We start from the raw sequence: 140147 nt of genomic DNA on the forward strand, positions 1-140147 counted from the left end.
TCACAGATGCAGTAAGGGCCCAAGGTCACAACTAGAAAGTGGCAAAGCTGGGATTTGAATCCAGGCCATCTGGCTCTCAGTCCATGCTCTTAACCATTATGCTTTACTGTCTCATATTTTAAGTGAAAAATGCTTGGTTTTTATCTATATATTACCAAAAGTTGTGTCAGAAATCATTGTAATGAACTCTTTGGCCAGACCATGTTTTAAAACAAACGTCTGCTTTTGCTCATCTAGAGTTGAAGTTTCCATTACATCATTGATTGTCAAATAAATACAGAGCTGACATATTCATGTATAAATGTCTATGTGAAAATGGTTACAGCATCCAAAAATATACAGATGCCTTCTTTCATGAGCTGATCTCTTCAGAACACTGGTCTCGGTGCAGCCTGCCCCATGAGCCTGACACCCCGCCCCCACCAGCCCCAGCCAAGCTAGCGGCTCCTCCGTTGGTCCCTCCACAATGTGCCTGCCAGCGGTGCCATCTACCCTGGGGCAGTGACTATGCCAGGGCAGTCTTCCCCGAGCCGCACCTTCTCCGGGCCAGGACTGTCTACCCTAAATCCTGACCCTGCCATCACTCGCTGACACGTGCCTGAGCTTCAGCTTCCCTCTGTAAAATGGAGGTGACCACAGCACCAGCACCCATGACCACTGGGGGGTTAAGTGCATCCCACTTTACAAATGTGGGATGACGGGGCAGGAGCCATCACTGGATGAGACCCAGGTGAGTGGACTCCCTGGAGAAAGATCCCTCTTCATCTCCAATAATGCAACCCACCATTGCAGGGTTAGAGCTCACGCGCCAAACAAGGAACAGAGGACCAGGTCTGCAAAAGACGCGGCCCACGCCCGAGTGTCCGCCTGAGCAAGATGAAAGAAGAGGAACCGGAAATGCTCACCCACCAAACAAGAGGACAAAACGCTGTTTAAAATGTTCCTAAAAGTTATCAAAGAAGAAATGGGCTTTGAACACAAGTGAGTCAGAGGAAATGGATCTAGCTGCTCTCATCTCTCCATTTCCCTGAAAGGTGTAGCCGGAGAGCTTTCAGCAGCTGGAAATTGTTGCTCGAAGATACTTTTGATTCAGCAATGACCGCACTGTGGCCCCAAGTCTTCCTGTTTGTTTTTAGAAAGATCAAAACCCGACTTTTCACTTCTTCATGACTGTCTTCATTTTTACTGAGTGGTTATTTTTAAACATTATATGTGCTAATAAGTTTATTAGAATAAAATGTTTAAATATACTTCTAAATTCCTATTTTGCTTGAGGCTTTATATTACTAAGTGCATTTTAAACATAAAATATTTTACTTCACTGATTTTTAATTTTTTGAATTCTAGCTTTTTAAAACAAAATTATACTGAAATTGGTATTCCAGCATCAGACAAATCAATGGCATAATAATGGCATTGTTCACTTTCTCCAGTACTGCTGTTCTAGTGCTTTCTACCATTCAAACCTCACAACGTAGGGTGATGAACCCTACGACCTTCAGTTTACTGATCATACACTCAGAGAGGTCGAATGTTTTCCCCAAGGCCACACAGCACGTGGGCGGTTCCTAGGAGAGACCCATCCACAGACTTCCGGCTCCTCTGCCTTACCTACTTCGCTGTATGGCCCGAGGGATATCCATGGCCCTGAACACTAAATGCCACCAGCCTCACCTCACTGCCAGGTCCACCTTCCTAGGCACTTCACCACCAGCAGCTCATTTACCCTAACACAACCAGTGCCATCCCTGTTACCGACTAGTAAACGGAGGCACAGAAAGACTGGGTGAATCCGGCCAGTCCAACTGCAAAACCCTATCTCCTGCCCGACCGCACAGCTGCTGGGGACCAGCTGAGGCTGCTCAAGCTCACCCACCTTACAAAGACCTCCACACACACGGGGTCCTGCTGAACTGGCACCAGGGCCAGCGAGACACCGGCTCTATCATCCCCAAGAGCAGCTGAGGAACCCGGGGCCCGAAAGTGAGAGCCTAAGTGGCAGATGCGGGTCAGACACCCAGCAGAAGCCTCCACGTATCCAAACACTCGGCTTTATTATTTCAGTGAGCCCCAAAAGCACACTCCCGGGACCTGTCTGGGCGGAGGCCCAGAGGCAACCAGAACAGGCGGCTCCTTCCTCGGGGCAGGGGGGCCCCTCCACCCCGGGCACGGAGGAGAGCTCGAGGGAAGTTCAAGCAGACAGTGATGGGAGGCACAGGCGGGGGCGACACTCCTCTGTGGGTGCGCAGGAGGCGGCGCGGGCTCACTTGAGGCGGTAGAGGACCTTGCGCTGCATGCGGTGCTGGATCTCGCCGCGCCGCAGCATGAGCTGCAGGACCTTGTGGATGGCGTGCTCTGGGTATTTCTGCGGACACAAGGCCAGATGCAGAGTCTGCTTCCCGAGGAGACCCCGGGCACCCACCAACCTGCCCCCTGGGCCCTGCAGAGCCCCAAGAGAGCCCGTGTCCCCTGCTCACTGGGAATTTCCATCACACCCCCTCTGATCACAGAAGGGTTCACACTTCCTGAGCGCCTAGCACGCACCAGGGCTGTTCCGTCTTCACAAACTCTTCCCATCGCCACCACAGCTATGCAGCCGGCACTACAACCTTCCCCTCTTTACAGGGGAGGAAACTGAGGCACAGAGCTGTCACACAGCAAGTAAGTGGTAGAGCTGGGACTTAAATGACGTCCGTCTGACTCTAGAACCCCAGCTCTTCACGTCCGCAAGCCTCTCTAAGCCTCGGTGTGCTCACCCACAGAGCGGACGTCACCCTGCCTCCTGCAGAAACTGCTCTAAGGGTCAGAACGAGGGGAGCGGAGACCGGAGCTGGCACTGTTCCTGTAAAGATGGTGGCCGGTTCTCCGTAACATCTGGTAAGCCAGCTCCTCTACGGGGTCAAGAGCACTGTCCCCAGTGAGCTGGGAGGCCCACCCTCCTGGCTCTGCCGTCCTCACCCCACAAAAGCCGGGCAATGGCGGGAAGTAGACAGCAAGGGCCTGGGGAAGGCTGGGTGTGGTTCCACCAGGACCCCAGCCGCTGTCCTCTTCCCCTAATGAAATAGAGAAACAGCCCAGTCCCAAGGGGAGGAAAGATGGGAACAGGTCTGGGACCAGGACCAGCTGCCCCACAGCTTGTCTGCTGGGCAATAGGGCTCCGGTGTTGTGGGCGGGAACTGGGCCATGGCAGCCATGAGGAGACCCTTGCACCCTCCCCACCCCGCCCGGCCCCAGGGAAGGCCCACCTGCTTGGTGAAGTCCTGGATGATGCTGTGCTCCGACACCTGGGAGCCGATGGCAAAGCGGCGCTTGAGCTGCTTCTCGATGCGGCTCAGCATCTCCTGGTCCTCCTGGCTGGTGAAGCCCTCCACGCCTGTGGGCACGAGAAGGGAGACGGGTGGGGACGGGTGCCGGGATCTCAGTCGGCCCACAGTGGGAGGCTTGGAGATGGAGCCTCCATCCCAAGAAGAGTGGCTGGAGCCAGACCCAGAAGAGAAAATTATGGGAAGAGGAACAGAGTGTGCCAGGGAAGTGAGGGCCGACTGAGGAGACGAATGGGGACCTGAAGTCAGGGGACGGGGCTACCGTGTGGGGAGGGGTGCTTCAGGCAGAGGCAAGGGCAGGTACAAAGGTGTGAGGTAGGAACACATGTGACTGCTTCAAAACCCAGTGCGGGGGCCAGAGTGGTACCCAGGACCAGGTCCTACGGGCCCTGTGGGCCTCGGCACAGGTTTTGTTGTGATGCTGGTGAGAGCAGCTGCCGCTGGAGGCCTCTGAGGACAGACAGGAGCTGACTCTGTGAGAAAGTGAGTGTCAGTGCCCTCCTCTCCAAGACGAGAAGGACGAAGTGGCCAGCTGGCTTCCAGGGGCCAGCTGTAAGTAAGACAAGGGGTGCTGACTACAGTTCTTGGCCAATGAGAAAACGGCACCCATTCCTAACGAACTGGCTCAGAGGACTGTGCTCAAGGGTCTGGAGGGAAGCAGCTCTTGCCATCCGGGAGGAAATGGTTGGAGGAGAAACAGCAAGGAAGCAGATGCAGGGAAGCAACCACACGGCGGCCTCCGCGTGCCACCCAGCCCTCCGAGTCCTGAGCCCGCAGCCCCGCCGGCTCACCTGACAGGGTGCCCGACAAGGCGGCGTCCAGCGTGGACACCTGGAAGAGCCTCAGGGCCTCCTCCACGTCGGCCTCCGTGGCGAAGGGCTGCAGCCTCATCTTGCTGAGGGCCTCGGCGATGCGCACAATGGCCTCCAGCTGCCTGTGTGGGGGCAACGGGACACCGGGGGGCCTGAGCCCATCTTCCCTCCCCGGCCCTTCCTGGCATCAGGCAGCACCTGCCCACGGTGGTGAGACCACAGGGAGACCGCTGGGTGTCCCCTGCCCTGTCCTCCTCTCCTCCTCAGTAATGGAACATTTATTCCGCCACTTGACACCCAACTACAAGACATTTCCCAGCCTCTCCAGCATCTAGGTGTGTGTAAGGTGTGGCCAATGAGTCATAAGTCCAAACACTTTGTGGGAATTTTTACGTGTCCTTAGCCCTGACCAGTGTGGCTCAGTTGGTTGCCAACTGAGAGGGAGACGGCTGTTTACACTCCAAAAGGAGCCCCCACTCGCCTTCCCTAGGGCCTGCGCTGTGTGGCTAGCGATGGCCCGGCCCCGATGGCCCGGCATGCCCTGCTCTACAGTGAGGCCCGCGCGCCCAGCCCTGCCCGCCGGCTCACCGCACAGTGATGGGGATGCTAGAGCGGCGCTCGCTGTCCCTCTCGTGCTGACGGGCCCCGCTGCGCATGAGGATGTACCGGTTCTTCAGCTTCTCCGCAGCCTCCGCTGACAGCCGCGGGCCACACTTCCTGTGGGAGGGTAAGGAGCGGCTGCCATGAGGCCGGGAAGGAAACGTGGGGCACCCTCCCTGCCCTCAGCTGGCTTACAATCACGTGCTCACCCCCAACGGGCTGGGAGCATCATTTAGAAGAGATTTAAGTAAAATCTGGGCTCTGGACAGGTGCCTGAGATCAACAGCAGGAGAGAAAAACCGGTGCCTTTGTCAGAAAACAGGCAGAGGGAAGCCAGGCCCATCACAGGGGGTGAAGGCTGCCCTCCTTGCTGCTGGGTGACATGTGACTTAAGTCATGAAGCAAAGGTTGCCTCACCCACAGAACAGAACGACGGCACCACCATGCAGCACAGGGCCCACGGGACTGCGGGCTCACAGCAGGCCTCGACCCACACTTCCCCACCAGCCAACACAACTGAGGATGTGATGCGCGATGACGCCCCAAGAGGCTTCGCAGTGACTGCTGTCCAGGGACAGGGAGCATGTCAGACTCTCCCAGGAGGGAGAGTGATCAGGTAGATCCTGATCAGGTAGGTCCTATCCCCTCCCACACACCACACAGGTCGACTGACAGTCACTGATCACGTAATCCAACCCCCATCCTGAGGATGAGGAGACCAAAGCTGAATGGAAGGCCCTAGGGAAGGCTGTGAGGAGCTCAGGACCGTGATAAAGACCCAGAAATCACTGGGCACTACACCACCCATCACCCCAGAGGGGGTGGTGAGTTAAGGGACCCCCCCCCCCGACTTTGGAGGGGGCACTCAAAGAGTCCTCCACTCTCAGGTTTTAGCTCCAACAAGACACAACCAAGGTGTATGTCAAGAACCTTGGCAGCCCTGGCTGGTTTTGCTCAGTGGATAGAGCATCAGCCCGCAGACTGAAAGGTCCCGGGTTCAATTCCGGTGAAGGGCACATGTTGGGGTGCGGGCTCGATCCCTAGTAGGGGGCTTGCAGGAGGCAGCCAATCAATGATTCTCTCTCATCATTAATGTTTCTCTCTCCCCCTCTCCCTTCCTCTCTAAAACCAATAAAAATATATTTAAAAACAAATAAACAAAAAAACACCTTGGCACAGTGGCTAAAAGCACAGCCTCTGGAGCCCGGTACTTGGGCTCAAATCCTGGCTCCATTACACCTACCTGTGACCTTGGACAAGTTATTTAACCTTTGTCTGTCAGCTTCCCTATCTATAAAATAGAACAATAATACACCAGTTTCTTAGGTTTTAGGGAAGAGCTAAATTTCACTTGTCCATAAATACTGAGAGTAATGCCAGGCACAGAACAAGTACCCTACGCATGATTACTATTACTGACAATCTGTGAGAATAACAATAAAGTTGCAAGTGCCATTTACTGAGTGGTTACTTGGTGCAAGGCTGTGCCAAGCACTTACTCATCATCTTGTGCAATCCTTACAAAAACCCCAGGGAACACCAACCCAGGAAAGCAAGGCTCAGAGGGCAAATGACTTGCCCAAGGTCACACAGTGGGGGGTCTACAATGACACACTGCCCTGCCTCCCTGAGTGTCAGCTGAGGGGGGTGTCCTTGACCTAATCCTACGCCCTCATTTTGGAGACGGGGAAACCGAGGCTGACAGCCGAGTGACCTGTGTAAGGTCAGACAGGAGTGGAGCCTATTCATGGAACTAGAACCCCAAAGGACAGCATCATCTCAGGCGTCCTTCATGAGGAGCAGGCCCAGGGAGCAGGGCTCTCCCCCGCCCAGGGAGCCGGAGCCCCAGCCCACGGGCCAGCATCCAGGACTCACGCTCGGCAGTAGGCGATGAACTTCTTCAGCTTGGTCAGGTCCACCTCCCCCTCCACCGCCTGGGTCTGTGTCAGCGCACTCACGTGCAGAGTGATGACGTGTTTGGCCAGCATCTAGGGCAGAGGGGACCCTGGGTCAGCTGGCAGGCCCTCCTAAGCCTGGCTCCCCACCGAGGCCCAGCAGGCAGGGAGGGAGCTTGTAGAACAGAACCAATGGGGAAGGGGAGGCCTCCTCCTCCTCTGGGCTGTCAGCTGCTAAGACAAAAGCCGGAGCTGCCACGGCCTCCTCTGCCACCAGAGGGAGCAGCTGCTCCCCCAAGGAGAGAGCAGAGCAGCAGAGACAGGAGCCCTGGGGACACCAGTGGAGCCTCAAACCTCTGGGCTTGTCCATCCCATAAGACACCAAGTTCCTTTCAGAAATTTACAAACCAGAACTGGGTGGGGTTCTATCACTTGTACCCAAATATCAACTCCCCATTTCACATGCAAGGGTCTGGGCCAGGGGGAGAGATTTACCCCCAATCACTCACAGGGGAGACAGAACTCTGCACCCTGGTTCAGTGCTCTCTGCAGCCCCCATCTGCCGCCTCCTGGGCAACCCACCACGGGCGCTACCCGATGATCAGGACTCATGCCAAGCCCCTTGTTCGCCCTCCCCCAGAACCATGGGCCTGGCTGGAGCCGAGCCCCATGCACCCTGCGGCCCTGACTCACCACGTCCCTCTCCTCGTTGTGCTCGTCCTTGACGATGAAGATCATGTCGAAGCGGGACAAGATGGTAGGCATGAAATCGATGTTGTCCTCCCCCTTCGTCTCATCCCAGCGGCCGAACACCGAGTTGGCAGCAGCCAGGACGGAGCAGCGGGAGTTGAGGGTGGTGGTGATCCCAGCCTGAGGAGTGAGGGAACAGATGACAGATCAGAGATGAGGACCCGGACACGTATGCGCACAAGATGCTAGGCCTGCTGCTGCCGCCGACAGAGGCCTGGGCAGGCAGGGCCTGGCACAGCGCTCAGAGCACCCTGGGCTCGGCCGAACCAAGCCGGACCTCAGCCGGCTGGGCTTGCCGGGGAGGACCACCCACCTTGGCGATAGAGATGGTCTGCTGCTCCATGGCCTCGTGGATTGCCACGCGGTCGTCTTCTCGCATCTGCGTGGGGAGAGAAGCGTCCATCAGGCCAGGCGAGGGTGGGGCAGTGCCAGCAGGAGAGCTCAGCACGACCACTCCTGGTCCCAGCTTCGTGCCAGGCCAACGGCAGGAATAGGTCACCTCTCATCCTGGTGACAACTGTGTGCGCTTGGCTGTCCTCTCCCCGCTCTCTAGATGTGGAAACTGAGGCTGGGAGAAGTCAAGCTACTTCCCAGTTACCCTATAGTGACAGGCAGGGGACTGAATACAAGTCCCAGGCATAGAGGGCCCCACCCCCTGCCCTGAGACCACTAGGTGCCACCACCTCACCCTGTCAACCTCACCTTGTCAAACTCATCGATGCAGACAACCCCGCCATCAGCCAGGACCATGGCTCCGCCCTCCATGATGAAGTTCCGGGACGAGGGGTCCCTCATCACCGAGGCTGTCAGGCCTGCCGCGCTGCTGCCTTTCCCAGATGTATACACCTGGGGAGGAAATGGGAAGAGGTGTCAGGGCCCAACACAGCTTCATGCTGACCTCCCAAGTGAAGGGGACCAGAAAGCTGTGACTCAGCCAAGGTCACACAGCACAGCTGGCCACAGGGCACAGACAGAACTCAGGGAGCCTCCTGCTGGATGAGGAGGTCACCCCGGCCCATCTGGCCTAGAGGTTCGCCCCCACTGGGTGGTTCACATCCATTACACTCTGAGCCTGCCTCAGCCCCGAGCCTCAGCTGAGCCCACCATGATGGCCCCAGGAGCCAGCCCTTAGGGCCTGGCTTATCACAGAGGAGCAAAGTGAGGCCCAGAGGAGAGGAGTGGCCTCAGAGCTGGGACAGACTCCTGACTCCGGGAAAAAGCTTCCCCAACCAGAGCCCCATGTCATCTCTGTACAGACCTGCAGCCACATGCTGTCACTGAGCCCTGGCAGGGTGGCAAGTCCAAACTGAGAAGAGTGTAAGTGTAGGATTTCAAACTTAGTGCTAAGAAGGGAATGCAAAGTATCTCCTGACTATTTTCTTACATTAAGCTACACGCTGAAATACTGTAAATATGTTGGGCTAAACAGATTATTAGGTTTAATTTCACCTGTTTTTCTTTTTCCACTTTTTTAACGTGGCTACTAGAATATCTAGCATCACACACGTGGCTCACATGTGCAGTTCACACACATTCCTATTGGACAGCCCTGGCACGAGCACTGGTTGCACACACTTCCTATCTATCCAGAGACCACCCCTCCCACCTGTACAACCCGTCCCACTGAACACGGCAGGCATCCTCGCCCCACTCTGATCCCCAGACACGCTCATCACTGCAGAGACCCCGGCTGACCAGGCACCTGTGTTCAAATCCCTGTGCTAGCACTTACTACCAGCAAGACACGTAGCTATTCTGTACCCGTTTCCTCACCCGCAGGACGGGCCCACACACCTACTGCAGAGTCGAGGTGCACGTTAAGAGTAAACAGGTGTAGGGCACTTGAAGCAGTGCCTGGCCCTCAAGGTTAGCCATGACTGTTATCGGTGTTATGATTTAGTGGGCGGGTAAACTGAGGCTCAGGGAACAGAGGTGACTTGCTCAAGGCCCACACCCAATGACTGGCCAGGCTGAAACCCAAACCCCATCCTGCCTCTCATCCGGTGCTCTGCCCGCTACCCCAAAACTACACCCACCTGTTGATTTCCTTCCCTCTCCTCCTGTACCACCTGACCACAACCAAGGGGAATGAGGAAGAGATTCTGAGCGATCCCGCCCACCAAGAGGATCGGGGGACCTGGGGGCCCTGCCCTGCAGCCTTCCTCCCTGCTGGGCAGCCACGGAGAGCAGCTCATCGGTACTCACCCCAATGGGGGAGCACTTCTCCACAAACTTCAGCAGCTGGGACTTGGCCGTCCCCGGGTCCCCCAGCATCAGCAGGTTGATGTCTCCTCGGCGAGTAAGTCCATCAGGGAGCCTAGGAGAGGACACACAGGTGGGCAAGGCAAGAATCCCCCGAGTCCTGGGGCTCAGGCTGGTCACAATGGCTGCTGGCAGTCAGCCCCCCGACCCATCACGAGCTTCAGATCAAGTGGGGAGTCAGGGGCTCTGGGCTGAGACCACGTTCATAGCCCCATGGTAACTTGCCTCCCGGGGGGGAAGGGGAGCATCAAAGGAAATTGGCACTTGGGGCTGGGCTGGGGCACACAGTGAGCATCTGATAACCATCCTCGCAGCTGGAAAGAGGGAAAGCAGGGGAGCTGCCAGTGGGCTGTGCGTGGTAGTGGAATGGGAATCATGTGGGCAGGCTCCTGGCCCAACATGTGCCTGTGAGCAAGTTCCCTTAGGTCTTTATGCTTCACCTGCCTCATCTATAAAATGGGTGAGGCCCTGACCGGTTTGGCTCAGTGGACAGAGCGTCGGCCTGCGGACTGAAAGGTCCCAAATTCGATTCCGGTCAAGGGCATGTACCTTGGTTGTGGGCACATCCCCAGTAGGGGGTGTGCAGGAGGCAGCTGATTGATGTTTCTCTCTCATCGATGTTTCTAACTCTATCCCTCTCCCTTCCTCTCTGTAAAAAATCAATAAAATATATTTTTAAAAATAAAATAAATAAAATGGGTGTGAACGTAGCTTTCTCACAGGGTTATGGTGAAGACTGGCTGGGTTTCAGACACATTAAAGCGCTTAGAAAAAGGCCTAGCAGACAGTAAAAATTCAGTAAATGGTACTGCTAGTCATATTAATTTCTAAGTCTCTATTACTTTATAATTTCAAAGACATACGACTTCCTGTGTTGGGTTTTTCACTTGTCGTCCGTGTGAAAGCGTGGGTTGAGGCGGGGTCTCTTGCCCAAGGTCACACAGTAAATAGGCAGCACGGCAGAGACTGCAAGCCCAGAGCTCTCCCCACTGTGCCCGCCAGGTCCCCCACAGCCCACCCCCTAGCCAGGCTGGGCATGGCGTCTCCCTGGAGAGATGATGGATCCGTCCCCAGCCAGCTGACAAGGAGCCTGTGGCGCAGGCAGGGCTGAGTCAGGGAAAACGAAAAGAGCATTCATGTCCTGACCACCTGGCAGCTGTTCTCCCGTGAGCCGAGTCACCGTGCCCTCCCCAGGCCCGGGGAGCCCAGCCCCCCACCTTTTCCGGGAACCCCCAAAGAGCAGGCAGGCGATGGCCTTCTTCATGTCCGTGCCCCCGAAGATGGAGGGGGCGATGCTCTTGGAGATGACCTCGTAGACATTGGGGAGGGCAGCCAGCCGCCGGAACTCCTCCTCTTCCTGCGGGGTCACGGCCCCAGCAAAGCTGCGGCCTGGGGGGATGGGAAGGGGGAGGGAGGGTGCATGAGAGCTGTGTGAGGGAGAACCTGGTGCTCGCTCAGGGCGTCTCAGGGGGAGGGGAGGGGCAGTGCAAGCGTCAGAAAAAAGAACTCCATTCCCCCTCAGGAGTGGGCTTGCGAGTTCCAGGGACCAGTGAGTGAGGGGAAGAGTGGGGGGAGTCAGAGGAGCCAGGGGGTCAGATCGTGGAGGCCCCTGTGGACTCCTGGGAAGTCTTCCGTCTGGCAGAGAGGGGTGGGATGCTCTCAGCCAAGGAATGACGTGGTGCCTGTGGTTATGACAGCACCACTTACCCTGACCGCTGTGTGGAACAGTGCAGGGGCGAGCACAGGGAGGAGGCCCAACAGTAATTCAGGAAGACAACGTGGGCTCAGCCAGGGCACAGCACAGCCTTTTGGCAGGGCCAGGCCAGGGCCCCAAAGCCAACTCACCAGAGCCATCTGTGTCCACCTGGATGCCCAGGACACGGATGTAGGAGCTCCGGATGCCCACGCCCACCCTGTCTCGGCCCTTGTTGGAAGTCAGGCCAAACTTCTTAATGGAGTAGATGCCCATGATGGTGACCCTGTTCCCGGGGACGACCTTGTCACACAGGTACCTGAGAGGTCGATGGGGAGGAAGGGGGAAAGCAGGTGAGAGCTGGGTGGAGACAGAGTCCTGACTCCACCCACCCGGTCACGCAGTTCACCTTAGCATTTCTACCAGAGGCCTTACAAGCTGCTCCAGACCTGTCCATCCCACGGCCCAGAAAACGGGTCTCTCCCCCTCCTCATTCACCCCGCTTGCATAACTCAGTTACTTGGAGGACAATGCTGATAATCGTTGGTGACGTGCCCCTTCCACTGCCTTCACAAGCTCATTTGTTATGCTGCTCAGGGTCAGAGGGGAGCCCACCCCGAACCCTCAGAAGCCCCATCTCAAAACATATGATTGTCTAACCACTATGCTGTACACCTGAAACGAATACAAAATAATATTGAGATTGGGAGCAATGGGAGAGGTTGGTGGTGTGGAGGGATTAAGCAAAATAGAGCTCATGGTCTGCCCTAGCTGGTTTGGCTCAGTGGGTAGAGTATCTGTCTGGGGACTGAAGGGTCCCTGGTTCGATTCCTGTCTGGGTTGCGGGCTCGGTCCCTAGTAAGGGGCATGCAAAAGGCAGCCAATCAATGATTCTCTCTCATCATTGATGTTTCTATCTCTCTCTCCCTTTCTCTCTGCAATCAATAAGAAAATATATATTAAAAAAAAAGAACTCATGGTCATGGACAACAGTGTGGTGATTGCGGGGGAGAGGGGGTGGGTGGAGGTGGAAGAGGGTATGAGGGGAATAAATGGTGATGGGGAAAAAATAAAACAGAAAACAATGATAATATTGAACATAAACTGTAATTGAAAAATACAATTTAAAAAATAAAAATAATGGGGGGCAGGAACCAGCCAGGAGAGGTCAATGGGGGAAAATGGAGACATATGTAATACTTTCAACAATAAAGAATTTAAAAACCCAAAAAAGTAAAGATAAAATAAAAAGGCCCTCCACCCCCAATCTCTCTGCTGTCAGCCTCGTCGCAGGGTGCCCCTTAGCCACCTCAGGGGAGCCTCCCCCGCCCTCCCAGCCTCCCTGCGAGGACTACTCCCATTCCTGCCCCTTCCTGGCTCCAGGAGTTCAGCCAAGTCCTTTTTCCTCTGAGCTTTCATTTCCTCTTTTGAAAAACAAGATGTTGAAACAAGGGAGTCTTAGGCAGGGAGGAAACACTGGGTCGTGTATCCACACACTGCCACTCAGAGGCCATGTGATGGCGAAGAAGTCACTGCAAGTCTCTGAGCCTGTCACAGCCTCTGAGGACTACCACTGTCACTGTTAATGTTTCAGCAGAGGATTGTGACTCCTCCCTTATGTCCCACTTAGGCTTTGTGGATCAGACTGCTGGGACAAAACCTTATAATGAACACTTAGCCTGTACACGAAACTGTGCTCAGCGTCTGACATGCATTTTCCAGTTTAAATCTCACAGCAGTCCGATGAGAGATTAAGGACTGTCAAAATTGATCCCCATTTTACTGATAAAGAAACTGAGGCTTAGCAAGTTCATGCAACTTGCTTAAGAGTCTGACTTCTACAGGTTCTACTGCCACTGGAGAAGCTAAAGAGCCCTGGCCAGTGTGGCTCAGTTGGTGGGCATTGTCCCATGCACCAAAGGTTGCCGGTTCGATTCCTGGTCAGGGCATATGCCCAGGTTGTGGATTCCATCCCTGGTCATTGATGTTTCTCTCTCCCTCTCCCTCTAAAAATCAACTAAAAATCTTTAAAAAAAAAAAAATGAAGCAAATGAAACCTGTAAGTCTGCTCCCCAGAAAAATGTACATGCACAGAACATTAGTGCGGCCAGGGTGTGCAAGCCCAGTTAAGGACCCTCGTCACCACCTCCAAGCCTTCTGCCCACGTTACTGTAAGGGGACTAGGCCCAGTTTGGCACCCTCTCCCTCTTTCCAATCACTCAACAAAATCCAAGGAAGAATCTGACCAGCAAGGCGGGGGCAGGGGCAGGTGTCAGGCAGGGATGAGGCCCTCCCCGCTGCTGGTTATCTAGCTCTGCCACCTGGAGCCTCCCAGTTCTAAGAGGGCTGGACAGAGTCGCCCAGGAAGAACACAGGCTCAAAGCTCCTCCACAGAGTCAGTGACATGTCCTCAATCAGCAAAATGGGGGCGGACATGCCCCTGCAGGTGATGGGAAGTACCAGGCACAGAGCAAGTGTCCCCTAACCAGCCATCCTCTCCTCCCCCACCACCGCGCTGGTTGGTCCACACCCAGCACCAGTTTAGGGACACAGCCAGGGACACCCGACCGCGTGGGTGCCCGCCACCAGCCTGCCTCACCTGTCGCAGTAGAGCTGCATGTGTCTGGGCATCTCGCCGTGAGGCACTGCGTCAGGCAGCTCCTGCAGCTTCAGAGTCTGGAAGTCCACGCACTTGCACTTGTCGGGCATGATGAAATACGGGTCCAGCGGGCACCTGGGGCGCCCGGCCTGATCCCTGTATGGGGAAGAAAAAAGTCACCAGAGCCACCCTGAGAACCCAGAGCCCATCCCAGGAGACAGCAGCAAATTAAGGATAAGCTGGGAAAAGACCCTAAAAGGTAGCTCTGGGGAACCACACACCAGATTAAGAATGGGGAGACCTACTCTGGGCCAGGCTCTTCCATGAACTTGCTGGGAGGCAGGCAAGTCACATTCCCAGTCCCCTCACAGGGTCTCAAGTGTCCCCACAGGTAGAGAGGGTCCAGACTGCCAATGACCTGACTAATCCCCCAATCAAATCCCAGGATCCCTAAGGGCTGGGCACCTGGAGACCATTCCCAGTTCTAGGCCTCTATATACCCCTATATATTGAAATCATTACTTAACTACTATAGCAATATCGTAGCAAAACACCTACTATGTGCCAGGCACTATTCTAGGTGCCGGGGACACAGCAGTGGACAAAAAGCCCCTTGCCCTTATGGAGCTAAGGTTCTAGTGAGGGGAGACTGGAAAACACCCGGCAAATAACTACGTAACATAGTGACAAGCAGCTCTGTGCCTCTCCCACTGGGCGCCCCCTGCCCCAGCCCCACCTGCTACAGTATCCTCATCCTTCACATCTCCTCACATCACCTCCTCACATCTCCCCATCCCCTCCTCACGTGTTGCACTTCCTGGGCAGGGCGTAGCCCTCCAGGCCGGGGCGCATGGCGATGTTGGTGAGGGTGTTGCGGCAGCTGCGGCACTGGATGGAGATGCGGGTGGCCTTGGCGCGGACTCCTGACGCTGAGATGATGATGCCAGGGATCTTCACCAGGTGTGACATCATGTCTGACTGTAACAGAGCCACGGGAGGATGGTGGGTTAAAGCGAGACAGGTACACCTGAGATTATGCATGCAAGTCTTTTTTTAATGCATACTGGAATACTTAGGGATAAAGTGCCATGTCTGTAACTTACTTTAAAAATACTTTGAGGAGGGGAGATGAGAGAAAAAGCAAAGGAGGCAAAATGTTAACAGCCATTAAATCTAGGTGAAGGTATAGATTCATTACACTATTCCCTACCTCTTTGTAATGTTTTAGAATAAAAAGCCAAAAATAATAAGTTTTTTCCCCCATTCCCAGTAGTTTTTCCGGGACAGATAGGCAGGCTAGAGGTTCATGCTGATGCCCTTCCCCCAAAGCCTGCAGGGAGGGGAGAAACACAGAAAGGAGGCCAGACCCCTCTAGTAACTGAGGCCAGAGCCACAAGTGCCTGCCATGGCCCAGGGGTCACTGGAACTGTTGAAGCCACCACAGAGCATGGTTTCTGGAAGTCAACCGACAAATCCTGGCACTCCGGAATGTCAGAGTCGGAAAGGACTGGGGTTGCCTTAGCCCCGCCTCTGAGGCATCCCTGACAAGTGATCTTCCCTGAGCGGGCTCCGCCCCTTGTTAGGAAACCCATCACCCGAAGCAGGAACACATTTCCTGTGTTTGCCAGTGAGTCCGAGGCGGAAGGCTGACCCTGGGTGGAGCGGAGGCTGGCCTCTGGTGAAACAGCTGCCCCGCAGAGCAAGTCTAACTCCACTTCCACAGACGGCCAAACGCGTGGAACCCAGTTTGGTCCCATCACGGTCCTGGAGACCCTCCCTGCTGCTGGGAACAGAGATGAAGCCACTCGTTCCGTAGCCTCCAGAGTCCACACTCTGGCTTCTGGAGCGGACCTGCCATCGTGCGAGCCAAGGAAGGCTTCACGGGGACCCCAACAGAGGTCACGGGTGACATGTGGACCCCAACGTAGAGTTTGCCAAGCACAGGCATGTGCTTCATTCCATCTCATTCTTACATCGCCCTGTGACAGAACCAACGCCGTGACCACTTCTCCCTCACTGCTCTCCTGGCTCCCACTCCTGCCTACTCTGTAAATTCTCCTTCCGCACAGCAGCCAGAGGGGCCTTTTAAAAGTGCAATCAGCATGTTTTTCTATGTAACCCTCCACTGATTCCCTACTGGGATTCAAAATCCAAGCTCCTTCCTCCAGCCGAAAGGCCCGGCCTCCTGGCCCCTCCACCCCTCTCTTCCTTTCCTTTTCCCCAATCTTCACCTCCTGGGCTCTGGCTACACTCGCTCCTTTCTATTCCTGGAACCATGCCATGTCCCCACCTCAGGCCTTTGGACCTGCTTCTCTGTGAGCCCGAAGCGCTCGTCCCGCAGGCTGTGTCCCTCGGGCTGTGGCATCGCTCAGACTCGCTCCCCCAGCACTTCCTCGGAGGCCTCCCTCAGCCACTGTCATGCTGCCCGATTTCTTCTCTTCACGACTCATATCCCAGAACCTGTCATCTCCGTGCTCGCCTGCTTCTCTCTGTAAGCGCCATGGACAGAGGCCCGTCTGTCCACAGTGAGGGTCTAGCCCAGCACCGGGAGTGTAGCCGCACACTCAGTATTTGCTGAGTTAGACGGATAAACGACTAGAGGACAGGCAGGCTCTGCCCCTCTCCTGCTTCCTCATCCCTTCAGCCATGCTGGCAGGCTTTCAACATGGCCTTGCACATCGCATGCCTCCTCACCTGGTGGCACTAGCGCACACCACCCCCACCCACCCAGAGCTCTCCCCCAACGGTCAGTGTGCTGCTTGTTCCCATCCTCAGATCTCACTCAGATGACAGCTCCCCAAAGAAGCCCTCTCCATCCTTTCCAGAGAGGCTCCCCCTTGCTCGCCACCCTCCTCATTTCCTCACTGCACTTCCGATCACCTAAAACTGTCATGGTGCCGTTCACCAGTTCCTCAGTCTCCCCGGGGCAGTAATCAACTCGGCGAGGACCGGAGCGTGTCCTTTAATTCACCGTTGTTTCTCCAGGACCCAACGCAATGCTTTGCCCACAGGAGCAGCTCAGTCAGCACTTGTCCAATGAGTTAATCGGGCTCAGGATCACACGGCGGGCCCCCAGGTAGGGCAGCCTGCCTCCAAAGCCCCTCCGCACCGTGCAGCAGCCGCGGCCACCCTCCGCCCAACCTCTGGGCAAACCCACCTTCAGGCTACGAATGCTGGACGGGCTGGCGTCCGACTTGAGCATGACCTGGATGTCCTGGAGCACCTCCTCACCACTGGGCCGGGGCCGGGTCACCTCATCGGCCACCTCCTTGGCAGCTTCCTCCAGCTGGAGGAGGAGGAAGGGAACAGGCTGTCAGTGCCTGGAACAGGGCAGCCCTGGGGGTGCAGCACAGGGTCCCACTCACCAGCTGCAAATGCTCGGTCGGCTGCTTGTACAAGAAGTCGGCCAGGTCCTCATCAAAGCTGGCCAGGTCCTCCATCTCCACCTCGATCCAGTACTCCCCCAGGTTGTAATGCCGCTTGAGTTCATCCCTGCAGTGGGCAGGTGGCAGGTGAAGGTGGGTAAGGGTGCAGGGAAGAGGACATAGTGTGTCTGAGTGCACTGCACCCTGAATGTGCCCTCGCGGTCACCAACACTGCTCCACCACTGCTCTTCCCAGACACACATCGCATTCCGGGTGGTTTCCCGACTTGACCCTCAGAGGCCCCCGCTGCCAGCTGAGGCACCCTCCCAAGAGAGCTCCGTGGAAGCTGTTTCAACACTCACAGACAGGCCTCTGCACACACGTCAGTTTGGGCACCTCCCACGGCAAACCAGTCACTTCAGGACTCCCTGGAGCCTTTAACTCGCTCAGGAAACTAACAGGGTACACTCCTCAGAACTTGGAGACTATAGGCAGCACACACGTGTGTGTCCTGTCAACCACCAGACAGATCCTTCTTGCAGAGTATCCCCTGGGACGATTGTCCCAAAAAACACATTTGGGGACCACAGACCACAGAGCCTGCTCCCAGCCTCATCTCGGGCTTCATCCCCTTCTACCTTATGCCCAGAAGCCACAGAGCCCCTAACAGGCCACCCTGTACCTCGGCCCATGCAACTGCTGTGGAATGCCTCCCACCGTGAGCTCAGGGGTGACCTCAGGAAGCCTCGCCTAACTCTCTTTGCCTTCCTTCTTTGGGGTGACTCTCACCTTGTAATTATTTGTTGGTCTCTACGCCTCCCTACCACTGACCTTGAGGGCGAGCAGCATGAATCTTTTCCTATCTGTGTCCCAGTGTCCAGCACAGCGCCAGGCAAATAGATGGTCAGCGTCAGCTGGTACATGAATAAATGGAGGCAAGAATGGCTATGCCCATTTTGCGGATGAAGAAACTGAGGACCGGAGAGACTGTCCCTTGGAAGGCACCCTGCCGGAGCCTGGACCTGCAAACTCCTGTTCTCTGCATCTGAAGGACCTACAATGACTTGGTACGTCCTCACAGGTGGTACAAGGACCGGGAGCAGGGACCCTGCCCAGCTCCTTCAGGGCTGCAGCCCAGCACCTGGCACTGAGCCTGGCATGCAGCAGGTGCACCATCAATGAGGTTACATGACTGGAATGAATGAATGAATGAATGAATGAATGAGTGCATGAATGAAGTAAATCTTAACTCCCATCTTCACCTATTGCACCATTGAGAGCTTGAGTTTCTGAGGTTAAGTGGAAGGACAGTAAGAAGAAGACATAGGGACAAGATCTGGAAAAAGAACCAAAGGGCTCTAGCTGGTTTGGCTCAGTGGATAGAGCCTCGGCCTGCAGACTGAGGGGTCCCGGATTCGATTCCGGTCAGGGGCACATGCCCAGGCTGTGGGTTCGGTCCCCAGTTGGGGGTGTGCAGGAGGCAGCCCATCAGTGATTCTCTCTCTCATCATTGATGTTTATATCTTTCTATCCCTCTTCCTTCCTCTCTAAAATAAATTTAAAAAAACATTTAAAAAAAAAAAAAAAAAAAACAAGAACCAAAGGGCCCAGTGCCTCTAGCTGGGTAGTTGGTGGCCCACTCACAACAGGTGACTCCCGCAAACGTTAACTTCGGGTATGAAATATGCAAAACGGTATCCCCCCGGGTGCGGGGGTCGGATGAAGCACCGCTGGGGCCAAAATCCTTAGAACGGGACGGGCTCCTTGCCCTCTCGCCAGTCTCCCCACCGGTGCCCCTACTGTCCATGCCTCCGGGAGGCTGCGGGCCCAGGCCTCGGGCAGCCGGGTGTGGGTGCACCGCCCTCCCGCCCGCTGCGGCCCGCACCTGTATTTGAAGGTGAAGCCGGTGCGGTCGGTGCCCACGCGGTACTGCCGCAGGAACTCCTTGAAGCGCCGCTGCAGCTGCGACTTGCGGGCCTTGCCCTCATCGGCCGCAGGGTCCCCCCCGAAGCTGTCGCTGTAGAACACGCCGGGGTCGTCGAAGCCCGACATGCCTGCACCTGGCGCGGGGACAGGGCGCTGGAGCGGACTGGGGACAGCGCGCGGCCTCCCCGCGCCCCGACGGCAGGGGTCTCGGCTCCGAACGCGGGGCGGGGTGTCCCGGCTCCCACTCAGGGCGGTGCCGGGAGGGGGTAGGGGGGTGGACGGGCCCTGGTTCCCCGTCCCGGATCCCGACCCCAGTCCTCCCGGGGGAAACCACTGCCCACCCTCACTGCACTCGCCTGCGGACCCCCAGTGGGCCAGCTCCCGGGCCCCCACCCGCCAGGCCCACCGGCCTCACCTCTCCTTTCCTGCACCCCACGAATTCGGAGAGACAAGCACCCCCAAGCTCCGCCACAGAGTTTCGCGGGGAAAAACTAGACGCCGAGTTCGCACGCCGCGGCCGCTGCGTCCCCATTGGCTGGCCTGGGCTCCGCGGCCACCGATTGGACCGCTCTGCGCCCTCTAGCCCCGCCTCCCGGACCGGCATTCCTAGACGATTGGCTTCGGGGCTCATGACGTCAGGCTTCCGGGCCCTTTTCCGGGCTCCATTTTGTCGACCGGCAATTTGGCGCGAAATTTCTGACGCGGGGCGGGGGAATGGGCGGGACGAGCGGGAGTGGCGCCAAGATGGCGGAGGTGCTGTGCCGGGGGCTTCGTGTACTGTGTTCCTGCCTTCCTAAAAGTCTCTGAGGTCCTCGCCAGGCCGTGGGGCCAGGGTTTGGTAGCTGGTGCTGACAGATAACCCTTGAGTGCATCCTTGTCCTGGGACTGTGTCAGTGGTAGCTGTCACTCAACGGCACAGAGAAAAAAGAAAATTGAAAATAAATAAAAGTGCCCTAGCCGGTTGCGTCAGCCTGTGGACTAAAGGGTCCCAGGTTCCATTCTGGCCAAGGGCACATGCCCAGGTTGCAGGCTCCATCCCCGCCAGTAGGGGGCGTGCAGGAGGCAGCCGATCAATGATTCTCATCATTGATGTTTCTACCTTGCTCTTTCTCTCCCTTCCTCTCTGAAATCAATAAAAATATATTTTAAAAATATGTATATACCAAACGAATTTGAAACGGGCTTTTCTCACTGACACTTCATGGAAGCCCCTCTGAGTGGACACAGAGACGGGACTCATTCTGGTTAAGAGCTATTGAATTTCCCATAGTGTGAACAGAATGCAGATTTTCAGCCATTCCCCCATTAGTACAACCCCAGGTGTTTCTCTCCGCCCCCCCTCTTCCTGTCTTTGTCTCTACAAACAATGAATGCCCATGCCCTTCACAGAAAACCGGAGGCTCCGTCCGTGGGTGCCTACCATGTACATGCACATCTCACAACAAGCAGTGGCTGCTGGGCCTGGTGGCCCTTGGGAGTCTCCCGGGGAGCTTGTCGTAAACAAGAGTCCAGACACCAGCCCGACCACATTTCCAAAATCAGAGCCTCCCAGGGTGGGGCCAGGGTTCCCCCGTGTGTGGGGAGGGTTCTGATGCCACCGTCCAGACTGGCGTTGGGACACCGCTGGGCCCTCCCACCAGCTGTGGGAGGGAGGTGTGTTATTATTTTGCCGGTGAACAAAAGGAGACTTGAAGTGCTTTGTCCAAGGTTCCAGATGTAGGGACAAAGCAGGGAAAGGGACAAAGGACCTGCTAGTTCCCAGTCCTCACGTACTGGTTTCTTTCTTATTTATCGATTGATTGATTGATTGATTTTTATTGATTTCAGAGAGGAAGGGAGAGGGAGAGTTAGGAACATCAATGATGAGAGAATCATTGATCAGCTGCCTCCTGCACACACACACACAACCCAGGCATGTGCCCTTGACTGGAATCAAACCCCGGACCCTTCAGTCCACAGGCCGACACTCTATCCACTGAGCCAAACCAGCCAGGGCTCAGGTACTCGTTTCTAAGGGAGTGCCTTGTCCCCTGGGCTCCCAGATCCCTTCAGCAAAAGGCTTCCCCTCTCCCAGATGGAGGGCTGCACATTAATATTCCAGTGGCTTTGGGGACTTAGGGAAAGGCTTGGGTTATGGATGGAGCTGGGCAGACAGGGCTTAAACCCTTCCGAACCCTCAGAGCGTGGTAGCTCTCCTCAGATTTGCTGAGAATTCAATGAGATGACATAGGTGAGGTGACGGGCAGTACAAGACTCACTTAGCAAGAACTCAAAACCCTGGTCGCCCTTGTTTCATTATGTCCAGTGTTGGCATGTTACATGCATCCCATGTGCTTCTCAAGACAGGCAGGTGAGGCCTCACTGGTTTCATGCTACAGGCAACAGAACTGAGCCCTCAGAGAGGTTCATGACTAACCTTAAAGGCAGAGCTATGAAGCAGAGAAGCAGGGACTTCAACCCAGGGGTCCTGCCTGGTTCCTAAGATTCACAGCACAGGACTCCGATTGTATCCCAGAACCCACTTGAGTCAGCCTAAGAGGGCAAGCCCATCCTCTGTGAAGGGGAACCTTATATCAAGCAGGGTTCCCCACAAAGAGTTGCCCACCACCTGCTTGAAGCTCACCCACCAACACTATTAACAGAACAGAAAACATCCAAACCAGCCCATGCCACCCACACCCTCATCCCTGCTGCCCACCGTTCAAGGCACAAGTGAGGGAAAGGGCCGTTCCCAGGGGCACAGAGCCCAAGAACAACACTTGAGGGTACTATCAGCAATGCAGTTTATTATTTCACAAAGTTAGAGACCAAGGCCACAGTGCTGTTAAACACCTCCCCCCACCCAAGCCTCCCTCCCCTCCCCCAAACCCACCCCAACCCTGCTGTTATAACAGAACACAACAAAATACCACAACACCACAGGCAGGCTGAGCTGAGAACAAAAAGCAGCTCCAACAAAAACAAGACAAAGACACAACATCCTGGCACGTTTATATGAAAAGGGCCCACGGGGCAACGGTCAGGCACGTCAACAAGCAGACCGCGAACCCGGGGCGCTTGGAGGTTCCAGCGGTTGCTACTTCTGGCCACGTCTTCTGGGCTCTGCTGCAGGAACGGGGAGGGGGGAAGGGGATGTCTGAGGGCCCAGCAGGACCCCTCGGTCCACATGGAAGTTCAGGGCATCGGCTGGATGTGCTTTTGGTTGGGAAGACGGCGCCGACTCCTTCCTCCTTGCCAGAGAGAGGGGGACCTGGGGGCACGGGAGGAGCGGACAGCTCCCCATGCCCACGGGATCTGCCCTCTCTAGAAAGAGGGCCCTCCGCTCGAGTCCACGGCCCAGGAGCCAACACGCTGCATTCACATGGCGTAAAGCCCCATGGCAACCGTTGCCACCAGAAAGCTGAGTGTGAGGACCCATCGGATGAGTGGTGCCCGGGAGAAGACACTGGCCTTCCCTCTGGGGGTCTCCGTGGGCGTCAAGTCTGAAAGAGAAAGGGGGTCCATGTCAACAACAGGTGGACAGAGGTGGGGTGTCTGAGTTCACAGAAACACAGCAGAGGGGTGTCAGCAGCCTCCAGTCCAGTCCCCCTCAATGCCAGGATTCTGCTAGAACACAAACAAGTGGCCCTCTAGCCACTGCTTGAATACCTTCCAAAGACAGGGAGCTCACTACTTGTCCAAGCTGTCTACTACTGCCCTTTCAACCAGCCCACACTGTGAGACCAGGCCCCCCAGGGGTACTCCAAGGGCGCACACTTTGAGAACTGGTGCATTCAGGCAATGTCACCTCATCCCACCAGGCAGCCAATCCCCTAGGGACTGGCCATGTTCCCACAGGGGTCCACGTGGTCCTGGCGCACACGGGAAAGCCACAGGGCAGGGGGGTTAGGGTGGCATCACGCAGGTGGTGAGCTTCACCTCAGCCTCTGAGGCATACGAGGGAGGGACTAAGACGCAGCAAGACCCCAAGGTTACGTGTCTTCCTAGCATCCCATGGCAGGGTGACAGCTGGGAATGGCTGCAGACTCCCCGCCCCACATCAGGGGTCTCTGTTCAGGAATCATTCAGGGGCCTCCAAGGAGCCCAAATCCAAGGAGGAAGGCTGTGCCCCTGACTTCGGAGGGTCCTCTGTGTGCAAGTCTCCACTTCGGAGCCAATGAACTAGAACGAACTCAACTGCCCTTGGTTTCAGGGATGGGGAAACTGAGGCAGGGGGAGCTTACACGGCTTGCCCAGAGTCACACACCGAAGGCTGACCTCTTGCCCTTTGGCCTGCACCCCTCTTTTTATTTAAAACATTCAGAAGACAGAAGAGTCGAGAGATACTGGAGCCCAGAGGAGACGCCGCTGCCCGGAGGCCCTCACCTTGCGTCCCGCTGCCAGCCCGCCGGCGGAGGCCCGGCTGCGGGGGGCTCTGGTCCTCGGCGTTCCGGGGCAGCAGCTCCTGCAGCTCCTCAAACAGCTGGAAGGCAGAAGACACGTGTCAGCGAGGGGTGGCACTGGCCCAGCTGCCGGGGGATTGGGAATCTTGCTATGAAATATTTAGGCCAAAACCCCTAAGAAAAATATTGACTGTTCCTGTACCTTTCATCCAGCTTAAGAGGTAAGACGTTACAAGTGCATTTGACTCGCTTGCCTGCCTGCTCTTCTCCAAACGCTCCCCAATACCCACCCTGGACTGAGGGTTCCCTGTCGCCATTCATGGCCTTCGTGTCTCTCTGCAGAGCACCGTTTCGTGAGTGGTACCGAGTCTATGCCGCCTGCTTTCCTCAGACTCTGTGAGTCCCCCTGGGAAAGCTGGTTTCAGGGGGGTATTCGTGAGCCGGGGTTTGCGATGAGGAAGCCACAGCTCCTACAGGTTAAGTGCCCGGACCCAGGCTAACCAGGGGTCAGGGGGCAAGAGCCAGCCCTCCGACGGGCTTTGGCTCAAAATCCCATTCTTCTCCAACCCCTGAGAGCCATGGATTTTCTTGGAAGGTCCACCGGCCAGCTTTGGTTTGCTGTCTGGGGGACTGCAAGGAAGGAGCAGGGAGCCAGGAGACCATGAGCTAGGAGTCCCGCCCCCAGAGCACCTCCAGGTGGGGGGAGAGCGACAGGACTGTCCAACATCCGGGCTAGGAGGAACCTCACCCCCCACTCGGAACACCCCCCACCTCAGTTCTGTCCACGAACCCCTCCTCCCAGGCTTTCCTCAAAGCCCACCTTGCCCGGGACTGGAGGCACGTCCTAGCTGGGCGGAGAGGCCCCGGGTCAGAGGCCACATCCGGGGCACCTACAACCTCTGCAGGGCCAACCTGGCAACACTCAAGTGCACACACAGCTTGAGTGTCGTCAGAGTCCGACAACTGACGCTCCTGCCCCCACGAGAACAGCAGCGAACATCAGAGGGCTGCCCCTGCGCCAGGCCCCGCGATGGCGGCTTTACTGGTATAAACTCGTTTAACCCTCACAGCTCCAAGAGGCAGGCACAACGACCTACTCATTCACAGACGGGAAACTGAGCTGGAGATTAAGGGGCTTGCCTAAGATCACCTAGCAGAACTAGAACCCAGGCTTCTGCCCTCCCAAATCGTGCCCCCCAATCTCTCCCCCACCCACCCCCCGCCTCCGATATAACAGGAGCAACAAACTGGAGTCAAGCCCTGGGCTGCCAGACCCTCACCTGAATGTTGAGCAGGAAGGCGGTCTTGGCCTCTTCGATGACCCTCCCCTTGACCTCAGGGGTCATCTCCAGAGAGTTCATGCGGGAGCGGTACAGCTGCTTGAACTTGGTGGCGCTGTCGATGTTGGGGAAGGTGAAGAAGGCCAGGCCCTCGCCGGAGCTGGGCAGGTCCAAGGCCTTCTGGGCAATCTTCCTGAGCACCTGGCCCCCCGACAGGTCACCCAGGTAGCGGGTGTAGGCGTGGGCCACCAGCAGCTCGGGCTGCCTGCGCCCCACCTCTTGGAGCCGCTGCACGTAGCGCCGGGTGGCCGGTGTGTAGGGGATGGTCTCCTGCCAGCGGGGCCCGTACCAGAAGGCCAAGTCCTGCTCCAGGGCCGCCCGGCGGTGCAGCTCCTCCGGGAAGTAGAGGGGGGCGTAGACCGGGTTCTCCTTGTTGCGCTCGATCTCCTCCTCCAGGGCCTTGTAGATGTGATACAGCGAGGCCATCACCAGCTGAAACCGGAGAGAGCAGGTCAGGACCCCCATCCCAACAGCAGCCCCCAGCCCCTCCCCAGCTGGGCTCCCACCTCCTGCCAGCCCCTCCGACCTCCCCACACTGATCACACACAAAACACTGATGACACACTTCCTGAGCCTAAAGCCTTTTTACCCCACAGGGTAAACACATGGCCTAACTTAATGCTATCCCCGTTTTACAGAAAAGCAAACGAAGGCTCAGGAGGGTCTGAGACGTTGAGGTTGCACAGCCGGTAAGAAATGGCGCTGGAATCCAGCCCAGATGCTACTAGGAAGCCTCGGTGGCTCTGAGCAAGGGGACGCCTGAATGAGAGCACCTTCCAGGGACGCAGTGCCTCTACTTTGACCTCTGGGTGGCCGGCTGCCGGGCCCCATTCTCCCTCCCGGAGGCCCACGCCGAACCCCACCACCTCTGGCTGCTGGGCTGGGCTGGGCTGACACGCCCGGTGCACCTTGGCTGGGGAATTCCTGTTTCACATAACACTCTGGCTGTGTGCAAAGGGAATAATCCTAAACGATCGGGCAGGACGGCACAGGTAAAGCACTGGGCACAGCCCGGCACGCAGGTGCAGCCTGGCACTCAAGCACTGAATCGGAGGCCGTGGTGATGAATGCCACCTCCTTCCGCATAATCTAAGCACCCACTCTCACAGACTTGTGCCCACTCTGAACTCAGTGGCTTAGCGGTAAGATCCAAATCTCCCCGGGGGCGGGTGGCGGATGGGGCATTCCAGCAGCCACTCCCTGCTCCCGCTGCCCCAGCCACTTAACAGCAAGTGGGTGTAAGTCATCTTTTTGAGGGGGAAAGAGGAAGGCGAAGAGGGAACAAGGGCTAGAGCCAGCACCCACAGGATGTAGGCAAGGGCCCCAAGCCACCTACAAGCGCTTGTTAAATCCCCCTTCGCTGGAGCACCTGAGGCTGGGCGTGGAGGGAGGCCCAGGATGGAAGAGAGAGAGGTGCCCGGAGCGGCGGGATGAAGCTCCCCGACCCTCTATGTGCAGCCTGAACAAGCCCTTCCTCGTGCTGCTGCTTTAACACTGGGCCCTTGTCTGGTTCTCTGTCGAGTGCGTCCTATTTGCATGAATTGCACAACGATGCTGGGAAACAGCAAAGTCGGCGTCTAGCATTAAGGGAGTGCTTAAGAAAACCCAATTCACAGGTGAAGGGAACGTTGCTCAGGGAGGTTAGGGTGAGGTGTCCACAGTCTTACTGTTAGGAAATGGTGGAGCCCTAACCGGTTTGGCTTAGTGGATAGAGCGGCGGCCTGCGGACTCAAGGGTCCCAGGTTCAATTCCGGTCAAGGGCATGTACCTTGGTTGCAGGCACATACCCACTAGGGAGTGTGCAGGAGGCAGCTGGTGGATGTTTCTCTCATCGATGTTTCTAACTCTCTATCCCTCTCCCTTCCTCTCTGTAAAAAAAATCAATAAAATATATTTTTTTTTAAAAAAAGGAAATGGTGGAGCCAGGACTCGAACCCATACTACCCCTTGCCTTCGAGGTAGATTAGAATTAAGTCAGGACACAAGCTCTGAAATGAGACCAACCTTGGCTTGACTTTGGCCTTTCCTATGTACTTAGTGGCTGTGTGACCGTCCATTAATTACTTAACCTCTCAGAGCCTTCCCTTCCTTCTCTTCCTTTTCAGGGTTGAGGCACAAATTAGGTACCAAGTGTGTAAAAAGCCCAGCTTGGAATAGGTGCTCAGTTGATGGCACTACTGCCCCGGCCCCTCCACAATACTATGTAGCAGGCTATGAATTTGCTGTGTGACCTTGGGTAAGTCACCTCCCCTCTCTGAGCCTCAATGTCATCATCTATAAAACGATTCTCTCAAGACATTCCTATCTGGTCCCTCAGCATCCCTCGTCCCAGTCCTACTGAAACACCTGCCTGAGCCTTGGGCACACCCACGTCTGTCACACCCTCCCCCAGGACACATACCTTAAAGCCCTCTCGAGTCACCTGGCCCTTCTGAAAGTTCCGCATGAACTCGGCATTCTCTGCCCGGGCGTGCACCTCCTTGGTGGCCTCCTTCAGGGCCTCTGACAAATCCTGGGGCATGCTGCAGAGGGAGGGGAGGGGGCGTTAATAAGGGGGTGGTTACGAGCAGGGTTCTTCCTGAAGCTTAGCTCCGAGGGTGCCCCTCGCCTGTAGGCAGGCCTTCAAAAGATTTCAGCTGTATTAGGCTTCCCCACAGAAGTAAGTCCAGCCTCCCATCTGTCTGGTCCACAGCCCACATTCCCAACTGCCTTCAGATGCAGGCCCATAGCCCTGGCAGGGTAGCTCAGTTGGTTAGACTGTCATCCGGGTACGCCAATGGGGTTGTGGGTTTGACCCACCGTCAGGGCACATACAAGTATCAACCAAGGAATGCATAAACAAGTGGAACAACAAATCAATGTTTCTCTCTCTCTCTTCCCCCCTTCCTCTCTCTCTAAAATCAATAAATAAATTTTTTAAAATGTAAAAAAAAAAAAAAAAAATGCAAGCCCATCAACACTCTTCAGTCACTAGGAGGCATTGTACTGTGGTCCCCAAAACCCAGGGGGAAAGCCTGGCTGTCATTGGAAAGGGAGGAGGAGCAGAGGGCGGGGTGAGCCCTGTGCTCAGTGTCTGATTGCGCTGAGGCGCTTTTAGAGCGAAGATTGAACTCATTTATTTTGTGGAGGTTTCAGGTCCAAATCTCATTACCCGCTATGATATACTCATTATAAAATACGTGTGTTAAAATGCCCGAGTAAAGCAGTGCTTTCCTAAAAATAAAATAACAAGTTTCCGGGAGTATTTCTGTGGTTTGTCTGTGCTTCTTTTCCACAGAATTGCCATTTCTCCTTTCTCTCCCACCCGCACCCCTTCCGAGAAACAAACACCCCCTGTCCCGTGCATGCAGACAAATCCTTGGGAGAAGGGAAGGAGCCACGCTTGGACCGATGACCAAGGTCCAAATCCCAGCCAGACACCTGCTGGCGGAGCGACCCTGGGCTTGCTGCTTCCTGGGCTGTAAAGTGGGGACGCCGTGGCCACCGCGAGGTCTGACAGCTGCGGGGAGGTGGGCTTGGCCCAGGGCGGCCTGGGCAGAGCCCCGCAGCCGGGCCCCGCAGCCCGAGGGACCCTCGGTCATTACGCAGAGGCACCGCCAAGCACACTCCAAAGTGCAAATACTGGCAACGAAGCTGGGCACCCTAGCAACACTGCCATGGTCACCCAGGTCCCCGCCAGGGAGCCGGCATGTGAGTCACCTTCCGCCCCTCAACTAACTCAGGGGTGCGGAGAGGATGGGCGCCCAGACCCTCCTCGCTCCCAACCCCGGGCCGGGCTCAGCGCGGGGCTCCCGGCTCTGTCTGGGCGGGCAGGGAGGGCAGGTCCCCGCGCCCGTCCCGTCCCGTCCCGTCCCCGTCCCCCGCCCAGTGCTTGCCTGTCGGGCTGCGGGCGCTCCATCTGGGCGGCTAAGGCTCACTCGGGACCGGCGCTGGCTCGGGACTGGCTCCGACGACGCTGGCTCGGGATCGGCTCAGGATCGGCTCAGGATCGACTCGGGACCGGCTCGGGATCGGCTCGGGATCAGCTCGGGACCGGCTCGGGACTGGCTCGGGACTGGCTCCGACGTCTGGAGACGGTGGGAGAAGGCGAGCGAGTGACAGAGCTGAGCCCGGCCGCGCCGTCTATTTATATCCGGAGGGGGTCACGTGGCTGCCGCCCAACAGCTGATCCCGGTTCAGGCGCGACACCGCGACACCCCCGCCCGCCCGCGCCCTCGCCGGCGTGGGTGGAGGGGGGGTGGCGGGGCAGCGGTCACATGAGCCTTGGAAAACAAAGCAAAGCTTTTAGAAACAGAACGTAAAAAAAAGGGGAAAAAAAGCTCATCTGGAAATCTGAGCAGCTGTGTGTGATTTTGCTCCTTCCAAACACCCGCCCCCAGGGATGGGGCTTGAGGCACCCAGGAGTCCAGGGTTCCAGAGAGCTGGGAGAAGCGCATCTCAGAGGTGGAGGCTGGTGGGCAGCAGGGGAGCCCGCAGTGACCAGGGGTTCCTAGCGCTCAGTCCAGGCTGCTTCTCATTCCAACTGGCAGCGCCGGGCTCGGCTGGAACAGACGCCCCCATCCCCAACCCCAACCCCCAGGCAGAGGAGGCCGGGGCAGCGCGGGCTGGTTCCGTCCTCTGGCCCACTGTGGAGCTCGCAGCCCTCCCCCCTGCTTATTCAGCTTCCTGACTTCCCCTTCCCGCTCCTCGAGCCGCAGGAATGATCCAGACGGTCTTCTCCTGCGATCTGCCAAACAAGCCCCCCTCCCACCCTCCCACCCCCATTCCACATCCTAATCCCAGAACCTGCGAATGTGTTCCTTTCCAGGGCAAAAGGGATTTTGCAGATGTGAGTACATTAGCGATCTTGTAATGGGAGATTATCCTGGATTATCCAAGTGAGCCCAATGCAATCACAAAGTCCTTGTAAGAGCGGGGCTGCAGGGTTACAGGCACAGAAAGGGGTGTGACAGGAGAAGCAGAGGACTGGGAGAGAGACTAGGAGATGCTCGGTGAAGGTGGAGTTAGGGACCACCAGCCCAGAAAGCAGGCAGCCTCAGAAGCCAGAAACGGTGAGCAAGTGGATTCTCCTTAGAACTCCAGGGGGGACGCAGCCCTGCCAACCTAGGACTCTGACCTCCAGAGAATAAATTACATCAACATCGAATAGGTTAATAGTCCTTGCGGATGAATTCAAGGTTACAGATTTTAGAATAGGGAGGACACCCTGGACTTTCTGGGTGGGCCCAGGCTAAGCACAGGAGTCCTGGAGAGTCCAGAACTTTCCCTGGCGGTGGCAGAAGACAGAAAGATGGCGAGGGTGAGGGGACTCAGGGATTGCAGTGTTCAATCCGAGTCAAGGCAAGAATTTCCGAATAGGAAAGGGGGATGTGAGAGAGAATTGCACTCAAGGATAACTCCAGAGTTTTGGGGTTCAACCAGCTGGGAAGACAGAACTGCCGGTTTACTGCGCTGGGGGAAGCTCAGCAGCTCAGTGTCAGACAAATAAATGTTGAGCTGTGTGGACAGGGGCTTTGCAAACAATGTGATAAACAGGAGTCCTTTGTCCTCTTCTAGAAGTTTCACTTCCTCCTGCCTGCCTGGAAAGCTGCCCTTTCACCCACCAGAGGGAGGCTGAGGAAGCAGCCAGTGACTCAGCAAAACCCGCCTGTCTCCATGAGTCCCCCCTCCCAACCATGACACAGCAGAAATGCAGCTGCACGTGGCGAGTGAGGAAATCTCGACTCAGCACTCCGGGCGCCGCCTGCAGCCTGGAAAAAGAGAAGCGGTTTGGGCTGCAGGGAGGGGCCAGATTGTGGCTCTGGAGCTTCTCAGAGTGACGAGCAGAGGCGAGGCCCCAGCTAAGGGGGAGTCTCTTGTTTCTGCTGGGCGGTGTCCCGGGAAAATGGAGAGACCCCCTCCTGAGCTTCCCTGATAAATGAGGTCACACAGGGTATCCTGAGCCCGCACAGACCCCAGAGGACATGCCTGGGACCCCGGGGCAGCCTAAACGGAGCACCGCCTTCCTCACACGGCAGACAAGCCCACACACTGGACGGGGGAGCTGCCTGGGGTGTCAGCAGGTTGAAACCCCCTCACAGACAGGGGGAAATGTTTGCTGCGGGTGTAACAGACAGGAGGGGAGCACTCCTCATGAAAGAGCTCGGGAAAGAAGTTAGACAGTCGCCAGGAAAGGTGAACATTTAATACCGGTGTTAACGTAAGAAACATTCAAAACTAAAGAATTTTCTGAGTGCTCACTTCGGCAGCACATATACTAAACTTGGAACGATACAGCGACGATTAGCATCGCCCCTGCGCAAGGATGACACACAAATTCGTGAAGCGGGCCATTTTTTTTTTTAAAGAATTTTTTTGAGTTTATTTGAGCCAAACCTGACCATTGCCAGGAAGCAGAATCTCAACGGATTGCTCCAGAGAATGGCAATCAGAGGAGGAGACATAAGTGGGTTATGTGAAATCTATTGGTGCTCAATTAGCAAAGAGTGTGTCAGGGGACCTCTGGATTGGATAAAAAGTAAAGTGATAGACATACTTCTTTTACTTAGATGGGTGCAGCATAGTTAACAGTCAACAACTAACTCAGTAACAATGAAGGGGTTTATGGTCTGGCCGAGCCTGTGCTTTGAGGGGTCCGGAAAAGGGGAAATTACTTTGTTTTTGCAAAGGCGTGTTAATTAGACACATCATCTTAGAAAGGCTTAGTGAAGGTGAAGATGAACGTTTGTTAGGGGAAAATACTGCCTTAGGACATGCCTGCCCACCCTAAAGGGCTTTCAGTTAGGAAAAAAGTTTTCATTTCAGACCATCCTTTGTGGTTACTCAGGTCTCTAAGTTTGCAAGGTGGCCAGGCACCCTTCTCTGCGCTAGTCAGGGTAGCAGGTGGCCCCTTTTTGTCCGCTCTGGGTGCTGATCATGAGCCTCCTGGGAGGGCTGGGAGCCAAAAAGGTCAGGAGAAGACCAGCTGGCGATGGAACACCTTTCCATCCATTCTTGGTCTCCCTTACTCCCCCTCTTGTCCCTAATTTCGCAGATTAGGCAACTGAGGTGACTGCAGCCTTCTGTCGCTCTGAAACCAGACAACCACTGGGTCCCGGCTGCCTGTCGCTACTTGAGCCAATTAAGCAGAGACAGGGTTGAATCATATATATGAGTGCTTATTCCAACGATGCCGGCAGTATGGGAGAGCAGCAGGTCATCCACGAACATCTGTTCTGCACCCCCATAAACCAGCTGCTTATTGGGGAGGACAAACATTACATGGGGAAGTAGGCAATGTGGGCTGGGGATTGGACTTCATTGTCTGGACAAGAAGGTTGTTCATCTTTCCATGGTAACAGGTAGTTCTCCAATGAGAATGGACTACATTCCAAGGTTGACTCCCAGGTCCCGGGGTGCACAGCTCCCGGCCAGGTTAGACTGTGCTTTCTGTAATCAGAACCAAACAACCAAGGTTAACAGAGCATGATTAATATTTCTTATAGCTATAGCAAGTCCCCAATATTCAGTTTCTGCTCCTAACAGCTCCCCATTGCCCTTGGGAGAAAGTACGAGCTCTCTAGCCTGGCACACCTTGCCCTCTGTCCTGGTCCTCCTGCCCAGAATGCCCTCTCACCCATTTGCCAAGCTCGTCATCTTCCAATACTCAGCCCAGAAAGGGATCCTGGACCGCAAAGAAAGAGCTAAATCTATAAAATTTATTCTATAGAATAAATCATAAAGGAAAATCTTGGTGATCTTAGATTTGGCAGATTTGTCAAATACAGCACAAAACGTCAGGGGAAAAATTCAACCAATGGAACTTTATAAAAAAAAAACCCACAAACTTTTGTTCTTCAAAAAACAATGTTATGAAAAGATGTTCAACTTCATAGGTCATCAGGAAAATGCAAATTAAAGCCACAATGAGATACCACTACCTTTTTTTTTTTTTTTACTACACACCTATTTATTTATTTTTTAAATATATTTTATTGATTTTTTACAGAGGAAGGGAGAGGGATAGAGAGTTAGAAACATCGATGAGAGAGAAACATCGATCAGCTGCCTCTTGCACACCCCCTACTGGGGATGTGCCCGCAACCAAGGTACATGCCCTTGACTGGAATCGAACCCGGGACCTTTCAGTCCGCAGGCTGACGCTCTATCCACTGAGCCAAACCGGTTTCGGCTACACACCTATTTAAATGGCTAAAATTAAAAAGACTGTTGCCCGGGCTGGGTAGCTTAGTTGGTTATGTTAGGGGCAGAAATAGAATATTGGGGACTAGTTATAGTTATAAGAAGTATTAATCCTGCTCTGTTAACCTTGATTGTTTGGTTCTGATTAAAGAAAGCACATTCTAACCTGGCTGGGAGCTGTATGCCCCCGGGGCCCGGGAGTCAACCTTGGAATGTAGTCCATTATCTTGGAAAGATTAACAATCTTATTGACCAAACAATGGAGGCCCACCCACATTGCCTGTACCCTGTAACCATTCTTATTCCTTTTGCCCACTTCCCATGTAACCTTTGTCCTACCCGATATAAGCAGCTGGTTTGGGGGAGTGTGCACAGCCGATTTTTGTGGAGGACCGGCTGCTCTCCCACACTGCCCGCATTATCGGAATAAACACTCATATATGATTCAACCCTGTTTCTGCTTAATTGACTCAAGTAGAGACAGGCATTGGTTGTCCAGTTTTCGTTAGAGTGTCATCTCAATTTGCCAAGGTTTCCGGTTTGATCCTTGGTCCGGACACATACAAAAATTAACCAATGATGCACCCTTATGTTCATAGCAGCACAATTCACCATAGCTAAGATTTGGAAACAGCCTAAGTGCCCATCAGCAGATGAGTGGATTAAAAAACTGTGGTACATCTACACAATGGAATACTACGCTGCTGTAAAAAGGAAGGAACTCCTACCATTTGCAACAGCATGGATGGACCTGGAGTGCATTATGCTAAGCGAAATAAGTCAGTCAGAGAAAGATAAATATCACATGATCTCACTCATTTGTGGAAAACAATGAACAACATAAACTGATGAACAAAAACAGATTCAGAGACCGAGAAGCATTGATCACATGATCGAACCTCAGAGGGAAGGTAGGGGAGGGTGAGGGGAAGGGAGAGAGGTCAACCAAAGGACTTGTATGCATGCATATAAGCATAACCAATGGACACAGACACCAGGGGGGTGGGGGCATGAGCGGGGGATGGGGTGGGAGGTGGGGGGGCAATGGAGGGATAAGGACACATATGCAATACCTTAATCAATAAAGAAAAAAAAGAACCAATGAATGTGTGGAACAACAATTGATGTTTCTCTCTTTCTCTCTCAAATCTACGAAGAGGGGTTTACAAAGGACCGTGAGGAAACTTTGGGGAGTGGTGAATAAGTTCCTTATCTTGATTGTGGAGATGGTATCACAGGTTGTACTTATTTTTAAATATATATATTTTATTGATTTTTTACAGAGAGGAAGGGAGAGAGATAGAGAGTTAGAAACATCGATGAGAGAGAAACATTGATCAGCTGCCTCCCACACACTCCCCTTGGTATGTGCCAGTAACCAAGGTACATGCCCTTGTCCGGAATCGGACCTGGAACCCTTGAGTCCGCAGGCCGATGCTCTATCCACTGAACCAAACTGGTCAGGGCAGGTTGTACTTATTAAAACTAATCAAATTATACACTTGAAATATGTAAAGTTTTGTATGTCAATTACATTTATTAAAAAGATAATTTAAAATTTTTCTATTTTTTCATTAATTGACCCTAGAGAAAGGGAAACATCCATCTGCCGTTCCACTCCTCCATGCATTCATTGGTTGACTCCCGCAACCTCGGTGTATCTGGACGTTGCTCCAACCAACCGAGCTCCCGGGCCAGAGCAACTATATCTTACTAAAGCTGTGGGACAGACTCAGCCTAGACTTTCCTGATGTTTTCCCTTCACATGATGGGGCCTCCCCTGAGTTCCCTGTGTCCCAGGGGCCCCCACCCCGAAGGTGAGCTCTATGAGGGCAGCAAGGACCTTGTGGAGTTTACCTCCCTATCCCAGAGCCTGGCACAAGGCAGCCAGTCCTCACATTTTTCATGAATGAGGCTTAGCTGAGTTAAATTCCCTGCCTATGGTCACACAGCTCACCTGGGACTCAAGATCAGGTACATCTGTCTCTAAAACACAACTCAAGTTCAACAACCACCAGCTGTCCAGAGACTCTGAGCTTGAGGCCGTGGGGGCAGGGTAGACAAAGCAACATCTTTCTCCAACAATGTCCAGCCTCCGCTAGCACAGGCCAGTGATGGCCTGGCCAACAGGGAGCCTGACTGTGGCCCCAGGACCTGGTCCAACTGACCAGGGCACCTCCAGGTAGTGCAGACTGTTAACAGCAATGAGCTCTTAGCAAAAGAACTGCAGTCCAATCTGGTATCCACGACTTATGTCCGTGCACTTTAATCCCTCTCAGCTTTTGTTTTCTCGTCTGTCGAAATCAGCTCAAGGGGATGTGGTGAGAATTCAGTCGGTTTAATATCTGTAAGAAGCTCAGTACGGGGCCGGGGGTGGGAGGGGTTGGCACAGAGGAACCTCAGGTTTGGTCAGAGAGCCACATCCGGTTCCTCTCAGGATTCCGCCAGAGCCTTTTCCTATCTAGAAATTTCTGGATGGTTCTGAGTAAGGTGGGGTCACTAACATCTGCCAAACCTTACTCTCATTTGGGAGTTTTGAATCTCAGATACCTGATCTTTACTTTTCTTTTTCTCTCTAAAAGTAAACGACTTTGAAATGATTTCAAATGTCCAGGGAAGCTGCAAGAAAAAAAAGTACAGAGGATTCCTGTATATTGTCACCTAGATTCAGCAGTATTTTGTCATATTTGTTTTACCCCTCATTCTCTCTCTCCATCACATACATACATACATACATACATACCAGTACATTATATATATATTATACATATTTCTGGCTCATTTGATAGTAAGTTGCTGGCATCATGTCCCTTTACCCCCAGATTCTTTAGCAGGATAGTTTTTTGTAACCGCAGTACAATCACAGACACCAGGATTTGACTCCCATACACATTCCTTCCTAAAGCCTATACACCGCATTCACCTATTGCCCTGGGGTTCCAACCCAGGTCCTGCCTTGCATTTCCTTGTCCTGCTTCTTTGCTCCCGGCAGCCAGCGTTTCATGATCTTGTTTTGGGAAAGTTCCGGCCGGCTATTTGGCCTTTGTCCCTCTAATTGGGATCGCAATGTCCACCCCACCCTGCTCTACGACTTAATGAAGCCCCCTGGCCTGTGGGAGGCCACTGAGAAACATTCGCTTCCTAAATCGGGGACAGGGAGGACAACAGGCTGAGAGCCTGTGGGAGGAGGGGGGAGGGGGGACTTGGCTTTGCCAGGACTCTGAGGTCAGCCAGTACGTGCCGGGCCCCAGGGAGTCGCTGCCTCTGTTCCACCAGACGCCAGGACTTTGGCCCAAGGGATTAAACCGTGGCAGCTGACAGCGTGACTCAGCGAAAACAGACCTCGGGACCGTGACTCAGCAAAAAGCCGCCGGTGTCCTTGACTCAGCAAGAAAGGCGCTGCCTCGCGCCGGCTGGGGAAAGGATTACTCAGCAGATCGGGCGCCACAGCGGTCCCTGGGTGGGAACCCCGCGCGCCTCTGTACCCCGACCCCTGCCGCATCACCTCTCCCCGCGCAGGGCTGTTGGGCGGCTTAGAGCCCTGCAGTGGCAGACCCTCACTGGGGACCTTAACAAATTATATGTAAAAAACAATAAAATAACACAAATACAGCTTAAGAAACAGGTCTCTCCCCAGCAGGGTGGTAACGGCGGAAGCGGCCTGGGAGCCTGTTGGCAGGATTGAGTGATGGGACGACGTCCTTCTGCCCAATTCAAGGCACACTTGGTGTCTCTGTTTTCTCAAGTTAGTACAAGCCCCTTTCATGTAAGCACTACTTCAAAGGCTGCACAAAAATCCATTCAGTGGGCCCAGCCCGTGCTGTTAAAGGATTGCTTCCTATTTGTTTTTCCTATTGAAAGAGAAAGATAAGAAGGGGTATTTAAAACAAACAAAAAGTAATCTCAGTGGCTTTCACACACTAGGGGAAGGGCATAATTCATGTCAGAGAATTGTCTCTTTTATTTTTTAATATACTTCGATCTCTCTCTCCTACCAGGAGCCTGCCTTCCCCTCCCCGCCAAGGTCTGGATGGAAAGGTGAGGCAAAGGGAGGAAGAAGGGGAGGGGGAGGGTCCGGGAGGCCCAGGTCCGGGAAGCAGGTCATAGGGGGAATGGGCATGTGATGAGAATAGGACACAGTGGTTTAATGGTTATTCACCTTACTAACTCTGGGTAAGAGGTTTTCTTACAGACCCTGGGAACCTGGGGGCTGTGTCGCAAGAAGGGAAACAGGGCTATAAAAAGAAATGCACTTTAAAAGCAGACCGAGGACAGGACATGCTTTGACTGGGTTGCTGTGCCTGGACCCTGACCCTGTTCCAGGAGCCGGCCTCAGGAATGTTGACCATTCTGCGGCCCCAGGGCCGGGCGGGGCTGAGTGTTCCAACATCCTGGAAGATTAGCCACCTTGTTATCGGGCTTTGAGCACCTGAAGGCTAGACCTGGGGGGGCGCGGGGAGGGCAATTTCCAAGGTGACCTGCTGCTCTCCCATGCAGCTGTGTTATTGTAACAAACGCTCAGATATGATTCAACTCTGTCTCTGCTTAGTTTGGCTCGAGTAGTGACAGGCAGCCCCGGACCTGTTTAGTGTCCGGCATCACAGGTAAGTAAGCTGGTTTCTCGGGGATGCAAAGGAGGCTTTGTGCCCAGGGCTCCACACAAGTGTTTTAATGAAATTTCTCTCAAAATCAGAAAGGGAAAAAGAAAGAATGCAATAATAATAAATATAGACTAGTGAAGCCAGCCTGGCTTTATCTATATTCATCTTTATGCTACTGCAGTCCTCAACTGTAATTTTATTTTATTTATTTTTAATATATTTTTATTTATGTCGGAGAGGGAGAGAGAGGCAGGGAGAGATAGAAACATCAACGATGAGAATCACTGCCTCTTTCACGTCCCCCACTGGGGATGGAGCCCGCAACCCGGGCACGTGCCCTGACCAGGAATCAAACCATGACCTCCTCAGGGGTTCATAGGTCGATGCTCAACCACTGAGCCACACCAGCTGAGCAAATAAAAATATATTTGCTTTATCACTCATTCTCTCTGTCCAGTACACACATACACACATTATATATATATATACTTCTGGCTCATTATATATTTTTAAAAAGTGTTTTATGCTTTTTTTGATAATGGGTTTAACTAGAACTCCAAGAGCAGAATTCCTGGGCCAACTGTAGATATATGTTTAAGGTTTCTGGAGTGTTTTACTTGATTATAGGTAAAAGTAAATTATTAATTTTTATAACTTTAAATACGCCCTACATTTCTATAGAAAATGTAACTTTTATCATCGGGGCTGGGGGTGGGGCAAGTTTGAGTGACAGCAGGAGGAAGGACACATCAGTGCTCTGATTGGCTGGGAGTGGAGGCCTGCGGGCTCCAGGGAGAGGCCCACTCTGCCGCTTCCAGGGAGGGAGGAGCCTTGTCACAGGCTGGGTGGCATGACTTTGACCTGAGCAGCTGGCTAGGCAGCTGGTGTGTGTGTCCCGTGTGCTGGGAGTGATGGTGCGGGGAGCAGGCCTGCTCGGGGGAGAAGGTGGGTGGGGTTGAAGGTGCAGGGACAGCTCTCCCTCCTACCAGGAACCCAGCTTTGGCTCGGTGGGAAGGAGAAACACGTGGACTGAAAAGGCCTCTTTGTGCCCCTGTAGAGTTTGGGGTGAAGCTCAAGGTAGCCTTAGGTCTGTTATGGGCGGAAATGTGGTCCCCCAAAATCATATGTCAAGGCCCTAATCCCAATACCTCAGAATGTGATTGTGTTTTTAAAAATATTTGTATTGATTTCAGAGAGGAAGGAAGTGGGGGAGAGAGAGAGAAACATCAGTGATGACAGAAAATCATTAATTGGCTGCCTGCTGCACACCCCACATGGGGGATTGAACCGTGACCTCCTGGTTCACAGGTCAAACCGTGACCTCCTGGTTCACTGAGCCACACAGGCCGGGCAGAATGTGGCTGTATTTGGAGACTGGGTGAGGACGAGGCGAGGAAGTTAGGTGGGCCCTAACCCTAAGCCACTGTGTCCTTCCAGGCAGAGGCATAGCCCACAGAGCGCGGGCACAGGGGAGGCCTGGAGGACACAGGGAGCTGCCTGCAACCTCGGAGAGAGGCCCCGGAAGAGGCCAAACCCGCTGCCGCGTGGACTTTGAACCTGTGGGTCTGTGAGGGAAATTTCTACTGTTTCAGCCGCCCAGTCTGTGGTGCCTGGTTATGGCACAGGGTCCTAGACTCTAAAACCGGAAGGGGCTCTGCATTAGCAGGCTCATCAACCACCCCTTCCCGTCTGCTTCTCTCCTTCTCCCTTTTCCCTTAGAAGAAATGTCAGGCCTACCACAAAGCTGAAATGAATAGCGCCATGAACCCCACGCCCCCTGTCCTCAGGCCCGCACTGCTGGTGACGTGCTGCGTCTGTTTCTCTCGCTCTTTCCTCGTTGCTTATTTTCCTTCCGGACCCACGGGGAAGTACGTTGCAGGCATCAGGACACCTCACCCATCAGAGCGAGGACACAGTCACATTGTCATTATGATGCCAAAGAGAGGGAATGCTGATTCTGCAATGTCCCTGAGTATCAGCCCACATGCAACTTTCCCCCCTGGTTCTCCAAAGCGGTTCTTAGGGTCCCCTTCCCCCCAATTCAGTCCAGGTTGTCTTGTCAGTGTCCTTCATGACATAGATTCCATGGACTCAAAGAATTGCTGTTGTTTTTTAAATATATTTTATTGATTTTAGAGAAGAAGAGGGAGAGAGAGAAACATCAATGAGGAGAGAGAATCATTGATTGGCTGCCTCCTACACGCCCCCTACTGGGGACGGAGCCCGCAACCCAGGCATGTGTTCTTGGCCGGAATAGAACCAGGGATCCTTCAGTCTGCAGGCTGATGCTCTATCCGCTGAGCCAAACCAGCTAGGGCTCAAAGAATTGTTTTGAAGAGACAGGTTGGTTACATTGAAAGTGTCCCATGTTCCAGATTTGTCTCACCCAGCTGATGGGTGGCAGAGTTCAGAAGCATTTCAGTACCAGATTTTTAATTTGCTTTGATCAGGCCTGTGATTGATTGTGTAGGACAGGAAAAGTGCCTTTGTGTCGAACGGGAAGTGGTCACTGAGCAAGGGGAAACGGGATCTATTAATATACATGACACTGTTCTTCCTTCTATTAAAAAAAATTATATATATATATATATATATATATATATATATACACACACACACACACACACACACACACATTTATTCATTTCAGAGAGGAAGTGAGAGGGAGGGAGAGTTTGCAACATCCTATATACACTGAGTGGCCAGATTATTATGATCTCTGAACACACAATAATCTGGCCACTCAGTGTATATCCTATATAATAAAAGGCTAATATGCAAATTGTCCCCTCGACCAGGAGTTCGACCAGCAGGCAGGTCGGCCAACCGTCCATGTCCCCTCCCCCTGGCCAGGCTGGCTGGACCCCACCCATGCATGAATTCATGCACTGGGCCTCTAATACACACACACACACACACACACACACACACACACACACACACTGAGTGGCCAGATTATTATGCATTCAAAGATCATAATAATCTGGCCACTCAGTATAATAAAAGCCTAATATGCTAAGTGTCCAGTCATCCATTCAACCAATCCAAGTATAATATGCTAATGATATGCTAAGGCCACTCAACTGCTCACTATGATGTGCACTGACCACCAGGGCGCAGACACTCTGACCGGTAGGTTAGTTTGCTGCTGGGGTCCAGCTGATTGGGACTGAGCTAGACGGGCCGGATATGCCCTGGAGCCCTGCTGTGGTCTCTCCCTGGCTGGCCAACCTCCTGCATCCCTCCCTGGCCCTGATCGTGCATCAGTGGGGTCCCTTGGCCTGGCCTGCGCCCTCTCACAATCCAGGACCCCTCGGGGGATGTCAGAGAGCCAGTTTCGGACTGATCCCACAGGAATTTGTGCACCAGGCCTCTAGTCAATGATGAGAGAGAATAATCAATCAGCTACCTGATCAGCCGCCTCTGCACGCCCCCATACTGGGGATCGAGCTTGCAACCGGGCATGTGCCCTCACAGGTTCATAGGTTGATACTCGACCTGCTGGTTCATAGGTCAATACTTGACCACTGAGCCATGCCAGCTGGGCTGTTTTTCCTTCTAAGTCCTGGTGGTTGCCCTGACCGGTTTGGCTCAGTGGATAGAGCGTCAGCCTGCGGACTCAAGGGTCCCAGGTTCGATTCCGGTCAAGGGATGTACCTTGGTTGAAGGCATATCCCCAGCAGGGGGTGTGCAGAAGGCAGCTGATTGATGTTTTTCTCTCATCAATGTTTCTAACACTATCTCTCTCCCTTCCTATCTGTAAAAAATCAATAAAATATATTTAAAAAAATAATAAATCCTGGTGGTTAAGCACATCCCTAGGACCTGGCTTTGAATCCAGTAGGAATAAGTCCTGTGACCTGGCCAAGTCTCTACATGTCTCTGGGCCTCAGTTTTCTTATCTGTAAAATGGGGATAATAATAGTACCTACTTCCGAGGCTTCTCTGAAATGAAATTATCCATGCCAAATATTTTGCATTGCACCTGGCTCATTCTAATTTCTCGGTAGAAAGGAATGATTATTGTGGGTGTGTTTTTGTTCTTGTGGATAAAGATAAGTGCTATGGCCCTGCCACCGGCTCCTTCCCCATGCCTGAAGTGAGTGAGCAGAAGACTGGGACACGCATGTAGCTTGAACTTGAGCCCCGCACAGGAGGAAAGATGTGACCTGGAGCCTGGTGCCCGGGATTCTCCGCCGGGCACAGGACTGGGGACACTGGGCTGCACAAGTCCAGGCGCCCTGCTCGCTGTGGACCAGGGGAATGGCGTCTGAGGAGGTGGCTGCTCCTCTGTGGCACCCAGAGCCCCTCCGCGGGGCCGTTCTCCTGTCTCCCTGGTAAGTGGGGTTGTTCAGTCTGTTCACGATGCAGCGAAGGCGGGCCCCGTGCCAGGGCACGAATGAGGACAGGTCCAAGGCGTGGGCTCTGAGCCGCTGTGGCCATTCCATTCCTCGTTGCCAGTGCCGTCGCGGAGGGGCATCCAGAGGGATGAGTGACCTGGTCAGGAGATCAGGAGTCACCGGTCGGAGCTGGGTCCTGAGAGGTGAGTAACCCAGGCCTGTGCCCTTGGCCGGAATCTGCCCTGGGGGCGGGGCAGTTCTAGAGGAGGCAGCAGGTACAAAGGCCCTGGGGTCAGGTGTGAAGGACAGCCTGTGTGTCTCAGTGCCTCGCTCCTGGAGAGTCTGGCAAGGCCCTGCCCTCCCCCTGCACAGCCTTGGGGGCCGGGCCAGCAAGTTCACCTTTAACCTGAGAGCAAGCGAAGGGTTTCAGGGCTGTGTTGGGGTTTGGGGGTGCAGACCTGTGAGACATGGTCAGATTAGCCTTTAGAAATTCATTCTGGCCTCGTGTGAGGAAGTCACTGCCCAGGGGGCGGGCAGAGTTGATGGTCAGTCCCCTCCCTCGTGCCCAGTGCGGGTCAGAGTCCTCGGAGGTCAGAGGCCCCGGGCTGCTTCACCGCTTCCCCTGCTGCCCCGCCTCTTCCTGAGGGTCCTGCCGGCCGCGCTGACTCAGATGCGAAACCTCACCCCTTCCGGCTCCATTTCCGCAAACCTCCCCGGGAGGTCTCGGGGTGACATTCGGTCCACAGAAGACACTTTCCCGTGGCGTCTTACCATAGGTCTGTCCTTCCGAACCTTTCGGGGTGCATGCTCCCTCCCGCCTGTGCCTGGCCGCCTGCGGGGGGCGGGGGGGGGCGGCTCACTTGCCCCTGACTCCTCTCTCTGGTTCTTTTTTTTTTGTTTTATAATATATTTTTATTGATTTCAGAGAGGAAGGGAGAGGGAAAGACAGGACCATCAATGATGAGAGAGAACCATTGATCGGCTGCCTCCTGCACGCCCTCCACTGGGGATGGAGCCCGCAGCCCAGGCACATGCCCTGACCGGGAATCCAGCGGAGACCTCCTGGTTCACAGGCCGCTGCTCAGCCCCTGAGCCACGCCGGCTGGCTCTCCCTGTCTCTGAGCTGTCCTCCCTCTTCCAGGTGGCACTGGAACCTCCGGCCATCTTCCTCTTCCCTGCAGAGGCAAGTCTCTCCGCAAACCCCACCTCCTCCCACCGCCGCCCTGGGCCACGCCCGGCCTCCCATCTCTCCCCGCCTTTGGGCCCCTCATTCTCATCACTTTGAAGCCTGACCCAGTCCAGCCTCAAAGTTCAGTCTCACAGCTGATTTGACTCCACCGCCTCCCCTCCCCTCCCCTCTCCCCTCCCTTCCTCCTTCAGGGATTTGCTGGAGGGACCTGGAGGGGGTGGGAGTGGCTGCTCCTTCACTGCCTCCCTCTGGCCTGGCTGGGGGGCGGGGAGGGGGGGGCAGGCAGAAAAGACCTTCCCTGACAGCTGGTGCCCTGTGCTCCTGGGTGGGTGACGGGCCCTGGTGTCCTCTGAGTGGCAGGTGTGTGTGGGCTCTGGACAGCGGTGATGGAGCAGGGACGCTGATGGGCATGTGTCCTCTGTGGCAGGATGGCGGACGGACCGGTGGGGCATGGATGGGAGGAAAGGGACAAGGAGCGATGGATGAGGGTCCGGAAGGCACCGGCTGTTCCCAACCTCCGGGCCTCCAGCCGCCCCTGAGAAGGGACCCGCCCGTCCCTGCCAGCCTCCTGCCTACAGGCGGCCGGGAAGCTTCTGCAGACCAGACGGTGCCTTCTGCCCACCAGACTTGGGGCCACACAGCCATTTGCCTGTGCAGACGTGTACACACGCACACGCACGCGCGCGCACACACACACACACACACACACACACACACACAATGTGACTTTTCTGGCCCCACGCAGCCTCAAGCACAGTCCCTGCCCCAGAGTAAAATGCATTTCATCCCTGCCCAGCCGGTGTGGCTCAGTGGTTGAGCATCGACCTATAAACCAGGAGGTCACGGTTCAATTCCCAGTCAGGGCACATGCCCAGGTTGTGGGCTTGATCCCCAGTGGGGGGCATGCAGGAGGTAGCCGACCAATGACTCTTTCATCATTAATGTTTCTATCTCTCCCTATCTAAAATCAATAATAAAAAAAATATATACATATTTTAAATTTGTATTTATTGATTTTAGAGAGGGGGAGAGAAAAAGAGAGAAAGAGAGAGACATGGCTTTGTTGTTCCACTTATTCAGTCACTGGTTGGTTCTTGTATGTGCCCTGACCAGGATGGAACCCACAGCCTTGGTGCATCGGGACGATGCTCTAACCATCTGAGCACCCAGCCAGGGCAATAAAATACAGTTAAAAAATGCATCTCATCCCAACCTCCACACGGACCCTTTCTTCCCGGAAAAGAGGACTCGGGGGCCTGTCCACCTCCCAGCCGTGTGGCCTGGGACAGTCAGCCACCTGTCACTCTCCCCATAGAGCGGAGGTTCCCTTTCGCTCCACCTCAGGAGCAGCAGCCAGCGGGCCACCCCCAAGTGCCCCCTTTCCTCTTCCTCAGGGGGCCACCTGCTTCCCGTTTCTGGGGGCTGGGGTGGAGCGAGTGCAGGATGTTCCCGGCTGGGGTTTCACTTCCTTCCTGAGCCTGCCAAGCTCCCCAGGGCCCCAGCCCCCCTCCCTGTGAGGAGGCTACCCGCTGCCTGGGAACCGCCACCCCGACCACCCACATGCCCGGCCACCTGTGGCAGGTGCTCCCACACCGGCGGGTGCCCGAGTGGGCGGAGGGCCAGGCCTCTCGTCCCCTGTCTGCTGGGAGGATTTCTGCCTCTCACTTCTTTCCTCTCTGGAGGGAGGATGGTGGAATTTGGAGGTTGAGTGGGCGGAATGGCCGTGTGGGAAGAGGCCCAAGGATCACTTAATTCACTCCCCTCGGCAATGGGTGGGGAAACTGAGGCCCAGAGAGAGGGAAGGGCTCGCCTCAGATCAAGCAGCGAGTCAGTGGCTGTGTGGCCAGACGCAGGGTCCCTCACAACGGGGGACCCCCCACTGCCCTCCCTGAGCTCTTGGGGTGGGGCTGCCTCTTCCAGGGCCTGGCCCGCCAGAACAAGGAGCCTCCAGCCCCTGCACTGGGTGGTAGGCAGCCCCTCCCGGCCTTGGGCCCGTGTCCCTGTCTACCATATCCCCGTGGCCCTGCCAAGGTGACTCTGACCCACTGGGGCTTGGGGCCCTGGTTGCTGTGGGCTCCTCCCTCTGTCGGCCGCGCCCGGAAGGGCAGCCCTAGCAGGGAGTCAGCCCGGGGGTGGGGGAGAGGGTGCCGGCTGGCCTGGGGAGGGGCAGGGAGAGCCACAGAGTCCCGAGGCGGAGGCACGGGGAGAAGCCAGCCTGGGGCTGCTGGCAGCGTGGTCCTGCCAGCTCCCTACCTTGGATCTGCTCTAAAACACAGCGGGTGGGACCGGGAGGCCAGCCGGTCCCGTACCTGTGGCCTTTCCTCCCCCTCCCCCCATCTGGCCTGCCCTTGGCCCCATGGCTGGTTCTTGGCTCCAAAGACCAGGCTGGCCCAAAGATGGATCTGCAAGCCACCCTCAGGAGAGGCGGCGGGGAGTGAGGGGGGTCAGGGTGGTGCCGCCTGGGGCTGTGTCCCGAGCAGAGCAGTGAGCCTGGGAGAATGCCCAGGGAGTCTATCTGCCTGTTATGGACTGAGAGAGTCTCCACCTCCCCCCCTCCCCCCCCCGGCCCCACCTGTTGAAGTCCTAGCGCTCAGGACCTCAGACCCCGACTACATGCAGACAGGGCTTTTGGAAAGGTGATTAAGGCTGAAGAAGGTTATTAAGGCGAGCTGGGTCCTAATCCAAGTTGACTGGTGTCCTTGTAAGAGGAGACTAGGACACAGACACTCGGAGAAGACGGGCGTCTACCAGCTAAGAGGAAACCGCCTGCGGGCACCGTGACCTCTAGCCCAGAACTGAGACCGTACATTCCTGCTGTCTACCTGTCTGCAGGCTCAGCCTGTGTGTGGCACCCCCTTGAGGCCACAAGAGGTAACTGATGCACTGAGCAAGGGCTTCTGGTACAAAGGGTGGGCAGGGGTAAAGACCTCAACTGCACACGTTCGGATGGTTCATGGGACAATGGGACTCAGACATCACTTCAGGGCTTATCTGATCACCCATGAAACGAAACCTCTTCCTTCCTCTTCCACTCCTGTCCTGAGCCATCTGCCTGCCGGGGTGGGGGTAGGAGGCTGCGCTGGGTGAGGGTCTGGGCAGGGGCTCTGGGTGCACCCAGGAGATGGGTGAGGAGGGCGTCGGCAGGCTGGGCGGGGCAGGGGAGGTTGGCTACTGACAGGATGGAGCCGGCCGGTCAGGATAACGGGGCCGGGTTCTCCCTGTTGGAGAAGGAAGTCACACACAGGGAAGTCACACACAGGGAAGTCGCACACAGTGCTGGAGGAATCATGGCGTTGCACTGACGGAGTTACTGGCGTGAACTCTGATTTCCTGCAAATGTAAGTAGAATGAGAAATACCATCCGAATGCTGTGTACACTGAGAAGGCGTGTGTGTGTGTGTGTGTGTGTGTGTGTGCATGCGTGCGCGCACGCGCCATGGAGAAGGCGCCCACAGCTCAGGGGGCTCACAGGGGACAGGGTTGGGTGGTGCCCACCCAGAGCTCCCATTTGCTGGCCCCCAGGCCATCTCGTCGAACCCTCCCCAGAACCCTGTGGGTCAGGCGTAAACAAGGGCTGGGGATTCCGTCGAGTCTCCCCGTAGAGCAAGCATGTCAAACTTGTGGCCCGGGGGCTGCATGCGGCCCACAACGAATATTTTGTGCAGCCTAGCCAATATAACGATATGTAAGAAACATTTTAATAAAAATTTTGTAACTAGCCGAAACCGGTTTGGCTCAGTGGATAGAGCGTCGGCCTGCGGACTGAGGGGTCCCAGGTTCGATTCTGGTCAGGGGCATGTGCCTTGGTTGCGGGCACATCCCCAGTGGGGGGTGTGCGGGAGGCAGCTGATTGATGTTTCTCTCTCGTCGATGTTTCTGGCTCTCTATCCCTCTCTCTTCCTCTCTGTAAGGAATCAATGAAATATATTTAAAAAAAAAAAAAAGAAAAGCTGTCAGAAAGCAAACAGAATAGTCTTAAAAATATTTTGTAACTTAATTTTTACAATATCCTGTTATACATAATTATTAATAATGAACTACAATGTTCACTAATTATTATTATTATAATCGTGTTGCATTCATTTCCCTCATGTGTCTTATGCACCATTTCTCTCCACGAATACTAGCAGCGGGTATTTTAGCAGCCGATTGCCACGTCATTAGTCTTGTACTGACTTGTTTGGTGTGCGCAACAGGAAATATTTTGCTTTTGGAGAACAAGAGAAATATGTTTATTTGTGTTATACTTATTAATTTGTGCAGTTATTCAGTGGTAAGTTAATGTCCAAGAAAAAATATTTTTATTAAAATGTTCTATTATTTTGTGTTAACGATGACTTATTTCAGCCCTTTGTGTTCAGCATCTCTCTATGGAAATAAACCTACATTTCTATGAAAATCGCTTTTGTTTTTTTGTGGCCCACATAAACGTATACCTTATTTGCTCCGTGTTTGCCTTTGAGTTTGACATGCTTGCTGTAGATCCTTCCCACTCGAGCTCCCAGCCCCACCAGAGAAGTGTGTGGGGTGTGGAGGCAGAGGGCAGTTTGTGTGGGGCTTGGGTTTTGGGACAAAGAGCTGTGTGGAGGGCAGAGGGGCAGTGCAGGAGCTGGTTGGCAGACACCCGCCCTCCCGGTGAACCGCTGCGGACCGGCTATTGTGTAGCTCTGCTGCCACCTTGTGGTCACCGTGGAGCACTCACCTGAGCTCCTGCCACCTCAGCGAGGGCTTCCAAAGCCTGACCCAGGACGCCTGTGGGATCCTCCTCGCTCCCGGGCCTCCCTTAGGGGCAGCAGCGCAGGCGCAGGAGAGGGGCAAAGGCTGGCGTGGAGTGGAGGCAGCGAGCACCCTAGAGAGCTAGTCCCCAGATCACCGGTGCCTGGATGGAGGGTACCATCCGTGAGGGCGCGTGGGGAACATCTAGGCAGGTGCTGTGTCCTTGTCCTTCCCGCTGACCCTCACCACCACCCCATGAGGGGTGACTGCTGGAGCACAGTTTACGATGAGGAGCGGCCACGGAGGCTTTGCTGTTATGTGACCATTGGAGAGGTTGCATGCTGACACTGGGGGGCAGTGCCAGGCCCAGGGTGGGTCCTGGTGGCTCAGGGAAGCCAGGGCACAGACGCTCTGCCAAGGGCTTCCAGGCAGCTCTGGTGAGCACCTCCCCGCAGGCCCCAGGGGCTGCCTCCAAGGCGCCCCTCTCCCGCCCTCCCTCCAGCTGGGCTCCCCTCAGCCTCCCCTGGACATGGGCTGCCTTCTGAGGCAGCTGGGCCAGTGGGAGCTGCTGGTGCCTCATTAATCCTGTTCTGTGGGCACAGGCCAAGCCCCCCGCCAGCAGCTGGCCCACTTTTGTGGGGGCCAGAGACTTCCTGCGGCTGATTGGTCCAAACCGCCTGCGCCAGGAAACCCAGCCTGGCCAGCGCGGAGGGCTCCTGCAGGCTCCTCACCTGCCTTCAGCCCAGCAGCCTCTCTGGAGGGGCCTTAGGGAGAGGATGCCCAGTGCTGCCCCCTCCAGGGGGAGTGGGTGGTCTCCCCGGTCCCCTTCCTGCCTGGCTCTGCGCTGGCCCCTCCCTCACCTCCAGCTCCCATCACTCTGCCTCAGTTTCCCCTCCCTTCATTTCAGAGCAGGTGGCACTTTCTGAATTTACGTCTGTCGTTATTGTCCCCTTCCCGCCCACGTGGCCCAACAGGGCTGCAGGTGGCCACATTCACCTGTATCCTCAGCACGGAGGCCCGGGCCGTGTGTGCAGCTGGCACTCAGCAGATACCATCCGCAAGAAAGAACAACTTGGCAACTTCGGCCATGAACAGGGCCACCAGCCCTTGAAGTCACGTGCTGGCTCCCTGGGGTGTCCAGCAGACCGTGCGGGAAGGACTGGGTCCCACTCTCCCATTACTGAGTATGTGACTAGTCAGTCCTTGCTTCCCCAAGCCTCAGTTTCCCCACTGGTAAGCAGTGGTCAAAGCTGTTGGCTCCCCAGGGCTGTTGTGAGGTGTGAAAAGGCCTGGCCAGGTACTGCACACAGCAGCTCAGCTGGGCGTGGGGAGGGAGGGGGACTCTGAGAGCTGGGGGCTGCAGGGGAGGGGAGGGAGCTCATGGAGCCCACCCTCTGTCCTGTGAGACGGCCCTGTCTCCAGGGCTCCCAGGCCAAGCCCTGGGAAGGTCCGTGCGAGTCGGAGCTGACCAGGGCTGCTGGCCGCACCGCATGTGGGCGAGTGTGCACGCCCCGTCACTGCCAGAGCACGCGTATCTGACCCACAAGCCGCCCAGCGCAGCCATGCAGGCTCAGCGGGAAAGGCGCGTTACACGAGTGAGGGTCACAGAGCCCAGGTGCGCCAGGGCCTTCCTCCTCCACGTGGACTGAGCACAGACTCCAGCTGTGGCTGCAGACACTGTGGTCCAGTGTGGTGTGGTGGCAGTAGCCAGCGGCGGCCCAGGAAGGGCCTCTGGGTGTGACCTGCTGTCACACCGGCTGGAGAGGCAGCAGGACCAGCAAGATACAGCCAGTGGACACTCAGGTCAGGGCCAAAGTCCCAGCACCTGGCCACCTCTGCACGATCTAAACAGGTAAGACAGGGGTGCTGGTGTCCACGTGGGGGCACGAGGCGCAGAAGGGGCCCAGTGACAGCATGGCACGTGACAGAGTGGAGCCTCAGCGTCTGTGACGAGTGGTAACTGCTCTGCCCGCGGCCGCTGTGACGGTCCATGAGCCCGCGTATAGCCTAGTCCAGTGCCTGCCAGGATGGCGATTCCCTCCCTGCAGGAGCACCCCCACCCCCACCCCACCCTGTGCTCCTGCTGCAACTGCCCGGCGCTGCTGCTGCTGCTGCTGGGCAGGAGCTGGCGGGGGTGGGGGGGTGGGGGAGGCAGCGTGAAGGCGCCCTGAGCATGTAGAGCATGTAGAGCATGTAGAGCATGTAGGAACGTCCTCAGAGGGACAGCAATGGGCCTCCCGGAAGGTCAAAGCGTGCTGAGCCTGTGTGAGGCGCGAGGGGCTGCTGGCTGCCAGTCCTGCTGCTCCGCCTGGCCATCTGCGATGCCTCCCTGGATGGCCCCCAGCCTAGTGCCCAAGTTGTCCCCCTCACCGGAGAGACCAAGAAGCCACTTCCCACTTGGCGACTGAACGCTGTCGCAGCTGGTTTTCTACCTTTAATTGGGGACGTAAAGGTACCTCTCCCCGTACAAGAGGATCAACCAACAGGTGGGGGGCCCATGCCCGGCGGGCAGGAAGGGGAAGGGGAAAGGCAGTGGAGGAGACGGTGGGGCCACAGGTGCGCCAGGCATGCCCCGAACCCTCCCCTGCAGCCAGGGCCGGGCGCTCTGCCCCACCAAGTGCAGCTTCGTACCTGGACGGCAAGCAGCTGGGCCACATACCCCGCCCTCAACAGCTGGCCAGAGCCTCGGGCTCCACGCGGCAGGGCCAGGGAAGGGACCAGAGGCTGCAACAGAAGCTTCTGTTTCCAGCTTCCGGCCAGGCCTCGGCTGGCAGTGCGGGCTCCGGAGGGCTCCTCTGGGGTGGGTCACCCAGGGCAGGAGTCACCGGGGCAACCAAGCAGCCAGCCTGCTGTCCAGGCTTCCGGGTCTCAGCAAAGTCAGAGTGGTCGCTGGGGTGCGGGGGAGGCAGGAGTGGCCAGGATCCCAACGAGGAACTGCCCTGCTTGCCCAGTTCACCTGCTGCCTTCCCACTCCCCAAACCTGGCCCAGCCTCGAGGAGAGAAGGGGTAACACGCCACCCCAAGCAGCCTTGACACCGAGGGAGGGAGAGGCCCAGCCGGGGGTGGGAGCTGCGGCCGGGCGCAGGGTGCCAGCCTGCTCATAAGGCAAACAGCATGTCGTCGTCTTTCTCCTGGGTCTGCTTTCGAGGGGCGGCGCCGGGGCGGGGCCCTGGGGGTCCCTCAGCTGAGGGGCTGGAGAGGCTGGGCAACCGATCGGCCACTTTGGCCCGTTCTTCCAGGAACTTGTCAAATTCTAGAGAAACAGAGAGAGGCTGGGGTGGGCTCCGAGGCCTGGTGGGGGACGTGGGTGGGCGGGCAGGGCCAGGGCCTACCTTCGCTGGTGACGCCCTTGGACTCCTCCGCATCGTTCCCCTGAGAAAGCAGGAGCAGAGTTAGCTGGGTGGGTGCGGGGCCGCGGGGCCGGGCGGGGCAGCGCTCTGGCTGCTGAAACGGCGATCCAGGCGCAGGCTGTGGGCCGAGGACCCGCCCTGCTCCTCAGCTGCTGGCCGAGGGGTCGCCTGGCCCCTCTGAGCCTGGGCGTTCTGCTCGGTGAAACCACAGGGTCGGGGGAAGCTAAGACAGAATCCTACAGGCTGGGTACCAAGCACAGGGTGCGGTGGCAGGGGGTCCTCAATGAATGCTACTCCCTTTCCTTCCGGAGTCCAGAGAGCCGGAGGGACTCAGCCCTACGGTGGGAGAGGCTGACACCCAGAGGCTGAGGCCAGGCACGCTCCGTCAGGTGCTGGGCCTGGGGAGCCTCTGCCAGACAGACAGATGGACCCTTCCTGACCTTGGGCAGAAACACGGTCTGGGCGGCATGCAGAGGCGGCCTCTGGGCCTGTAAGTGCCCAGGCACTTGGCTCGTGGCCCCCTTGGAGGCGATGCTGGGGAAGGACCTCACTGGGGAGACTGCATGGGCCCCCCACCTCCTCCAGGACACGGCACCCCTCTCAGCTGCTATCAGTCTCCTGATCTGTGAAACGGGCTGAGTGTGGCAGGTGCAGAGCTCAGCGCTGTCCTGGCTCCTTGACTGCCCTCAGCCGGCACCCACGGGGACCTCACCGGGTCAGCGTGCTGGGGGAGGGGTGCAGTGCCAGGCCCTGCTCTAAAGGTGGGACACTGCCAGCTGCTGAGGGGTCCCACAGTAATGCTCCCCCCGTCATCCCTAGGACCAGCCTCTTCCTCATGAGAAACCTGGGAGCCCCGTCAGGTGGGTGAGGAGTGGGCCGGAGCCTTTGCTTCTGGGCCAGGTGGCCCCGACTCACCACGTCAGTGGACAGCCACTTCTCGATGTCTTCCATGAGGCAGGCCTGGGTGACGGGGATCTGGAAGGAGGAGGACAGTGAGGCAGGGAGGGCCGGGCAGCTGGGGGTAGTCACCCTCCCTGAGCCTCCTCCCTTAGGAAATGGGGTGTCAGACCTGCCTGCCCCCTTCTGGGAGTCAAGATCCTGGCATCTCCCCCAAGATGGCTCCTGCCCAGCTGCCTGGGACCCACAATCCTGCCCACGATGCCGGGCTGTGGGCAAGGGGATGCAGGGCAGTGGGCTAAGCAGGGGCCAGGAAGGGATCCTGAGTCGGACCAGGCCAGGAGCAATGCACCTCCAGCTCCCACCCCGAGGGTGTGGGCAAGGCTCCAGGCGGCGGGGGGAGGGCTTCTGCAAGGCCCAGGGCTGGGGGCACGATTTGGGGAAGGGGCTGCCAGCTCATCTCCCTGCACGTTCACGGACCAAGTTCCTGGTGGAGTGACCGATGTGGAGGGAGGGAGGTGCCGAGATGCCCTAAAAGGCCAGGCTGGGGGTGCAGAGGGGCTGGGGCTGCGCATGGGGACTTTTCACTCCGGGTCACAAAGCTCTGGGTGGACAGGGGCTGGCTGGGGCACGCCTCCTTCTTGCAGGCTTCTCCAGCGGAAGGATCCGACTGAAGCTCCGGCAGACTCGGGACCAGAGCCTGGCTGTGGCTCGGCCCGGAGAACGGTGGCTCTGGGCGGGCTACCTCACTGCTCAGCCTCAGAGATAACGCAGTGCCCACTGCCCAGCGCTGTGAGGACTGAGGGGGGCGGTGGGTGGGAGGAGCCTAGCCCCATACCCAGCACAGAGAGGACGCTCAGGATGCTCGCCACCAGTTAGCGCCTGGGGAAGAGGGAGCGTCTCTCTCCAGCCCAGCCAGTCCCGCCCCAGCTCTTCTCCAGCCTGAGGCCCCGTGGGGAGCAGGAAGCCCGAGCAGAGGCAGGAGGGCCTTCCCAGCAGCACCAGCGGCACCAGCAGCAGCAGCGCCCTCTCCCAGTAGCTCTCAGCTGCTGGAGGGGATGCCTGGGCGGCCAGAAGGGGCCCCAAGAGGCCGAGAAAGCAGGAGTGGAGGGTGCAGGGCCACCCTGAGTGCTGGGCTGGGCCGGCAGGCCCCTCTCTCCTCTGGGTCTCAGGCTCCTGCGCCCTCTGGCAACAGCACTGGCGGGAGTCCCGAGGGACAGCCCCAACTCTCGGGGGGCCTCACCATGCCTTGTCTCACCATCCAGTCCCCGAGGCTCTTCTCACTGCCGCCTCCCATCTGGTGAGAAAGGGTCACGCTGAGGGAGGCGGGAGGCCAGGGCAGGGCCACGGCGGCTGGCGGCCTGGTCCAACAGGGCGCTCCCTCGGGACGCAGAGCAGGCAGCCACCAGCCCGCTGGCTCTGATTCTGACGGGCGCCTCAGGCTTAGAAACACTGGTTACGGTCACCTCTGGTGGGCGAGGGAGACAGGAGTCCTGCTGCCCACCCTGGACAGACCCCACGGGGGCCTGGCACACACGCCATCTCCCAGGACGGTGAACCGGGGCCAGCCTGGCTGCCTCCGAGCGGGCACTGACTCCATGCTGGATGTGGCTGCCTGGAACCGGTCTGACGGCCCATGGCGAGCCTGACCACAGCCAGACGGAGCACCGGGAGGAAAGCCCTGCCCTCGTCTGGTCAAGTGCCTCACACCTCTGGCTACCAGAGATGCACAAGCCTCACTGGTCGGTTTCGGGCTGCTCCTCCCGGGGTAGCTGCCAGGGGGTGAGGAGGGGAGGCCTGGGTGCAGCTCTCCGCGTGCCCGAGCGGCTGTGTGCCCGGCAGGGACTGTCCCTGGGCTGCAGCTCCTGGGCTTGCAACAGGAAGGGGTGGCTGGGGTTGTGCTGCTGGGTGGTGGTGTCAGCCCCTGCCCACGAGGCCAGGTGGCCCGAGAGGAGATGCTTTTGGCTGACTTCCAGAGGGTCCGGATTCATCCAGATTCTCGGAGCCAGAATGCCGGCCCTCGGACAAGGAAGGCTGAGCTCGGCAGGCCCCCTGGGTTCTCGGCACCAGCACTGGCTTGGGAGCCAGACGGACCGGAAGGGGTGGACCCTGGGCAGCAGCACCACAGAGATGAAATCCCTCTCCGAGTGCCAGAGCCACGCGAAGGGCGTTAGAGTGGTCTCACTCGGCCTCTCTCTGAGACGGTTTCCGGTTTGTTGAAGGGAGAACGCCCCTTAAGGGTCTGTGATGACCTGGTGAGGGGGATGTGGAGAGCTTAGTGCAGGGCCTGGCGCAGAGCGCAGGCTGGACAAACCACCGCCTACAAAGAGCTGTGACGGAGGCTCTGGGGGGCAGGAAGGCACACAGAAGCCCGGTCCCCGCTGGCCCTGCTCCAGTGCCCCGGTCTTGCCTGTTCTGACCTGGGAAGGACTCCTGAGATGCTAGGGTCTCTGTCTCTGGGCTCAGCCAGGCTCCCGGTCCACCACACCCCAGTGGGCTGAGCGCTTTCACAGCCTCCTCACTGCTCTTCCCCTTCCATGCGGGTCCTTCTATACCGGAAGCCGGATGAATGTTCCCTCTGCTCACACCTGCCCACCGCTTCCTCCTCACACAGAACGAAGCCCACTCTCCTCCTGGCTGCCCGGAGCCCTGCAGTCCCTGCTGCCGCTCAGGCTCTGCCTCCCTCCACCAGTCCCACCCCGGCCCCGCCTCAAGCCCCCAACCCTCTCCTCTGCCGGCCACGCCTCTGCTCCTGCCTCTCCACCCCGGGCCCTGCCATCTCCAACCACTTCCTGAGGACACAAGTCTCACTGTCCAGACAGCGCCCAGACACACGTCACAGGTATGAGAAGTGTGCTTGGAGTTCTGGCCAAGGGCAGGGGTCGCCCACAGAGCTGCTCAGTGCTGGCCCCTGGTGGCCACTCAATGCACAGCCGGCAGGTAAATGGCACTACAGGGATGTCCATGATGGCTCGGGGTGGTAGGGTGGGAAGGCAGGCAGGGAGCTGGGAGGAAATGCCAGGCGGATGGCGGGAGGGAGTTCTCGGTTCTGCCCCCCTCTGTCCACACTCCTAGGAACAGGTCTCTAGAGAGGCTGAGGCAGAGGACTGACTGAGCTCAGTCTGGACCAAGCACCTTAAATACACGCTCACGCATCCTATTATCAGCCCTGTGGGTGCAGCTGTGAGCTCCGGTACAGATGAAGGACGGAGGCCAGGAAGGTGGTCACCTGCCTGAGGACACAGCTGGGGGGCTGCTGTGGGGGGAGCCGGGTCTGAGTCTCTGTTCTAACTCTTCTCCTGTGTGAGCTGGGGCCTAAGCTTCCTCGGCTGTGACATGGGAATACTCACATTAGCTACAAAGGCCAAGCGGAGAACCAATGGGGAAAGGGGGGGGCACGCCCTGGGGAAGCTCCCTGCCTTCCTCGGGCCTCTGCTCACCGCGCCGGTGCTCTGCTGCCGGGCGTCCAGGGCTCCAGCCAGGCCGTCCGTCGCTTGGGGGTCTTCGTATTTTACCCTGAAACAGAGGCCACCATGGCCGTTAGTGCTGCCCTTGCTGTAGGGTGTGCCCGCGGATGAGATGATGGAGGGGGATGGGCGGGGATGAGCTGGAGGAGGGAGGGGGTGCTGCTGGCCCAAGACAGAACCAGATCGCCAATGGTCAACATCAGATTTGGCCAAACTCCAGGGCGGAGGACCAGGGCCAATGACCCCATGCTCACGGAGAGCTCCTGTTTCCAGACACTTTGTTTGAGCAGCTCCCATTGGATCATTTACAAACCGTGGTTCTGGGCAAGGCTGCATTTGAATGGGGAATGAAGCTCGCGGGTGGGCGGCTGGGTGAGGCGCCCTCTGGCGCTGGCTCACTGCACGACATCCCCAGCCCTCCGGTCTGGCAGCAGGTGGAGGGTGATTCTAACCATCCTCTGGGGGTGCCAGCCAGCTGGGCACTGGTGGGGGGAGGGGGAAAGGGGAGGTGAGGAGCTGGGGAGGGACGGGGCGGATGCCACAGCTCCCAGGCAGAGGGCAGAAAAGGGGGTGTCCGGTGGGTTTGAGGTGAAGTTTCAGGGGGAACAAGAGGATAAACCAGGAGTGGGAGGAGGACCTGGGCTAACGAGGGGGCCTGGTGCCTCCCCTGACTGCTGCAGAGGGATGGGCATAGGGGAAGAAGCCCTGACGCTTGGGAGAACCGTTATGCTCGCTCTGAACCACAGCAGAGAGGAGGTGAGACGTCAGCACTGAGGTGAAGAAGTGAGCCCCAGAACCTCTGTTGCAAAGGGACATCCCTGCACAGGGAGGGACGGGGGAGCACCCACCCTCTGCTGAGGCCAGGCTGCACCAGCTCCAGGCTTTGGAAACTGGAGTTGTTACACTGAATGCCTGCCATGCCCATTCACCCTCCTGGGAACGGGGCAGGCTGGTACTTAAAGGGGCCTCTTGAATAAGCCCCCCCAAATTCCCAAATAGCCACTTTGGAGAGCACCGGGGTCCACTCCCCCCATAAGATGTGCAGTCCGCCAGGGGAGCTGGCCGTGAGCGAGCGCACGCCCTGCTGCACGACTCGCGTTCCTGGCCAGCGGGCTGGGGCCCGACCATCTGCAGGGCCTCCCTGGGGCCAACCTGAGAGCGGGTGGTGGGCAGTGTGCTCTCGTCCTTCCGGAGAGCAGCTGAGTGGCCCTGGCTAAATCTGGGCAGTGAGCGCAGCGAGGAGGAAGCGGTGCCAAAGATTGCGCAAAGCCCTGGCCCAGGGAGGCCGCTCCCTCAGGCGCGGAGCAGTCACGCTGCCGTCCCTGTGCCCGAGCACACAGGTGCTGGTGGACAAGGCGGAACAGGGCACGTCTGGCCCTGGAACAAACAGAAACCCATGCTTCCCCTCCCTACAAGAACTGCATGTTCTCTCCTAATTTCTACCCCCCCCCCCCCCATCTCTCTCTTCCTCTCACGCACACACCTGCACAGCCCTGAAGGCCGAGGCCCGGCCATCGCTAGGAGCCACGCCTGCAGCAGGGGAGGGCCCAGCACAGCCGCTGAAGGACAATGTCACAGCCCAGACAGGGCCGCAGACCTGGGCCAGGTGTCCGTGGTCCATGCCCAACACAGGAGGGAGGGCTGCTCCTCAAATGGCCCCGGTAAGGCTGCTGGCCAGAAGCTGGACATGAGCCCACTTAATGCCGCAACCCTTTAATACAGTTCCTCATGTTGTGGTGACCCCCAACCATAAAATTATTTTCGTTGCTACTTCATAACTGTAATTTTGCTACTGTTGTGAATCGTAATGTAAACATCTGTGTTTTCCGATGGTCTTAGGTGACCCTGCTAGCGGTTCTCAACCTGTGGGTCGTCTAAGACCATCGGAAAACACAGATATTTACATTATGATTCATAACAGTAGCAAAATTACAGTTATGAAGTAGCAACGAAAATAATTTTATGGTTGGGGGCCACCACAACATGAGGAACTGTATTAAAGAGTCGCGGCATTAGAAAGGTTGAGAGCCACTGACTCAGGGTGATGCAGTAGCACGGGGAGGAAGTGGACTGTATCCCCAGAACAATGATGTGGGAGAAGCTGAGGAAGGGCCTCCCTGCTTCTGGCAAAGCCTGGCGGAGGCACCCCTGACCTGGTGGCCCAGATGCCCCCTCGCTCTCCTTGGTGCCCCGAGTGGAAGGGCTGGTCAGGTGGAGAGGCCGGACTGTGCCAGCTATGGTCGGGGCTGGAGCAGAAACAGAGAGGCTGCCAAGGAGCTGGCTTCCTGGTGAGTGGAGGCAGAGCTGGCACCAGATACCAGGGAGACCGGCCTGGGAGGGTCTGAGAGTCCCAGGGGACAGGGCAAGGTGAGGAGACCAAAGGCCAGTCAGGTGACCAGGGCTAAAGATGCAGCTGGAGCAGAAGGAAGGAGCCAGGCAGGAGGACAAAGGGCCGGGGAACGCGGAGCTGGGGCACATTCCTGCCCTGCAGGGCACTGGCCCTGGCACTTCCTGCTGGGTGGAAGCCAATCCCGGGGCCCGCAGGACCCATGACGTGAGAAGGCACAGGATGCTGTTTCAGACCACCTGCCCTACCCCCTGCTCTCTCCTACCTCTGACCTTTGCACATGCTGTTCCCATGGCCTGAAACGGCCATCTTGACCCTCGCCCCCGACCCTGCTGTCCGGGTCGCAGTGCCTGGTATACCCCTCCGGCACTCAGCACTGCACGGCAGGGGTCCGTATGCACATCTCTCTCCCTGAGATTGCAGGCCCTGGAGAGAATGTTCCGGTGTGCTTTTCTTTCTCTACTAGGGCCTCGCTCTACTAGCAGCAAACATTAGCCAGGCTGGCGAGCCGGGCCAGGTGCCAAGGGCTCTCTGGTGCGGCCAGTGTGCCACCTGCTGGGGCCTCGTGGGCGGGTCACCTCCTGGCTGTTAGGTCCCACCGGACTCATTAGCGTCCACCTGCACAGCAGCCTCACGTGCCCTAACTCCATGGCAACCATGAGCCGCTGGTCCCAGAGCCCTAGGTTTGGGACTGTAGACTCTGCCTGAATAAGGATGTGGCTCATGGCCCATCAGCCCTCCCTTTCCCAGAGATGGGTACGGCCAGTGGGCAGGCTGTGGGCAACCCATGGGCCCAGGCGGGCTACACCTGGATATGCCAGCGTGGAGAGGGTAGCTCTGGGTCCTTCAGAGGCCCATTGGCAGTTTCCAAAGACACCGGAATGACCACTAGGGAGCTGGGTCCACTGGGACGGGTCCTTAATCCAGAGCTGTCCTTGGCTGTCTGTCTGGCCAGCCCCAGCCCAGACTCGGGGTCATGAGGGGCTGAGGACGAGCCTCAGCACACCGCTCTGACACGCCTACACGGAGTCCATCACGGGAAGCTGAGGCAAGTGCTGGCCACGTGCCCTAACTGCTGCGGGCACCTCCCTGGAAGTGGGCGGCCCTATGGAAGGACAGACCCCAGCTCGGTGCAGAGTGGGCAGACCTGAGTGGGGTGTAGGACTGGAACGGCGGAAATGACTGGACAAGCCCGAGGACTTACCAGGAGCCTCCCTGCCTGCCCCGGGGGCTTGGTGCACCGCGCACAAAGCAGGGGGAACTTAAGTTGCAGACACTATCCTCACACAGACCCAGGCTCCCCACCGAGGAAGCCTCAGTTTCCTCATCTGATCAGATCTTATGAGATTCTGGCACGCAGCTGGTCAACCTACAGGCCAGCTTTCCCCATCCAGCTCTACCTGCCGCCTGGGTCTGCCGCCTGGTGACAGGCTCTGTGGGCCACGTGGGGCTGACTTAGGGGAAGGAGCTCTGCCACCCTGAGGGGGACAGCAGGGGGCTGTGTGCTTTCCCATGGGGTGTGCCCACCACCAAGTGGGTCCAGGGACCCGGAGAGTCTCCTCTGATGGGGAGTGACCCAATCTGCAGGGGGGCCGGCCACTCACTCTTTCCGTTGGTCAGCCAGGGAGCTGCCCCGTGTTAGGGCAAACATGTCAAACTCGTCCTCCAGGCGGCCGGAGGTCTCCAGAGACTGCAGGCCAGCCCTCACGCTGCTGGAGCCCAGGTCTGCGGGGACAGAGAGGCACGTAAGACTCCGCCCGCTGCTCTCGCACGTGCCATGGCCAAGCTGCTCCCTGCCGGGCCCAGGGCTGGTTCTGGGTGGGCAGCACGGAGGGGGTGCACATAGGGCAGGATGCATGAGCGGGGCGGCCACCTGCTGGCTGCGGGACCATGGGCATAGCCACCTCCTCACTCGGAGTGATTTCCTGGGCTTGGCATGAAGCAGGCAGTCAGTAATAGCAAAACCAATCACCGTGATATGTCAACGATTTGATGGCTAACGTGCCAGGAGCCCACTCCGGCCTGGCACTGCTCTGAGCCTGGCCCATGCCCGAGCTCATTCAGTCCTCATCACCACCTGTGAGGAAGGGCCCATTCCTGCCCATCCCAGAGGAGGAAAGAGGCCACAGGACGTTCCAGTGACTTGCCCACGCTCACCCAGGCGATTCAGGCCACGGAGACTTCAGTGTCAAGGGCACCTCAGAACAGTGGGACTTCTGAGACCCGGGAGGGCTCAGCCATTGTGGGCTGTGAGGGAGAGTCCCACGTCTTGTCCCAGACGCTCAGCCTTGTGGCAAGGTTTAGCCTGGGACCCCGGTGGGGTGGGGTCTGGGCTAACACTCTGCTGTTGGGGCACCAGCTCCAACTGTAACACAGGACGGCACCCCCAGAACTGCAGGGGTGCCCGCACTTACTCATTCCTGCCAGCTGGGACGAGAGGCCGCCAGTGGCTGCTGGGTCAGCGCCCATGTCGATGAGGTCAGCTGCCGCCTCGGCCTCACTGGGGGCCTGGGGGGAAGGGAGACCCACCGTCAGGCCCCTGCCGGTGGCCTCGCTCCCCTTGGCCAGAAGCACTGGCCCGAGGAGCTGTCTCCCGCGCCCTGCAGCTGTGGCTTCTCCCCTTGGCCTCTAGCTCTGCTGCTCCCTCCGGAGGGTGGGCAGACCCTTGGGCACTAGCTGGTGGCAGAGCTTAAAGGGACAGTGACATAAAAAGCTAGAAGGGGACTTTTCTAGGAGCCTAGATAAGAAGGCGCATCCTGCACAGGATATGGGGTGGTGGTGAGCACTGCCCTCCTTTTCCCGGTTAACCAGGGACGACCTGGTGAGAGCTAAGCCGTTTACCTTGGCCGTCTGGCCAGTCCGGAACCGCTCGAACCTATGAGACAGAAAGAGCGTGTCAGAGAGACAGGCTGAGAGGCGCCTCGGCACACCCAGGCAGAGCCCTTCATGTGCCGTGGGCCCCCCCGCCCCGCCGTTCTCCTCTAGTCTGTTCCTGCGGGCTCAGCATCAGCGCAGCGATGAGTCTCGTTTGTCTGGGCAGACCCAGTGATGCCCGGCGTCCCCAGGGCACTATTAACTGTGCCTCTTTTACGTGCAGAAGTGACCCAATTTGGATTACCAACGACCTGGCCACTGCGGTCATGATCAGCGTCAGACAAACGAACAGGAATAGGCTAGAGGAGAACATGGATGCACGCGGCACATGGCAGCGGTGAGGACTTTTGTGGAAGCTGCTCAGTAACCTACTTGTGTATCTGTGTGTGCCAGGGCCCGCGGTGGTGTGCGAAAGACACACGTCCTCACACTGCCCCGAGCCACTGGCCACCCTCAGATAGGCCTGGCGGTGGGCGAACGGGGTTAAGAAGACCTGGGTCTGGGGTCTGTTCGATTCCTGGCCCTGCCCCTTGTTAACAGCGTGACCATGGGTACATTACCTCACTTCTGAACTTGCCCCCGTGTCTGTTAAAAAGGGGGTGAGAGTGGAACCTGCCTCCAGATGTGAGGATCAAGCAGACACAGCGTGAGTGTTGTGAACGGAAAGTACCACCGGGCAAATGCCAGGCCTGCTCTTTCCCCATTTCCCGTGATCCTGGTGGGATGGCCGTAAGGGGCCCTCCTGTCCCCCAACCAGTGGGCACAGCAAAGCTGAGCCAGTTTCTCTCGGGGACCTGAATGACACAAGGCGAGGAGCATCTGGACCCATTTACTGATGGTGACACCTGGGGACATGGTCTAGGACAGTGGTCACCAACCCGTGGTCCGCGAGGTCCGAAAGGTTGGCGACCTCTGGTCTAGGAGGTTCTGCCCAGAGACCCCTGAGCCGCCCTAGGATCTGTCTGTCCCTCCTGCTCTGTTGGGAGGCCTCGCTCTTCACTCTCCTTTGCACTCTAAAAGCTATGCATTTAATAGAGGCTATTCATCCAATCAACTCCTTTTCTAAGTCAGCCGGAAATGCTGTGTGTACTTGCAGTCAAAGAGCCCTAATTAAGTCCAGTAAGTGGTCCGAGGCCCCAGAGCCAGGCAACGGTGGAGTGAGCAAGGAGAGATCAGCCTGCCTGGCTGCGGGCCCACGCACTCAGCCACCACCGCTGCCCTCTCCAGGGGCTGGACGCAGGGACATGGGGCAGGGCTAACTGGCGAGGAGAGGTGGTGGAAGGCGGGGCATGATGCCCACGCTGGAAGAAGACAGCTGAGGATACATGCCCTGGGTGGCCGGCCTGGTGTTTGAGAGGAGATGAGAGGCCAGCTGTGTGGGGAGACCAGGGTACAGGGTGGGTGGGAGGGAGGGGAAGGGGGGGCAGCTGCAAGGCTGGCGGAGGGGTACCGTTCGTGGCGCAAGAACACGTTGTTGAGATTGTCGTTGACGATGAGCAGCTCCTCCGTCAGCTGCTCGTTGGCGATCCGGGGGATGAGCTCCAGCACCCGCTGCTGCATGGCTCGGCACGTCCGGTTGAGCTCCTGCCGCGGAAGCAAGTAGAACAAGCATGGGCACCGGACCAGAGCGAGGCCATCTCTCCTGGAAGGGCTCTGGCCCCTGGTGACCTTGGAGAGCAGAGCGGACTCCACACCGGACTGGAGCTCCACAGAGCAGCTTCAGGGGCTCCACAAACGAGCCTCTGAATTCCACTTCTGTGCTCCACGCTCACATTCACCAACAAGCTGGCTCCATGCAGATTTCAGAACAAAGTTCCTGTTGCCATCTTTGCTTAGTTGAAGGACAGAGCTGCCAGGTGGCCCGGCTGAACCAACTGCAGCTTCTCTGGGTGTACTGGGGGTATTTTTGGTAGCCAAAACATAAAAGATAGACTAGAGGGGCCTAGCTGGTTTGGCTCAGTAGATAAGCGTCGGCCTGCGGACTGAAGGGTCCTGGGTTTGATTCCAGTTAAGGGCACACGTCTGGGTTATGGGCTTGATCCCCAGTAGGGGGCATGCAGGAGGCAGCGGATCGATGATTCTCTCTCATCATTGATGTTTCTATCTCTTTCTCCCTTCCTCTCTGAAATAAAAAATATATATATCTAAAAAAATAAAAATTAACCCTTTGCACTCGCTTGCTTTTTTCTCGATTCCTTTATTCTAATGCTAACCGTGTCGAGTCACACTCGACATCCGAGTGCAAAAGGTTAAACTAGATGGCCTGGCCGGTGTGGCTCAGTGGTTGAGTGTCTACTTATGAACCAGGAGGTCACGTTTCGATTCCCGGTCAGGGCACATGCCTGGGTTGCAGGCTTGATCCCCAGTGTGGGGTGTGCAGGAGGCAGTCAATAAATGACTCTCTCATCATTGATGTTTCTCTCTCTCTCTCTCTCCCTTCCTCTCTGAAATCAATAAAAATATATATTAAAAATATAAATAAGCCCTAGCCGGTTTGGTTTAGTGGCTAGAGCGTTGGCCTGCGGACTGAAGGGTCCCGGGTTTGATTCCAGTTAAGGGCACATGCCTGGGTTGCGGGCTCGGTCCCCATTGCGGGGCGTGCAGGAGGCAGCCAATCGGTGATTCCCTCTCATCATTGTTTCTAAATCTCTCTTCCTCTCCCTCCTTCTTTGAAATCAATAAAAATATATTTAAATAAATAAACCAGATGACTCCACCTATTATTCATAAACCCAAACTTTGAATTTTTGCCTCATTATTCTGACTTTTTTTTTAATACTTTTACTTAGAAATAAGCTAGATTTATAGAAGAGTTGCCAAGACAGGACAGAGTTTCTGTGACCCTTCACTCACCTTCTCCTTAGCCTGGCCTGTGTCCGCACTACGACACTAACACTGCTCAGCGCTATTGGCTAACCTGCAGGCTTTGTTCCGGTTTCCCGTTTCCTACAACGCCCCTTTCTTGTTCCAGATCCCACATGGCATTTAGGCGTCATGTCACTGACGGGCACTTTTAAAAAAATAAAGTTCGGCTTTTTTTTCACCCGAAAATATGCTTTTTATTGATTTTTAGAGAGGAAGGAAGGGGAAGAGGGGGGAGGTTAGAGGGCAGAGAGAGAGAGAGAGAGAAGCATTGATGTGAGAGAGAAATATCGATTAGTTGCCTCCAGTACACACCCCGACCAGGGATCAAACCCCAAACCCAATATGTGCCCTGCTAGGAAATCGAATCCACCACCATTCCGTGTATGGGATGACGCTCCAGCCACACCAGCCCTTTTCTCCTGGAGGCATCACTGAGACTAAACGCTGCCCAATACTAATTTTGGATCCTTCTGGACCCTTTTAATCCGCCCCCTCCTAGATCAGGCCTTCTCCTGGGATTTCCTTATCTGCCTTTCGAGTGACTTTCAACATCCGGTGGGCCTCCCCTCGCTTCCTTCCACAACCAAGAGCACTTATGGCTTTGTTCCTACTTCCTTGTCTGCCCTGGGTGCCAATCCCAGCTCTGCTGCTTACCAGCCGTGGGACCCTGGGCACATCCCTTGACCTCTCCACCTCAGTTTGCTGACCTGGAAAATGGGGATAAGACCCCTACCTCACGGGAGAGGGTGAAGATTAAGTAAGTGAATGTATATCAAGCGTCCACATCAGAGCCTGGCTCATGGAAGTGCTCGAGGTCCCTGGGGCACTTCGCCTGCCTGCTCCAGCCATCACTCACTCCCACAGCCCGGGCTCGGGACACACAAAATTCACTGCACTACAGCAGCCCTGCGCTTCCTAGCTCCCTCCCGCCTCTCATAGCCCTCGTGTGGTCTTCAGAGTCACATGTCCTTTCAACTCTGAGACTCCCCCCCACCCCCTCCCCCCCCGCCGCCAAGGGAGGACCCAGGGCAGGGACACCAGGTCAGCTCAGGTCAGCCCTGCCCTCGGGAGCGTGCGGCTGAGCAGGAGACAGACCAAAATGAGACCATCACACCAAGCACCCCATCATCCCCTCATGGGTTCTGGGGCTCCTGGGCCTTGGGGTCGCCCAGCTTTCTCGGTACCTCTATGAACTGACCTTCCTGGGCAAGGTGCCTCTCCCCAAACCCAGCTCCTCCTGCTTCAGTGCCCGACCCTCATCCCTCACCAGCTGGGGATGTGACTGCGGGAACATCTCCTGACCCACAGGAGCGAAGACCCACAGCTCCCACCTGCCTCAGCCGACACCAGCTGCTCTCTCACGCCTGCCTGCCACGCTCGTCATCTGAAAGGTGGAAATCTCGCCTGCCAGCTTTTTCTCAATACCATTTATCCGTAGCTTACTCCGGACCAGGCACAGTGGGCAAAGCCTTGTCTCATGCCAAACTTGTACCATGAAGGCTATTGTTAGAGCAATCTTACAGATGAGGAAACTGAGGCAGAGGGGCTATTCTGAATTCCAATCTGATGGAGTCCCAAGTCCCTGGTGTTAACATCTCCTGTGGTGATGAAGGGGTTCAGAGCAAGTATGGGAACTAGTGTGGGTGGGGAGGGAATGTGTGCGGTCACATGAGCACGAAGTCACCTGGGGGCGGATGCGGGCTCACCTGTAGCAGCTCCAGGTCTGCGGGCTCTGCCTGGGTGGGCACCAGCTCCGTCAGCATCTCCGACATCACCCTCACGTTCCCACTCACCATCTCCAGCTCGCTGCGCAGCTTCCCGATCTGAAACACACCGTCGCCCCGGTGAGAGAGGCCAGGGGCCCGAAGCCGATGCCGCCCACAGGGACTAAGCCTGGCACCACCAGCCGGGTGTGGTGCTCAGAGGAGCTGGCCTCCAGCACCCTCACTCAGCTCCCAGCTGCAGCCCTGCCTAAGAGTGGGCTTTCCCCCAGCCCCACAGGCCCCCCTCACAGAGGATCTGCCAACCTTTATCATCTCCAAACTGGGGAGCCGGGTGCAGGGAGAGGCCGAAAGGAAAGAAACGGAGGGCGGATGCACCTCAGAGCCCGGCTGGAGCTCCAGAGCTCCTGGGCCCAAGGGCAGCTAACGAGGCCCGAAGGGCATTCTCCCGGAGAGGAGAGTCAGCGGCCGCTTCCCTCTCGGGGAATGGATTCTCCCTCTCCCCTCTCCTAGGCTTTCTGTCTTGCTCCTGGTCTGTTTGTGGTTCTGTGTCCCAGGCTTTTCTGAGGATGAGTCCCAGTACCACCCCCACTTGGAGTACGAGACAGACTTAGCACTTGTTAGAGGGATGTGAGCAGGTTCTCAGTGATCAAAGGGCCGGAGGTCTTGGCTGGGGGATCGCGGTAATCCGGCTGCAGTCCCTTCACCTGGGTGAGGGGGCAGAGAGCGGCCCCATCTGATGCTGGGGGCTCTGCAGGGGCCAGGTCTCCTTGTGAGCACAGTGCACACCACGGGTGGCCAGAGACCAGCATGGAAGCTCCAAAATTAATCTGGCCGAAGCCCCTTTGATCATGGAACACCTCGTGGGTCTCGTATTAAGTGGCTTACACCTTGGGAAACGCTCATTCATTTTAAATCGGGTGACTGAGTGGGTTTCAGAATCTGAACATCACCATGTAAATTTAGGATGCCTGTGACAGCAGCTACCTTTTACCAACACCGATTAAATGCCTCAGCGCACAACGTATATTGCTAATCAAACTTGACCACCATGCCCTGCCAGCGTGGCTCAGTGGTTGAGCATTGACCCATGAACCAGGAGGTCAATGGTTTGATTCCAGGTCAGGGCACATGCCTGGGTTGCAGGCTTGGTCCCCAGTGGGGGTTGAGCAGGAGGCCGCCAATCAATAATTCTCTCTCATCATTGATGTTTCTATCTATCTCTCCCTTTCTCTTCCTCTCTGAAATCAATAAAAATATTTAAAAAGAAACACAAACTTGACCACCGTCTTACGAGGCACCTATCTTTACCGCAGATGAAGACGCAGTGTTCAGACACAGGCAGGGCATTCACACGGTTCACTGTCACCTTCCTAACCCGGAAAACATTTGCTACATCTGGCCTCTTCAATGAGTGCTCTTGGTGTAAGTGAGCAGAAAAACCATTGCTCACAAATCCAGCGAGTGCAGGGCACGTGGGACCCAATTACGAGTCTGAGTTACATCACTGGGCGTCGAAGACTTAATGAGTCCCAGGAGACCGCGGGCTCTGAAGTTACACAGACAGCCCAGTTTTGTTTGGCGAGAACCTTCTGCACTAGACGTACAGTCTTGATCCACGCAGCTGCTAGGCCTCAGGCAAACTGCTTTACAATCATAACCTGGTAGATACATTTTACAACCCTTGTTACAGTTTTTCTGTACCTTGAATGATCTGTCCAGTTAGGAAAACTTCTCTAGTAATGTTTGTAACTCTGGGAGGTGATTTTATGATATCAAAGTACACAAGTTTCTCTTCAAACAGGTTGGGGCTGAAGGGCTGTCTGGTGAGCTGGTTTAGAGACCTTACTGCACCAGAGACCAGCTGGTGCACTTTGGAAAGTCAAGTTCCACTTTTGTCCTATCACATACTTGTGCCTTTCTCACCGCCACTAAGCTCTTACACTTGGCTGACATGATGGGTCTGAAGTCTGCAGAACGCCTCCCAGGGGCACCCCGACAGTGCAAGGCCCTGACCCACACCCCTGCAGCCGATGACCAAGCACCCAGAGAACGCTAGCCTGGCAGTGGACGTCACTCGCAGGGAGAGCAGCGTCAGCTCCCCACAGACTGATCCTGGCTGATGCGGGGTGGAGGGCACCTCACCTCCAGTTTTAGGAGGAACACGCTGAGGGACAGAGGCCGACTAAGCCATGTGACCCCTAGTCTGAGGAGGGTGCTCTTTCCAAGCTCTCCCAGGCCCTGGCCTGCCCCCGGGAACCTTACACTATGCCCCCTCTTCTCGGGGCTTCACGGGAAGCAGCAGGATGCAATGCAAGGGGTTTTCAGGATTATTTGTGTGGATGTTTTAAACTGCTTTTAGCCAGAACCTCTGCTCAAATGTCACTGAGCACACAAGCAAACCACACAAGGACAGCGGAGCTGCTGTGGGCGAAGGGGTCCCTGCAGGCACTTCCTCTCCCTGGTGCTGCCCGTAGGGCTCTACCCAGAACACAGCTGGAGGCCGGCTGACGCACAAGGACAGAGCCGGCCTGCAGCCAGCCAGACCTGAGCTCGAACCCCAGCTCTGTCTCTGCTGAGCCGTGTGGCTCGAGGCGAGGGAATCTCTCTCTCTGAGCCTCCTCTTCCAAGCAGGAGGAGTAACAGGCACCCGTGGGGTTGCCTTGAGGACCAGCAGAGGCCCCACGGTCACTTTCATTCCGACAGGGGTCTTCCCTGACACGTGAGGAGGCGGCCTCCACCGGGCCCCTCGTGGCTCTGACCCCGGCTCGTGTACCTGCTCAGGGGTTGGCGTTAGGGGTGTGTCGCTGGGGAGTACAGCTGGGGTGGACACAGGAGCCGCGTGCTGGCTGGGATCCCCCCGATGAGAGGCGTCAGTGCCCGCAGAATTCTGTCCGGACGGTGTCTCTGAGCTGAACACGGTCTAGAGGGCAAACGACTGGATCAGTGAGGCCCACAGGGGCCCCAGAAAGCAGCTGCAGAAACCAGCTGGTGACTGCGCCTGCCTCCCCTCCCCACTGTCCCCGAGTCTCCTCACCCGCTGGGGTGTGTGGATGGGCGACAGCATGTCTAGGTCAGTCATTGGGAACTCCAGGCCCTTCCGCCGCAGGTCCTCGTAGACGGCGACGACACCAGTCAGATCGGGCGAGCTGCGGAACGCGTCGGCCCAGGACTGAGGGGACAAAGGGACATGGCAGGTAAAGCCCTTTTAAGCTCACCGACCCTGTCCCAGAGAACAGCAATTCTGTCCCTGAGTTGCCGGTCCTTTTACATCACTCCGACACCCCACTCCACAGCAAGGCTCAATGCTGACAAGTCTCCCCACACTCTGAATGTCCAATCAACAGACAGCCCAGGTGGCCCCAAACAAGAAACAGACCGAGGCGGCAGCAGCAACGTCGGCACCTTTCTCCCCACCCCGCCCCGCCCGCCAGCACTCACCTGGATGAGGTTGAGCACCTTGTCGTGCACGATGGTGGGTGGGTTGTTCTTGGGCAGGATGGTCCTCACCAGCACACCCTCCACGAAGTCCTGGCTGGCCACCAGCACGTGGAAGCGGTGCCCACAGTTCTTGACACAGGTTTCCAAGACCTGGAGGCCGGGAGGTGCCCGTGAGCACCTGTCAGAGGAGGGGAGCACCCAGGGCCCCACCCCCCCACCCTGCTTATGTCCCAGAGTGCATGGGGCTTCCTGAGGTGAGACCGGCACTCGGGGAAGCAGGGACGATGTGGGATCCGGGCTGGCTTACTGGGTGGGCAGAGGGCGGTGTGCTGGCCAGAGGCCCTTCGCTAAGTGGCCTCGGTACCCACAGAACCCTGTCCTAGGCTCTTTCTGAGCGGAGTACAGCCTGGAGGAGGTGGCTTTCCAGGTGGAAAGCAAAGAGGACTTTCTGTCAGGTGGTGACCCTGTGGCGGGGAAAGGTGGCGAGCTTCCCTCCAAGTGTCTTCTTCCTATTCATGGCGGCAGCTGCCTTTACTTTTTGGCGGAGGGGATTCACCTGGATATAAGGCTGCTGTGGCGGAGGCTGGCACGGAGCTCTCAGCCCCACTCCCAGCAAACCCGCCCCGACAGCCAGGATGCCCACTCATGCCTGGCTCGTCCTGTTGGGGGCATTTGTTGTATGTTCGTTTTTCAGGTGGGACATCCAAGAGCCAATCAGCACCCACCTGCGCCTGCCAGGCTTGCTGCCCCGAAGTGTGGGCTCTCCACGGCTGGTTCGGAGGGCGGGGCCTCCGTGTGCCTGCTCGCTCACCAGCCAGTAGGTTGGAGAGAGCTTCCCCCCAATGGCCTCTCCTGCCACTCTGTGCCCGCCAGCACTTTGCCCAGGACCCTTCCTTCCCAGCCTTTGGAAGAGGGGCCCCCGGTGGCTAGGAGTCCTGCTGGGCCCGGGGAGCCAACCCCAGTGCACCCTGGTCCGGCCATGGCCAGACAGCCAAATGGGACACTTACCGTGAGGGCCAGCATCACCTCGTGGAAGTTCTTATTCCCCGTGATTCTCTTCTTTATCGCTCGAAAGGCATCTTTGGGACTGGACAGAGGAAAAAAGGAGGGATGGGCTGAGGCAAGGGCCTGAGATCAGGGGCTCTGGAGACGGGATGGCTCCTGTGAGCTGCCTCCCTGTTCCTGTCCGTTTCCTGTGTGTCCAGGCTCTAATCACATGACACCACCCGCCCCCCCAGAGTCCTCGGGTAGATCACCAGTATCCGTGGCAATGACTCTGTGTGTGGTCCCCAAACCTCCTGAGGGCGGGGTTATGTGGGAGTTGGTTAAAAACGCAGAACCTTGGACCCCACTCTCAACCCCTGAACCAAACAAACGCTGAGGGGATGTGGGTGCTCGCCACGCCCCAGGGGCTTGTGGTGTAGACTGAAGTGAAGAACCCGTGACTGTAGGCAGAGTCCTAATGCCCGTCCTGCCAGCTCCTCTGCCCGTCCATCCTTCCCCTCACGCCAGGTGCTGGGGACACACTGGTGAACAAGACCATGTGGCCCTGCTCCACAGGTCACATGTTCTGTGGAGCCTGTGCAGGCGGGCAATGAGCGGGTCTCGTGGTAGAGTGAGTGGGTGTGGGAGGGGTCAGGAAGTATTCTCCGAGGAGGTGGCACTACAGCTGAGTGAGAAGGACGAGAGGGAGCCTGCTGTGGGGAGCAGGGTAGTGGATGAGGTAGAAGCAAGAGCCTGGAGCAGGGCCCTGGGGTGGGAGGCAGGAAAGATGGGCCCCCTGAGTGCGGGGAGGGCGAAGGGAGGGGCTGAGACACGGTAAGAGGGTGGATGCACCTCCGTACAGAGGGCGCCTGAAGACGTTGGTGGCAGCTCTCTCTGTCCCATCTGTAATTGACTGCCACCCCCATGCCTCATCCCTGCTCCCTGCCCCTCAGCCCTGAACAGGTGACATCGATATACTGCCCAGACCGACCACTCTTCCCTAAAAGCCTTTGTGGCCCCCAACTCCAGAGCTACAATGCTGTCCCCGTCCTCCACCTCCCTGCGTGCACGGCCACGCAGCACTGACGGGGCCGCGGCTAGAGGCCTCCTAGAGGGCAGGGCCGGCATCCTCCTTGACGCCCGTCTCCCCAGGGCCCAGCACGCTGCCGAGGCTGTGGGAGCATGGGCAAGTGGCTGTGAGGGCCTGTCCTGCTGTCTGACCAGGCGTCTGTCTGCCTCTCAGTGCTGACCAGTTCGGGGCAAGTCAGGGTCACCCAACAGGAGAGGAGGCGGCAGGAGAGCCTTCCTGGGAGCGAATTCCATGAGGGGCTGAGCGTGCAGGCCTGTCAGGCTGTGACAGAGGACCCTCGGGTGGTGGGGCCCATCCCAAAAGCGAGAGGCAATTTGCAACCCAATACCCAGGCGCAGCTGCTCGCCTCAGGCTCCTCCTTGGGGGAAGCTGGTGTCCGCTCCTGGCGGGCGCTCACCTGTGCCACCTCAGCTCCGAAGGGACCTGTCCCCACTTCTCAGAGTGGTCCAGAGAAAGGGCATGGCGCTGGGATCAGAAGTTCTGGTGTGTGTGCCCTAGCTGCGGGCCTACTGTGTGCCCAGTACTCTGCTAGGAGCCCAGAGTGGATGACAAGGAGGCCACTGCCCAAGGAGGAGTGGGCAAGAGACTGAAGTTTAGACACCAAACTCAGGGAGGCGAGGGTCATGCCCGCTTTGCTCGCTGCTGGGTCCCCAGGCCTCGTGCAGAGTGTGGAACACAGGTGCTCAAGTCGACAGCCCGCACCTGAGGGTGCGCATCTGAGCCCTCCTCAGTCTGCAAGGACCCCGCCGTGATGTCAGCTCTCCCGACTGGTCCTGACTGCCCGACGCAGTCGCCCACAGCCTCTCTTGGGCTCCGAGCTGGGTGCCCCTGTCCGCTCCCGCCTGCCCCTCTATCACACAGCGCGGCCAGGCTGAGGACCTCTCACAGGACCACTGGACTCCCCGTGAAGAAAGGAGAGGGAAACGAGATCCTGCTCCAACTGCTGACCCTGATTTTCCACAACAGAGGCCGCGCCTGGCTGCCCTTCCTGCTGGGTGTTCAGCACACCGCTCCCCACCCTTCCTGGATTTTTCTGAGGATAGTGAACACAGGATCTCCATTCTGCTCCCCTCAGGGCCTTGGGCTTATGGCTAGAAGGACTGGAAAGAGTTAAAGTGACCTGCCCAGGTCCACAGCTGGTCAGTGCCGACGAGTCAGAGACCAGGAGCCAGCCCCGTGGTGCCCCCCCACCCCGTAGTGCAAGCTCGGCAGGGCTCCTGGGCGCTGAGCAGGACACCGTGGCCCGCACACCGAAAACGCTCGGCCACGGCTAGCTCAGCTCTGCGTCATCTCACTGCCCTCCCCGTGATCCCGAGCCTCCCTGTGGTTTCACATGTTAAGGAAATGAAAGTCTTTTTCATTTCTTGCTTGCTGAGAAAGCCGGAGTCCCTAACACACTCCAGCCCACAGAACGCACAGAGGTCCGGGGGCGCCTCCTCATCTGAGCTGCCAGCTGGCCCTGTCCTGGGAAGACGCTGCCCAGGTGACGTCTTAGGAAGACCTGCCCGGCTGGGGTGCTGCTCAGAGGCTGCATGGGCGGGAGGCAGCTGATTTAGGTTTCTCTCTCCCCCTCCCTCCCTCTCCCTTTCTCTCTCTCTCAAATTAACAAAAACATTATTTTTGTTAATGGGCGAGAGCATCCGGGGCCACGGGCCAGCCGCACACCCGGCATCTCCGGGCCTCTCACCCATCTGCCGAGAGGGTTGACAGGACCGTGGCTCCAAAATGCATGTTCCTGCCCGGGGTGGGGCTCAGACGACCTCTGCAGCCCTCCTGGCCCCGAGGGGCACACAGGGCTCTGCCTTTGCCCACAGAGGTGGTGGGATGGGGTGGGGGCTCTCGGGCCGGAGGAGGGGTGCGGCAGGGTCGACGCTGACTGCAGCTGGCTGTCCCGCCTGTGCCCCAGCTTACCCTTCTTCCGTCTCGTTGATGATGTCGCAGATCTCCATGTTGAGGGCCCAGTCCTCGCTCTGCAGGGAGCCATCGGTAGCTTTCTCTGAGGAGAGGAAAGCACAAGTCACAAAGGCGTGTGGGGTCCCAGATAATAAATTCAAAGAGTGGGGTGTGGTGTGGTGATGGGGGTAGGGCGGGAAGAGAGGAGAGGAGGGAGGACAGTGGATGCTTTCTGGGAACCTAAGATGGGCCGGGCGCTGTGTAAGCTATGCCACCTACACTGTCCCATTTTGTCACTTAACTCTTATTAGAAGCCACACTGGGCTGGGAATGCGCTGTCCTGTGATGGCTGAGAAGCCGTGGCTCAGAGCACTGAACGGGTGAGCAGGTGCTCGAATCCAGCAGCGCTGGCTTCAGAGTGCTTGTTTTCATGTGACAATATGGAGGTTTTTTTTGTTGTTTTTTTTAAATAATGTTTTTGTTAATTTTAGAGAGAGAAAGATCTATCAGCTGCCTCCTGCATGCCCCCCATTGGGGATCGAGCCCACAACCTGGGCAAGTGCCCTGACCAGGTATTGAACCAGTGACCTTTTGGTGCAGGGGATGATGCTCAACCAACTGAGCCAGGGCAATATAGAGTGTTTTGTTTTTATAAATAAACTATTTCGCCTGGTGTCCATCACAGGAACGATGATGGGAGGACACTCACACGTGTTCTTTAAGAAGCGAAGTGCCGTCCCTCCGCTCGAACACGCCACCCCTCTAGATTCTTCTCACACAGCGCAGTCTTTAAATAAGTTCCACCACAGCGCGCATGGACGATTTGTCTGCTGCCTTTTTCAGGCCACATTCCATCACGCACGTGCCCCTGGCTGGTACGTCAGGCATACACATGCACTTCTACCATATGTAAGTGTGTGACAAAACAGGACTTCATCAGCGCTTTAAGGTTCAGGCACCAGGGCCGTCTCCCTGGCTTCCAGACCCTGGCTCCGGGCGTGAGTGCTCACACCCCGCCGGGCTCACGTGCCTGCTGGCCCCGCACTGTCAGCCAGCTCTCGCCTACCAGGAGTGCTCGATGACGGGCACGTGGAACGTGATGTGATGGCACAACCGTCCTGCAAGGGAGGCGCGCATCACCCTGTTCACAGGGACAGACAGACTCGGGGGGCTGCACAGCTGCTGGAGCGTCAGGCCTGCTCACGCGCTGGGGATGCAATGGTGGACCCAGATGGACATGGCCCCAACCCTACGGCGCCCAGAGAGGCTGGGGCTCTGCGCCCAGGCCTGTCAGGGCAGGGCGGGCTGTCTCCGTGTGACTGGGAAGGCCCTGTTCCAGCCAGGCAGGCAGGCCCATCCCATCCTGTAGGGCAATCCCTGGGCTGGGCCAGCACAGCCAGCTCCCTGTAACTGTGGCTTCTGTGACTTCGGTTTTCAAACTGGCCTGACTTCATTCCACCCTGAGTCCTACCTTGGGCCCTGCAGCCACCAGATGGATGCCAGGACGGCCCAGGACATGCCGGGCAGCTGAGGCATCCAGGTAGGGACCCAGCGGCAGGGAGGGGTTGCTGTATTTCCTGGACTATGGCTGGGGGAGGGATGAGGAAGGGCCGCCTTTAAAAGGGTTGAGAGATGGACTGTTCACCCTACCATTTTGTGGAGTGTGGCTTCTTTGCGTCACACTCTCCACCCTTGGGGACTCACACACTTACTGAGCTAATGGGAAGAACCAAGGATGGACAAGCCCCTCTGAGCAGAGGGCGGACCTACTCTGGGGTTAGGGGGCAGTGGCTCATCACCATGCAGAACCTGCCCCCTCAGAAGCCACGTCTCAGGACCCGCCATAGGCCGGAAGGATTAGTCACCCGACTCCTGGACTACTCTGACTGGCACATCCAGCTCCGACTCCCATCCTCCCATCTCCTCACCCGCCCTCCTCCACTGCCCAGCCGGCCTCCACCCGCTGCGCTCGGACCACTGCCTCAGCTCCTCCTGCCTCGCTCCTCCCGTCCATTCTCCCTGCTGCCCACACTCAACTTTCTGAGACTTGAAAGTGATGGTGTCCGTCTGGGCCCCAAATCCTTCAAAGGCCCTGAGCCCTCAGCCAGGCCTCCAGGCCCTTCGACAACAACAACGCTTTACGCCCCAAGTCATACACTGCGCAACACCCAGCACAGGCAGCTGCTTCCGTAAGTGTGACTGATCCTCACACGTGTAAGGTGCACGTTACCGCCTCCACCAACTGACGAGGAAACGGAGGTGCACGGCTGTGCCAGGTGGCCAGGGAGGAGCGGCCACGGGTGCCACTGGCCCGTCTTGCTCAGGGGTCGGGAGCTCTGCTGTCCCAGAGGGCTCCCTGGACCACGCAGGCACCTGCTCCTCCTCCCGGACCCTGGCTCCACCAGCAAGCCTGGAAGTAGCTCCTCTATCAGATCCCTTACGACCCCAGCGACCCCTGAACATGATGGACACCCCTCTTCTCCGGGGGGAGAGGGCATGGGTTTAGAAGGGGTTACGGGGGCAGCTGGGATATCTGTCAGGATGCCATCCCGAGGAATCAAGGTGGGTGCAGAGGGACCTCGAGCACGAGTCGGAGCACAGCTGGCAAACTCTTTAGTCCTCGCCCTAACCGGGTTGGCTCAGTGGATAGAACATCGAACTGCAGACTGAAGGGTCCCAGGTTCGATTCCAGTCAAGGGCATGTACCTTGGTTGCGGGCACATCCCCAGTAGGGGGTGTGCAGGAGGCAGCTGATCGATGTTTCTCATCGATGTTTCTAACTCTCTATCCCTCTCCCTTCCTCTCTGTAAGAAATTAATAAAATATAAAAAAAAACAAAAAACACCAAACAACTCTTTAGTCCTCAGTGCCAGCACTGGGCAGAGCCATTCAGGGGATGGAGTGGTTTTGGGCGGGAGGGAGAAAAAGGGGAGTTTCAGGCAGACTAAACAGGAAGGGCAGAGGAAGAGGAGAGACAGGCCCATCTGAACAATTTCAGCAGACGAGGGGGTGCCCACATCAGGCCCGGCCCTTCCACCACACTCACCTTCCTCCTTCCCTTCAGGTCTGGGAGTGGACAGGACTGGGGAGACTTCCTGAATGAAGATTCCATGAGTTGGTGTGTTCCATTAAGGGGAGAAATTTAAACCCACAGGAACCTGGGAATATTTGTTTTGTTTCTGTGTTTAACCACAAAAGTAACTCAGCTAGCTATTTTTTTTCTTTAAATATATATATATATTATTGATTTTTTTACAGAGAGGAAGGGAGAGGGTAGAGAGTTAGAAACATCGATGAGAGAGAAACATCCATCAGCTGCCTTCTGCACACCCCCTACTGGGGATGTGCCCACAACCAAGGTACATGCCCTTGACTGGAATCGAACCTGGGACCCTTCAGTCCGCAGGCCGACGCTCTATCTACTGAGCCAAACCAGTTAGGGCTCAGCTAGCTATTTTAAGAAGGAGGAATAAGGAACACGGACAATGGTGACGAGTTCCCAGAGAGTGACAGCTGACTTCTGACCTCTGAGCTGTCGGTGGCAACCTTTGAAAGCCCTGGTAGTAGTTCCGCTCTTGTCCCAGCTCCGGAGGAGGCCAGGCCCCGCAAGCCTCCACCAGTCGCTAGGCCGCATGTTGTCTAGGACTGGCTGGCCCGTCTGTCTGCTCAGTAGCCTGTCCTCCCCATGCTGGGCCTGGTCAGACACCGCCTCCCAGCACCGCCTGGCACCGTGGCAAGCGCAGTCAGGTGGGGCAGCGGCACAGGCTTGGAGCGGGACAAGTCTGGCCCCACGTCGTCACTCAGGAGACCATGGGCAAGGACCCAAGCCCTCTAAGTGTCCCTTTTCTCATCTGTCAAACCAAGATAAATCTGTCGGCTTCGTGGACACTGACTTATCAGCCAGACAATGTCAGGGAAGGAGCAGTGACCGATAGCCGCGAGGCACCATGACCTGACTTGGGCTGAGAGCAGGAAAGAGTGGCCACCAAAGACACGTCCTCACCCACCTTATGTTGGGGGCAGGAGGGCAGGTGATGCCCAGTGCCCGGGAGGGGAGGGGGGCAAACCCGGGCCTTTGTGGCCCTAAACTCGTACACTCTCACCCTGCTCTGCCTTGAGGATGTCTCTTCTGCCTTGGGTGGGCGCTGAGCTCTTGGGGACATCTCTCTCTCACCAGCCCTATTCTCTGGTGGGGCAGAGAACAGGGGTTCGGTCAATGTTTGTAGAAGGGCTTGCTGAGCCTTCAGATGGCCTCGCTGCTTCAGGTCAATGCTGAGTCCCCTCCCCAACCCCACCCTGGATAGCGCTCTCTGTTCCACTGACCCCTTTCCACTCCTGAACCCCTTGATACTGGGATGCTTCTTACAAAGGATGACCTATCAGAGCTCAGTTGGCAGCTTTTTCTTTTTACACCCCATGATATCTTAGATTCAATGACATAGGGTCTGTAAATAGCAAGGGAATGCCTTAAAGGCCCATGTGGAAAGCAGACCTAGTCCCACCAGTTCCCTGACCAGCGGACAGGGACAGACCGGGAGCTGGTTGACCAGGTGGAGAAGACAGCCGCATGCTGCTCAACTCTGGGCGGCTCCCAGAGGTCCTCTCCTGAGAGCCCCCTCCGATGACTGGTGCCCCGCGAGCACACGCACAGTCATTTCCTTTTTAGTCATTTCACATTTACTGATGCCATTTTTCCAGCGTAAAAGTCACCTACTCATATCACTCAAAGGACCCACAGTGACCCTTTGTGAAGATTTCCATCTAGTCTTGACTGTTTTCAGGCTCTAAAAACACATCGGTACAAGTTTTAAAAGTGTATAATAGTATTATGGTTATGGCTTGTTTGTATTAAAATAATAACCCTATTCCGTAACTTTTAGAGACACACTGAAATACTGATGAATGAAATATGATGTTTGGAATTTGCTTTAAGGAACACCCCTCTGTTTACTTTCCCACCCTCCATCGGCCTCCGCCCGAGTGTCTCTTAGCCCCTCCACTCAGGCACCTGCCTTCTGCATGCCTTCTTCCTGCCATCTGTCCCCCTCCCCGCCCTCCCCCATGCTCCCTGAGCTGCTGTTCTATGTCCAGTTCTGTGCCAGGTGCTGGAGGAGCAAAGATGGAGAAGAGAATCCCAGCCCTTGAGGTGGTCCTGGTGGTCAGGGTAACAGCTGGACAAGCATTCTCAGTGCAAAATGGACAAGTGAGAGGACGGAAGCCAGTTCAGGGTCCTGTGGAGCTGCGAGGAGGGTGAGCACCGGCGAGGGCACCGGAAGGTTCAACAGGAGGTGCCGTGGGAGTGAGTGCAGAGCATGAGCTCCAGGCCTGGAAGGTGGAGGAGAGGCATGGGCTGAGTGAATGAATCAAGGATGAATCAACAAGGGCGGTGGGAAGAAGGAGGGCTTGAGGGACTGGGAGAGTGACCTGAGGGAGGCTGGAGGTCCCAGGAGGAGGGAGGCGGCCAGGGGAGAAGGGAGTGGTTGCTGAGGCAGAGGGACAGACCAACCTCAGGCTGGAAGGAGGGACTCAGGCAGGCAACCACACCAAGCCCCACAGCGGCAGCCGCCTTCCTGGCCTACCCGAGAGCCGTCCCTTCCTTCTCACTGCCCAAAGCCGCGATCTCATACCCTGGGTGCCTGGTCCAGAAGTGGGCAAGCGGCCGGCTCTGATCCCTGGGGAGTAAGGGGACATCTGTTGGGCGGCACTGCTGAGAGGCACTGCTGGGACACAGGGCACAGTCCAGGAGGGGAAGCCTTTTCTCCCCGCTCCTTCCTTCCTTTCGTGGGAGGCTAGCATGGGAGCATGGTGCCTGGAATGTGAGCCTGGGAGGTGGCTAGCTCGAACCAAAAAAACAACATGCCAAGGACAGAGAAAGAGCCTGGATGTTAAAGATATCACTGACTGTCGCGCCGACCCTGAAAGCACCCGCCTTCAGACTTCTTGTTAGGCAAGCATCGCGAGTGGTGGTGGGCTCGGCCTGTGGTGGCTGGGTCCCTGTCACCTGCGGCAGAGGTCCCCTGACTGACAGCCTTGTGGTGCCCTGGCTTCCCCACGGGACTGCTGCACTCTGGAATCGGAGCTACCCTGGGCCTCACAGGCGCCTGCCGGCCAGACGCTGGGTGGAGACCCAGCCCAGCCCTTCTCCCCACTTCCTCCTCTCACCCTGGCCTTCTGCCGTCAGTCCTACTCCTTCAGGCTTCTGTGCTCCTTCCAGGAATGTGCTCTTCCCTCCCCACCCCTCCATCTCACCTTGAGCTCCTAAGCCCAGCTCAAGGTAGCCCTCTCCCTGTGGAGCCTGCCCTGACCCCACTCTGGGCCAGCAGCGTTTCGCACAGACCACAGCGACAAGCTCTGTTTAGTGGAGTTGGTAAAATACCTCTATAGTACTGATTTCTTTGTCTCTCCCACTAGGCTGTGAGCTCAAGGGTGGAAATTATAGCTCAAGAATCACCAAATTCTCTATACTAGTTGGGACCGGGCGTGTGACAAACCTGCAGTAAATGTTTGCTGAATGACTGAATGACGGATGAAGCCATGTTCACCAGCACAAGAAACCTTTATAACACTTTAATTTAAATGAAATACCCCCACCTTTTGGCCCCCATTGATTCCTTAATAGCTTATGTGTAGAAACCACATCTTTCTTCAAATGGGCAGCCCTTCCTGATCTGCCCCCATGCTAATATCCTCTTCCTGTGAACACTGCACCAGGACCTGCTCTCCAGAGCCTTCCCACTCTGACCGATCCCGCTGGGACGCAGGCCAGCTGGCCCTCCATCCGGAAACGTGGTGTGGGAACTGGCTTACCTGCTCACGCTGGAATGGTATTGTATCAGGGCACCGGGAACTATATTAGATATTCATTAACCCCACCACATGAAAGGGACTCCCAGGGTCTGTGGTGAAGATACTTTCCCCTGGTCCATGGTGTTCAGCTTTTCTAGTCTCCTCGCAGCTAGGAGTGGCCCTGTGACCTGTGACCCTGCTCTGGCCCCTGAGACATACGTGGAATTCTCTGGGGCAGCTGCAGCTGGGACCTTGCCTGCTTCCTGCTCCGGGAGGCAGCACCAGGATGGAACCATGTGCTAAAGGTGTGTGTGTGTGTGGGGGGGGGGGACATAGACAGAACCATCATGAACAGACTCGTTCTAGACGGACCCAGACATTTCCACTTAAAAGGAAATCCAGCAGGTCCCTTTCAGTTCTATGGGGAAGCAATGGGGTAGCAAAGTTGGGGTGTGGGATCTGGCCACAGACACATCCCAGTTCGAGTCCTCACCAGGGGTGTGCCTCGAGTCAATCCTCTGGGCCTCACTTCCTCCTCTGCCGAATGGGACTAACTACCACTCACCATGCAGGGCTGTGTGAGCACGAATGAAAGAATGCACTTTAAATGCCTGCTATCCTATCTAGCACACAGCAAGCACTAAAGCAAACATTTTCCACTACAAATGCAGACTCCCCCTCTCCTCACAGCAAAACTGTCTTGAAGTCAACTTTTCTTTTTCTTTTATTTTATTGATTTTTTACAGAGAGGAAGGGAGAGGGAGAGTTAGAAACATCGATGAGAAAGAAACATCGATCAGCTGCCTCCTGCACACCCCCTCCTGGTGATGTGCCCGCAACCAAGGTACATGCCCTTGACCGGAATCGAACCTGAGACCCTTCAGTCCACAGGCCGACGCTCTAGCCACTGAGCCAAACCAGTTAGGGCTGAAGCCAACTTTTCAAATGAACAGCCCTTTCCAGACCGAGCTTGGAAAGTTGCACCAGTTTCCTAAGTTGCTGAGCAGTCTTTCTTCAAAAGCCTGGCTGCCTCTCTCCTGCCATTTTGTAACCACAGGCCGCAGAGGAACCCTAAAATACTCTACAGAAGACAGCCCACAATGTCAGAGTTGATGTAACAACTATAGTACCAAATGAAAAATATCTCAGTTAGGTTAAGAAGTTTTTTGTTTTTTTATTAATGTTTGGAGAGAGAGGAAGGGAGAGGGGGAGAGAGAGAGACATCGGTTCGAGAGTGGAATATCGATCGGCTGTCTCCCACATGCCCCGCACTGGCATTTGAGCCTGTAACTTGGGCACGTGCTCTGACCGGGAATTGAACCAGCAACCCTTCAGTGCTCGGGAGGACACCCAAGAATCAAGCCACACCAGCCAGGGCAGGTGAAGGAGGGTTTTAAAAACCTATCAGATAAGAGAGAGCAAGGCTGTGAAGCAGAGGCTTGAAGTGGCTGGCCAAGGAGTATATGACATTCTTTTTTCCTCCCCCAACCTGTGTGTGAAAGATGTTAGTGATTAGTGACCCCCCCCCCCCCCCCACCCTCTCTCTCTCTCTCAGGGATTGGCTCATGTGATCAAGTCCAAAATCTACAAGTAGGCCTGCGGGCTGGAGACCCAGGGGACAGGCACAGCTCCGATCCAAAGGTCGCCTGCTGGCAGGATTCCCACTTTGGGGGAGGCCAGTTTTTCTTCTATGAAGGCTTCCCACTGACCGGCTGTGGCCCACCACTCTAGAGGGTAATCTGCTTTCCTCAGCATTAATCTCATCTAAAAACTACCTTCACAGAAACATCTAGAATAACGTTTGACCAAGTATCTGGGTCCCATCGCCCAGCTAAGTTGCACATAAAGTTAACCACCCCAGGGGTTTACAGTAACCAATGCAAACAAGTTCCAATCCACCTGGGGACAACTCTGTCCGTCCTTCAGTTCTCCTTCAACTGTCAGCCTCGTGCGGTCTGGCTGGCCCCCCATCCCCTCTTCTCCCCCTCCCTTCCTTCCCTGCTCTACCTGCCCCACCAGGAGCGAAGCCTAGCGTCTGTCCTTGGGGCCTGGATGCTCCATCAGTTGCCAAGGTTCCCACAGCCCATCAAGGCATCAGTCCCTGGGAGGTTTTGTCACTTGCCTGGGGACACAGCTAGGAAGGGGTGGAGCTGGCATTTAAACCCAGATGTTCTGACGCAGAAGTCCAAGCTCTGACCAAGTGCTACCTAGGATCATGTCAGATGGTCTCACGGGCACATTTAAAGACATTTCTAGAGTTAAATATTCAATTTAATGTGGACTAGGAAAAGAGCATGAACTAGCTCATCCAAGTAATGATTTCATGGATATAATTACACAGGAAGAGGCCAAATTTAAAAAGGTGAGCCAACAAAAGGAAAACACCATGAAAATAAAACTGGAGGCAGCCCGGGGCAGATCTAAAACATCAGGTGGTGCCCAAAGGAGGAGCCTGGAGAGCCTCGCCTAGATCCACGGCCCTGGGTAAGGAGGTAACGAGTTAACTGGTCCTGAATCTCCCTGCTGCTCATGGGTGATGGCCCCAAGCTAATTAGAAGACACTGAGGGATTTTGTTTTTTTCACTAAAATCAAAAGAGCGGAAATCCGGGACTTTACTCTTATTTCTTTGAGCTCAGTGAGGGAACAAAACCTATTCATCAGCTCCATCCACAGGGGCAGTCAAAGGCTCCAATTCCCAAGTGAGAATCGGTTCTCCCCACACCCTGAAACCTGACCGGTAAATGTGGCTGCCACCCAGCCAGTGACTGCTCTTTCCCAAGTCACGTCAAGACCGACACAGGCTGCACGAGAGTCAGGGCCCTGGGATGGCACCCTGGCTCTGCCACTGACCCAGACTGTGCCCCAGCAATGAGGATCCACCAACGAAAACCACACTGGCTCACAATTATGGACACGTGTAGGCTGGCAGGCACCGTGCCAAATGCTTCACAACATGACAACACAACAACCCCGACTGACAGGTGCTATTATTACCCTTCCTTTATAGGCAGGAAACTGAAGCACAGAGGGGTTAGGGAACTTGCCCCAAGTAGCAAAGCCGATGCAGTCTGAACCCGGACTCAGACCACCTGGTCTGACTCAAGAGCCCTTTCTCGACATCATGCCCTGTGACCCTGAAGACAGACTTTGGCTCTAACATGGCTCCAGCACTTAGAGATCAAGGAGCCAGGGCTTCCTGGCACGCTATGGGAAGGGGTAGAGATTCCGACTCAGGGGGCCCACGGCTGGAGTGACCTCAAGCATCCCTGATGTGGGTGCCCCAGGACCCCACTCTGAAGACACTGTTCTCCCAACATTCTGTCTCTGGCCAGCTGGTCTGACCCAGAGGCCTGCAAACTAGGAGCCCATGGTGCCAAATTCAGTGTTTTTGTAAGGCCAAAGTAAGAATGGTCTTTACACCTTTAAATGGTTGGAAAAAAATCCAAAGAATAATAATATTTCACAATGTGAAAATTACATGAAATTCAAATTTCAGTGTCCGTAACTAAGGTTTGATCGGACAGTCACGCTCATTCATGGACAGATGCGGCCGCCTCTGCTTCTGCAATATAACGGCAGAGTTGGGTAGTTGCAACAGAGGCCAAATGGCCCACAAAACCAGAAGTATTACTACTGATGCTTTACAGAAAGTCTGCAGAGACTGGCCTAGTCCACCCCGACAGCCAATGCAGGACTCCTCTACAGCCCCCCCTTCCCTCTGCTTTCACACCTCCAGGGGTGGGGCGCTCACTACCAAACAAGGCAGCCAGTCCCGTCTCTGAAAGGTGGCAGGGACAGCTATCTGCGCTGGCACTGGGCTCTCCCTGAGCCTTGTGGAATCAGCTCTATCATTCCTCCACAATGGCCATCAGTTCCTCTCTTCCCTCTGGGATCAATCCTTCCCTGTCCTCACCTGTCCCCTCAGTGGTTCCTCACTGATCCCCTGGGGAACAGAGGGAGAACGGTGGGTGGCTCTGCTACTTTTCAGACAAGGGCGTGGGCGATGCAGAGGGAATGTGGCGGGAACAGAGCTGGAGCTGGACCCCGGGTTCCTGCCTCCCAGCCTGGTGGCCCCTCGACAATGTTGCTTGAGCATCCAGTTTGGTTTTTAGCTCATCACTCCCAAAATGGCATCCCAGAGGGCCCGAGGTATTCTCTCCCTAGTGGACATCTCTGGTCTCTTGTCCACGATTCCTTCTTGTGGCTCCGAGAGCAGCTCTCCCTGACCTTTCGCCTTCTCCCATCCACCCCAGGGTTCATTCATCCTTAGGCTCTGAGACCTCCCATCACATCCAGCTACCCGTTCCCCTATCCCAGTGACTGGGGGCTGGTCCCCAGGGTTGCCCACATTTAAATTAGTCACTGCTGGTGTGTAGCTTGCTTTCATGAGTCCGTTGTGTCTCTGGCTCAAAGACCCAGCGATGAGGTGACAGCCAGAAATTGAAAATGGATTGGTGGGTTGCCTTCTGACGTCTGTCTCTAAAAGGTGGCCAGGGAGTGTGTCCTCAGAGAATACCTTGAAAAGGTTTTGAAATCCTTGGAAGAAGACAGCTGTGTCAACACTGCCTAGTCCTAGTTCTCTGGGATCCTTTCAGCCACAGCCTGCGGCTCCTGGGAAGCTCTCCTGCTCTCAGGTGAGGGAGAGTGACCTGGCAACGCGCGTCAGAGCCAGGAAAGCTAGTCTGTAGGTAGAGCAGTAACTGTGGATCTTGAAGGGTGGGACTGATGTAAATTTCAACTAAGCAGCCGTCAGCCAGAGGCAGCGGGATAAGGGTGTGAGAGAGGAGCAGGGCTCTGCGTCTGGACTCCCACCCTGATGAGCTGTGAGGCCTTGGGTAGTGATACCTCCCCTTAGACTTTTGGTGAAAAGGGGAAAGATAGGCATATCTGTAGGGCCACCATGAAGAGTCATACCTAGGAGACTAGCATGGCACGTGGCACGTGATATTTGCTCACCAACTGTTACCTTCCTTTTCTCCACATAATGGGACAGTGCCCTGTTGGTGTGATGATGGTGGCAATAATACAAATGACGATGGTGACAGCAAGAGCTACTGTTTCACGCACACCGGCAAGCTCTCTCCAGGGATATCTCACTTCATTCTCACACCCACCGAGAGGTAGATGCTGGTGTAACCCCCATTCCACCGAGGAGGGAGCGGAAGCTCAGAGCGCAAAGGCAGACAGCGAGGGAGCCCGAGCGCTGGGGTGCTTTTGGGAGAGCACAAAAGCGATGGTTGGACCTGAAGGGGTCAGAGAAGACCTCAGGGGTAAGGTGGCGATGCCTGGGGTTTGAAGGGTGCACAGAGGGGGGGTTGAGGGAGCAGCACCGGAGCTCTGTGAATGGTACCCCTGATGAACACCATTAGAACCACTGTGCTTGGGGACGCCCATTCTACAGGGCTCTACTCTCAACAGGGATGGAGTCGGCAGCCTTGAGATTATTTTACTCCTGCAGTTTGCAAAAATACAAGCAGCTACAACTAGGTCACCAATAATCACAGATATCGGTGGTACTTCTGCTTCTTTATCTAAAAGAAAAAATATGGAATACTGAGGGCATTAACTCGATGGCTGATATTCTTCATTTAATTTTACTTTTACAGCCTCTTCTGCTTTGGTTCAAATCTCAGTGGCTCTGGGGCGTTCATCTCAGCTTTCCTATCATTTCACTGGGATCCTGGGTGAGTCACACTTTCCAGCTTCCCCTCTCTGGGCCTCAGTATCCTGTGTAAAATGAAGGCGATGGGCCCAGCCAGTATGGTTCAGTGGCTGAGCGTAGATCCATGAACCAGGAGGTCACGGTTCGAATCCCTGTTGGTGGCATGTAGGAGGCAGCCGATCGATTATTCTCTCTCGTTAATGACGTTTCTCTTTCTCTCTCCATCTCCCTTCCTCTCTCTGAAATCAATAAAAACATATTTTAAGAAATGAAGGCAATGGGCTGGAATAGATTTTCAATGTGGTTTCCAACCCAGTGTCATTAGCATCCCTGGGACCTTGTAGAAATACCAATTCTAGGGCTTTACCCCAGATCTCTCGGGGTGGGGCCCCGCCTGCGGTGTTTTCATAAGAGAGTTAGAAGAGGCCCAGGCTAAGGATCCTTCCAGCAGCAAAACTTGGTGTGTGCTTTAAGGAATTATGATTGAGAAGCACTGTCTTTGGATAGAGTATTTCTTGCCCAAGGAGGCAACCCTGGATCAGCGTAAGAAGAGAAGCTGTTTTCTTTGACCACTGAGGCCCAGAGTCCAGGCGAGCTTTTCTAGAAAGCCTCAGGAAAATGTGGCTGGCTTGGCCAGATTTTCTTTTTTAAAGTAGTAAGTCTCAGACTTGGCATGTGATGAGAGCAGTCCCACTTGTAGTTGGGGAAACAGAGATGAAAGGAGAGCTGCCTCCTCTTTTCAGCTCCAAAACAGGGACTCACTGGGGGGGTGCTGTGTGGGAGAGTGGGGTGGAGGCGGTGGTCCTGAGAGGGCAGGCCCCCCTCCCTGGTCCAGGAGTTTCCTGGTGTGTAATCCTCTGCTGCCACACCCCTCTTGGAGAGGTTTGATTACAAAACCTCGGAAGAGCCATTAACCGAGCCACAGTGGCGATTACAACACAGAGCCGGTCGACAGACGTAAGTGAGGTCTGGCTTCCAGGACAGTACGAATGCAAAGAGTGTTCTGTCTAAAAGATCAAATTTTCCCAGTCTGGATTTCAGGCTAAAATCAGCAAAAAGGTGAAGAGAGAATTTCACTGAATGGCCTGCGGTTTCTTCGTGCAGAGAGGCGCAGCCAGGCTGTTCCTGGGTAAGTGTTAGCTGTTTGGGCCTCGGCCTGTGGGTCCTCCCATGGGGTGCGCAGGAATAACCTAGAAGACCTATTGTCCAGCTATTTCTAGGGACCGCCCCTCCCCCCAACCAATGCCGAGCCTCACTTGTTGGTATTTCAGTAACGATGATAATAAATATTACCTCTTTCTTTTATACAGCACTGGCAATGTGCCAGGCACGGTTCTAATTAACGAGTCAATCTTCACAACAGCCCCACGGAGACAGGGGCCATTATTATCCCCTAATTACAGGAGAGGAAACCTAGGCAACGGAGGTAACGTCACAGCACCAGTCAGTCTCCCGTCCACAGGGAGTCAGGAGTCAGGAGACCTGGGCTCTGAGTAAGCGGTGCCAAGGCCAGGGTGCTCGGCTGGGCCATTTACTGGGGAACGAGGGAGGCGCCATCAGGTGGTTTCTAAGACCACTCCCAGCGCAGAGCGTCGGCCACTCTGCGTCCAGCCGAGGCTGGTGGGCGCGGGCTGCCGAGGAGGGTACGCCCTGAGGCCTCGGTCTCCAGGACCGGCCGCCTCGTCCGGCGGGTTCCCAGGATCTGGCCGGGGCCGGGGAGGCAGGGCTGCCTAGCGCCCCCCGCCCCCACAAGTCGCCGCCCAGACGCCAAGCCCTAGTCTCGGATCCCAGGAGAATGGACTTCTAGCCCTTCTCAGGTATCTGTGTCTGGAGGGCCCGGCGAGCCAGGAAAGAGAGGGCCAGAGACCAGGCGGCGCGACCTGGGGTTGGGGAAGAGACGACGAGACATCGAAGGAACCAACGACTGCAAAACCACGTAGTCCCTTTAACCCTTCAAACTTTCTCCCTGGATTCGCGACCCCAGCAGCCGAACATTGGCTGAGCCGCGAGAGGACCCGCCCTCTCTCTTTACCTACTGGCTGCTGTAGGCACCCATCACAAGCCGAGGCTTCCTAATGGGCCCCGGTTTTTGTCAATCAAGAGGGGCGGGAGGCGGGGCGGGGCCAGGTCTGGGAGAGACGCGCCAGCCTCGTTCCCCTCCCGGCCTCCCTCCGGCGTGCGGCTGGGGACCTCGGGCGCCCGAGGGGGCTCAGGCTGGGCGCGGAGCCTCGCGGCAGGGCTGGGCGAGGCTCCGGGGACTCACCGATGCGCTGTCCCACCGGAGAGCTGAACGGGTTCCCCAGGAGAAAGTCCATCGCCACGGCTGCCGCTGCCACCAACCCGTGATCTCAGCTGACAGCAACCGCCAGCGCCGCCGACCCGTCACGTGACGCGCCGGCTGGCCCGCGAGGAGGCGCCCGTGGGGGCGGAGCGGAGCGAGTCTGGAATTGGACACAGGCCCCACCCCTGAGGAGGGTCGGCACTCCGAGGGGGAGGGCAGTGACCTCACTGAGGCTCCCTCGCCGTCGACGGACGTCACGCACGACGTAGGGCGGCAGGGGACCTGGGGGCGTGGGGCTCCCTAAGCCACGCCCCCAAGGCTTAGTTAAGGTTTAGGGGCGTGGCCGGACGATCGTGTAACACACCTGGAAAACCGGGTCTCAGACCGGAGCAGTGACTTGGCTAAGGTTACAGAGCAAGCTCGACGGCAGCGCTCACGTTTAAATGTCTTAGTCCTTGGGACGTCACGGTGACTGCACACCCACCGAGGGGGTAGATACCCTCTCCGGCCTGTTGTCTCCCTGTCCTAATAGGACTCTTCCTATCTGAGGTCGAGGTCTCCCAGGTGCAAGCTGCGGCGTGCGTGCAGCCCAGATTCACTTATCTCAAATAGGAGACAAGAGCCAGGAGTTGGAGCTCCCTTGACAGAGAGCCAGCTCAATACATTCGGCTTGGGACGGGCTAGCGCTCCACGTAGCAGAAAGCACGCAGATGTCGAGAATGGTGCCTGGGTCACATCTCTGTCATTAATTTACAGTGTGATTCAAACAGCTTCCCATTTTCTCTGGATGCTGGAATTAGTTCAAGGACTCTCAACTCTTCTCTTTTTTAGGTCACAGGCTCTTTTGAGAATTTGAAGCCCCGAGCCTTTCTGAAAAGGCAGAGATCCAGTATAACTTCGGGGAGTTTTGGGGTCCCTGAAGCACAGCTGGTGACCCCAAGTTGAGAATTAAGGCTCTCAGAGGCCTTTCCCAGCTTTGTAATTCTGTGTTCTTCAACCTTTCTGTCCGGGCCATGTTTCAGATGTCACCTACATTAGCTGCCGGATCGATGGTTTTTTTCTTCTAAAGACTCCAAAACCACTGCTTTGGTAGTATGGGGCTTTAGTATTTATTGATTAAGTTTGTGTGATTCTTAAACTTGAAAGGCTAGTAAATTGACTCTGCACAAATTTAGGATGGAAAATCTAATGTGAACTTATAATCACTTCTGCGTGTTAACCTGTTTAACAAATGTCAACCAGTTTAAGGGCTAACTTCTTTACAATATAAAAACGTTATGGAAGTCATAATTGCTGTGAAGTGTTTTAGTAATGCATGTGAGACTTAATAAATAAATGCCTTTCCCCCTATCAGTCTAGATCAGTGGTTCTCAACCTTTCTAATGCCATGACCCTTTAATACAGTTCCTCATGTTGTGGTGACCCCCAACCATAAAATTATTTTCGTTGCTACTTCATAACTGTAATTTTGCTACTGTTATGAATTGTAATGTAAATATCTGTTTTCCGATGGTCGTAGGCGACCCACGGGTTGAGAACCTAAGACCTGCTGTAGAGCCTAAGACCATCGGAAAACACAGATATTTACATTACAATTCATAACAGTAGCAAAATTAGTTATGAAGTAGCAACGAAAATAATTTTATGGTGGGGGGTCACCACAACATGAGGAACTGTATTAAAGGGTTGCGGCATTAGAAAGGTTGAGAACCACTGCTCTAGATGCTTCATGAGGGCTGGAATACTATGTCTACTTTACTCACCACTGTTGTCCAGCACAGTAACATGAACATTTAAGTCAATCTACCTTTCAATAATGGTTTTTGGACTATAAGGGGAGGATGTACATTAGATGAACTTTGTGTCAGGTACCATCCATACTTTTCTTCATTTAAGATTATTGCTTGGTTGTATGGAGTATATTTAGTGTGAACTTCCTTTGGATTCTTCCATTAGTTTGTGTGGGGTGATTTACCGGAAGTTCTTGCCTTCCTACATCATCACTCTGGTTTAAAGTGATTATGAGAACTTGGCTTTACTGCCAAGAACAAAATGGCCATAAGGTTTATCCTTCATAGTAAAAAAGCAGAAACAATCATGTGTCCCCTAAATAGGGAGTGGAATCACATCAACTCCATGTAAACAGAATACTACATAGCTTTTCAACTAGAAATGGAAGTATGTGGATTTTGTCAACACAATATATAAAAATGTAAGTGGCAAATGCTATGTTTTAAATGCGTTTGCTAACAAAAACAAAACTCAGTAAATGTTTTTAATTTTTCCTTTTAAGTGTTTTAGCACTATTAATATCAAATGCCTTCCTGAAGGTAAATATTTAGGTCCCTTAAGATTGACATATTGCATAAATGTAATCTATTATATCCTTTATGTACTGTTAGACAAAAATCAAGATACTTTGCCTCCAAAGTTTAACACGTTAAGCACCAAGCCTGTTTTGTCTTCCTTTCCGTTTAGCCCACGATATCCGATTTCACCGATATGCTGGCGGCACCAGCGACTGACAGGTCCGGACGGAAAGTATAGTGTCAGTCACCAGTGACTGACATGGCGCTTAACGTGTTAAAGACAATAGTATGACAAGAAAAGTGAGGCCTGTATCATAAAATGCAGCTAGGACAAAAGGACATATGAACAATGAAAGGTCTCAGAGGTTTCCTACAATCACATTTGCTAAATACTTGAGATAATATTGAAGAAAGATTCTGATGAATTACATACACAATTTACTTTTGAAAGTGGCTTTGGGGCTGGCTATACCAGCGTGCTTATTCTGGCTCTGCCATTTAATAGCCATGTAACCTTAGGAAAAGCACTTTTCTGCATCTGTCTCCTCACTTGTAAAGAATAATACTCACAAGGCTTGTGGGAGGATTAAATGAGATAAGATATGCAAATTACTCCATAAGAAGTTAGCCTTTTAACAATAGTATTTCACTATTTATGGCTATTAAACACCTTGTGTTTACACTGAAATTTTTACACCCTGAAAGGTCAAATCTCTATATATTAAATGTTCACAATATTTCTAAACATTCATGTCAGCCTGGCTGGCTTCTGGCTTAGAGACAGGGAAGTGACATTAACATTGTTTTACAGATGGGACTTTGGATACCTATAAAGATTATGTGACTGGGCCGAAACCGGTTTGGCTCAGTGGATAGAGCGTAGGCCTGCGGACTGAGGGGTCCCAGGTTCGATTCCAGTTAAGGGCATGTACCTTGGTTGCGAGCACATCCCCAGTAGGGGGTGTGCAGGAGGCAGCTGATCGATGTTTCTTTCTCATCGATGTTTCTAACTCTCTATCCCTCTCCCTTCCTCTCTGTAAAAAGTCAATAAAATATATTAAAAAAAAAAAAAGATTAAGTGACTGATCCAGTATCACTAAGTCAAGACAGTACTGAAACAGCAGGAAATATATTGGAACATATGATTCAGATGTGAATCTTACACAAGACTGGTATTTTCTTGAGTTAGGTGTACACACTAATGTACAGGCAATTTTATTTGTCAACAAACCAGAGTTATACTTATCAGAGCCACTGGGTTTGTAGTTTGCAAAAGAGAGAACATGAGAGACGCCACAATGTAAAAGTTAACAGAAACAGAGCAAGATGATAGGAAAATGGCTAAGATCAGAAACTTGACCTCTATTCCAGATAGATTAAAAAAAAAAAAAAAAAAGAATATTATGGTGGGATATAGTTTGAAAAACAGGTTTTATACTTCCAGAGCAATTTTGGTTGGCAGAAGGGAAAAGATAGCTGAGACTGGACTATAAATATTAAAAATGTGATTTTTAATAATATAAGTACAAAATTTTATTTCTTTATACAACTGTAATGGAATTTGGATCAAACCACTAGGATTTATTTTAAAAACAAAAATAAAACAATGATATAAAAATTGCAAGAAGGTCTGAATCCAAAGTTTTTCCTCTAATAGTACCAAATACCACAAGGTACAGGTTATTATACAAATGTGTACAAATTTTAAATACAAATACAATAGGATTGGATTTTAAAGGAAAACAAACAAAAAGCAGGTCCTCATCAGGATTTCATGAATGTATACAAATGACCATGGTAGGACTGACTTCTTTCGGTACTAAGCCATGTCTTCAAGGCCCCTCCTTGATACCTGTGTCAAACAGGAAACTTCCGTGGGTACAGATGAGGCATGGTACAGGTTCTAACACACGAAATCAAAACAAGATTTCTGTTCCTGATTTTGGTTCCCAAACATTCCCCTTTCCTTCCGTTTCCCCAATTAAATCTCAAAACTGCTCTGAGCTGAGAAAGGCATTCAGCAGCCAGAATACCATTAAGAAACAGCCCCGCGACCACTCTGGTGGGGAGAAGGGAAGGCATTCGATAGGGTGCGGGCTGGCTGCACTGTCCTCAAACCTCTACTTTGATGCTGTGGAGCTCCGTCGAGCCTGGGGAAGAAAGTTCCCTCAGAGCTGGCGTTTGGCAGGGAAGCTCACACATTTAAAAACAACCCTGAAGCGCTCAGCTGTCTTCTTTGGATCTAGGAAGCAAAAGTCTGGTTCTTTGGAAATAAGGGCAGCTGGGAATGAAAACATTCCTTTTTATTTTACTTTCTTCACATTATTGAATTATAAAGAACTAGAATCCTGACATAATGATTCCTTTTTGAGGCACAATACCTTCAAATGCAGATGATTTGGAGTTTTCAGAGGAAGGAAGGGAGGAAGAAAGAACAATCTGTATCTTCCACATGCTGTTGCTGGTGGAGGCTTTTGTTATTAAATTATATATACAGAAATTTACAGGATAAATTAAAATCTAAGATTTTAAAGAGTTAAATACACATAATTAAAACACATTCACACGCGCACATAAATAAACCTACATGAGAATCAACTACTTTTTTTGCAATTCACTTATGTGTGGAATGCAGAACACTGTGTATCTGCCCACCAGGGGAGCCAATAAGATGAACCCAAGAATCCCACTGGGCCAAGTTCATCTTCCACAGCCACCAAGCAATGAGGCAGAACCTGTGAGGACTTGGTGGCTAAGCGAATGCTGCCAGATGGAAGATACCAGCTCTTCGTTCTGCAGGCCAAAGATTCTGGGTCAGCTCACAATGTATGCAGTTCAACTGGTGGCATGACAGCTTTACCCTCTTCAAGGCGTTTTATGCTGCCAGGGCTCACAGAACTCCTTGGCCCCTACCGAGGCTGCCAATGATTACAATAAGTTGAGACATGGACACCTGTATCGCAGGAACTGGAATGAACCCCCTACTAGGTTCACCTAAGCCATCGCAATAACTCTCAGATGGGAACGATTTTATCAGCTCCCACCTAAGACACTTCAAGTTGAAAGGCTTTAGCACTTTCGGTCAACTGGCATCTTCCCATAATCTTTCCTCTTACATTTCAGACTGTAAGACAGGTAAGGCAAATGGTCAGTGATGGGTCTGGAGGTACAACTGAGCTTGGGAAAAAAATCACATTTTAGCTGTCCATAAAGAGATGCACTTGGCACCCAGAACAAGCCCCAGCCCTCAAGTAACATTGATTTTTAAGGCAGATTTATCCACCACAGGAGAAAAAAGAATCCCAAGCCCATTTTCATGCCAAGGTTTCCTCTTGGCTAAACCTTTGCCATTTCATAAAATTATTAAAAGCGAAGTAGTTTACAATCCTATGTATATATTGTACATTATATATATATTTATGTGTATGTATATAAAAATTTAAAACCTACACCCAGTGGCCAGTGAAGCAATCTGGAACGGTCCTATATACACAAACCAGCAATGGGGTAGGACAAGGTTTCTGTCCCAGGATTCTCTGCTGTCACAGTCCAGGCATGATATAAGCGATGTTGTCTAGTGTGTTTGCCTGCAAAACAAGGGGGAAAGGTTCAACTGCAGAGTTCTAAGCCTTGGTTCCCTGACACATATTTCTTTGTTCAGGGGACACAGGTGAGAAAGAAACACCAGAGTTTGAGAAAACGGGGAGAATGAAGATGGCATCCTGTGCCTGTTATGCTAGAAGGTTTTCTGCTGGCTTCTCCCATTGATACTAGGACAAAAGAGGCAGAAGACTCCTGTACTTCTTAGTGTGGAACGAACAGGAGACACAGGAGTTGCAGTACCTCAAGGGCTAGAATGCTTCCCTCCACAGGACTATTTTAGGGGATGGCATGTTTGGTTTCACTGAAAGCATGGCATGCATTCAGCGAGTTACGCAGTATCACGTTCCCATACGTGGAGGGAGCCTCTACGCTAGAGGCCAGGCAGCCGTAGGAACTTGTGCCTGATGGAGCTCTTTAAAACAGGGCCTCTCTGGCTCCCAAGGGTTCTGGCTCTAAAACTCCAAGGAAAACAAGGGAAACTCACCAAGACCTGTTTGGGACAGCCATTCAGTTCAGGTAGTTGTGTGGTCAGACACGCCAAGGGGCCGAGCGCACAGATAATGGAATCCAGAAGCACGGACAAACTGCCAGACACAGCCACCATGCCCTGGGAGGGAGAGCACGAGAGGGGCATCGGTTGTAACGGGAACCCCACTCCTGAGGCTCCCTCCTTCCTTCCCTCCCTCCCTTAAATATATTTTTATTTATTTCAGAGAGAAAGGGAGAGGGAGAGAGAGAGATACATCAATGATGACAGAGAATCATTGATTGGCTGCCCCCTGAACACTCCCCGCTGGGGATTGAGCCAGCAACCCAGGCATGGGCCCTTGACTGGAATTGAACCCGGGACCCTTCAGTCCACAGGGCGACGCTCTATTCACTGAGCCAAACCAGCAAGGGCCATTTCCTCACTTTCTTTAAGTCGTAGGCAGTTCTAGGAAACTAAGCAGAAGTGGAAGGTATCTGCTTTGGTAACTCTGTAAGTTGTTTAGAAAGAAAACTTTTATAATACAATCCCAGGTTTCTTTGCTATATTCCTTACTCATCTTACCCTCTATCCAACTTTGGGGTAGTCTTGAATAGTAGGGGGAAAAAATGCCTATATTTAGGAATAGTAACAAATGCCCTGCCTACTCTGGAGAGCTGCTGGGAAGATTTGCAGAGATCAGTCATGCAAAAGTATTTTTCTTAAGAAGGCCACAAATACAGCTCAAATGCAACAACTATGAGACTTCTACAGCCCTACACATTAGTGATTCAGAGATAGGAAATAAGACTGCTTGCTGCAAATACCCCTGCCCAGCTGTTGCATAATCCGCTTCAACTAGGAGTGCTGTGAGGCTACATCTCCTTGGAGGCTGCAGAGCAGGGTCCTGCCCAGAATGAGCTCTGCCAGGCCTGCTGGGCCCGGAGCTGGCTAGTCCACCCACTGTTTCTGTACCGGGCAAGCTGCTTCCTAGGCTGTACCTATAAAGTAGACCACTAACAGCTCTGAAGCACAGAGGGGCTTAAGTGAGACAACAGACAGAAGTACTTGGCGTTGTGCCTGGTTCATGATATGTGCTCAAAAGTATCAGTAATTATTACTACTACCAACAACTTAGATTGACTCCAAAACTGCATTTCTGGCTGCCTGCTAGGCCTCTAATTTTGGACATTTCTCAATTTCAATGTGCTATAATGAGAAAAGGGGATCCTCCTCCTAGCACCCCTTCCTATTGAAAGCACCATCATTCATATAACTGCCTAGTGTCTAGGCCTCGCCAGCACCAACTCTCCCTTCCTCTCACCCTCTTGCCCAGTTTCCTATTGCTCACTTCCATGGGAGGCAGTGCGGGATGGGTGAAGAGCATGGACCAAATTCAAGCTCTGCTTCAGCACCTAGTTAATTAACCTCTAAGTCTCTGTTTTGTTTATTTCCTTCTGTAAAATTGGAGGAACAAAAATTCTGCCTCAGGAAGCTGCCATGTGAATTAAATGAAAGAATCACTATAAAGCACTCTGAACCAAAGCTGATTGAGTAACCATTCAAAGAAAATTAGTAATATTATCCCATTACTTTTGCCTTACAGTTAATTATAGATAATATTTTATACAACTGTAATGGACTCTCCTGATGTATTATAAGCAACTTGAGGGCAGGAACCATGTCCTATTCCTTTTTATAGCCTCCCAATAATTACTGGTGTTTCCCATACAGTAAGCTCTTAAAAAACACTTACTGGCCCAGCTACAGTGGCTCAGTGGTTGAGGGCAGACTTACGAACCAGGAGGTTACAGTTCCATTCCTGTCAAGGCACATGCCCAAGTTGCTGGCTCAATCCCCAGTAGGGGGCGTGCATGAGGCAGCCCATCAATAACTCTCATTGATGTTTCTATCTTTCTCTCTCCCTCTCCCTTCCTCTCTGAAATCAATAAAAACATATTAAAAAACACACACATGACCTGGATGGTTTGGCTCAATGGATAGAGCGTTGGCCTGCGGACTGAAGGGTCCCGGGTTCGATTCCGGCCAAGGGCGCATGCCTGGGTTGCGGGCTCAATCCCCAGCAGGGGGTGTGCAGGAGGCAGCCAATTGGTGATTCTCTCTCATCACTGATGTTTCTATCTCTCTCTCCCTCTCCCTTCCTCTCTAAAATCAATAAAATATAAAAACAAAACAAAACACACACACCCCCCCCCATATGTGGACCCCAAAATACAAAAAAGCTAAAAGATCTGGTTAAAGTGGGAGTGGGGGTCTTACTGGGCCTCCTTTAACCCGTTTCTGTGGGAGACCCTGAGGTTAGAAACAGATGTACTCAGTTTTCCTGTTTGGAATGTCTCTCTCCAACATCTCCATGAGACAAACTCCTGCTATCTAGCCTTTAAGCTCCCCCTCACGGAGCCTCTCACTCCCCCCTTTCTCTGCTCTCCATCACTACTCTGCATCAGCAGGCACAGAACAACGGAATGAGGACAGTTTAGAAGTGAGGCAAGCTGGGCTCGGTCACAAATCGTTGTGTAAACTGCTACTAGTCACTGCACTAGTCACTAGTCACTAGGCTTCAGGCATTCAATCTTAAATGAGCAAATTCTATAAAGTCAATGTTCCTTAAAGTGTAGGATATAATTTCAGGTGACATATAGGTGAACACTAATTATTGTGATATCCATTTTGACGTTTATTAGGAAAAAAAGAATATCACACTCATGATATTGAGGATATTGTGAAAGCACGCAGAGATTTCTTTAAATAAACATATAAAAAGCGGTACATGAAAACTGCATCCTAATTGTGAGGATACATGCAGATGTTCAAGTCCCAGAAAAAGTGGAGTAGAGGGTACATGGGAAAGGCTGCTAAAGGGAATGGGGTTTCTTTTCAGGATAAGCGAGATGTTCTGGGACTAGGTAGTAGAAATGGGCCCACAATTCTGTGGCTATACTAATGCCTACTAACTTTTTAAAAAGTGCACTTATGGTAGGTGAGTTACATCTCAATTAGACTGTTATATAAAAAAAACAGACTAGAGATTCTGCAAAATTCTTTCCCTTTTTCGTCACGATGTGTGTGTAACTCGGCAACTGCGCACAGAAGCGGGCTTCTTATAATTTGCTAATTTATAGTCTCTCTTTCCAATTAAATTGGAGTTTCCTGATGGTAGGAATGATAAGGAAGCTATTCAGATTTTCTACTCCCCCAAGGTTTTGGAGTAACGCCTTATCCTCAACAAATACTTGTTAAACTAAATAGAAATATGAAGAAAAATCTGGAATATGGATATCATTTTAAATTCTAACCTTTTTAGAAAATACACACTGTCTAAATATGAAAAATAACCAAGGATTTCAGACTATTTTATGCTGGAAATATCTATAGCCATTCAGACATCAGCCTACATGAAAGGACTCTAGCTGTTCTGCCGTACCTACACATCTAGAGTAAACTACTGTTCTCACTTCTAACTTGTTACAACTGCTAAATTTTTGAAACTAGTCAAAGAACTTAGACACAACGTCATCTCTTGTGGCCATTGGGATTTTTTTGTTGAATAATTCAACTTCCACATAGAAGCAAATTAATGGTTTTATATTCCTACACTGATTTTTCAGCTTAAAATGGCTTTAGTAGCTGAGACTGATTTCTTTGCTGAAATGTCCTAGTAGAACCCAGTGGGAAAACTGAAATACTATGCTGAGTTAGCCAAGGGGGGAATACAATTAGAAATGGAATATGGTAATAGAAATGGAATATGACAGCTTTGCAGGTAAGTGATTTTGAAACTGAAAAGGACCAAGATCTCCGGAGGGCACACTGCACTGTGTAATTCAAGTACAGCGCAGAGTAATGAAGAGCTTGAGAACCTCCAGTTCCCTATTTGCTACCTACTCTCAAAAAAGTAGAGGAACTCTTAGTCCTCCATACAACCTAAGGTTAAAGACCTTGCTGGAAATGTGCAGAAAAACTCAAACTGTCTTAGAACTACGAGTGATCAAAACTTCCATGGGATTTGTACTCAGTTTTCCCACTACATTTAAAAAATAATAAGTTACAGGGTTGTATGTCAATTGTATCTTAATAAAGCTGGGGGGAAAATACAGGGTATTCAAATTTCTTTTTGTGCCGCTGCTACAATGAGATGGGATTAGTGTAAACTTTGATTCCAAATCTCCAGATGTTTCTATGACTATAAGTTTTCTTTATCACTGCATCCTAAACGCCTGGCATAATCTAGCATCCAGCAGCTGCTCAATTCATATATGTGGGATGAATGGATGGACTCAAATTCTGTCCGACCCTGGAGTCATGCTGCTGACGGCTATGCTCACCTCTGTTTCCTGCAGGCGGTGTCCGATGAGGCTGAGGGACTCTCCCAGCAGCTGTAGATGAGCAGCAACATCAATGGGCTCTGTCTCAGGGGCTTTGGCCGGGGAGGCTGGTAATAGCATGGTGGTGGGCGGGGACTTCTTTTGGGGTGACAGCACTCCTGCAGAGGAAGCTGAGAACAGAGACGAAATGGAGAGACCAAGCTTCCTATGGCCTTGAACACCACACAAATGCCCTTCCTGATTTTCCCTGTTTGGGAGCTATGCCAGGAATTAGCACAACTATGGACCGTGGGCCAAATCTGGCCCATGACCTGTTTTTGTATGGTCTCAAGGTAAGAATAATTTTACATTTTTAAATGGTTGTAGATAAAACAAAGAATATGTTACAGAAAAAGCACTTGGGACTGCAAGGCCTCAAGTATTTACTCTCTGGCCCTTTACCGAAGAAGTTTGCTGTTCTGATTTGTATTTTCTACATGCCTTTTCAACCTATAATGTTCAGTAATAGTACCTGGGTATCAAGGTCTGCTTCTAAAGTAGGCTGCTCTCCCAACTTCTCAGCTAGGCAGCAGAATTTACAGTGCTCCGGGGAAAAGCAAAGCAGGAGAGGGATGTGGCCACTACCTTTTACTTTCATGGAGCCTTCTGAGCTGGATGCTTTTCTTTTCACAGTTGTAGCTTCTGCTTTGTTTTGTTTGTGCTGCAGATACTGAGCTTTTTGCTTCCAAATCTGCAACCAGATCCGGCAAAATAAAATCAATCAAGAAGTAAAAGTAAAAGGGAAAGCTGTCATGGAAGAGTAAAATACAGAAACGAGAGGGGACAGTGCAGAGGGTTGATGCTAACTCTCAAGAGGAGGGCCACCGAGCAGGCACAGACACTGAATGCTGTCCGAACTTAGAGCACTACAAATATTCCTCAAGGCTCATGGTCAGCTCTCAGCACTGATTTTAGATCTCTAAGATCGCAATGTAAAATCATGGAGTAAACATCTGGCTCGGTATAATGTCCACGTGGTTTAAATATTTCTTTTAACTTGCTAGCTGGCAAGTTAGAATAGTAGGCTAACATTGACGTGAAAAATAGAAACTAAAGATAAACTACCTGGGTCAGAAATATTTTGGCTGTTTTACCCAGATGAGCTATACCTTAAAGCAAGATGGTAATTCTAATTCCTAGACCACCTTCGTATCAGCCTACTGGAAAGTGACTAAGACTCAGACATGACTAGTTATCACAGTCTCATTAGCTTCTTCACAGTACGGGACATTATCTGGTAGCGGTGAGGAGGAGGATGGCCTGGAACCTGGCTCCCTAGTAAACATAGTCCCATGGCTTTATGATTTGCAGTGACTATTAAGTGGATGGCCTTTCCTCACTTCTCAGACCATGGGCTGACTAGTAGTAAAGGAATTTTTTCTTATAACACTTTAAGCACTGCCCAAATTAGCCATCTTTTGGCTCAAGTGTAAGACTGTTGCAAAAAAAATTAGGAGTTTAGAAAAAACAGCCTCCGTGCAGCTACATTTTACCCAGAGTAAACTGGCACCAACCAGTGTCATTGCCCTCTAATAAACCATTTTCCATTGACCTGTCATTGTTTCACTATTTCAGTGTTTTTTGACTGGGTGGTCTATGGGAGAATCATACATTTTAGAAGGCATAAAGCGATTAAAAAATATGTTTGTAAGAAAGTGTACTTACCAGCTTATCCTTTTCTGGCAATTGCTTCCACACCTCAGCCAGTTTTTTACTAAGTTCCCCAAAATCTGGCATAAAACAGTAAAAAACTCAATAAAATAAAGGTTTAACTATCAACAAAACAGAAGATTGACGAAAGCAAAAACTGGGAAAAGTGTTTGAAAATCAGATCCAAATAGCAGAATATTCTTTCAGAAAACCAAACCAACCCAAACCAAACCCCACCAGTTTTCTTTTTTTTTTTTAAATATATTTTTGTTGACTTCAGAGAGGGAGAGAGAGATAGAAATATCAGCGATGAGAGAGAATCATTGATCGGCTGCCTCCCACACGCCACCCTACTGGGGATCGAGCTCACAACTCAGGCATGTGCCCTTGACCAGAATCAAACCAGGGACCCTTCAGTCTGCAGGCCAATGCTCTATCCACTGAGCCACACCAGCTAGGGCCCACCAGTTTTCTTGATTCTTTTCTATAGGGAAGGGAACCCTTTGGTGGTCATGAGACAGACTCAAATCCTCTCACATCTCCTCTCTAGGGATCTGTTCCCTAAGCATCTTTCTGGTGTCTTTTAATTTGATCCCACAACTCAGGGCTTATTAACTTAGGTTAAAGAAAATATGTGCTGTAGAGTTTAAGAAAAGATGTTAGATTTTTACTGAATTTCTGAGAGCTCGGTACCAAAGAAGAATTTCTTTGCAGCTGCTCAGAAGTATCCTCCAGAGGCTTGTGCTGCTCTTGCACATGCACGGCAAGGTCAGGCTTTGCACAGCGCATTCTGATCTGCCATGGTCCTTCACACGTGCCTCCCAACACCGTGAGGAGAAATTCGGGAAACTATTTACATCTCAGGCAAATGAGATTTATAGAGGCTAAGTGCCTTGTCCAATGTCTGTGGTGCAGTGTTTTTCTCACCTCACTAACTTCTAATACACAGACAAATGTGAACAATATAAGTCATCTCATAACTGCACACCCAAGGGCAGTTTAAGGAAAAGGTCAACTGTAGAATCTTGGAAATAAGCAGCTGCATATTTATGTACTGAACTTCATAATATTTAATTTTACTATTTTCTATTTTATGAATTTAAGAGATATAAATAAAAAGCTTATCACTGCCCTAACCGGTTTGGCTCGGTGGATAGAGCGTCGGCCTGCGGATTGAAAGGTCCCAGGTTCGATTCCGGTCAAGGGCATGTACCTTGGTTGCGGGCACATCCCCAGTAGGAGGTGTGCAGGAGGCAGCTGATAGATGTTTCTCTCTCATCGATGTTTCCAACTCTCTATCCCTCTCCCTTCCTCTCTGTAGAAAATCAATAAAATAATTTTAAAAAAAGCTTATCACTTTTATGGTTGGGGTGAACTTAAGACAATTCTAGAGTGACTTGCAGATCTGCTGGAAAAAAGTGAGAGCTGGCTTCCTTTAACACTAGGGGAGAAGCTGCCTCCTGACTGAAGTACCTGCACTGCTTCCAGGCGCACGTGGAAAGTGGGAACGAAGAGAACGTCCTTACCTATGCCGGGATGGTCAGCCACTATGGTCACGCGGTACTCCTTACAGAACACCTGGTAGGCCGACATGTTCTTCTTTTTTGGCTGGAGCCACATGGGAACAGAACAGGGTTGATCAGAACACAAGTTGAGTAACTGAATCTAACACCCTTTTCCATCCAGGAAAGCGTTCTAAACTACTAACAGCTTTCCCAAAGAGGATCATTAACTTAATCCATGCTTCTTATCACCCGGAGATGACTATCAGTATTGCTTAGGAGGTAAAAGCACATGCTAAGTCTTTTTTAGATGTTTCAGACTGCTGCAGCTGTGCAGTAATTACTTGTAAAGCCCCCAGCCTTCCTGTGTACAATCTCACATTATGTTTCTTTCAGAACTGAGTGCTGAGAAAATTCTTTACGTCTCCTGGAATGTCGCTTTTCTCATCTTTGAAATAACAACCACATAATTTCCCTTTAAACTGTGAAAGCCAAGAGCCAAATCTATGTTCTTTTGTTCCCCTGCATTTGATTTCTAATCTTATAATTTTCCTGATCCTGCTTTTACTGTCACTTGTAGTCTACCATTATTTCATTGTTCACATTCTTGTGGTTTGGGTGATGTAAACAAGAGAATTCTTTGGTAGTCAATGTAGGATGAACCTCTTTCACTCCAACTACTTTCTACTACTTCAAGTATGTTTGCTCTTCACTGTATTATGACAATTCCAAGAGCAAAGCATGGTTTTTGAGAAACAGCCTATTCGATGAGGGATATTTAAAATAAAAGATGAGCCCTAACTGGTTTGGCTCAGTGGATATAGCATCGGCCTGCGGACTGAAAGGTCCCAGGTTCGATTCCGGTCAAGGGCATGTACCTTGGTTGCGGGCGCATCCCCAGTAGGAGGTGTGCAAGAGGCAGCTGATTGATGTTTCTCTCCCATCAATGTTTCTAACTCTCTATCCCTCTCCCTTCCTCTCTGTAAAAAAATCAATAAAATATATTAAAAAATAAAATAAAAGATGATATACTACTATGCATTCCATTTTACAACTATCCATAGACCGAGGGGAAAAAAGTTGTTTTCCTACCTGAAAAGATTCATTAGGTAGCACCTGTCTAAACCTTTCATCTGAGAAAAGGGAAACTCAGAAAGTAGCGATTTGCTTGTAGTTATGACTACAACTAAACTAAGTGACAACACCAGAATGAGTACCACCTAGGTAGCCTGGGCTATGCATTATGGGCCAACGAAAGAAAGTTGCTTCCTTACAGAAGTAGTTACTATTTAAAAAGAAAAGACTATCCCTTTATAATCTTTATCCAATAAACTGAGATGTGTTTAGCATGCTTTCCTTGAAAACTTCGTCTGTAAGCATCGAGGTATGTGGATCAGTCCTCTATCTGCTCCCAACACAGTCCTTCCTGGTCCTGCAGTTATTATGATGAATGTTTGGTGCTTTAAAAGTTACTGGGAACTTTTGTTTGCCTTAAGTGTCAGATTTTATGACAAAAACAAACCATCAAACAACACGGTCCCGTTTCTTGACTTCAGAGTTGCGTATTGTTTTAACCCGAGTGTACACTTTATTCACCTTAGTTCTTAATGTTGTTTTCATAAAATAACTACCCTCAAAGGCCAAAGACTGGCAGAGACTGATGACAATAAAAAGCTTATGTGATGGCTCTGACTTTAATTCCAAAAGGAATTCTAATTTTTGATGGGTGACAAGTGGGAGGGGATTGGAGGATAGGTGAAAAAAGAGAAGGGATTAAGAAGCACAAATTGCTAGTTATAAAAAGTCACGGGATATAAAATACCTACAGCATATAGTGAATAATACTGTAGTAACTATGTATGGTGTCAGATGGGTCCTAGACTTATCCAGGGGATCACTTCATAAGTTACATAAATGTCTAATCATTATGTTGTACACCTAAAACTAATATAATACTGTATGTCAAATAACTGAAAAATTAAAAAATGAACAAAAGCAATTCTGAAACCATTCTGAGAAACAGAAACTTTCCTGATAGCTCCCAAAGTAAGTGCTTTCAATGAGACGGCACTTCTTTGGATATGAAAATGGTGGCATGTTTGTTACAAATTCAGCTTCAAAAGTTTTAAACTAATCTTTTTAAATAGCTTAGCCATAGGCCTGCCAATTACTGGAGTACATGATGAAAGAATGTGTGGAAGTCTATACTTAGCCACATCTTTCTCAACCGTAGAATCAATCTCACTATTAAATATTGACAAGAGAAAGAATATGTGCTTGAGAGAGTTCATAGCTCATTTGGTCATATTATTAAACATGCATGGCGTTTTAACAATGTTTTCTCAAACATGATAAAATACCGTAAAAGTTTTCATGCTCCCTATTCCCCCAGGCCATCTACAGCTATAACACAAAATTAAAACTTTACAAAATTAAACACAGCTCCTGGCCAATATATTAGCTCCAAATCCACTTACTAAAGAAAGGGTTCCTCTTGAAACTCTCTAAAGGACTTTATTCAGTTATGTAGAAAATAAACTTGCATTTATTGAGTACCTGCACTGGGTAGGGTGAGTAGTTAAGAGGATGAACGCACATTCTAAGGCAGTTAAGCAGCACAAAATAGTGGAAAACACACGAACTTTAGAGCTTAAAGGCCTGCCATCTTTCCCTTATACTAATTATTGGATCCTGAATAACACATATACGAAGTGGAGAGCTCTTCTGATGGTGGGGAGACCACGCAGGGGGCTGCTGCAATAGTGCCAGGGACGGGTGAGGATGGCCTACAGCCAAGACAGTGAGGTTGGAGGAGAGCAAATACATTGGAAAGGAGGGAGAAGTGACAGGGTTGACCAGAGATAGTGTGGCAAAATGGAGAGAGCGGGGCTTTGGAGGCCAGCAGATCGAAGTTAGCATCCTGATCATACTCTTCACTAGTTACACACATTACTTCATTTCCCCGAGCTTTAGTTCCCTATAGGTCAAACTTGGAAAATGCCATTTTTACTCAAAGGTGGGAATTAATCGGACAGTGTTTGGCACTTCAGTAGGTACTCAGTAATATTATTTATGTGGTGGCAGGAATCCAAGATGGCTCCCACAATTTCCGTCCCCTGGTTTACAAGGCCTGTCTAATGCCCTCCCCTGCAGTGTGGGCAGGACGGTGACTGCGATGGGATACTGACTCCCACGATTATTTTACGTGAGATGGCAGTGGAATTAAGGTCCCCAGTGAGTGACTCTGAGGCAGTCATTACGATTATCCAGTGTGGGCCTGACCTTATTAGGTGAGCCCATGAAGGAAACAAGATGCAACAGCAGACACTCTCCTGCTGGCCTTGGACTTGAAGAAAACAGGTGCCATGAGTTCCACAACGGCAAGAAACAACGCTGCCACCAGCCTGAGGAGCTGCCAACACCTGGAAGCTGAGAACCTGGACGGGGCCCGGGCTCAGCCTGTGAGAGCCTGAGCAGAGCCCAGCGGGCCCTCGCTGGACTTCTGGGAGACAATAAAGAAAAGCTGTTTGAAACTGCCGAGTCTGTGGTAATTGTTATGCTACAATAGAAACCTGCTATGAGTTCTTTTCTATTCCCTGCCTTTTTCAAAATAGAACTTGTGGCATCCAAAAAGCCAATACAAGCTTTTTCACACACAGAAAACATCAACACGGCCTTTACTTTAAACTTTTCATTTAAATAGTAAAGGTCCCATTTTCACTCCTCTGTTGGTGAAGCCAGCCCTGTTTAAAGAGGTTCAAGTTCTGGGTGCTGCTCTCCTTCATTAATTTTGTAGCAGCTTCACATCCCCAAATGCTCTAAGTGTTCTAATAAGACACAATGGAGCAGCACTACTCACACAACACACCAAGCTTACCCAAGTTCTATATTTAGCTGTGGGGGAGAGAGAGAGAGAGAGAGAGAGAGAGAGAGAGAGAGAGAGAGAGAACGAACGAACATGTGTGAGGACTGATCAGTCTGGGGATTCCTCTCCATGAACATATTCCTTGGCGTGTGCAAGAGGATAAATCTGCTTCCCCCAGATAGTTCCTGTATGTCTCTCTCAGGGTGTGCGACTCACTACTAATCAAGTGTAGCTAACATTAAAAACAATAAAAGGATGGCTCCTGCAAACATGCCAATGACTTCTCTGGTGCAGAAGATAGAAAATCTGGCTGCACTGGGCTGGCGTTCTGTTGGATCAGAACCTGCTGGCCTTCATTGTGGAGTCTTCCGAGGGCATTTTCAACGGAAACTGACTAACAGCTTTCACCTTATGTGCTGACCTTCGAATCTCATCATTGCGCAAGATACAACATCAGTCTGCACTAAAGTTCCAAATTAAACTGAATGGTTAAAATTTTTCCAGGGCACAGACATTTTTATAAATTAGTAGTTAGAAACACACAAACAATGGATGCTCTCTACACATACAAAACATTTCCACGTGATTCTAAAGGCAAGGCCAGTTATTTCCAGTCTAGACTTTCTCATGCAAGTATTGCAAGTGATCCACAGTGGATCTGGAATAACATGGACTGCCCTTTAATAAAATGTTAATATTTTGAAAACTTGGATACATTAGTATTAATTGTAGCAAATGACTTGTAACAAGTCCACTTACTGTGACTCACAATGTTGTAATTTTACAGCCAGAACATCCTTATAAATGTTTGATGACATTTGTCACAGTATCAAGATCTTTCAAAGAGCAACTTCTTAATGCTCTTAATTAAACAGTCCTGCTTAATTAACTCTTTGGGGTCTTAAACTCTGAGAATATGATAAAACTACTCTTCAAGCCTTCTCATGACTCTAGTTTAAAAATGGCTTTTAAAGGATAAACTTTCTGAGGGTTAAGTCAAAACATAACTTAGAAATCTTAAAAATAGAACTTGGCTTTCTTCTGCTGATGACAGGGTCCGATCTCTTCATTAATACGAAGAGTGTAGGAGACACCTGTGGAAATTAAGCCTTTTAACAACCCTACTAGGTGGTGCCATTATCACTGCCTTTTTAAACACGAGGAAACGGAGAGCCACAGTCTTATACCTATGGAGTGGCAGGGCCAGCACCTGAACTCAGTCTGGCTTTGGAGCCCGTACTCATAACCATGACAACCACTGATGTTTTTGCGAATGAACTGGACTGAGATCCCTAACTCTGATCTGGCTAAAGGACAGGGTGCAAAGTAAGGTTTTCACACCAAAGCTTTTATTTTGACCATTCTGAATGGAAATCTTTCTAAAATATACTCTGTACTTCTGCTATCTCTCATAATACAGCGCTGACTACAATTTAAATACTTTCTGTATAGTGAAAAGAGAATGGATCCTGTCATCTTTTAGAAAAACCTGGGTTCAAATTCCTACTCTGCCACTAAATAGATGTGTGCCCTGGGGCAGGTAATTTCACTTTTTTTGGGCTTATTTCTGTGAAATGGAGATAATATCGACACTTCATTGGGTTCTCGTAAAAATTCACTGATATACCATAGATTAAAAAACTTAGTGTAGTGCTGAGAACACTCTAGAGTAAAACCTCTACAAATATAGCCCTAACCGGTTTGGCTCAGTGGATAGAGCGTCGGCCTGCGGACTGAAAGGTCCCAGGTTCGATTCCGGTCATGGGCATGTACCTTGGTAGTGGGCACATCCCCAGTAGGTGTGCAGGAGGCAGCTGATCAATGTTTCTCTCTCATCGATGTTACTAACTCTCTCTTCTCTCCCTTCCTCTCTGTAAAAAATCAATAAAATATATTTTAAAAAACCTCTACAAATATAGCTATTACTATTGTAATTTACTAATTCTTACTCAGCTCCACCCTCTTCCTTAATTCATCTTTGGCCTCAAGATTCGGCTCAGATGACAGCTCCCCCAGGAAACCTTCTCTGACACCTCCAGGCTCTCCTCATGCTCCCTCAGCACCTGTCTCTGCTGAGGTCCATCACACCCAACACCTTCCAACCTCTCTTACTACACCCAAGGCTCTATCCCACTCATCTTTGTCCACAGCACCTGGCAAGTGCCTGGCACAGTGCATGAGTACCGAGTAAGAAAGATTCAGTGGTGTGCATGAAAGGCCAGTGTGCACTCATCTATATTACCTCACCCGATCTTCACAACACCCTTGCAGGTGCAGAAGCCGAGTTCCAGAGCGCTATTCCACACAGAACAGGCTCAGAGAGGCCCCGTGATTCATCTCTGGGCAATGCTCCTTCCCCCAGCACTCCTGGCAACATTATTTTGAGTGGCAGTGGGTAGGCTTTGTTGATTTAATAAAACTTCGAAATGTTACGATATCCTGTTCCTCCTATATACACACAAAAACTCCCAGAAGCTGCAGGAAACTCGCTTTGTAATATCTGCGTTTGCTCCTTAGAGACCCTGTTTTGGTTCTTAACTGTTTCCAAATAGGTGAGATAGTGGAGAGGTTGCTTCCTAAAAGCTGGGTGTTATATTAAAAAACAGAGCAAAACAAAACCAAAACCATAAAAGCATAATTTCCTTGTTTAGTCTAATGTGATTAGTGGTTGAAAAGGTTTTAAAAAGATGCTTTCATTTTACGCTTTTGAAGAATTTAGGATGAAAGCAACAGTAATTGTAAAACAACTATTTACTGAGCTGAGCCTTGTGCTAAGTGTGTTCCGGGTATCACCTAAGTTAGTCTCAATAACCTCATTTGAAGTGAGGAAGCAATCTCAAGCGGACAAGGCCAAAGTAGCAGAACAAGAATCTAAGTCTGCTGAATTTGAGTCCAAGCTTTTATTATATTTCCTTATACTCCGCCTCTTTAATTTAAAAACATCTTTGTCTACGTCTTAGTAGGACTAATCAGACAGCAGCACACTATATTGGTTTCCTCTGACCTACAACCAATCTACTTTTAGCTTTGTCACAATGTATTATGGCTCTGGGTAGCCATCTCTTAAAGTTTTAAAAAGGCAAATGGCAGAATGGAAAGAGTACAGGTTTGTGGTTAAAGAAACCTATGTTAAAATTCTGGCTCCATGTCTTTTCAGCTTTCTCCTCTGCCAAATGGTACCTACCAGTCAAGACTGCTATGCATGTAAAATGCCTAGGAAAGCCTGGCACACAGCAGGCACTCAAGAGATGGTAGTTACTGGCTTTCACCACTTACTGCTGTTGGTCAGCTTCAGTCTCACCAATAGAGAATGTATACAGTGCCATCACAAGTCTAATTATAGCTCAGAATCTAGCTTAGCAGATTGGCAACAATGCCTGGGTGTGCCAGGCAGCAGGCCACCTGGCTAGCCTCAGTTTGCTTAGAGAAAATGTGGACATTCTGGAAACACGCATTTAACTAAAGGGCACGTCTCTGAAGTGGCAACATTATTTTGAGTGGCAGTGGATAGGCTTTGTTGATTTAATAACTTTGAAATGTTACGATGTCCTGTTCCTCCTATATACACACAAAAACTTCCACTCTGGTGGGAGGATCTGTAAGGAGAGTCATTAAGATACTACCATGTGATGAATCTTGCAGAGAATAACCCTGCTCACATTTGCAGTGAGCTCTTTTATTCACTAGTTACAATCAGTGAACAATGTTTTATGGTTTCATCAGCTACTTGTATCTCCTGAATAAACGGAAAACAGTACAAATGAGCAAACAGATACACCAGAGGAAGTCATATATTAAAGAGTAATCATGGATAAGTAACACAAGGAATGCTCAAGGCTGCCCAGAGTTTAACTGAGTATGTTAGTAAATAGTGAACATATAACCAATTTTCTGTACTTAATAAGAGAAATACATTCAGGAAAGTCAGATTATGCTTTTTTACTTTTCTGGCTATTAGCTTTGTAAAAAAGTCATGTTTGGGGGAATGTTTCTTGTTTTTGACACCAAAAATGTATACCTTCTTAATCTTAAAATTTGATTGTTTTAGAATTTTTCTTACTTGGTATATATGAAATGTTTCCTTTAATTAAAAACTGCTGTGCTAAAAAAAAAATTACCATGTGATTTCTCTACTCCTTCTTAGAAAGCAAGATTCAATAACAAAGATACAAACAAGCAAACAAGCAAGCAAGCAAGCAAAAACACCCACTTCCCAAATAGAACGCAACACTGAAAATGTTACCTGTCACCAGGGAGATAGTCCAATTTCCCTCCTTTCCATCAGTCAAAATTCTCCAGCAAGAGTTCCACCCCTGCTGCCTTCGCTTCTCACTATTCCTGAACTCCGCCCATCTGGCTCCTATTCTTCCTCATGACACGTAACAATTTGTCCTCTCTACATGAGACCATCTCCTCCGAGACTGTCTCCTCACTTCCATGACACTGACCCCTCTCTGGTTTTCCTCCAACACAACTGCTCCCTCTTCCTTCGCCAGTGCTCTCAGGTGAGAGTTCTACAAGATTCTGCTCTGGGCTCTATTCCCTCCCGTCCACTCACATACTTCATTTACTGCACAGGAGCATCCAACTTCTAACCCTAGTTTCAACCGTTCTACTGAATTCTAGGTCTCGAGTTTCCATTGCTCTCTGGAAATTCTAGTGAGATGATTATAACTACTAATATTTATGAAATGTCCACTAATGTGCTGAGCATTGTGCAACGCCAAAGTTTCCCAACTTTGTTGGTTCATGATGCCTACGTGAGTTTTCACATGGTCCTTGCTTTTGATCAGAGCAATTACAGAAAATCCAGCTTTGAAAAGATGTGGCTTTATTAAAAGAAATGTACAGGAGAAGATACTGAAGCTGTGAATTACTTTGAGCTAGTAATTCACAAGGTTTCTGACAGATGTCAAGTACTGCTGTTTCTTAGAAAATTTAATATATTTAAAATACCTAATGGTGCCCCTTAGAGTTTGCGGTGGCACCTTGCCATACTGAAGCCCTAAACACATCCCCATGCATTATCTCACTCAATCTTTAAGGGTCCTGTTAGGGTCTACTATCACCCCAGCTTACAGATGGAGGAGCTGTGTAGCTTGTACAACATCGCAGAGCTTGTCAGTGGCAGAGCCAGGATTTGAACCCAAGTGGTTTGGCTCCACAGCTCACTATCTTAGCCACTTAGATATGCTGAATCTCTTGATGCTTGTATCTTAACTGTAAATCTAACTTAACTTCTCCCAAACCAGCCAGTCTTCTTGCTTCCTATTTTCACTACAGTCCTGGTCATAGACTCTAAGGGAGAAAGGGGACAGAGGCCTTCAGCATTTCTACAGTTGGCTCTCCAGTCTCTGCTCACTGTAGATTGAAGGAACAGGATTCCTGAAACATTCCTACCTCTAGGTCAGTGGTAATCAACCTTTTTAATGCCGCGACCCTTTAATACAGTTCCTCATGTCGCGACCCAAAGGTTGAGAACCGCTAGCAGGGTCGCCTAAGACCATCGGAAAACACAGATATTTACATTAGGATTCATTAACAGTAGCAAAATTAAAGTTAGGAAGTAGCAACGAAAATAATTTTATGGCTGGGGGTCACCACAACACGAGGAACTGTATTAAAGGGTCGCGGCATTAAAAAGGTTGAGAACCACTGCTCTAGGTGGACTTGTAGGTACTTCTTTTTTATACCGAAACAAAACCCAGGAAAGGATATTTGTTTAAAGCTTCACAGAAGTTTAAAAAGCACGGTATGTGTTCCATAAGTATTTGTTGGATAAATTATTACATTCAAAGTATGACTGCTTCGGGTTTGGACAGTCACAATCAAATACTGACTCATAGTAAGACTTTTGCCCTAACTATAATTCTTTTTCACTAGTAACTGCTAGCCACATGGGGGAAATTACAAATAACTCCCTACCACTGAGGAGATTATAATTTTATTTTCCAAGGTACTCAGGTTCAAAACCTTAAGGGACATCTTTATGCTCATTTGTATTTCTGGCTTCCCAGATCCAAGCCCAGTGGCCAGACCATGTCAGTTTTCCCTTCAGTCGCTCCTGAACCTGTCTCCCATTTTATTTCTATCAGCTTTAACAACTGATTTTGGACTAGAATAAGCTTCTGGGTTGTCTGTCTCAAGTCTCTCTTCAGTCTAAACCACCTGGTACAGCTCTATCATTTTATTCTGAAATTATCATTTAGAGCAGTGGTCGCCAACCGGTGGTCCGCAGACCACTGGTGGTCTGTGAAGTCCGAAAGATTGGCGACTGCTGATTTAGAGCATATCTAAACCCTGCTCATAACCCCAAAGTGCCCACTGCCAAATCCTTTATTTTGGAATTTAAAACTCTCTACCATTTGCTCCCAACCTGCGTTTTTCAATACATGTTTTCATCAACATATTCACTCATTTGACATATCACAAAATGCTTACCAAGGACATAAAGGAATTGAAGGCACTATTAAGGTGACTAAAAAACACCTGTAAGAAGCTAATAGTCTTTAACAGGGGAAATGGAACATGTACAAAGATGGCAGTAAGTGCAATAAGGGAGAGATAGCAAGGTGTTGCGAGAGTTCAGAATTCTGGTCCTGGCTGGGTTGGTCAGTTGGTTAGAGCGTCCCAATATGCTAAGGTTGTGGGTTCAATCTCCATTCAGGGCACATACAAGCAACCAATGAATGTATAAATAAGTGGAACAACAAATAGATGTTTCTCTGTCTCTCTCTCTCTCAAATCAATCAAGAAGTTAATTCTGACCGGAGGGTCTGGATGTCTTAGAAGAGGTGGCATTTGATTAAGTCTTGAAGGGAATGCACAGCTTCAACACTGTGAGAAGGAGAAGGAGGGCTTAGAAGAAAAGGAGCAGAGGAACGGAGGTAAGAATGTACGGGAAACAAGGTCAGTTCCCACACAGTGCATGTAAGCACATAGTTTTGAGTTTGGGTTGAGTGGCAGGAAATGGGGAATACAGAGAGAGATAAAGGAGGAGATGCAGGTTTGGGGGTGTGAATTACCCAAGCCATTCAGGTAGAAAGATATATCAGGCAGCTAGAAACACAGGACTGGAATTCAGTAGTTCTGCAATGCTACTTCCTAAACATCTCTCTGCCTCCATGCGTTCCCTTCCATTGACATCCTTCTTCTTCTTTAAGCTTTCTCTGACCACCCTACCTATGCTTGACACAATGGGACAACTACTCCATCAAGAAAAACCATGAATAATTAAGATTGCTATTTTATCAGACAGACTCAGCCATTGGTAATACTTTATACTTTGTGTCATTCCAAGAGATTTACCTTGCTACATTCCCAGTGGTTCACCCCAGCTGCTTATTTCCACATCTACCTGCTACTATCAAGGACAAACCTGCTTCTCTCTCTCTCTCTCACTAAATCCTCACCTGAGGATATGTGTGTGTGTGGTTGTTTTTTTTAACTGATTTTAGAGAGAGAGACAAAAAGAAACATCAATGTGAGAGAGAAACATGGATCAGTTAGTTGCCTCCCATACACGCCCCAAACCGTGTATTGAACCAGTGACCCTTCTATGCATGGGATGATGCTCCAACCAGATGAAGCCAGGGCCCTGCTTCATCTAACCCCACCACACCTTAAAAAATGTTTTACCTTTTCTCCTCTTTCTCTCTCCTTATCCTTTTCCTCCTTTTTCTTTTTTTTCTCACTATGCCCATCAGTGTGGAGGCCAGGAAGCGGTGGGGGAGGGGCAGCTGCTCCAGGGTAGGGGATGCTGGGAGGAGGGCCAGGAGTCATTGTGATCTCTCCCACCACTGCAGCAGAAAGTCCTGAACTTCTCTTGGACTTGGAATGGCGTTTTTCCTTATGCTTCTCCTTGTCCTTCTTCTTTTTGCTTTTCTTTGACTTCTTTTTCTTCTTGATTTCCCGGTAAGAATCATCTATCACCAACTCACCAGCCTCTAGCTCTCCTCCAGAGGTTGAGTCTGATTCTACTAGGATAGGCTCAAGCCCTGAAAGATCCAGATTAGCACTGTGGGATTCTGGGAACTGGGAGGCATCAGACCCACAGCCTTCGGGGCCAGAAGACGAATGTGGGTCTGAGGATGACTTGTGCTTCTTCCGGGCTGTTTTCAGAAAGCTCTGTAACTCGTGTCCTAGGAGTAAAGCACCTTGCTCATCCCGAGCTGATTTCTTAGAGGACTTTTTCACCGCCCCTTGCTGAGAGGGGTACTGAAAAGACTCCTCATCAACTGAGCTGCTTCCCTTCTCCTTTGGTGAGAGAATGAGCTTCATCTTTAAACCGTCAGGCTCACGGAGGGTCAGTGTCTCGGTATTCACATAGAGCGGTTTCATTTTTTTGGATTTGTGGGAACCCCCATCCTCCAGGGACAGTTCCCCACTGCTTCCACTTATTTTCTTCCTGTGGTGGTCCTTTTTACTCTCCGAGTGGCTAGAAGAACTGGAGGACTTTTCCCCTGTCTTCTTGGAGGACTTGGAGCCTGCGGCCAGCGGGGAAGTGATAGCTTTCAGCAGGTCCATCGCTGTATCAGCAGCTTGCGGGCTGGACCTTTTCTTTTTCTTCTGTGACGATTCCAAAGACGAAATATCTAGAAACAATCAAGAGAAGTAGTGTCCATGTGACAAAGCAACTTCCAACAAGTTCCCCCCCCCCCCCCCCCCCAACACCCAACTAACACGAGGAAGAAGCCAACAGGAGTGATTTAAGGGGAGGCCTTCAATTGGTTCCTAACATTCAGAGAGGATGCCCGTGTGCTTCTTGGCTTGGTAGACTCTGCCTCTGACCCTGGAGACAGTTCTCGCCACTACAGTTGTTTTTCTTCACTGAGTCTTCACCAGCAACCACAGAGAGCATACCCAGAACAGACTGTAGCTGTGGGATTATGAGGACAGGTGACCCTTGAACAACATGGTGTGAACTGCACGGGTCCATTTATATGCAGATTTTTTCAATAAATACTATAAATGTATTTTCTCTTGCTTATGATTTCCTTAATAACATTGTCTTTCCCTTGCTTACTTTATTGTAAAAGTAAAGTATGTAATACATATAACATACAAAATACGTGCTGACTGTTTATATTATTGGTAAGGCTTCTGGTCAATAATAGGCTATCATTAGCTAAGTTTTCGAGAAGTCAAAGTTATATGTGGATTTTCAACTGTGCGGGAGTCAGTGCCCCAAACCCCCACATTGTTCAAGGGTCAACTAGAGTTACAATTTAGGTTTACTGCAGACAGAGTATTGTTTGTTTCTGTGTTCAGGACAAACCCATTCTAGTAAAGAGTTAGTCTTGTCAGCTATGTGCATAATACAGCTAAGAAAAGGTGGTCTGTGAGCAGATGTTCCCTGGGTTGAGAATTAACCCCTAGGTGCAGGCCAGAGGGCCCAGGACTACTTATGGCAAAAGGGATGCTAGATAACATTGGGCACAAGATAAGTGGGTGATTGGGGAGAGAAGGAACCTGGTACCTGGTGTATCACAAATGAAGACTGTTCTTCTATGCTGAATCCTCCAAAATACCAGCCCTCCACCTCTCTCCTCCTTCACACTGGTTTATCGGCACTCAGAACAAGAACCACTGTCCTGTTAAATAGGCCACTGAGTCAGCAACATCTGGATCCCTTTCCCCTACCCCGACTCCAAGAACCAGAGATGTGTCTGTCCCACCTGCTGCCCTTTCCCATCCTTACCTCCATAGTAGTAATCATCAGAGGAGTGCTTCCTCTTCTTCTTGTGCGTGTCCGTCCCCAAGAAGTAAAAGTCACTGTCCTGGAATGAAAGAGGGAGAATTGGCCAATGAATAAGATGATGAGGCAAAAGTAGCTTGGAACCAATCTTGTTTTTCGATGACTTCTGACTTCGGAAAACAAAGTAAAATAGAAAATAATAAAAATAGATATTAAAATGTTTGTTTTTCTTTTTAAAAGCTTTTTAAAAGAAATGCTTTCTCCAACTATTAGGAAATATGATATGGGATACGTTTAAAACTTTCCTAATTCAAATGTTTAGAATTTACCTTTAACTTCTTCTTGGAAGAATTCCTGACCTGAGCAGCGATTTCTTCCTCTTCCCTTAAAAAATCTTTGTAAGAACGTTTCTTCTCTCGTTGGCTTCTGCCAGCTGCTAGTCCTATGTCCTCAAAGCTGTGATCACCATCAAAGCAATCTGAGAAGCACAGGTTCGTTTGGGAAGGAAAGGAAATGAGAAAGTCAAGTAAGTAACAGGCAAATCACATCTGTAATGCAACTGTCCCTCCATTTCCAAATTAAAAGAATGTTTCAGTAAGTCCACTGGAACACTACGTCCAAGGAGACAAGAATATTTCTTGAAGACCTGGCTGCAAATACAAGAATCAAACCTGAAGAAGCAATACGTCTATGCTATGCAAAGGCCCAATGTGCATTCTCAGACATGGTTCTCAGCTGTGACTTGGCAGGTGGACAGCGACTTGCAGAGGTAAGGCTGAAAGAATAAGGATTCACGTGCTGTGCTGCTCTGTGGGAGTCCAATGTGTGATTCCTACCCCCAGACTCCTGCACATGGAGCTGGCAAGGACCACGAGTGCTGCAGGGGATCGCCCCAATACACTACATTTCAGACTCTTGTGTTGGAACCCTGTATTGGTGTTCGTTCCATGGGCCCAGTCTGGGGTCTGGGGATGACGTGGAGGCTTAACAGTGCTCTGGATCATCACTTGGGAGTCCAGGCTGTGATGGCCAGTCCTGGTCTCTAAGTCCATGGGCTGCAAGGATGGAAGAGGACACACCCTCTGAAATGCTTCTCAGATTAAGGGGTCATACCTTCTTTCTTCACGGCGTCATCATAAGCCATGGCGTTCCTGCAGGGCCTTTGAGAAGTGTCACTGTGTCCAGGCTCCTTCCCGCCTACAGGACCAGGCCTGAGAAACAAAGAAGGAAAACCTTCCTGTAATGCGAAATCACTGTGGAGATGCAACCTTCCAGATGGAAATGCGTGGTGATCCAAGGGCAGACTGGAAGGGCAGCAAGAAATAAAGGAGTGTTTTGTCACCTCCTCATTCTGTTTGTAAATATAGTGGGGTTGAAACTGTCGGAAGTGCACTTGCCTTAATTTGATTTGATTCATGAATTAAAGTTGTTGTTTGAGGAAGTATATAAAATACCTCCCACATAAAAAATTACTTCAAAATTAATGAGAATTTCTGAAATGCCAACAGGACTGATAACACTGAGATAGAGTAAACACCGACATTAAGTCAGAGGGATAGGTTCAACACGGTTACGAAATGCAGATAAAGCAGGATGCGGAAGAAGATAGATTGCACCACACATTTGAGACCACAAAGTCCTACCATTTGGATTGGCAACAGGCTAAAATCTACTGCATTGCCATTTAGACAGATATAACGATGACATTAGAGATATTAAAGATCTTGGAAGCATATATATATATATATATATATATATATATATATATATTTAAATAAATATTTTTATTGATTTCAGAGAGGAAGGGAGAGGGAGAGATAGAAACATCAATCATGAGAGAGAATCATTGATTGGCTGCCTCCTGTACACCCAGTGCTGGGGATCAAGCCCGCAACCTGGGCACATGCCCTTGACTGGAATCGAACCTGGACCCTTAAGTCCACAGGCCGATGTTCTATCCACTGAGCAAAACCAGCTAGGGCTGAAGGATATTTTTCGCATGGATTTTGTTAGGCTATATGAATTTGCTCAAATCACAGAAGTGTAAAAATAGGTACACTTCTTATATTAGTTGGCCCTATGACAGCTTTCAACACTATCAAGCCTTTAACATTTTAAAGGCTAGGTGAAAATAAGGAAGAATGAATATTTGTCAACTGGTGACAAAATATTGATGATCATTAAGATTTTCACTAATTTGAAAAATAACTGTAATACATAAACTTTATGTCTTGAATTAGTTATTATTTTTTGGCATTCAAGTTTACATGTCCATTTTGACTTTGAAGATTACAATCTGTGAACTACACACTAAGATAAAGTTCTTCAAATACTTTAAGGACAGGCAATGTCACAATTCCTTTGCAGGAAATTAAAAAATTATATACTAAATATACTGAAAATGTTCTCATCCAGTTAGAGAAATGCTTAAAAATTGATCTGATTGGTCCTTTAACTTTTACCTGCATTACTACACTGGAATTTAGAAATGCTGAAGGACACTTCAATGAGACAATGCCAATCCCTTTATGTAGGTGTGGATAATACTGAAATATGTAACTTTTGTAAAAGAAAAGATGAATTTCATTAACAAGGGAAATTTTCAACTTAATAGCACAAGTCAGATAAAATACAATGCACAGATTTGCCTAATTTGAAAGTACAAAGAAAAAAGAAGTGTTACCCAGAACGATTTACAAGATTAAGAAACATAAAAAAGCACTTCTTTACTTTTCTAAGAAGTGGAATGAAGAGTGGACTTGGTCAAGGTAAGAGAAGCTAGAGTGAAGAAAAAACAAAATGAACTGAATTATTTTAAAGATAAACTGAAAAACTGCTTGCTCAAAGGCCTTTTCTAAGGAAATGAAGGAGATATAAAGTTAGGTCTCATGTACAAATATAAAGAGGCAAGGTATATAATGTAGCCAGTTTTTAATGTTTAGCATTAAACTTTCTCCAACAGAAATTATCGTCCTCCTCTTTCCACCCAAGTGGCACTAAATCCAAAAGGGGTGAGGGGAGGGGGAATGTCATAGGGAATTATAGCCATTCATTTGAAAATAGCATATCATCTTATTGGCCCTGAAATATTGAGTTTATTAGAAAAATATATAGATCCCATTAGTTTTCATAGGCTGATAACGCCAAGAGATACCGCTACTTTAGACTTCAAGTTAAATGTTTCCCCTGCGAAATGAATTTTGGCAAAGAATGTTTGAGAAATGGGGAATAAAAATCTTAACTATTCAACATCACCAATATGGCCACCATCTGTTGTCAACAACAAAATGCACTTCTATATGAAGCTGAGGCAGGTCCGGAGCCTTATAACCAGGTCTTCCCTTTGGTAACATCAAAACTAACATAAAAGAGTTGCGCAATTGTCAAAATAGAAGTAAGTACCCCTGAAGACAGTCTAAGAAAACACTGGCCTCTTACTGCATTATGAAAAAGTGCACTCCATCACATAACTGACTGCTCTGAAAAACAATCAGTGAATTTAAGTTGTGAAAGGGAACATAAAATTAGAAGCTGATCCTCAAAGGCACGACATGTATTAGAATTAGGCCTGCTACTATTTAAATTTCCATAAAAAATACTGAAGAGCATTTTATAAATTATAGGATTAAATAACCCATTAAAAAAAGAGAATGAGGCCTGAAGGAAGTCCAATTCACTAAAATATTGGGGCAGCCACAAGCTTAAAAAAAACAATAATTAAACACAATGACTGAACTATGTAACGCAGCCAGGCAACTGATGGAGCCTAACTTTCTAAGTACTTTAAAATCAGGATATTATTGCAGCCTAGGGGTTAGTTTTGGTTGCTAACTTAAGAAGATGAAACCAGAAAAAGAAGTCTCAAGCAACAGTGTGCAAGAAAGGCAGAGTTAGGGCAACACATATATGTAAGATCAGATGATTCCCCATATTCCTTCTGAATCTTGGATATTACCCATGATAAATTAAGAGTTCAGGGTTAGGCAGCAGATTGTGAGGATTAATGAAAATTGACATGAAAGTGTTGGCAAATGTAAAACAGGTGTTAACACCCATTCTATGGAATTCTACAGTTTTGGAGTTTATAAAATGTGCAAATTGTTAAATGGCTCTTTTGGGACTTTTCAGGATGTAAAAAGGCAGAGGCAGAGCTTCTCTTCTCGCAGGTGAGTATTTGCGTCATGTTCAGGCACAGCTTTCTGGATTACCGAAGTAATTAGGGAAAATCCAAAATCTCCAGTAGTACTTTGTCATTTTGAAAGTCCAAGTGATAAATATTGAAAAGATAAAAAAAGTTTCAGAAGGGGATTTTCTTGAGGTAATCTAAGCCATCACTACCAAGCCTCTTCAGCCGAGAATGTAAATGAATACTGACAGAGGGCACAAAGTCAGCCCCGGAAACCAGGCAGCAAGCGAAATCCCGAAATCCAGGTCCAGTCCAGGAGGAGCGCCTCGTCCGAGACTGCGCTCTCTTCTTCCAGAACTCCTTTCGGGAACTTCAAAGGCCAGGCGGTGCAGGGGAGGAAGACGCACATCCAGCCGCTGCCAGTCTCTGTATTTCTGCTGTCCTTACTTCTTAGGGTAGGAGCAGGTGATGTCTTCTCATTTTGTTTGTCCAGATCTCCTCCAATCTCAGCACAAGAGCGACTCTGAGTCCTTGCCACTCCCTTCTCCAAGAACCTACCTATGCAGCACTCACAGCCCCTGCCAGCTCTGCAAACTGCAGAGACGCCCCCAGCCCGGGGTGGGGACCCAATCCCCTCATCCCGGTGCAATGAAACGGTACCACGACCACCGCCCAGATCGGCGGGCAACACACATGTCCGAGACACCAGCAATACACCTTTGGACGAGCCTCCTCCCATCAACAGGCTTTACTCTGGATCCGGCTGACTTATTTATTTACTTATTCTATGAGGAGACATAACCAGCCACCAGCTTAACCACCGGAAAGAAGGCAGGTCGATGTTGCTCCTCTTCTGCGTGATATCGAATAAAGTGAATGAATCTACAAGTAATAGCTGTGGGGGGAAACGGGCCCTTGCGGAGAAGATCAAACTGGGCCACACGCAAGGAGTCCATGAGACGCGGGGCTACGCAGACACAGAGCCCCCAGGACCACCACTTTCGCGGTCCCCACGGCGAACCCATGGGGGCTCTCCCGGCAGTTTTGCAGCAACAGCTAGTTCAACAAAGCTCTATGGAGAGGAAGAGAAGAAAGCTCCTCGCATCCTCTCCTGCCCGCGAGGACCCAGCCCTCCCATCGCCCCGGTCCCAGGGCCCGTTCGACTTGACAGTCCCGGGGACCCCGCATCCCGGGTCCCCCAGCCGCGCCGCGGCCCCGACCCGGGTTCCCGCGTCCCCGGCGGCCTCCCGGCGCCCCCGAGGGCGGAGACGGCCGGGCAGGGGGAGGGGCGGCCCCGGCCCGCAGGCCCCCGCGGCGGCCGCACGCCCCCTCCCGGCCCCGCAGCTTTCCCGCCTTCCCCGTTTGAACAGCTCCCGCCCGCCCTCCTCCTTCGGCCCGCTCCAGCCCCTTGCCGGGGGCGGCCTGCGGCCGCTACTCCAGTCCCCGGCTCGGCCCCTGGGCTAGGCCGCAGCGGGTCTGGGGCGCCCCCGGAGCGGTGTCGCGGGCCCCGGGTGGCGGGTGGCGGCGGGGCGGGGCCGCTGCCGCCTCGGGATGGGGGCTCAGCCCGGCCTCGTGGGGGCTCCGCTCGCCGCTACCTTCACTCGGCTCGCCTGGATCCCGCCTCCGCGCCGCCGCCCGCCGCCATCTTGGAGCCGGAGAGAAAAGCGCGAGCGGCCAGGGAGGCTCAGTCGAGCCCAGAGCGCAGGCTCCGACCCGAAGGGGAATCCCGCTGGTGTGAGAGCGCCGAGCGCATCGAATGCACCGCGCAGCTGGCTAAGCCCGGGGACCAGTTTCTACGGAGAATTGGCGTTAATCCTCACCGCATCCCACTGATGTGGGTTTTGTCACAGTTTACAGATGAGAAACGAGCTCCGAGAGGTTAAGGGACTTGCCTAACGATACACAGGTAGTTGGAGTGGGAGGCAGGATAGTCCTCCAAGGTTTCTGATTCTTAATGCAGCGTTCTTTCCCAAAGTCTCTGTTTCCTTCAAGACGTTTTTATGCAGGAATTCCCCTCTTTGCAGAACCTAGATCCATGCACATTGATAGTAGTGGTGCCCATTTGGAATTGAGCATCTACATTTGGGTGTTTGGCATATCTGGGGTGAGGCGGAAGAACTTATTTTTATAACAGCACACTGTTGAATAATTTGCATGGCAATCGTCTGCATTTCTCCTCACAAATTATTTGCATTTCAAAGTTAGAAACAGTCTTCAGAGAAATGAAGAAATGTCCGACACAGAAGAGAGATGGGTTTTTCTGTTTTCCTCTGGAGAATTTGGACCAGTGGGTTCAATATGAAGATGAATTCATTTTTCTAGAGCAGTTTAATTGTATTTGGCTACTCTGTAAGGTAGTGAGCTCCTTGTCACCAGGGGAATCCAAGCAGCAGTGTCCTAGTTACTGTAGAGCAGAGACATTAGAGATATAGTTTGGCTTTTACAGTTGTGAACTCCATGAATCTCTATGCAAAATTATGCGTTTATGCACGTGGGTATTTTTCTGGGGTTTGGATTCCATCAAAGATTAGAAACCCTTGTCCTAGTGAGCTTGCCATTGCAGAATTGGACAGGTGCCTGAAGGTGATGTAATCATACTGCTCATGTTATATACTTAGAAATTAAGACCAAGGGAAGCAAAATGGTCTCAGACCACACTGCCAATTAGTGATCAGAAAAGGATAAGAAAGAAACCAGATTATTGGACTCTTGGTTCCGTGCTCTCTTTACCATATCATGGTCTCCCTCCCTGTGCACTGAGTAGGATATGGATTTTATTTAATTATTACCCTTATAACTGTGAGACGCTGAGATGTCAAAACGCTTGAGCAAGTTGTTGAATTTATTCCCAAAGTGTAAATGCAAATCTATATAATAAAAGCCTAAGTGACCATTATGGCAGAATGACCAGAACGACCAGAAGGACCAGTCGCTGTGATGCTCACTGACCACCAGGGGGCAGATGCTCAATGCAGGAGCTGCCCCCTGGTGGTCAGTGCACTCCCACAGGGGGAGTGCCACTCAGCCAGAAGGTGGGCTCACGGCTAGCGAGCGCAGCGGCGGTGGTGGGCGCCTCTTCTGCCTCCGTGGCAGCACTAAGGAGCAGCGAGACAAGCAGTAAGGAGCAGCGAGCAGGTGGGCGGTAAGAAGCGAGGGCTCCTGGACTGTAAGAGGATGCAGGCGGGGCTGAGGGGCCTCCCCCCCCTGCACGAATTTCATGCACCGGGCCTCTAGTAATAAACAAAACTAGCATCCTTTTTCTCAATCACCATCCTCCTCACTAAAAAGAAAGGCAGTGAGTTTCACCAAAAGGTCTGGGGTTGCACTTCTGGGACACATTGCCTGATAATAGGTTTCTCTGTGAGGTATTTAAAAACTTTAACAATGTATTTCCCTCTTGTTCTTAAATAGTGGTCAGAATGTTTCCAGTTGAAAGTGACAGAAACCCAGTTCAAAGCAGTTCTCCAGAAAAGGAGTTGTTTTGGCTGACACTGTTGAATTGCCCAGTACCTTTAGGCATGGCTGGATCCCAGGGAGGGACTCAGGTCTCTTGACATCTCCCTAGGGTGCTTTCTTCTGGGTCGGCTTTCTTCCCAGGTTCCCGGTGGGGACTCTAAGAGCCTCAGACTTTACTACTGGCAGTGTCCCTGGAGAGAAGGTTTATTTCCCCCCATTTGTTTTGGCGGGCATCATGGTATTACTCTTCTTGTTGAATCGAATCATGTATCCAAACAGAAAGCAGTCACTATAAGCAAAGGGGTGATTGGCCAGATCAGGTCACATGCTCAGCCCTCAAAGTAGGGTCGACTCAAGGAAAATCGGGGAATATTATCAGAAGGGTGCATGGGTGCTAGGTAGGCAAAAAGAATATCTGTATCGCTAGCTGGAACCTGAAAGCCCCTGAGTCCCATTTGTCCCAGCTTTCCTTTTATCCCACCTGAGGATGGGACTGGCACGTTATTGCTCATTTTAAGGTCCTGTGCACCTGAAGGCAGATCACTCTTCATCCTGCTCTTTCCATTCACTAGCTCCTGGTCTTGTATCACTGCATGTGCGCTCATCCATTCATTTAACAAATATTTGTTGAAAACACAACATACATGAGGCACTGTCCTAGGCGTTGAGAATAGGACAGTGAACAAAATCGAGAGTCTCTGTCCCACTGGAGCTTCTAGTCTAGTTGGGTTGGGGGGCAGAGAATAAATAGATACCCTGTTAGGTGATGATCAAAGGTGGAGAAAAATGCCAGGAGCGGGTGGAGGTGGGAAGGGGTGTTCTTTAAAATAGTGACCAGGGGAGGCTTCTCCGGTGAGAAGAGTGCTGCGTGCTAGCTCAGCCGGAAAGCGGTGTGTGTGTGGGGGGGGGGGGGGCGGGGGGAAGGGCAGGAGGTCGTAGCTCCTGGAAGAGATACAAGACCTTCCTCTGAGCCTCAGTGAAAAAATGTCCTCTATGGAATATCCCATCATGCTTCCTTTGTTTCTTTTTATATTTTATTGATTTTTTTACAGTGAGGAAGGGAGAGGGATAGAGAGTTAGAAACATCGATGAGAGAGAAACATCAATCCGCTGCCTCCTGCACACCCCCTACTGGGGATGTGCCCACAACCAAGGTACATGCCCTTGACCGGAATCGAACCTGGGACCTTTCAGTCTGCAGGCCGACGCTCTATCCACTGAGCCAAACTGGTTAGGGCACTTCCTTTGTTTCTGAAACTTGGAAAGAGGGAAAGGAGGATCCTCATGGGAGCCTGAGATGGAGAGGGACTTGGGCACAGTGGGTTTTGTGAGTAGATGCCTTGTCCCATGGTATCTGAGGTATCTGAAGCCTGGGTGCCCCCTGGGCTGGGGTTGTGCTCCGGTCCACCTGCCCCAAGTGACACTGCCCAGTGCACGGTGGGAGCAGGGGATGGCCCATCCAGTTGTGCTTAATTTGGGCATTTTCTTCAGACCATTTTTTTTTTCATGCTTTGCCCTTTTCAGCTGTGTTTTGAACAGCTTCTGTCTCCTAGGCCTGATGGGAGATGATGCAGGGATGTACATTATTAGTACATTAGTCAGGTCCCTGTTGACTGGGAGTGGTGGGACCTAATGAAAACTACATTCAGAGACAGGAAGAAATTCATGGCTCATGTTAAAAAACACCAACAGCCGGAGAGAAGCTGGCCCTCTAGACGACTGGGTCCTGCTATGCAAATCCCTCCCTCTTCGCTCTATTCTCTCAGGCTGGCAGTCGCCATGGGCCTGGAATCATGGCCACAGGCAGCCCAGACTTAAATCCTTACAGTCTCCTGGCCAGAGAGGAAAGAAAGCGTTCCCACACCAGCTTCATGGGGGGAAAATAAAAAAAAATCCCAGGGAAGAACTCTGATTGGCTAGCTCCGGGTCATGTGATCAGCCAGTGTTGTGATGAACTGGCAGTACCATAAAGTTGGAATGGGACAGGAGTAGTTCCACAAAAGAATGGGGGACTCTGTTCTGGAAAGACAAATAATAAATTCCCAATAAGGAGGCTGTGACACTTTGTTTCTGCTTTTGAGGAGCTTAGGGGTGTGTGTGTTTTGTGGGAATGTAAAACAAGTTAATAAAAACCATGATTCCAATTGAAAAGAAAGATGTTCTGCAATAGATGACCTCATCTCTCATTGGGTTATTACAATAGCTTTCAAACTGATCCCTATCCTCCAGGGACCCCTCTCCACTTCCCAGTCCTTTGCCCGTAGCTCTCAGAATACAGCACAGTTAAGATGAGGTTATGTCTCAGCTAATGAAATTTATTTATTTATTTATTTATTTATTTAAATATATTTTACTGATTTTTTACAGAGAGGAAGGGAGAGAGATAGAGAGCTAGAAACATCGGTGAGAGAGAAACATCGATCAGCTGCCTCCTGCACACCCCCCACTGGGGATGTGCCCGCAACCAAGGTACATGCCCTTGACCGGAATCGAACCTGGGACCTTTCAGTCCGCAGGCTGACGCTCTATCCACTGAGCCAAACCGGTTTTGGCGAAATTTTATTTTTTTAATTATTATTTTTAAAAAATATATTTTTATTGATTTCAGAGAGGAAGGGAGAGGGAGATAGAAACATCAATAATGAGAGAGAATCATTGATTGGCTGCCTCCTTCATGCCCCCTACTGGGGTTTGAGCTTGCAACCCGGGCATGTGCCCTTGACTGGAATCAAACCCTGGACCCTTCTGTCTGCAGGCCGACACTCTATCCACTGAGCCAGACCAGCTAGGGCTCAGCTAATGAAATTTGAGCAGCTTCATGTTGCCTGTACCATAAAGAGCAAACCCTTTACAATGGAAAGTCAAGAACTCTCTTAATCTGCCTCAAATTCCTCTCCAGCCTTGATTCTTCACATCCCTGACACGGTGACCTCCTCCCCATCCCCTAAGCATGCAGTGCCCCGTCATGCAAACATGCCATTGTGCACGCTTTTCCTTGTCGGCAGTGGCCCCCACATTCCACCCCCCACTTTTACCAACTCTGCACCCAGAAACTTCCTATTTTATTCTTCAAGATGTAGCTCAAATGCCCCCTCTCCAAGTCATCCTCCGGGGTTCCCACGGACTGGATAACATGCTTCAGTTCCTGACTTCCCACGTTGCATTGCAACAATTCTTCTGCGTACCTCACTTCCCTATTCCTCAAAGATGGGATCTAAGGTGTCTTTGTCCCCCTGGCACATGGTAGGTATTCAGTGACTCCATTTGATTAGATGTTGTTAACATAAAAACGTTCAAACCTGTAAAGAATTTTTGTGAGTTTATTTGAGCCAAACTGTCGACATTGACCGTTTCAGAATCTCAAGTATTGGGATAATGCCCTGGAGAATGGCAGTTTTTCATCTTGTTTTCTACATTACAATCCAAGGAGGAGACGTAAGGGGGTTACAATGAAATTCATTGGTGATAGATTTGGGAGACAGGAGAAAGCAAAGCGGGGGTTGAGGGTGGGGATGGGGGGAGGGGGGAGGGGGAGGGGGAAGCCTCTGGATAAAAAGTAAAATGATTGACACAAACTTTTACTTAGATGAGTACAGGATAGTTAACAGTCAACAATTAACCGGATAACCATAACAATGAAGCAATTTGTGGTACCCATCCTGGTGCCCCGGGCATTCGGTTGTGCCCTGAGGGGTCCGGAAAAAGGGAAGTTACCCTGACATTTCAATGATATGTAGATGCAAAAAGACAATAGGCTCCGTTAAGGTGAAGGTTGACCTTTGTCAGGGAAGATACTGGCCTAAAACAGACTGCCCACCGGAACTGCTTTTAGTTCAAGTTTTAATTTCAGGCCATCCTTTGTGGTTACTTTAGGTCTTTGCGTTTGAAAGACCACGGTGCAGGCCTTGCCTGAGCTAGTCGGGTTAGCATGTGGCCCCCTTTTCGTCCACAATGCTGTAGAATGAAGACTGGGACCGACCATTTTTCTTGGGACTCGGGAGACAGAGGCGGGAACTGCTTGGGAGGGTGAGAGACGGCACGTGGGTTCGGTTTGCTCAGTCCGCCTCGCAGCCGTGGTACTCGCACACCTCTGCCCGAGCGTTCCTGGGCGGTTTTAAAACTTCAGATGGAGGCAAGAGGTCCTTTGTGTCTCATCCACGCTGGGCGGCTTGAACCTGGGGCTGCCCACAGCCAAGCCTCCCGCGGTGGGGGGAGCTGGTCTGAGAAAACGGGAAAGATGCACAGGGGCCCGCAGAGGCTCAGGGCCTGGGTCAAGCTGCCCCCTGCCTTTCCATGCTTTATCTCTTGAGCCAAGACTCTTCCCCTTCCTCTCTTGGGCGATCTGGCTGGTTGCTTCTCTGCTGTTTGGGGCCCAGAGGGGCTCCCTGGTCCCCGGGCTGCAGGAAAGAGGAAGCCTTTGAGCTGGTCCCTGCCTGCGGGGTGGGGTGAAGGGGTACGGGGTGGGAGGGCATCCTGGTGGGAGAAACCGGGTGAAGGGAGGCTCGGGGCTGCGTCACCTCCCCTGGGGGTCAGTTCCTGGGCGCGGCGGGGGAGTGGGGCCACATTGAGGGGGGAAGGGAGGAGGTTGTACTTAGTGTGGAAGGCCTGGGGCCAGCCTCCACCTTCTGACCGGCCTGCCTCTCTCCCGCTGCCTACGGTGGTGACTATTTCTTCTTCTCTTTTTCTTTTTTAACCACAGGAAAATACTTTTAAATTGTAATGTATTTCCAAATACAAACATCGATGTACCCACTTACCAGATTGAACAAATGTTAACATTATTCTACTTACCATGGCTTCAGTTTTTGAATATATGTGTGTGTGTGTGTGTGTGTGTGTGTGTGTGTGTGTGTGTGTATTAGTAAAGGAAACATAAGAACATAGTTAAAGCCTCATCCCTATCCCCAGCACCATAGTTCCTCCTCCTCTCTCTGGTCTCAGAGGAAATGAAATTAGTATGTGTCCGAGACCGCTTTGGCTCAACGGATAGAGCGTCGGCCTGCGGACTCAAGGGTCCCAGGTTTGATTCCAGTCAAGGGCATGTACCTTGGTTGCGGGCACATCCCCAGTAGGGGGTGTGCAGGAGAAAGCACTCAGTCGTGGAGACCCTTCGCTTGGGATAAAGGCTGCTCTGGTCCTGCCTCAGCTTAAACACAAGCCTTGGAAGGACTGAACCGTTTCCAAGTAGCTTAATTGTATCAAAGTGCAAGACTATCTATAGAAATACAACATATCCAGAGCCCAACACGGTGACACAATATCTGGCATTCAATAAAAATGACAACAACAACAAAAATTACCAGGTATGTCCTGGCTGGTGTTCTCAGTGGTTAGAGCATCAACCTATGCAACAAAGGGTAGCAGGTTTGATCCCCAGCCCAGGTCGGGGCATGTGTGGGAGGCAACCAATCGATGTGTCTCTCTCACATCGATGTCTCTCTCTCTCCCCTCTCCCTCTCCCTCCCTTCCACTCACTCTAATAAGTCAATGGAAAAAATATCCTCTGGTGAGGATTAACAACAACAAAAATGAGCAGGCATACAAAGAAGCAAGAAAATATGACCCATAATGAGGAGAAAAATCAACCAATATAAACAGAACCAGAAAAGACAGAGATGATAGAATTAGTAGACAGGGCCGTTCAAAACAGTAATTACATTCCATATGGTCAGGAAGGTGGAGGAAACATTAAGCCTGCTAAGCAGAGACATGAAAGATAAAAGAAACTCAAGAAGTCACCCAGGCCCTAGCTGGTTTGGCTTAGTGGATAGAGCATTGGCCTGCAGACTGAAGGGTCCCGGGTTCGGTTCTGGTCAAGGGCATATGCCTGGGTTGCAGGCTCCATTCCCAGTAGGGGGCGTGCAGGAGGCAGTCTATCAATGATTCCCTCTCATTGTTGTTTCTATCTGTCCCTCTCCTTTCCTCTCTGAATCAATAAAAAAAACCACTACACGAATAAAAGAGAAAGATGCAAATTGACCATACCTTCGCGACGCCCACCAGCCAATCAGGAGTGAGTGTGCAAATCAACCCAACAAAGATGGCAGGTTAATTTGCATACACAGGCACCGAGTGGATGGGGGCAGGACGCTTGTGTCGTCGCCATGGTGACGATGCAGGCATTCTGCACCGCCCCAGCCGCTCTGGGCCTCTGGGCCGCATGGAAAGGCGGCTCCGGCCGGAGTGAAGGCGGTGCTGGCAGACAGGGGAAGGAAGGCCAATTCTTGCATGAATCTTCGTGCATTGGGCCTCTAACATATATATAAAGTCACCCAGTTCTGGCAGTCTGGGAAGATGTAGATAAACTTTTCCCTATTCCTCCTGCTAAATACAACAACAAACTCTTGACCTTGTGCATGAAAGAAAGGTAAGAAGACATTGAAAGTTGGGGAGAAGAAGGGAACTTGGAACCCAAAGAATGTGCCTTTCCCTCTTACACCACATGCAAAAACCAACTCGGAATTGACTAAGGACTTAACTGTAAGACTTGACACCATCGAACTCCTAGAAGGAAACGGGAGAGCTCCTTGGCATTGGTCTTGGGAAGGTTTTTTATTTTTATTTTTTGGGTTATGACACCAAAGGCTCAGAAACAAAAGCCAAAATAAATAAGCGGGGACTCTATCAAACGCAAAACTTCAGCACAGCAAAGGCAGCGGTCACAATGAAAAGGCAACCCAGCGCACTGGAGAAAATATTTGCAAACCATATGTCTAACAAGAGGTTCTTATCCAACATCTATACAGAACTCGTACAACTCAGCAGCAAAATAAACCAAACAACCTGATTAGAAAGTGGGCAAAGGACCTCAAATCAACATTTTCCCCAAGAAAATAGTCAAATGGCCCAGGGGTACAAGAAAAGGTGCTCCACATCACGGATTGTCAGGGAAAGGCGAATCAAAAGCCACGGGGAGAGACCGCATCAGCACAGCTATCACCAAAACGTCAGAAGATAGCCCAGGCTGGGGAGGGAGTGGAGAAAGGGAACTCTTGTGCGCTGCTGGTGGGAAGGTGAATGGGTGCAGCCGCTGTGGAGAACGGTATGGAGGCGCCTAAAAAAATCAAGAAGAAAACTACCATGTGATCCAACAATTCCACTTCCGGGCATACACGGGGGTGGGGGTGGAGGGGAAACACAATCAGAATCTTGAAGAGATGCCTGCACCCCTATGTTCATTGCAGCATAATTCACAATAGTCAAGGCTTGGAAGCAGCCTAAGTGATGACAGATGAATGGCTAAAGAAAAACAAATATTACAATGGAATATCATTCAAGCACATAAAAGAAGGAGATGAACCTGGAGGACATTATGCTAAGTGAAATAAACCAGACGCAGAAAGCAAATCTGCATGATGTCACAGGTGGAATCTAAAAAAGCCCACAACACCAAAAGATAAAACCCTCAAATTTATAGTAACAGAGTAGAATGGGTGGTTACCAGAGGCTGGGGAGGGAGGGAAAGGGAAGATATTGATCAAAGGGTAGTTATGGGGGGGTGATAGATATGTAAATTAGTTTGATTGATAATCTCATAATGTATATAAATATGTATATATATCAAAAATCATGTTGAACACCTTAAATATATACAATTTCTATTTTGTCATATACAGAACAAGACCAAACCAAGAGCATAAAGCCAGAGATGTGTATGGAGTTGTTCTTGTATTCCCTTATTATTCATTCGGTGTCTGCAGGGTGAAATCCAAAGTCTAGAGTTTAGTTAATACTAATTTACTAATGTTGGTTTCTTAGATTTGACAAATTGACAGGAGTAATCTATATATATAAAAGCCCAAGCAACCATTCTACCGTTCGACAGGTCACTATGACATGCACTGACCACCAGGGGGAAGATGCTCAATGCAGGAGCTGCCCCCTGGTGGTAGTGTGCTCCCACAGTGGGAGCGCCGCTCAGCCGACCCACAGGTGCCAGAGGCTGGGCTCATGGCTGGCGAGCGCAGCTGTGGCGGCACCCGCAGAGGAGTGGCAGCGAGCCTACGAGCAGCGGCAGGTGCAGCGGGCCGGGATGAGCGGGAGCTGCCCGGTGCCCGGCTGGGGCTCCGGCTCCTCCCTGGCCGCCTGCCGCTTCGCGCACTACTACATCCCTCCGGGTATGTTGGACTGCCGGTTTCAGCCTATCCCCACAGGCCACGCAGAGGGACCCCACCGGTGCACGGCCTCCAGTGTGAGATAATAGACATTAGAAGAAATGAAACTGTGTGAGGGGTGTATGGGAACTTCCTCTACTATCTTTGTAAGTCTAAATTTATTCCAAATAAAGGTTTGTTTTAAAAAGGTTGGACTTGGAGAAGATCAATAAAACTGACTAGTTTCCAGTTGATCAGAAAAGAAAAAAAAAAAGGCATAAAACACCAACACTGGAAACAAAATTATGTCTTCACTGTCTGTGCTGACACACCCACCTCCAGGTAATTTATCTTCACAGCCGTACAGTGTTCTATGGTGGCGAAGCACCATATTTTATTTATTCATTTTTATCAATATGGGCATTTACATTGTATTCAATTGTGTAGAAGTCCCTGTGCAACTGTGTGAGAATTTCCTGGGGAAGTGGAAATGCTGTATCTTAGGGCACATCTTTACCTTCACAGGATATTGCCAAGTTGCTTTTCAAAGTGGTTGAATGGACTTCGGTATTTTTTGTGTCCTTGGCTTCCTGAGTTCCATTCTGTGTCTGATTTGGGGGGCTCCCATCTCTCTTCCTCCTCTCCATATCTCCCATCTATGAGATGACTAATTAAGGTTGATCTTTCACCCGTACCTCCCAAAATAACTTTAATAACCTCTGGATTTTACTCTTTCAAACTATTCTCAAAGCTGCAATCTCCTAGTAAAGTCTAGAGTAAGAGAAATCAATATGGTGGACACACTTGGAAATGTCCCATGCTCTCCAGCAAACTGAAGAACATGCTCACGGACACCAAGTCAATTGCTGGGTAGTTTTTGAGATACACATTATATTGTCTTTTTGGTACCTGGTTGGTCTCGTCCTATTGACTTTTCAGATGAGGAGAATGACTTTCAGAAAGGGTAAGTGTTATATCCACCGTCACACAGTGAAGTGACGGCACCATACATTTTGGTATTCTTACCAAAGATGCATAACCGGAATCTAATTATGAGAAGACATCGGACAAATCCGAAACAAAGGCCATTCTACAATATGACTTTTAAAAAATGTCAATGCCAGTCGGTGTCTGGGAAATCTCTGTAGCTCCCTCTCAATTTTGTTGTCAGCCTAAAACGACTCTTTTTAAAAAAAAAAAAAATTGTTTTTTTTTAATTGATTTCAGAGAGGAAGGGAAAGGGAGAGAGAGAGAGAAACATCAATGATGAGAGAGAATCTTTGATCGGCTGCCTCCTGCACGCCCCGCATTGGGGACTGAGCCCACAACCTGGGCATGTGCTCTGGCCGGGAATTGAACCGTGACCTCCTGGTTCCTGGGTCGATGCTCAACCACTGAGCCACGCTGGCCGGGCCTAAAACGACTCTTTAAAAAGTCTTTATTTTTATTTTTTTAAAATATATTTTTATTGATTTCAGAGAGGAAGGGAGAGGGAGAGAGAGTTAGAAACACCAATGATGAGAGAGATCGGCTGCCTCCTGCATGCCCCTCACTGGGGACCGGCCCGCAACTCAGGCATGTGCCCTGACCACACACACTGGGGAACTGTTGGTAGATTAACGAAGACCAAAAAGACCTAACAGCTGAACGCAGCGCACGGTCCCGGATTTTCTTTTGTCTGGACGACATCATTGGGACAATCGGTGAAATCTAAGACCTATGCAGTAGGCGGTCGTGTTGCCTTTCGGATAACTGTCTGATTCTGGTCATTGGACTGCAGTTGTGTAAGAGAATGGCCTTGTTTTGAGGAAATATGTATTGAAGATTTGGGAGCAAAGAGCATCGTGTCTGCAGTGTACCCCCAAAGACCCAGAAGGCACCGCGCACTCTCTCACCTCTGGAGAGAGAACGGCAAGCACAGGAGGGGTTCTGCACGGGTGGGGAGTTTGGGGGAAGGGCGCATGAGGAGTCTGTGCTATTCTTGGGAACTTTCTCTAAATCGGAACTGACGCCAAAATATAGGCAGAAGAAAAAAGAAAACAAAACAACTCTCTTAGCTTCATTCATCTGGCCTCTGTGTAGGGACCCTCTCCAGTCATTCATTCGCTCACCCTGACGTTTTAGAAAGCCTGGGATGGCCCACGAGGCAGGGAAATGCAGGGGACTCTGGAGGCAACTACACTCCCTGCTCACTCTTTGGGGGTCTGCAGAGAGAGGTGCGTGAGGTGCATTCACACACCCCCTCTCTACCCTGCACAGTGGAACTGGGGCCTGGAGTGCCGGGGAAAGGTGATTTCTCCAGAAGAGTTGATTCAGACGTGATTCAGTCAATGTCAATACCTTCTCCTGGAAAAATAACTTACATATCAAAATGCCCTTTGTCTAAAGCACTTCCATGTGTCACTTTATGAAACCCTTAGAACCACCCTCTGAAGTGACACTGACTAAGGTACATCTTACTTGCAGAAAAGGAAATTGAAGCTCAGAGGGTAGTTCCTTGCTTCAAATCGAACTATGACTAGCTGTACATGTAGATGCTGATCTCTGAGCCTCTCATCATGATGATACACTCTGGGGTCGGGAGAGTGGGGGTACAGGCTGAGGAGAAATTCCTGGAAGCTGATGGCCAGATGGACCTGTCAGGCTTTAGGATGTGCGTGCAGGTGGGCGTGGCAAGGAGGTTCTGGGCCCTTTGAGGCTTTCCTCACAGTGTCCACTAGAGGGTGCTGCTGGCCCAGTTTAGAAGTACTTTCCCCTCTTACGTGTGGTCAGAGGAGGAATTGCTATAAAAGCCAAAAGAGTTTAAGCTTCAAGGTCTCTTTCATCTCTAAGGCTCCTTCCAGCCAGATATTTACTCCAGCTCCTCTCCCTGTCCTCTGTCCCTTCTACTCTGCCACCATCCGATTTCTTCTTATTTCTCTATTCCCTCGCCCCCTCCAGCCCAGACCTTAACGTGGTCAGAGCTTCCTTGGTTCTGCTAATACCCGTAGGGGGAGGTCTTGAATCCTGGTGGAGTCAGGTTCTGAGGACCCAAGGATAACCTGAGTGAATACAGTGGGCAGGGGGAGATGGGGAGGGGGGGGGTGGGCCAGCCCACGTCAGTTCTCCCTCCAGGACCAGGAAGGACTCTGCTCCCCCCTACTGGTCCTCCTCTGCTGCCTCCCTTACCTTCACTCTGCCTCCCACTTCACCGCCCGGTTTCCAGGGCCACAGCAGCCGGGGGAAGTTAAGGACTGAGACAAGACCCACCTGGCCTCTTTTTGGACACACTTTCTGATTCTCCTTTCATTGTTTTCGTTTTCTTCCTCCCTCCCTCCCTCCCTCCCCTCCCTCCCTCCCTCCCTCCCTCCCTCCCTCCCTCCTTTCTCTCTCTCTTTTTTCTCTCTTTCTCCCTTCCTTCCTTCCTTCCTTCCTTCCTTCCTTTCTTTCTTTCTTTCTTTCTTTCTTTCTTTCTTTCTTTCTTTCTTTCTTTCTTTCCTTCCTTCCTTCCTTCCTTCCTTCCTTCTTTCTTTCTTTCTTTCTTTCTTTCTTTCTTTCTTTCTTTCTTTCTTTCTTTCTTTCTTTCTTTCTTTCTTTCTTTCTTTTCCCTTCTCCTTCTCCTTCTTCTTCTCCTTCTTCTTCTTCTTCTTCTTCTTCTTCTTCTTCTTCTTCTTCTTCTTCTTCTTCTTCTTCTTCTCCTCCTCCTCCTCCTCCTCCTCCTCCTCCTCCTCCTCCTCCTCCTCCTCCTCCTTCTCCTCCTCCTTCTCCTTCTTCTTCTTCTTCTTCTTCTTCTTCTTTTTTGGTTAATCCTCACCCGAGGATATTTTTCCATTGGTTTTTAGAGAGAGTGGTGGAAGGAAGGGGGAGAGACAAAGAGAAACATCAATGTGAGAGAGACACATCGATTGTATTGCCTCCCACACGTGCCCTGACCAGGCCAGGGATCAATCCTGCAACTGAAGTACATGCTGTTGACCAGAATCGAAGCCAGGACCCTTCAGTCTGAGGGCTAACGCTCTATCCACTGAGCCAAACCGGCCAGAGCTTCCTTTCATTGCTCTGCGGGTCTTTTTGCAGTCTCGTTCCTGAGGTGGCCCCGTCAGTTCTGGGGTTCTGCAGGGCTGCACCCCCCCTTTTGTGCCCCCTTGCTCTGCACACTCTCCCTAGGTAGCCCCACCCACTCTCCTCGTCTATCACGGATCGCCCAATGGGTCGCAAATCTCTGCAGCCCAGGGACCTCTGAGCTGCAGACCGTTAGATTCCACTGGCACCTCAAACAAGGCAGCCAGGATTTCCATCGGCTTTATGGAGGTTTAATTTATATACAGTGTGATCGCCATCCCAAGTGGCTAATTCTAAGTTCTGACAAATGCGTATGGTAGGGTAACCACCGCCATGATCATATAGAACATGTCCATCACCCCCACAATTTCCTTACGTCCCTCATCCCCCCCCACCCCCACCCCTCCGCATCTGTGGGCCCTGGCAGCTACTGATCTGCTTCCTGCCACTGTATTTGACTTTTTCTGGAATCCTATATAATAATCCTATATAATAAAAGGGTAATATGCAAATTGACCCTAAGGGAGGAACATGTGGTCGCTATGATGTGCACTGACCACTAGGGGGCAGACGCTCAACGCAGGAGCTTCCCCCTGGTGGTCAGTACGTTTCCACCGGAGTGCTGCTCAGCCAGAAGCTGGCTCATGGCTGGCCAGCTCAGTGGCGGTGGAGGGAGCCTCTCCCGCCTCTGCGGCAGCGCTAAGGATGTCCGACTAACAGCCTAAGCCTGCTCCCTACTAGCCGTTAGTCGGACACCCCCTGAGGGCTCCCAGGCTGCCAGAGGGATGTCTGACTGCCAGCTTAGGCCCGATCTCTGGGAAGTGGGCCTAAGCCGTCAGTCAGACATCCCCTGAGGGGTCCTAGGCTTTGAGAGGGTGCAGGCTGGGCTGAGGGGACCCCCCCAGTACATAAATTTTCATGCACCAGGCCTCTAGTTTCATTAAGTGAAATCCTACAGAAGGTGGTTTTTGTGCCTGGCTCCTTCCCCTGAGCATACTATTTTTGAGAATTCACCCATGTTTTGTCATGCATCAGTAATTCTTTCGCTTTTTATTACATTTTATATATTACCGAGTAGTATTCTGTTTTGTGGCTATACCGTAATTTGTTTATTCCCCTACCAGTCCACGAAGAAGGCATCCAAAATGAATCTAAAGCCCAGACAGACCTACCTGGGTGTGAATGTAGACTCTGCTCCGTGCCGCCTGTATGCTCCTGAGCAGGCGGAGTCATCTCTAAGGCTCCCGCGTCTCAGCTGCACTCTAGGCAGCGCTACCTTCCTCCTGAGGTTGCTGAGAGGGTGGAACGAGCTCAGCCAGGTGGAGCGCTAGCACGGGCTCTCAGCGGCTGGTGCTCAGCGGCTGGCTCTTAGTGGCTGGTACTCAGTGGTTGGTACTCAGTGGCTGGTACTCAGTGGCTGGTACTTAACAGCTGGTATTCAGTGGCTGGTACTCAGTGGCTGGTACTCAGTGGCTGGTACTTAACAGCTGGTACTCAGTGGCTGGTACTCAGTGGCTGGTACTCAGCGGCTGGTACTCAGCAGCTGGCTCTTAGTGGCTGGTACTCAGCGGCTGGTACTCAGTGGCTGGTACTCAGCGGCTGGTACTCAGTGGCTGGTACTCAGCGGCTGGTACTCAGTGGTTGGTACTCAGTGGCTGGTACTCAGCGGCTGGCGCCTGTGGATGCATTGGACCTTCTCAACCAGGTGGGGGCGCAATAGGTGCTACCTTGTCCCCCCACTACAGGGCAGCAGGTCCTGAGGTCTCTGGTTCTTTGCAGCTCAGCACCTCAATTCGTGTTCCCCTTGGTGCTCGCCTCCCTCTCTCCAGCTCAGGCTCGACCTGTGTCCCCAGGGGCCTGCACTGGCAAGGAGATGGGGAACACTGAGAGCAAAGGGGCCCCTGGGTCCCTCAGAGGGCCCCATGGGGACGTCCCTACTGTCCTGCCCTCTGACACGGGCCACAGCTCCCGTGGGGCCCTCTGACCACCACTCTGAGCAAGCCCCACAGTCTTTGGCCAAGATCTGCGTCCAGGGGTCTGCAAAGCTGCAGGGCCACTCCCGTAGCCCAAGGCCTGGCTTCCAAAGAGAGTTTGCAGGTGCAAAGCCCCTGGAAGCTGGGAGGTGGTCACCGGACAGGGAAGAGCCGTGTGAGGGAGTAAGGCGGGGGTGGGGGGGAACCAACAATTCCCCAGTACGCTTCTTTCTGACCTGCTCTTACTTTATTTCCCAAGCTGGTCTCCCCAGCGATCGCCCCCTTGTTTATCCTCAGAGCTGTAACCTCCCTAGGATCCACCTCTAACGCTCCCTCCCGAGCTGGGCCCAGGTGCAGTGGGGGCGAAGCAGGCAGTGTGCGTCCCTCTGCCCGAGGCCACCGCCGTCACCCCCATCCTCCCGCCATCCATCACCACTCATCACCACGCGCATAAACGTGGACACACACTTTGTGTATTTCCATAATGTTGTCAACTGCCCGTATAGCACCGAGAATATATTTCCCCATTTTAGAGTGTTGGTAACTCAATTTATAGCAATTTATTCCACAAAAGCAGACAGTAACTCAACTGGTGAGAGGAGAAAAAAACGTCTACCAAGCCACCACCGTCTCCCCGCGCTGGGAATCAGAATGGTAATGCGTGGAAGAGATTGCTGCCAGTGCTCGGCTTGGTCGGGGACGTGTGAGCTGAATTAAATGCCTTTTCAGTAAATCTCAGCGTGAGCTATCTGTTTGCTCAGACGGGCATGCATGGAGACAGAGGGAGGCTGCATGGACAGACGGCACATGCTGTAACGTTCATTATCCCACACTGAGATTCTTTGTTAACAACCGCAGTCAAAGGGACCGCAGATTTCCCGATCACTGCGACAGGCGGCTACCCGTGTGAGGCGGAGCCACGCATTCATTCATTCGTTCGCTCATTCGTTCCCCAAGCCTTTGTGAGGCCCAGGATGCACCAGGCGTTGAACTTGGCATTGGAAACACAGAGATGGGGAGATGGATGAATAGGTCAGACAAGGCCCAGCCCTGCAGAGCTCAGAGCCTGGGGGGGGGGGGGGGAGACAAAGCAACAAGCAGGTCAGGTGAGGAAGGTTAACGCGCTATGAGAGTGGCAAGGTCGCGGGCTCTGGAGCCAGACCCAGGGCTGGAATTTGGGCCCTGCCACCTCCTTAGGCAAGATGCTCACCCTCGCCGAAACCGGTTTGGCTCAGTGGATAGAGCGTCGGTCTGCGGACTGAAAGGTCCCAGGTTCGATTCCGGTCAAGGGTATGTACCTTGGTTGCGGGCACATTCCCGGTAGGGGGTGTGTAGGAGGCAGCTGGTCGAAGTTTCTCTCTCATCAATGTTTCTAGCTATCTGTCCCTCTCCCTTCCTCTCTGTAAAATATCAATAAAATATATTAAAAAAAAAAAGATGCTCACCCTCAGTTTCCTTATCTGTAAAATGGGGATAGTGGTGCCTCTGGGAGGATGAAATGACAAATGCACGGTGGGGTGCCCGATGTCCCTTGTTGCTCTCACGATTACTGTGCAGGGCCAACGTGAGGAGGGTCAGGAATGCTTTGAAGGAGGGGGTGAGGCTTGTCTGGCGGTCTGAGGGGTTCCGGGGGCACCTGAGCCACGGAAGGGGCCTGAGTGCCGAGGAGGGAGGATGAGCAAAGGTTCACGTCTATGTTCCCGTCCCCAGTGTTCTTGAGAGATGATTAAGTGTACTGAGGTTACCCACTGTTCCTTGACAGGGATATCTGTGTCTTCTCCAGGAGATCCCTAGAAGCCACTAGTCCTCCATGAAATTAACTGGAAAAGGGTCATCAGAATAAAAAAAAATCTAATATTTGGAAGTCACCTAGTCCAATGTCTTGGGGTTTAGATGGAGAGGACCCCATCTGCAGAATTCTTGGAATCGAAGACTTGCCTGGGCTTAGCCAGCGTATCTTCCCCGGGGGGCGGCTACCTTCCTATCTTGTGCTCTGTGCTAATCCAATACCCGGGTCAGAGGGTGCTCTGTAGGTAACTGTTAACTTGTGGGCGAATGGGGAACTCCTGATTCTCTGAGGCAGCCTGTTCCTCTATGGTACAACTCTAACGTTCAAAGAAAATCCTTCTTCTTTTTTCCTAAATTTATTTTTATTGTTGCTGAGTGGATAAAAAAAAGCTGTGGTACATCTACACCATGGAATGCTATGCAGCGGTAAGAAAGAAGGATCTCTTACCCTTTGAGACAGCATGAAGGGACCTGGAGAGGATTATGATGAGTGAAATAAGCCAGTCAGAGAAAGACAAGTGTCACACGGTCTCACATACATGTGGGATCTCATGAACTAAGTAAAACCGACGAACAAAATAGGTCCAGAGACGTGGCAGAAAATGCTTCTTGAGAGTGAGCCCAAATCCGCCTTCCTATCACAGAGCCCCATTGCTTTGTCTAAGAGGCTAAGACAATTTCGGAAGCTTCTCTCTGGGAATGGTTTTAGGTGCTTATTTCTGAGCTACACCCTGGCATTGCACTTGGTGGTCTGCCTTAGTTTGAGTGTCCGGGAGTCTCTTCTGGATTGGGGTTTGCAATGATCCCGTATTTAGGCCAAGGAAGGCTCAGATGGTGGGCGAGGGCATGGCTGGGTTGCAGAAATGCCTGAGTCCGCTGAAGCTCTTCCAAGACTCACCTCTTGCCAAGCAATAGGTTGAAATTGGGTGCGTAGATATTGTTGCAAGGCACTGGATTTTTTCATTCATTTATTCATGCAATCATTTATTTATTCAACAAATATTTATGTAGCACCTACCATGTGCCAAGCCTTGTGTTGATTACTGTGGATACTGAAATGAATGAGAAACCGTTCTTTTTTTCTTTTCATCTGTGGAGAGGCCCAAATCCTGTCCCAACCAGGTACTTTCCGATGAGACCCCAGGCCCGGCAGACACCTGGACTGCAGCCTCTCAACACCCCCGAAGCCCAGGCCCCAGTTCAGCTCCGCCCAGATTCCTGGCCTCCAGAAACGACATAACAAATGTTTATTGGTGTAAATGGGAGAAGTCTGCGGTAGTTTTATGCAGCAGTAGATAACAAAAACAGATGTGTTTATTGCTTAGTAATTGAAAACCCAACTACTAGGGGCTTAACCAGTTAACTGCCACGCCTCCAAAATGGAAACCATCCCCACACGCCACGATATTTTGAATTTAATTTAAAAAATCAGTTTGCAATGAATATTATAAAAATAAATATATCACTCACAATTCGGGTGTTCTTGAATATTTTCAGTCAAAAAATTCTCCCGAAAAATGACTTTTTAAAGCGTCTATGGACGCGTATGGCACACAAAGG

The 140147-nt window shown here is 52.2% G+C and overlaps 4 protein-coding genes and 1 long non-coding RNA gene across 10 annotated transcripts; 1 reads left to right on the forward strand and 4 right to left on the reverse strand.

Moving 5' to 3' along the window:
- Positions 1-463: 463 nt before the first annotated feature.
- Positions 464-19762, reverse strand: MCM5 (minichromosome maintenance complex component 5). Its single transcript, XM_079775092.1, has 17 exons — positions 19641-19762; positions 19185-19359; positions 17300-17426; positions 17092-17220; positions 14740-14912; positions 13935-14090; positions 11488-11654; positions 10860-11031; positions 9586-9697; positions 8083-8226; positions 7694-7759; positions 7324-7500; positions 6611-6723; positions 4724-4852; positions 4115-4257; positions 3246-3373; positions 464-2365 (listed from the first exon to the last, which is right to left on the reverse strand). The coding sequence occupies exons 2-17, from the start codon at positions 19349-19351 to the stop codon at positions 2264-2266; spliced, it is 2205 nt and encodes a 734-aa protein (XP_079631218.1). The 5' UTR covers positions 19352-19359; positions 19641-19762; the 3' UTR covers positions 464-2263.
- Positions 19763-22108: 2346 nt separating this feature from the next.
- On the reverse strand, positions 22109-29058 carry HMOX1 (heme oxygenase 1). Its single transcript, XM_079775205.1, has 5 exons — positions 28823-29058; positions 27349-27469; positions 24888-25379; positions 23591-23687; positions 22109-22707 (listed from the first exon to the last, which is right to left on the reverse strand). Exons 1-5 carry the CDS (start codon positions 28843-28845, stop codon positions 22583-22585), a joined length of 858 nt encoding a protein of 285 aa, XP_079631331.1. The 5' UTR covers positions 28846-29058; the 3' UTR covers positions 22109-22582.
- A 21337-nt stretch (positions 29059-50395) lies between these two features.
- Positions 50396-88036, reverse strand: TOM1 (target of myb1 membrane trafficking protein). Of its 3 annotated transcripts, none has more exons than XM_079775093.1 (16): positions 87616-88036; positions 72922-73006; positions 69945-70023; positions 68937-69086; positions 68533-68667; positions 68272-68418; positions 65481-65597; positions 62360-62493; positions 60877-60910; positions 60450-60543; positions 59640-59760; positions 55662-55737; positions 53465-53518; positions 52240-52299; positions 51307-51346; positions 50396-51227 (listed from the first exon to the last, which is right to left on the reverse strand). In XM_079775093.1, the coding sequence occupies exons 1-16, from the start codon at positions 87665-87667 to the stop codon at positions 51073-51075; spliced, it is 1533 nt and encodes a 510-aa protein (XP_079631219.1). In that variant the 5' UTR covers positions 87668-88036; the 3' UTR covers positions 50396-51072. The 3 variants fall into 3 exon arrangements, with proteins under 3 accessions (XP_079631219.1, XP_079631220.1, XP_079631221.1); XM_079775094.1 differs by having other exon boundaries at positions 53480-53518; positions 87616-88035; XM_079775095.1 differs by lacking the exon at positions 53465-53518 and having other exon boundaries at positions 87616-88002.
- On the forward strand, positions 79693-87607 carry LOC307101741. The gene is made up of 3 exons (XR_013813710.1): positions 79693-79994; positions 81245-84324; positions 84684-87607. It is a non-coding gene; the product is annotated as an uncharacterized lncRNA (long non-coding RNA).
- A 3106-nt stretch (positions 88037-91142) lies between the features above and the next one.
- On the reverse strand, positions 91143-120892 carry HMGXB4 (HMG-box containing 4). Of its 4 annotated transcripts, none has more exons than XM_079774773.1 (11): positions 120832-120892; positions 116224-116321; positions 115440-115588; positions 115114-115192; positions 113052-114007; positions 101573-101654; positions 100062-100126; positions 98982-99087; positions 98358-98527; positions 94030-94152; positions 91143-93529 (listed from the first exon to the last, which is right to left on the reverse strand). In XM_079774773.1, the coding sequence occupies exons 2-11, from the start codon at positions 116252-116254 to the stop codon at positions 93485-93487; spliced, it is 1806 nt and encodes a 601-aa protein (XP_079630899.1). In that variant the 5' UTR covers positions 116255-116321; positions 120832-120892; the 3' UTR covers positions 91143-93484. The 4 variants fall into 4 exon arrangements, with proteins under 4 accessions (XP_079630899.1, XP_079630898.1, XP_079630900.1 ...); XM_079774772.1 differs by having other exon boundaries at positions 116224-120308; positions 120832-120877; XM_079774774.1 differs by lacking the exon at positions 120832-120892 and adding an exon at positions 119319-120503.
- Between the last annotated feature and the right edge of the window lie 19255 nt (positions 120893-140147).

Source organism: Cnephaeus nilssonii (assembly GCF_951640355.1).
Source record: "Cnephaeus nilssonii genome assembly, chromosome: 6".
Taxonomy (NCBI): Eukaryota; Metazoa; Chordata; class Mammalia; order Chiroptera; family Vespertilionidae; genus Cnephaeus; species Cnephaeus nilssonii.

What these genes read in the sequence shown, in the direction of transcription:
- HMOX1 (XM_079775205.1), bottom strand. Translation starts at nt 28,845, where the DNA reads ATGGAGCGCCCGCAGCCCGACAG. An exon ending in CCTTCCTGCTCAACATTCAG is followed by an intron (nt 23,688 to 24,887) that starts GTGAGGGTCTGG and finishes TCTGCCTTCCAG; the next exon opens with CTGTTTGAGGAGCTGCAGGA. An exon ending in GGCTGGCAGCGGGACGCAAG is followed by an intron (nt 22,708 to 23,590) that starts GTGAGGGCCTCC and finishes TTTCTCTTTCAG; the next exon opens with ACTTGACGCCCACGGAGACC.
- MCM5 (XM_079775092.1), bottom strand. Translation starts at nt 19,351, where the DNA reads ATGTCGGGCTTCGACGACCCCGGCGTGTTCTACAGCGACAGCTTCGGG. An exon ending in CTGCCCAGGAAGTGCAACAC is followed by an intron (nt 14,091 to 14,739) that starts GTGAGGAGGGGA and finishes TTCCCCATACAG; the next exon opens with GGATCAGGCCGGGCGCCCCA. An exon ending in TCCAGGACTTCACCAAGCAG is followed by an intron (nt 2,366 to 3,245) that starts GTGGGCCTTCCC and finishes TTGTGTCCGCAG; the next exon opens with AAATACCCAGAGCACGCCAT.
- TOM1 (XM_079775093.1), bottom strand. Translation starts at nt 87,667, where the DNA reads ATGGACTTTCTCCTGGGGAACCCGTTCAGCTCTCCGGTGGGACAGCGC. An exon ending in GGACTGGCCAGACGGCCAAG is followed by an intron (nt 60,544 to 60,876) that starts GTAAACGGCTTA and finishes CCTTCCCCCCAG; the next exon opens with GCCCCCAGTGAGGCCGAGGC. An exon ending in CTGGCTGACCAACGGAAAGA is followed by an intron (nt 55,738 to 59,639) that starts GTGAGTGGCCGG and finishes CCTCTGTTTCAG; the next exon opens with GGTAAAATACGAAGACCCCC.
- HMGXB4 (XM_079774772.1), bottom strand. Translation starts at nt 116,527, where the DNA reads ATGAATCAAATCAAATTAAGGCAAGTGCACTTCCGACAGTTTCAACCC. An exon ending in AGAGAGAAAGAGGAGAAAAG is followed by an intron (nt 101,655 to 113,051) that starts GTAAAACATTTT and finishes ATGTGGCTCCAG; the next exon opens with CCAAAAAAGAAGAACATGTC. An exon ending in AGGCTCCATGAAAGTAAAAG is followed by an intron (nt 98,528 to 98,981) that starts GTAGTGGCCACA and finishes CTCTGTTCTCAG; the next exon opens with CTTCCTCTGCAGGAGTGCTG.